The sequence below is a fragment of the Oryctolagus cuniculus genome, chromosome 1 (assembly GCF_051225735.1).
Source record: "Oryctolagus cuniculus isolate XC-2025 breed Fujian yellow rabbit chromosome 1, ASM5122573v1, whole genome shotgun sequence".
Taxonomy (NCBI): Eukaryota; Metazoa; Chordata; class Mammalia; order Lagomorpha; family Leporidae; genus Oryctolagus; species Oryctolagus cuniculus.
In genome coordinates, this window is record NC_142867.1 from 111633535 (window position 1) to 111737017 (window position 103483).

The 103483-nt window shown below is 57.1% G+C and overlaps 3 protein-coding genes across 47 annotated transcripts; 2 read left to right on the forward strand and 1 right to left on the reverse strand.

The window, feature by feature from the left end:
• The first annotated feature begins 23059 nt into the window (after window positions 1-23059).
• On the forward strand, window positions 23060-54348 carry TREH (trehalase). 2 transcript variants are annotated; one of them, XM_089327441.1, is made up of 15 exons: window positions 23060-23202; window positions 48751-48851; window positions 48979-49123; window positions 49206-49293; window positions 50214-50314; window positions 50448-50540; window positions 50645-50761; window positions 50852-50974; window positions 51143-51192; window positions 51323-51517; window positions 51944-52161; window positions 52425-52536; window positions 52778-52890; window positions 53107-53157; window positions 53349-54348. In XM_089327441.1, the coding sequence occupies exons 1-15, from the start codon at window positions 23171-23173 to the stop codon at window positions 53487-53489; spliced, it is 1680 nt and encodes a 559-aa protein (XP_089183567.1). In that variant the 5' UTR covers window positions 23060-23170; the 3' UTR covers window positions 53490-54348.
• LOC103345627 (trehalase) lies at window positions 23837-28108 on the forward strand. Of its 4 annotated transcripts, none has more exons than XM_089313395.1 (5): window positions 23837-24440; window positions 24935-25152; window positions 25416-25527; window positions 25770-25882; window positions 27928-28108. In XM_089313395.1, exons 2-5 carry the CDS (start codon window positions 24982-24984, stop codon window positions 28066-28068), a joined length of 537 nt encoding a protein of 178 aa, XP_089169521.1. In that variant the 5' UTR covers window positions 23837-24440; window positions 24935-24981; the 3' UTR covers window positions 28069-28108. The 4 variants fall into 4 exon arrangements, with proteins under 4 accessions (XP_089169521.1, XP_089169520.1, XP_089169517.1 ...); XM_089313394.1 differs by lacking the exon at window positions 23837-24440 and adding an exon at window positions 24473-24555; XM_089313391.1 differs by lacking the exon at window positions 23837-24440 and adding an exon at window positions 24479-24555 and having other exon boundaries at window positions 24800-25152.
• Window positions 53686-100395, reverse strand: PHLDB1 (pleckstrin homology like domain family B member 1). Of its 41 annotated transcripts, none has more exons than XM_051837648.3 (28): window positions 100263-100346; window positions 98423-98548; window positions 94748-94828; window positions 94049-94172; window positions 93045-93215; window positions 85549-85674; window positions 81584-82932; window positions 78486-78767; window positions 77966-78106; window positions 77745-77882; window positions 75113-75241; window positions 74615-74770; window positions 67797-67907; window positions 67576-67665; window positions 66932-67075; window positions 65334-65507; window positions 64813-64953; window positions 63667-63807; window positions 63457-63559; window positions 62989-63033; window positions 62150-62423; window positions 61975-62065; window positions 57808-57954; window positions 57117-57233; window positions 56890-56992; window positions 55432-55517; window positions 55310-55342; window positions 53686-54772 (listed from the first exon to the last, which is right to left on the reverse strand). In XM_051837648.3, exons 2-28 carry the CDS (start codon window positions 98465-98467, stop codon window positions 54632-54634), a joined length of 4683 nt encoding a protein of 1560 aa, XP_051693608.3. In that variant the 5' UTR covers window positions 98468-98548; window positions 100263-100346; the 3' UTR covers window positions 53686-54631. The 41 variants fall into 41 exon arrangements, with proteins under 41 accessions (XP_051693608.3, XP_089169515.1, XP_089169439.1 ...); XM_089313389.1 differs by lacking the exon at window positions 100263-100346 and adding an exon at window positions 65838-65942 and having other exon boundaries at window positions 98423-98612; XM_089313313.1 differs by lacking the exon at window positions 98423-98548 and having other exon boundaries at window positions 100263-100395.
• Between the last annotated feature and the right edge of the window lie 3088 nt (window positions 100396-103483).

Consider the following 103483-nt stretch of genomic DNA (forward strand, 5'->3'; position numbering starts at 1 on the left):
AAACAGTTTCCAGGGGTCAGCGCTGTGGTGCAGTAGGTTAATCCTCTGCCTGTGGCGCCAGCATCCCATATGGGCACCAGTTCCAGTCCCAGCTGCTCCACTTCCCATCCAGCTCCCTGCTGTGGCCTGAGAAAGTAGAAGATTGCCCAAGTCCTTGGACCCCTGCACCCATGTGGGAGACCCGGAAGAAGCTCCTGGCTTCTGGCAGTTCCAGCTGTTGCAGCCAACTGGGGAGTTAACCAGTGGATGGAAGACCCCCACCCCTGCCTCTCCTTCTCTCTCTGTTTAACTCTGACTTTCAAATAAATAAATCTTTTAAAAATAATAATAAAAATAAAAGATACTGGGGGCAGGGCACATCCCGTTGCAGAGGGCCTGATTCCAGTCCTGGCTGTTCTGCTTCTGATCCAGCTCCCTGCTAGTGCACCTGGGAGGCAGCAGATGCGAGGCCAAGTGCTGGGGTCCCTGCTGCTGTGTGAGAGACTGGGGTGGGGTTGCTGGCTCCTGGCTGCAGCCTGGCCCAGCCCTGGCTCTTGTGGGGCCCTAGGGCACAGCAGATGGAAGATCTCTTCTGTTTTCCCTCTCTCTCTGCTGTTCATCCTTTCAAATAAGTAAATAAAACTTTTTAAGTTGCAGAAAAATAGATTTTAAAAATGCTTATTTAACTTAGTAAGAAAACAAACAGCATGATTAGGAAATAGGCCAGAGAAGTTAGCAGACGTTTCACCAGAGACACACAGGTGGTGCAAAGCCTGTGAAAGGTCATCGGGGCTGGCGTTACAGTGCAGTAGTGGTTAAGCCACCACTTGAGACACTGCCACCTCATATCACACTCCCAGCTGGAGTCCTGGCTGCCGCACTTCCAATCCAGCTCCCTGCTAATGCTCCTGGGAGAGCAACAGAAGATGGCCCAAGTGCTTATGTCCCTGCACCCACATGGGAGGCCAAGATGAAGCTCCTGGCTTCAACCTGGCCCAGCCCTGACCGTCATGGCCGTTTGGAGAGAGAACCAGCAGGTGAAAGATCTCTTTCTCTGTGTCTCTCTCCTTCTCAGTCACTCTGCTCTTCAAAAAATAAATAAATAAATATTTTTCTTAAAAATCCTCTACTTACTGTATCATTGGGGAAATGCAAGTGAAAGTACTGGTGAGATTCCACTACATACCTACTGGAGTGACCAAAATCCAGAACACCGACCACACCAAAGGCTGCCGAGGATGCGAAGAATCAGGAAGCCACACCCACTGCTGGTGGGAATGCAAAATGGTGCAACACAGTTTGGCAGTTCCCTCTTTTTCCCCCAAGATTTATTTATTTGTATGGCAGAGTTACAGAGAGAGAAGGAGGGGGAGAGAGATAAAGAGAAAGATGTCTTCCATTCATTGGTTCACTGCCCAAGTGGCTGCAGCGGTCAGGGCTGAGCCAGACCAAAGCCAGGAGCTTCATCCAGGTCTCCCATGTGGAGGGAAGGGACCCAAGCACTTGGGCCATCCTCCACTGCTTTCCTAGGCCGTTAGCAGGGAGCTGGGTCGAAAGCAGAGCAGCCAGGACACAAACCGGCACCCATGTGGGATGCTGCTGTCGCAGAAGTGGCTTTACCTGCTACGGCATACCACCTGCCCCATATTGGCAGTTTCTTATAAAACTAAACATATGCTTGCCAGGTGATCCAACAGCCACAGCCCTTGGTGTTTACGCAGATGCGTTGAAGATGTGTTCACACAGAAACCTGTGCACTGACAACTATAGCAGCTCCGTTGCTGAAACCCAGAAGCAAACAAGTTGTCCTTCAGCAGGTGAGTGGATAAACTGCTACATCCAGACAAGGAAATGTTATTCAGCACTAAAAAGGAGTGAGGGGCCGGCGCTGTGGCGTAGCGGGTAAAGCCACCACCTGCAGTGCTGGCATCCCATGTGGGCGCTGGTTCAGGTCCGGGCTGCTCCACTTCCAATCCAGCTCTCTGCTATGGCCTGGGAAAGCAGTGCAAGATGGCTCAAGTCCTTGAGCCCCTGCACCCGCGTGGGAGACCCGCAAGAAGAAGTTCCTGACTCCTGGTTTAGGATCAGTGCAGCTCCGGCCGTTGCAGCCAGTTGGGGAGTGAACCAGCAGATGGGAGACCTCTCTCTCTCTCTCTCTCTCTCTGTAACTCTGCCTCTCAAATAAATAAATAAATAAATCTTTCAAAAAAAGAAAGAAAGAATTGGGCTAACAAGCCATGAGAACACACGGAGGAAAGGTAAATGCATACGCTGAGTGGAAGACGCCGTCTGAAAGGGCTGGGGAAGCCAACGGAGTGACCTTCTGGAAAAGGCAGGGCTTGGAGACCGCAGAGAGATCCGTGGCTGCCACGAGCTCTCAGCGCACGAGGCACAGCCAGGTGGGGCCGAGAGCATTTTAAGGGCAATAAAACCCTTCTGCAGATACTGTGATGGGGGACGCGGGTCATTCCACGCTTGTCAAAATCACAGAACGTTCATCACCAAGAGTGACCTATGATGCATGCCACGCACTTTGGTGATGGCGTGTCTGCATAGGTCCATCAGTCACAGCGCTTGGACCAGTCCAGGAAGGGAGCTGATAATAGGGGAGGCTACACGGGCATGGGGGCAGGGAGTACACGTCTGTATTTTGCTCTCAATTTTCGGAGGGGGGAACCTAAAACTACTCTTTAAAAAAGTCTTTTTAAAAAGCATGCAAAGAGCAACGGAGAAGGCCACGAGAGAAGGTGGGCGGCGGCTGTAGTCACGGGGCACAGGCCCTTCCTCGTGCTGTTGGGGCCGCCGCAGGGCAGCCCCGGCTGGACCTCTCAGGCCTGCACGGCTGTCGCGTTGCAGGGGTTCCTTAGTGGAGAAGGAGATGGGAGCGTGTGGCTGTACATGCACCGGGCAAAACACCAGCAGCTTTCTCCATGCCGGCGGAAGGAGGGGAGGCAAGGGGGAGACGCCGTGGACAAACGCTGCCTCCAGCCAGGCCACCCAGGTTCTCGTCGGCTGTGACGAGCCAGGCCCACGGGGTGCGTGTCCTTGGTACGTGGTGAGATGGCACTTGCCCTCTGTGGGCGTCCATCCCCAGATGCATAAACCCAGGATAACCACAAGGACCACACGGAGCAGCCCAGGCTGAGGGGTGGGCTACACAGCAGCTGAGCGGTGTTTCTCAGGACTGCCAACATCACCGAAGGTCAGGAAGAGGGACTGCGGAGCCCAGACAGCCCAGTTCTCGTGACATCCTGGGTGGGACCCTCGAGCAAGATAAGGCATCGGTGAAGACCCAAGAAGTCGGAGCTGTGGCGCAGTGGGTAAAGCTGCCACCTGCGAAGTCGACGTCAACGTCCAGTGTGGGCACCAGTTTGAGCCCTGGTGGCTCCACTTCTGATCCAGCTCTCTGCCAGTGGTCTGGGAAAGCAGTGGAGGATGGCCGGAGTCCTTGAGCCCCTGCACCCACGTAGAAGACCCAGAAGAAGCTCCTGGCTCCTGGCTTTGGATCAGCACAGCCTTGGCCATTGTGGTCATTTGGGGAGTGAATCAGTGGATAGAAGACCTCTCTCTCTCTTTCTCTCTCTTTCTCTCTCCGCCTCTGCCTCTCTGTAACTCTGCCTTTCAAATAAATAAGTAAATCTTTAAAAACAAAAACAGAAACAAAGTATGAGTGAAGTATGTACAGACTGCAGTGACTAAGTTGGGGTCAGTATCAGTTCAATTGTTAACAATAGAGGAAGCTGGGCGTGAGTTATATGGAAATTCTCTGTGCTATGTTTGGAACTTTTTCTGTAAGTCTAAAACTATTCTAAAATTAAAAGTTTATTTAAAAAAAAATAGAAGAAAACACTATGGAAATGCTTCTTTCCTGGAATTAGCTGGGGCCCAGGGCCTGTTTTCAGATTTTAATGCTATGCAGTCAACATAGTCACTTCATATTTATCATAAATAGATAGCTGGCGCTGTGGCACAGCGGGTAAAGCTGCCACCTGCAGTGCTGGTATCCCATATGGACGCCGGTTCGTGTCCCAGCTGCTCCACTTGTTATCCAGCTCTCTGCTATGGCCTGGGAAAGCAGTGGAGGATGGCCCAAGTCCTTGGGCCCCTGCACCCACATGGGAGACCCGGAAGAAGCTCCTGGCTCCTGGCTTCGGATCAGCAGATCGGCGCAGTTCCGGCTGTTGCGGCCAATTAGGGAGTGAATCAGCAGACAGAAGAACAATCTCTGCATCTGTCTCTCTGCCTTTCTGTGATTCTGCCTTTCAAATAAATAAATAATCTTAAAAAAAAAAATAGAGTGCTGTGTAGAAGACTGTGTCCAACTCTTTGTCTGCCAATATAAACAGTGCCAGCCAGGACCCAGACTATTATGAATCTGCTCCTGCTGCGTCCATACCTGCGGCCTCCAGGGAGCTCCTTGCGGAGAAACGTTGTGGACTGAGCAGGACTGGGCTCCCTGGACTCACGCAGATGTTTAACTCAAGTCTCAAGTCTCGGACTAATGCTAATGGCGGGCGGGTTAGGGTGGAGGCCTGTGTAACTCCAGTGGCTGGGAGGTGTGGCCTGTTGGGACTGGCCCTGGGAAGGTAGTTCGTTCTCAGAAGCATTGGTTATTTATTTATTAAAGTTTGTATCAGGGCCAGTGTGGGGAGCAACTGGGACTAGACTGTTACTCGAATTAAGACTTATTCTATGCATCTGCTCTCCCACAATATGGCGCTGGGAGAGGAGGAAACAGCTTCTACACAGCTGCCTCTAGTTCAACCAATAAACAGCAGGACCTGCTCCTGATTGGAGGAGAGCAGCATACTCGGCGTGTGGGTAGCAGAGTTGGGATTGGTGGAAGAGGACTATAAAGGAGGAGAGAGACACCATGCACCAGGAACATCTATCTGAAGGAACACCTGAGCAGCCCCCGAGAGAGCCGGCCGGCGGTGTGCCGCTCCCCCGCAGAAGTGGGGAAAGTGGCAGGGGGAACCGCCCTTCCACGGAGGTGGAAGGGTCGGTAGCCAACCCGGGAAGAACCAGCAGCAAACCCGGGGAGGGCCGAGCAGACAAAAGAACAGCGCAGGGTCCTGTGTCGTTCCTCCACGACGACGGGGAGCGACATAATGGTGCCGTGACTCGGATAGGAAACTTAGGAGGCATAATGGTGCCGTGACTCGGATAGGAAGCCTAGGCAGGGTTTAGTGTCGTTCCTCCATGAAGAGGGGGAGCGACAGGCCAGTGCTGTGGCATAGCAGGTAAAGCCACCCACCGCTTGCAGTGCCAGCATCTAGTATGGGTAATGGTTCGAGTTCCCGCTGCTCCACTTCCGATCCAGCTCTGTTATGGCCTGGGAAAGCAGTAGAAGATGGCCCAAGTCCTTGGGCCCCTGCACCCATGTGGGAGACCCAGAAGAAGCTCCTGGCTTCAGATTAGTGCAGCTCTGGCTGTTGCAGTCATTTGGGGAGTGAACCAATGGAATGGAAGACCTCTCTGGCTCTACCTCTCTCTGTAACTCTTTCAAATGAATAAAATAAATCTTAAAAAAAAAAAAAAGACACAAACCTACCCACCCATCGCCGCTAGCGTGTCCTCACCCCTTTAAGCCTGGTGGTGGCCGTGCTTGGCTGCTACTGACCTCTGGGCTCCTGCATCGTCCCTTGTGGTTCCCTGGCACATATCTTGGCAGAGAAATCCTCCTCCAACCATCCCATTTTCAATGTGCCATCTGCTTCCTGTTGGGAGATTGGCTGATACAGTGGGTTTTATGCCAAAGTTACACTGCAAATGGTTTCAAGTTTGAATTTCAACTTGTGGTGTCGTGGGATTTTTTTCCCCTCCTAAAATGGGAACTGTTGGGAGGAGACCCCAGGCAGCACCTGGCCCTCCTTCCAGCCACCAGGGTGAAGTAAGGCAAGGTGTTCACCCAGCACAGCGTCCCCCCCGCGGTGTCAGGGGTGCAGTAGGACTTGGCTCCCCTGGACTCACACGGCTGCTTAAACTCCGGTGTCTTCATGCTGGGTGGATTGAGGGTGGAGACTCGTTCTAATTATGGCATCTGGTGGGAGGTCTTTAGGTCACTGGTATCGTGCCCGCGGACAGTGGTTCACACAGAGGGTTGATTATGCGAGTTCAAGTTCTGCCTAGCTGCTCACTCTCCTTCCTGGCTCACCACGCCCGCCGTGACCAGCCTCCGCCGACCAGCCTCCGCCGACGCTGTGCTATGGGGCTGGCCAGCCCTGAAGCGTCACCTCCAGACTGTGCGCTGAAATAAACCTTGTCTTCCCCAAGAAGCTCCTCGCGGGTATCAGTGAAAGCAAGGAAGGGCTGACCCCCACCGCCCAGCCCACGCCTGCAGAGCCCTCCCTCTCCACATCACCCCCCATAGTGCCCCGGGGCAGGTTGCCAGTGGGACTGACAGCATCTCAGCTGGCTAACGTGCAATCAGGATTTGAGTAGGGAGAGGTTAAACCAGAGTAGTATTGGAAAACAAAACAAAACAAAGCAGACTGTTTTTGAGAGTCTGATCAATTTTTTTAAAGATTTATTTATTTATCTGAAAGGCAGAGTTATAGAGAGGCAAAGGCGGGGAGAGAGAGAGAGCGATAGAGAGAGAGAGAGAGAGAGAGGTCTTCTATCCACTGGTTCACTCCCCAAGTGGCCAAAACAGTCAGAGCTGGGCCAATCCAAAGCCAAGAGCCAGGAGCTTCTCCCACCTGGGTGCAGGGGCCCAAGCACTTGGGCCATCTTCCACTGTTTTCCCAGGCCATAGCAGAGAGCTGGCTCGGAAGTGGAGCAGCCGGGACTCGAACCAGCGCCCACATGGGATGCCAGCACTGCAGGTAGCAGCCTTACCTGCCATGCCACAGTGCTGCCCCTGATCCATTGTAAGGCACATGAGAAAGGAAAGAAGCAGAAATGCGTAATCAGTGTGGGAAGAAACAGAACTGGACTGCAGGCGGACGATCCCGGCCACTGGGCAGCAGAGCAGGTTCACGGCAAAGCTGACCGAGTCTCAGCCTCAGGGCCCTTCAAAGACCCCCACACTTAATTTTGTATTTTTAATTTGATTCTTTTTCTTAAAGTCACCCTCCCAATCCATTTAAGCCTCCAGTCCCGAGGAAATCACCATCCACACTCTGGCAAGGTTTTGGCATTGGCCTCGGCTCTGGACACAACGAGATTCTGGTTGAGGAACGCAAGAGACCTCGGTGCGCTGGCTCACGCCATCAGGATGCACACGGAGCCAGGACTTCGGGAGACGCGGGCTGTGCTGGGAGGCAGTGCCGAGGACACGGGCTTTGCCCCAGTGAGAGCGCTCGGTCTCTGGGCTCCACTCCAGGTCACACGCAGGATGCTAGGGTCCACAGACAGAGCCCCTCCGCCATTTTGCATAGGGGCAGGGCAACCGACCACTAGCACCCACCTTCTGGGGCGGGAGCAAAGGGCATCTTTTTTTTTTTTTTTTTTTTTTTTTTTTAAGAGATTTTATTTATTTATATGAGAGGTAGAGTTACAGGGAAAGCTGTGGAGGATGACCCAAATCCTTGGGCCCCTGCACCCACAAGGGAGACCGGGAAGGAGCACCTGGCTCCCGGCTTCAGATTGGCGCAGCTCTGGCTATTGCGGCCATTTGGGGAGTGAACCAGAGGACGGAAGCTCGCTGTGCATGTGTGTGTGTGTGTGTGTGTGTGTGTTACTCTGCCTTTCAAATAAATCAGTCTTTAAAAACAATGACAAAGGAACCAAGACATTCTCTCCAGCACTCTTCACAGTAGCAGAAGAAAAGGAATAGTCAAATATCTTCGTGTCTTCAGTGTCCATTGCTAAGTAACCGGGTAAATAAATAATGATGCGTCTATTTAACAGAATGCTGGGGTGGGGTGGGGGTTAACAGTGTTAGGGGGTAATGCCAGCAGAAATGGCTGCTCAGTTTTTTTTGTTTGTTTGTTTTGTTTTGTTTTGTTTTTAAATTTTATTTAGGGGCCAGCGCTGTGGTGCAGGGGTTTAAAGCCCTGACCTGAAGCAGCGGCATCCCATATGGATGCCAGTTCGAGTCCTGGCTGCTCCACTTCCGATCCAGCTCTCTGCTGTGGCCTGGGAAAGCAGTGGAAGATGGCCCAAGTCCTTGGGCCCCTGCACCCACCTGGGAGACGTAGAAGAAGCTCCTGGCTCCTGGCTTCAGATCGGCTCAGCTCTGTTTTGGCCACTTGGGGAGTGAACCAATGGATAGAAGACCTCTCTCTCTGGCTCTACCTATCTTTGAAGCTTTGTTTTTCAAATAAATAAAATAAATCATTTGAGAGAGAGAGAGAGATAGAATGCCCCCGGCAGGCCCGGTGGACTGCAGAGGGCTGCGAGCCGAGAGCACGGTCTGCACTCAGATCGGGGCTCATAACACAGAGGGTCGCGGTCCTTCCGCAGTTTCTGCCCCCTCCAAGCCACCCCAAAGGGTTTGCCGGGTGTGAAATAGGTGAAATTCTCCCCAACGTTTTATTGCCCAATACTATCAGACTGGGCAGCCCCTCGGCACTGGGCAGAGGATCCTCCTGGGGTGCCTTCCTTGGGGGAGAGGCCTCGATCACCTGTAACGTGATGCGGGTGTGGGCGGGACCTTGTAGAGGGAACTCCTGGGCTGCTTGCGAGCCTGCTCCGCTTCCCTTAGGCCCCTCTCTCTCACACACAGGCTGATTCTCGTCTTATTACAGCTGGCACAGGTGGTGGCCCCGACCGGTCCTGGCCCGCCGGCTCCGGCTCCCCCTCGGCTTGAACCTGGGACCGGTTTCTGGCTAACAACTAGCCTATTGGGTGAAGAAGTTTTGCAAATACAATTAAAAGCCCAAGTCAGCTGATTTTGAAGCAGTCACCAGAGCCAGTGTAACCAGTGGGCCTAAGTCAGGGGGAGGCTTTGAAAGAAGGTCCGGCCTTCTCCAAGGCCCAGAGACCCTGCCTGCTCCATGCTGGCTCTGACGTAGGCTCCGTGTGGAGGAGGGCAAGGCAAGGACCTACCCGCAGTCCCGCTACCGAGGGCCCGCTCTGGCTCTGAATTCAGCCAACATTGGGAGGGTAGCCTGGGAACATGTGTTTCTTCACGGAGCCCTGGGAAGACCACAGCCCCAGCGGGCACCTGCAGAGCAGCCTGCCGAGGCCCTGAAGCAGAGAACCAGGTGAGCTGGATGCAGGTTTCTGACCCACAGAAAGAGGTCATGCGTGTCATTTCAAGCTGTGACGCTAGGGCCACTAAACACTAACTGAAAACATGCATGTTCATTTGTTGCATAAAAAAAAAGCAGGTTATTTAATAATAAACATAGCATGACCCCATTTTTGATTTGGAAATAGGATCTTGATTTATGCTTAGAGAAACACCTGGGGGAATGAATACCAAAACACAGCTGTTAAATAGACTGCAAAGTTATTATAAAATAGCTCTGACGGAAGCATTGATATGCACATAAGGACAGGAAGCCTAAGGAAAGAGTAAGTCATATGAATAGGCACAAAAGGACCGGACAGGGAGGGTCTCTGTGGCATAGCTGGTGGGGCCAGCACTGGGGATTGCCCGCATTGGAGTGACAGTTCAAGTCCGAGCTGCTCCATTTCTGATCCAGCTCTCTGCTACTGTGCCTGGGAGGTGGCAGATGGCGGCTCAAGAACTTGAGTCCCTGCCATCCGCATGGGAGACCTGGATGCAGTTCCTGGCTCCTGGCTTCAGCCTGGCCCCGCTCTGGCCACTGTGGCCATTTGGGGAGTGAACCAGCAGATGGAAGATCGATCTCTCTCTCTCTCTCTCTCTCTCTCTCTGCCTTTCAAAAAGATGGATACATCTATTTTTTAAAAATGGACCAAATAGAATTTCTTGAAAAATATAGCAACTCAAGAGTAAAATTCAGGGACAGTTGCTTGGCACAGCAGGTAAGTTGCCACTGGGAGTGCCGGGTGCTGGGTTCGAGTTCTGGCTCCCCTCTCTGGTCCAGCATCCTGTGAATGCACACCCTGGCAGGCGCAGCGATGGCTCAAGTTGTTGGGTCCCTGCCACCCATGTAGGAGACCTGGATGGAGTGCCTGGCGCAGGGCTTCAGCTTGGCTCAGCCCTGGCTGTTGCAGACATTTGGAGAGTGGACCAATGAATGGGAGATCTCTCTTTCTCTCTCTCTCTCTTTTCTTCTGCCTTTAAAATAAATATTTCGAAAACGTAGAATTCAGTTAATGGATTAGACAACAAACTCAACACGAATGAAGAAAGAAATAGTGAACTGGAACACTGATCTAAGGAAGTTACCCAGAGGGGGAAAGGAGGTTAAGCGACAGAAGGAAGAAGAAGAAGAACTCTGACGTCTAATCAGCAGAGAGAATAGAACAGCTGAGGCACTGAGACACTGGTGGAGAACTTTCCAGAACTGATAAAAAATACAACTCTTCAGATTCAAAAGGCACGGCAATGCTTAGTTTAAAATTACACACTATGAGCTCATTTAAAAGCAGTTTACTTACTTCTTAATTATGTTAGCTTTTTTGCCTTTGCCAGTGGTCTTAAGTCATTTCTAGAACAAGACCAAGTGTAAAGAAAAATGAATGCAATCAACCTGTGAATAAGATAAGCTAAGTAAATGAAGATATGGGGGCCACTGACACTGCAGTGGGTCAAGCTGCTGCTCGTGTCACCTGTGTCCCAGATCAGAGTGCCGGTTTAAGATTTATTTATTTATTTATTGAAAGGCAGAGTTACAGGGGCCGGTGCTGTGACATAGTAGGTTAAGCCTCTGCCTGCGGTGTGGCATCCCATATGGCCACTGGTTCAAGTCCTGGCTGCTCCACTTCCATTCTAGCTGCCTGCTAGTGGCCTGGGAAGGCAGTGGAAGATGGCCCAAGTGCTTGGGCCCCTGCACCTGCGTGGGAGACCCGGAAGAACCTCCTGGCTTTGGGCCAGTCCAGTTCCAGCCATCTGGTGAGTGAACCAGCAGATGGAAGACCTCTTTCTCTCTCTCTGTCTCTGTCACTCTGCCTCTCAAGTAAATAAACAAATCTTAAAAGAAGAAGAAGGAAAAAAAAAGTTACAGAGACTATCCACTGGTTACTTCCCAAATGGCCGTAATGGAAGTGGAGCAGCCAGGACTTGAACCAGCTCCCATATGGGCTGCCAACGTGGCAATCGCAGCTTAACCTGCTGTGCCTCCAACCCTTGCTCACTGCTTCATGGTGACCAGCAGGGAGAATGTGGAATCTTCCAGATCTGTTAAGGCCAAGGCCTAGAGCGAGCCTTGTGTCCCTTCCACATCCTGCTGGTCAAGGCAAGTGCGGAGGCCAGCCCAGGTTCCGGAAGGCTGGAGAAGTGTGCACTGCGCCCATGTGTGTTGCCAGTTCCCCTCCACCGTGGAGGTGGACAGAGCTGCAAACAGGCCAAGGGGTATGAGTGCTGACTGGGGCCAGCCACAGCAAGGCCTGCGAAGTGAGGCTGTGAGAACCAGGGGAACCTGCGAGGCGGGAGGAGCGGGCAGGGCTAAAGGCCTTTCTTCTCCAGGGGACACTGGTCTCCCCGAGCCTTAGATCTGGCAAGTCGGTGTGGAAAGGAAAACGCAGCGGTAAACCCCGGAGGACGGGAGGGAAACCTGTCAGTTCCCAGCCAAGGGAACGAACCAGCGGCCTGTACCCGGGAAGGCAGCAGGGGATGGCCCAAGTCCTCAGACCACTGCCACCCACGTGGGAGACCTGGATGAAGCTCCTGGCTTCCGCCTGACCCAGCCCTGGCCATTGTGGCCATTTAGGGAGTGAACCAGCGGATAGAGCATCTGTGTGTGTATGTGTCTCACTCTGGCTTTCAAAGAAATAAATACTATAGATCTTAACAACCAAACCAAACCAGAGAAATTCCCCATCCCCACGGGCTAGGCTGTAGTTCATTGGAAGAGCAGAAGGAAGCCAACCTGGAGAGGGCCCGGCTCGTGCCCCCGAAACAGGTGAATACAATGAGGAAGGAACAATCAATTTGGCAGGGGTGGGAAGCAAGGCAAGGAAAACGAATAAAAAAGAAAAACCCAGGAGAAGATGAAGGAACACAAAATAGATGGTAAAAATGAGCTTAGATAGGGGCCGGTGCCGTGGCACAGCGGGTTAACATCCTGGCCTGAAGCGCCAGCATCCCATATGGATGGCAGCTCTAGTCCTGGCTGCTCCACTTCTGATCTAGCTCCCTGCTGTGGCCTGGGAAAGCAGTAGAAGATGGCCCGAGTCCTTGGGCCTCTGCACCGTGTGGGAGACCTGGAAGAAGCTCCTGGCTTCGGATCAGCCATTGAGGCCATCTGGGGAGTGAACCAGCTGATGGAAAACCTCTCTCTCTGTCTCTCCCTCTGTCTTTTTTTTTTTAAATTTTTAAAAGATTTTATTTATTTATTTGAGAGGTATAGAGTTACAGACAGTGAGAGGGGAGACAGAGAGAAAGGTCTTCCTTCTGTTGGTTCACCCCCCAGACGGCCGCTACAACCAGAACTACGCCGATCCGAAGCCAGCAGCCAGGTGCTTCCTCTGGTCTCCCACGTGGGTGCAGGGCCCAAGCACTCAGGCCATCCTCCACTGCACTCCCGGACCACAGCAGAGAGCTGGACTGGAAGAGGAGCAATTGGGACTAGAACCCGGTGCCCATATGGGATGCTGGCGCCTCAGGCGGAGGATTAACCAAGTGAGCCATGGCGCTGGCCCCATCTACCTCTTTCTGTAACTCTGTCTTTCAATAAAATCTTTTAAAAAAATGAGCTTAAATAATAACAATAACCAACCTAAACGTACTTTAATTTGTGAGTTAAAGACATTGATTCTTTTTATTCATTTATTTATTTGACAGAGTTAGACAATGAGAGAGAGACAGAGAGAAAGGTCTTCCTTCCATTGGTTCACTCCCCAAATGGCCGCTACGGCTGGCACTATGCTGATTCAAAGCCAGGAGCCAGGTACTTCTTCCTGCTCTCCCATGCGGGTGCAGGGCCCAAGCACTTGGGCCATCCTCCACTGCCCTCCTGGGCCACAGCAGAGAGCTGGACTGAAAGGAGCAACCAAGACTAGAACCTGGGGCCCATATGGGATGCCGGCGGCGCAGGCGGAGAATTAGCCAAGTGAACCGTGGGGCCAGCCCCCAAGACATTGATTCTTAGATTAGAACTGTGTATTGTCATGGCTAAATCTCAGAAATAACTAGTACTGAAAAAAAAAAAAAAAAGGCAGCAGGTTGCCAAAAGATGCAATCAAATATCTTCTGAGTAAGATTTTTAAATATGCAAAGTAGTACAGTGGTTCCTCAAGAAAATTGCCCCTAGGATTACCATATGAGCCCGCGATTCTACTTCTGGTTACATACCTGAAAGAACGGCCGGCAGCGGCCGGGGCGACGTCTGTGCACCTGTGTGCGTAGTGGCAGGACTCGCGAGAGCTGGGGAAATCCAAGCCGACTGCATGAAGGATGGAGGGATAATCGGGTGAGCGCTGGCCTCCGTGAGGGAGACGCCTCCCGGGACACGCACCCTATATCAGCGCCCGGGTTTGAGTCCGCCTCTGCCTCTGTTCCAGCTAACCCGGACCCTGAGGGGGAGCCGTGGTGGCTCAGGTAGATGGGCTCCTGCCACCTAACACTGCAAGACTGGGGCTGAGTTCCAGGCTCCTGGTTTTCAGCCTGGCCCAACTGTTATGGGCCTTGGGGGAGTGGACCAGTGGGTGAGAGATCTCTGTGTGTTTCTGTTTCTCTGCCTTTTAAATAAATAAAATACAATAATTTTTAAATGAATGAATAAACAAATGTGATCTATCCATACAGTGGACTATAAGTCAGCCTTAATAAGGAAGAATATTCTGGTGCGTGCTACGGAGTGGCTGAGGTTTGGAAACAGCATGCTATGTGAAATAATCCAGACAAATTCTTCGTGATTCCATTTATATGAAGTAACTGGAGCAGTGGGTTCACGGAGACAGCAGCGTGGTGGTTGGGGGTCGGGAGGCGGCTGGGGAGTGAGTGCCGAATCTCCTGCAGTTTCGGTTTGGGAAGATGAAAAGTTGTGGCTGTGGTTGGAGGTGACGGCTGCACAGCGGCGGGAACGCACTCAGTGCCCCTCCGCTGCACACTTAACAGTGGTTAAAGGGCCTGCACTGTGGCACAGAAGGTTAAGCCACTGCCTGTGATGCCAGCATCTCATGAGCACTGGTTCGAGTCCTGGCTGGTCCACTTCCGATCCAGCTCCCTCCTAATGCACCTGGGAAAGCAGAGGGAGATGTCTGAAATACTCGGGTCCCATTTATATAAATAAAAAGAAAAAATAGATTGCCAGAAAAATAAAACCAGTACTGTGGTCTCTGCCACCCACTGGGAGACCTGCATGGAGGTCCAGGCTTTGAGCTTCAGCCTGGACCAGCCCTGGCCTTTGGGGATGGAAGATATTTACCTTTACCTCTCTCTCTCTCTCTCTCTCTCTCTTTCCTCTGTCAATCTGGCTTTCAAGTCAATAAATCTTTTTAGAAAATCCTTTAACAGGTGCAGAAACATTGTATCTATTTATGGGGTACCATGTAATGTTCATTCTTGATGATATGTGTATTTGACCACAATTGAAACAAAAATGCAAACCAGTGCCACGTGTGGCTCACAGACACCCATACAGCAGAGGTGGGAGAACCTGCGCGAGTGCCGAACCACAGGCTCGGGATGGGCTGAGGGAGGGAGGCAGGCAAACAGCGAAGGGCGCACAGGTGTGTCGGGGGCATTGTGACGTTTCCGTTCTGGAGACGGCGTCTGAAGAAATCGGGATGATGCAGGGCGGTAGGCACTCAGAGTTCCTGTCCTTGTGCTCTGAACTCTGCTCCAAGCGTTGACTGTGTCATTATTTGAGATCAAGTGCATTCCCGGTACTATGACCACAGACTACTGTGCCGTTTATTTGAAAGCCCCCAGTATTCATGCCTGGCAAGCTGGAGTCAGGAAGCCCTGCCCAGCCCTGCCCAGCCCCGTCTGCCCAGCACAACAGCCACCTCTGTAGAGTTCCACCCTGGGCACGGCCACCCCAGCTGGCAGGGCCTGCGCCTACATGAGATCGTCATGGCAGAGTCCAGAGCAGAGCCCTGTGCGCAGCCATCTGCCTGGCACGTTGCTATGTGGGACCCTCCAGGAGACGCCCTGCCCCGGCTGACCCCAGCACCTGGCCACCATAAAGCCCTGAGAGAGGACAGCAGCAGCACTGCCCGGGGACCTGAGCTGCTCTGCAGGTCCTCCCGCAAGAGACAGGAGCAGCGGGCAAGCCGGGCTTGGTCTCTCCCGGTCCTGGCCCAGGAGGCCAGGTCTGGACTAGGTGTCCACAGTGGCGAGGCTGTGGGGGGAAGGAGGCTGAGTTCCAGCCCAGCACCACCCGGCAGAGCCTCCGCCTCCCTCCCCATCGGGAGCCACAGGGACAGCCCTGCGACGTCCCCACAGCGTCTCTTGTTGAGATTTAATCCCCATGGCACCGTATGGAGAGACAGACAGGACTCTCAAGGGGCTGCTTGGGTCATGAGGTCACTGCCTGGAGAATGGATTAACTCATTCATGGGGAATAGGTTAATCAGTTAACAGGTAAAAAAGACTTATTTTTGTTTATTTGAAAGGCAAAGTGACACAGACAGGGGTTGAAGAGAGAGAGAGAGAGAGATCGAGATCTTCCATGCACTGGTTCTCCCCCCAGACGGCCACCACCATCGGGGCTGGGCCAGGCTGAAGCCAGGACCAGGGGCCCAAGCACTTGGCCCATCTTCTGCTGCTTTCCCAAACTTATTAACAGGGAGCCAAATTGGAAGTGGAGCAGGCGTGGACTTGATCGTGCACTCATCTTGGATGCCAGCATCGTAGGCTGTGGTTCAGCCCGCTCTGCCATCTGCTGGCCCCACCTCCCTGTCTCTAACGAGGGTCTGCATTCCCTCTGCTGAACTGAAGGCCCTGTGGCCATGGGTTTCCTCTGAGCCAACCATCTTGTCCTCCCCATTCTCATGCAATGGCTGAGTCTACCCAGACAATGGTGAGGCCCCACAGGGCCCAGCCCTATCGTTGCAGTTAGTGCTAGTATTAGGGTTAGGCTTGGGGACAGCAGGAGTCTGCGGCTCCACTAACGTGGGTCCATGTCTCGACGGCGAGAAGTGCGGCAGGCTCTTCTTGTTGATCCTTTACAAACCGCACAGATCCTGTGTTCTAGCTCTCTAGGCTCTCCTCTCACGCTGGGGCACAGCTTCGCTTCTCTGCTGGGTTCTTGGTCTCGTGACCACCAAGAAGGAGGCTCGTGGTCCAGGAAGAGTGAGCAAAGGGAAGGGTGTTTATTGGAAGAGGCAGAGAGAGCCCTGCCAGCAGCTGTCTGGGAAGGCTGCCCACAGGCACCGCCTGACCCACAGGGAGGGACTGCTTGCCCTGAGTTCCTGCTCCAGCTGCCTGGCTCAGACTTACACAGTTCTAAAACAGGAAGTTCACCTGATTGGTCGAGGTGTATGCTAATGAGGTATTCTACATAAGCCAATCAGGGAGTCAGCAGGGCCTGAATGTGGTTGGTTTGATTGGTCTTGGCTTATTTGACCAGCAGGTTTGGTCTGAGCCTGCAACCATGGTAGGCCCAGGTGGACCCCTGCTCCCCAACCTCGGGCCACAGATTTGCATCATGAAAGTTCTCCCTGCAAGACCCGACTGCACCTTCAACGCCAGCTCCCTGGATATTTGCCAGCCACGCATCGGAGGCCTGCACAGTGGGATGGAGGGAACAGTCCTTCCTGGACCCCTCAGCCGCTGAAATGCAGTCAACTGGGGCGTCTCTACCCAAGCATGGGCATTTGGAGCAAAGGTTGAGACACTACTTGGGATACCTACATCCTGTATCAGAGTGATAGGGATTCCTAGGCTCCTGGAAAGGAAAGAAAAAAACACGTGGTGTAACTCTGCAGGAGCCCTGAGGGAGCGGGGAGACAGGAGAGGGAAGAAATATAGACGGCGTGATCTTCAGATGTTTCTGAGTCCGCTTAGTGACTTGAGCCAGCACTCTGCTCTCTTCTGTGCAAAACAGGCTGCTCCAATGTTGGTTCCTGGATTGGTTCATGTAGCATGCCTCATTAGCATATACTTTTAGTTTCCTGATTGGTTGTTATTCTGGTGCCCTGACTGGTTGCTATCCCTGCCAATCGTTTGCTATTCTGGCCTCTTGATTGATTATTATTCCTGCCTTCTTGTTATTTGCCCCTCCCCTAGATTGGTTAGATCTGTACTCACTTCTCAGACAGGGGCCCATTAGAGAGATCCACTTTGTGTGTCAAAAAGCCAGCACTGGGGGCCCCATTGTGGCGTAGTGGGTTAAAGCCACTGCCTGCGACACCAGCATCCCATATGGGTGCTGGTTTGAGACCCAGCTGCTCTACTTCCGATCCAGGTGATGTGCCTGGGAAAGCAGCAGCAGATGACCCAAATGATTGAGCCCTGCACCCACATGGAAGATTTGGAAGAAGCTCCTGCCTTTGGCCTGGCCCGGCCCTGGCTGTTGCAACCATTTGGGGAATGAACCAGCAGGTGGAAGATGGATATCTCTTTCTCTCTCTCTCTCTCTCTCTCTGTCTCTGTCTCTTCTCTCTCTGTCTTCCCTCTCTGTAATACTACCTTTCAAATAAATAAATAAATAAACCTTAAACAAACACACACAAAAGAGTCAACACTGGCAAGCTTCTTTGGCAACTCCTCCCTTGGAGCCCCCTCCTGAGTGCAGATTTCAATAAATCTCGCTTTACTCATTGCCCCTCTGTGTGTGGAAACTTCTTCAGCCTGAGACAAGAGCCAAGATCATCTTCACTGTCCTGCAACCAGAGTCCCTGGGTTCAAGTCCCGGCTCCACTTCCCGTTCCAGCTTCCTGCTAACGTGCACCCGGCCCTGTTAGGATCTGCTAGGCCTCTGGCGCACAAATAGTTAATTCCAAAAACGTGGTGAAATTGGGCACAAATAGATAGCCTTGAATCTTGGTGTTATTTCTCCACCGGATATTTTGCCTGCCAAGCACTCGCTTGTAGGAGTGCCTCTCCTGGGACAACCAAACTGACAGAACCATTTTTGTAAATCATCTGCTTCAATACACAGCTACCAATGGGACTTCCTGCGCGATTCAAGCCCACCTTATCATGGACAATGTGGTATTGTACACGTCCACATAACCCTCCCTCGACAAGTAGCTTAAAAGGTGGCCGTCACCAGCTATCTGTCTGGCCAAAGGCTCACTGCAGACCCCAGGCCACCACTGGGGCGGGCTGAAACGTTACTTCCCCCTCCCATGTGCCCTTCCTGCAATAAGATTCCTTTCTCAGGCCGGCGCTGGGGCGCAGTGGGTTAAGCCACTGCCTGCAGCACCAGCATCCCATGTGGGTGCAGATTCATGTCCCGGCTGCTCCACTTCCGATCCAGCTCCCTACTAATGCACCTGGGAAAGCAGCAGAAGATGGCCCAAGTGCTTGGGCCTCTGCCACCTGTGTGGGAGACCCAGAAGAAGTGCCAGGCTCTTCCTGGTCTCTGGTTTCAGCCTGGCCCAGCCGCAGCCATTGTGGCCATTTGGGGAGTGAACCAGTGGATGGAAAATCTCTGACTCTCCCTCTCAGTAACTTTATCTTTCAAATAAATAAATAAATAAATCTCTTATTTAAAAAATACTTTCTCCCTTAATTATCTCTGTGCCTTCTTTGGACCCCAAAATCCTAAAACCTAACATGTCTTTGAGTTCCTGGTACCCATGCGGGAAACTCAGATTGAGTTCTCGCATTGGGGAGGAAATCAGCAGTTGGAAGTTGGAAAGATGGAAGTCGCTCTCCTTCCCTCTCTCTCCTTCTGCCTTTCCAAAAACAAGAAAGAAAAGTAATAACAGGCACTACCCGCAGTTGACAATCTGTGTGTTCCCAAAGCACGTGGATTCCAATTCTTACATCAGCCTTTGAAGAGTTACCGGTATCCCCACTTTGCTGAGGCTCGAAGAAGTCACGTGACTCGTCTACACTTGTCTACACTTGGCGACCAAGTGTCTCCAGCTCTGCCCTGCGAGGCAGCTTTGGCCTCAGGGGCCCATGGACGGGGCCGCGCCTGTGGTCTCTGCGGCTTGGTGCAGGTGCCCCTCCGGCCCCGAGTTCCTGCCAATGCAGGCAGACAGCGCTGCAGGAGGAAAGTGAGTGGGAGGTGTTAGACCGTGGTAGTTTCATGGCAGCAAAGGACCGGCACAGCAAAGACGAGCTTCTTTCTTGCCTGCCTTTTTATTTATCATAGTAACTATTTCTCACCACAACAGGAACTGGGTATCTGCAGGTGCACGGCTATTCTAAGACAATGAGGTTCCAGGGATCAATCAGAGCCTAGCTCCCTGTCCCTCGAGGCTGCCATCTCCCCCCACCCCAAATGCCTGGGGGCCACTGTCCAGGCAGCCTGTGGTCACTCAGGCTCCCACTTCCTCCCGTGCAAACAGGGCCGTGGCAAGCGGATGACTGTACTTGCAAGTTTTCAAGCGGCTTTATGACATCTCGAGCAGGAAGGCGCAGGAAACGCAGGTGGCAGCAAGAACTTGGTCACGGGGCCAGGGACCCAGATGTGGGAGAGTGCGGTGTCACGGTGGTGTCCTGCCATGCCAGCCATGCAGTCACCTCCTGGGGGCCGTGTGCACGAGAGCGAACTCTGGGCGTCCAGAAGTGGCTTGCACGTGGGTTGGGGTTGGGGTGTGAGGAAGGCAGCCAGCCGTCACAGACACCCGGATGTGTGCGTGCAGGCTCGGTCAGGGGGTCAGCCGTTCAGTGGTCACAGGCTAAGAGGGATCCCCATCCTCGCTGCACCCCACCCTGCAGGCCCACGGCTAGCTGGAGGTTGGTCAGGCAGCAGGAGGTGCCACAGGGTCACAGGGACATTGCTCCTGGCTGGACAGGTCACCAGCAAGGAGACACCCTCCCCAGAGGCCCCTGGGCAGGGGAGCAGTGGACACTCAGAAGGGTCTGTTAGGATTCGTTAGGCATTTGTAAGTGACACCAGTGGCTTAAGCCACGGACGGCTTTGTTTTCCTGGTATTACAGGAGTGCGGGCTCTTGTGACTCAAAGGTACTGTTGAAAGCCGGGCCCTCTCCAGCTTCCTGCTCTGCCAGCCGGAGCAGGCAGCTGTGAGCACCATTTCAATGCCTCCTGGTTGCAAGGAGGCTTCTGCTGCTCCACACACCTCATCTGTACTCCAAGCACGAAGGAGGGAGAGGGGAAGGGCAAAGGGTCAAACAGAAGCCAATCGAGTCCCTCCTCGTATAATTTTTTGTTTTATTTATTTGAGAGGCAAAGAAACAGACACAGAGAAAGAGACAGACATGCAGAGATCTGCCTCCTCCTGGTTCTTTCCCCTGGGGCTGGGCCAGCTGAAGCCATCAGACCAGAATTCAATCTTCCAGCGACTTTCTCACCTCACTGTGAGAGCTGGGTCCCTGGCCACCCCAAACCCAGGAACCTGGAAAATCAACAGCTGGGCACAGCAGCACTCTGGGAGCAGACAGTGGAAAGGAAGCCGGTGGCCAATACTTAGGAGTTCGGGGGGGCAATGAGTTGTCTTCTAAGGACGGTGGGCCCGGAGCAGCCCAGATCTTTGTTCCCTGGGGTCGGAGCTGAGCGCTGAGAACGAAGGTCCCCTTCTCCGCCCGTCCACCCTGCCTGCAGCGCCACCTCCAGGTGAAAGCCGAGCAGGCTCTCAACGCGCTCCAGCTCCCCACTGCTGGGGCTCTGCTCGCAAAGGCGGCAGCCAGGGCAGTATCAGCGCTACGCAGCAGGATGGGCCCGGCCTGCAACCCTGCCATCCTACATCAAAGCAACGGTTCGAGTCCTGGCTACTCGGCTTCCCACCCAGCTCCCTGCTAACGCACCTGGGGACCTGGGGAGGCAGTGGAAGAAGCTCCTGGCTCCTGGCCTCGGTCTGGCCCAGCCCCGGCCATTGCGGCCATTTGGGGAGTGAACCAGTGGGTGGAAGCTCTCTTTCTGTCTCTCCCTCTCTTTGTGCCTCTCCCTCTGTTGCTCTGCCTTTCAAATAATAAATGAATGATCAGGTGAGCTAAGTGGGGAGAGTTGGGTGAGGACAGCCAGGAACATCTGGGCACAGAGGAAATGAGGGGGGCCCAGGGCTGTGTCCGTGTGGGCTGAGGCCCAGGCCAGATCCGAAGAACCTTAAACTAGAACCATCGTATTTATTCTGTAGGCTTCCCCCAGGTGTGAGGGTATTACTTTTCCTTTTATTTTATTTTTAGGTTATTTGAGAAGCAGAGACAGATAGACAAAGAGAGCTCCTGTTCCCTGGTTCACTTCCCAAATGTCCACCGTGGCAAGGGCTGGGCCAGACGGAAGCAGGAATGGGAACTCCATCTGGGTCTCCCACGTGCCTGGCAGGGGCCCATGAACTTGAGCCATCACCGGCTGCCTCCCAGAGTGCACATCAGCAGGGAGCTGGGATGGGAAGTGGAGCTGGGACTTGACCCCAGGCACTCTCCTAAGGGATGCAGGCACCTTCACCACTGGGCCAAGCGTCTGGGCCTTGCTTTCCTTTCAGATTTGTAAGTGATCGCCACACATGGAGGCTGGCACGTCCACGCAGCCTAGAAGGGGCACCGATGATTGAGTCCACAGTCCAGGCCGATGCGGCAGCCGAGGGTGGGGTCATGTGGGCATTGGGGGGGCGGGGACCCAGCAGGCCGTTAGGCCCCCTCCTATGCACACACACACACACACACACAGGAATCGCTGTCAGAATTACAGACAAACGGAAACACTGGAGGTTTCTCGAACACGGGTGGACTTCCACCCTCCCCTGACGAATCAGGGGCTCGGATAAGGAAGGAGCCACCTGGCCCACTGCTCCCTTCTCTGCCTCATCATGGAGGAGTGTGCTTCCCGGCCACCCTGGTCCCCGCCACCCCCAGACGGGGTCCCTTGCTGCACTGCTGGCTCTGTTACGCACAACCTGTCTATCTTGCACACTCGAGTCCCCAATTTCTGAGGTTGCCAAAATGGAGAGCAAATCCTCCCGTTCACGTGAAAGGACCCACCACCAAAGCTGGCGCAGGGCAGCCAGGTGCTCCGTGCAGGGCTGCTGGGCCCCAGCTGTGATGTAAGCCGCCCCTCAGGGATATTCACGAACGCTCGGTTGAAATCCCACGGGCTGCAGGGACTGCATGGGAGACAGAGGCCGCGCCTCGCGCACAGGTCACCTGCTCACACCTGGCTTTGCTGCGAACAGCTGTGGCCCAGCAGGGAGATGCCCACTTGTGCGGGGGCCCAGAGGGGGCCCTTGACCCCAGGCCTTGTTCCCACGGGCGGAGAGGAAGCCGCAGCGGTTGAGGTGAGAACAGGAGGCTGGTAGCCTGGGTGGGCAGAGGCGACCACAGGCAGCTGCAGCACACGGGCGCCTGGCCCGCACGCACCTGCCACACCCTTTCTGCAAAACTGCTGCCACGTGCAGAAACGGGAGACGTGCAGAGGCTCCCAGCTCCGCAGCCCCCGGTGACTCAGCCCCACACCCACCCGCCCACAGCTTTGAGACAACCGAGAGTTAAACAAAAATAAAAAACTTGTGAAGAGGTGTTTTTGATCCACAGGTGGCTGTGGTTTGGGTAGGGGCGGGGGAGGGGAGCTGAGTCTTCCTTAGCTGGCTTCAGGCCCAGCCCTGGAGGAGGGGGCAGGGCTGCAGGGCCCGGGCTGGGGGCTGCAGTGCCTGCCCTCCGCGCTCACCCCTGCTCAGCTGCCTCCTCCTCTCCTCTGGTCCTTGGAGAGCTCTGCTGCGGCCCCCTCTGCCTGCGGGGTCTCCCCTGCCCCAGGCTGCCCAGGTGAGCCTGCCTCCCCCACCGAGTTAACCACCCTGGGCAAAGCCTCCCCTGTAGCCTCGTGCGGCTCCCTGGACGAGGAAGGACTTGGCCAGAGTGAACCGGGGGCCCCACTGGACCTCCAGCCCCGGACAGGACAGGGCTGTGGGGCAGGCCTGCCCTCCAGGAGGCTGCTGGCTGCCATGTCGCACACTGCCCCACCTGCCCTCCACGCTGCTCTTTGAACTATTTGAGGCCGTTCTCTGGCCTGTTCCAGCAAACTGCCTCACCTGGGTGAGGGAGCGCCCACGAGCCTGGCCAGAGCCCCTGGGTTCAGCCGAGGCCTGACCCTAACCTCCATGCCGACTCAGCTTCTATCGCCAAGCAACAGGGATGAGGCAGCCCTGCCTGCCTGGGGGCCCAGGGTAAGGCCCACCCCTCAGCCCCCAGGGGGTCTGTGGCACTCTCCCCTCCCCCACCCCTTCGCTTTGGTTCAGTAAAGTGGAGGTGGGGCCGAGAGGGGGTGGGGCAACGCCTCTGAGCTGGTGATGTTTGAGCAGATCCTGCTGAGCGGATCTGGAGAGGACGGTCCAGTGGGGGGTGGGCAGTGCAGTGCAAAGGCCCTGGGGCACTGATTGGGGAGTGGGAAGGCTGGGGCCAGCATTATGACAAAGCAGGTTAAGCCACTGCCTATGAAGATGCCAGCATCCCACATGGGTGCCAGTTTGAGTCCCAGCTACTCCACTGCCAATTTGGCTCCCTGCTAACATGCCTGGGAAAGCAGTGGAAAGTGGTCCAAGTCCTTGGGCCCCGGCAACCCATGCAGGAGTCCTGAATGGTGTTTCTGGCTCCTGGCTTTGGTCTGGCGCATCATGGTCACTTGGGGAGCGAACCAGTGGATAGAAGATTCTAACTCCACCTTTCAAATAAATAAATCAATACTTTTTCTAAAGGATAGGAAGAAGGCCCGTGTGGCTGGGGCGGGACTGGGACAGGCCTCGGAGAGGGGGCTCCCGGGCAGAGGGGAACAGGACAGGTGCCAGGTGGGTGGCAGAAGACTGAGCTGTTAGGGCTTGTCCGTGACTGACCGGCACGCGAGGGTTAAGGATGCACCTGGGGTAGTCATGGGTTTAGTCCCGAGCACTTGCGGTGACAACTTCGGAGAAGCTGCGTGACCAAGGGTTTTGTCCAGCGTCGGGCCGGTGCCGGGCCTGGAAGGGGCTCTGTTCCTTCTCCCAGTGTGTGTATCACAGACTCCCCCTGAGTCCCCAGGGGAAACACACACGAGCCCCAGGCCCTGTCCAGTCCCAGGGGCCTGCACTGCTCAAGGTACCCCACCCACCCTGGGCTCCCCAACACTCCTGGACCCTGCAGCGCAGCCTCTGTGTGGCCAAGGCCAGGCCGCTAGGAGCCCTGGTGTCTGAGACTGTGGCACAGGGCCTCTGGGCCTGGCTCAGGGTCTCACCTCTCAGCCCGGCACCTGCCAGGTGTCCATGGAGCATCAGTCAACGAGATGACCTGCGTGCGGCTGGGTGTGGGGGTGCCAGGCCCCATCCCCCTCCACCCTGCACCCCTGCTGCCACCACCAAGCCAGGCCCAAGGAGCAGCCCACCAACCCCACTCTCTGGCTCAGGCAGGCCAAAAGCTAAAACCCCTTCCCCAGGTGAGGCGGATGTGGATGAAGGGGGCGGGGCAGGGTGAGGGCGGGACCAGAGAGGCTGCTGGGAGCCATCCGGTCTGTCTGGTGCCCCCTCTGTTTCCGTGGTCTGGCTTTCAAGGTGGGGGGGGGTTCCCGGCCAGCTTAGGCATCCTTTGGGGGGCAGCAGAAACAGGCTCCTGTTAGTTCCTGCTGAGCTGGGCAGTGGTGCGGGCAGAGGGGCCACGCAGGGGGAGCAGCTGGGTGGGCCTGGGTGGCCATGCAAAGCGCTGCTCTCTCTCAGCCTCCGAGCAGAGGGAAGCCCCTCCGGTGGGCGCTGGCACGGGGCACGGCCACAGCAGTCTCAGCGGCTGCCATTCCCACAGGCTCAGGAAGGGAGAGCCAAGCAGGGGCGAGAGCCTGGGTCAGGAGGAGCCAGAGGGGAGGACTTCTTTCCAGGAGTTTCTGTAGGGCCCCAGGGCAGGGCTCCGTGAGCTCCAGCTGAAGGCAATGCCGCCCAGGGAATGAATCCCAGGCTACGAAGTACAGAAATCCGCGGGCACAGCGCATGGCGGCCCTGACGGCCCTCCTGTGGCATGAGGACAAGGGCGCTTGGTTCGACTACGACCTTGAGAACCAGAAGAAGAACCACGAGTTTTACCCGTCCAACCTCACTCCACTCTGGGCCGGCTGCTTCTCTGACCCTGCCATCGCAGACAAGGCTCTGCAGTACCTGCAGGTGAGGGGACAGCAGCCGGGTCGGGCCCACAGGGAGCAGCACTGTCCCCTCCTGGCTCTTGGGAGCAGGGACCTGGTAGGTGGCAGCCACTCCCTCCTGTCTGCTCCTGGGCCTTAGCCTGTGGCTCCCACCAGGGGGCAGCAGCGAGCCGAGAAGAGGTGGCTAGGGAAGGTGCATCTGGGGTCCAGGAGGGTCCTGCACCTGCACCCTGGCTCCCCCTGCAGCCCCCACCCACAGCCTCAGTAACACCTGGAACCTTCTAGGACAGCCAGATCCTGAACCACCGCCATGGAATCCCGACCTCTCTCCAGAACACAGGCCAGCAGTGGGACTTTCCCAATGCCTGGGCCCCCCTTCAGGATCTGGTCATCAGAGGTAGGGAGGCCTGGCCTCAGGCTGCAGGGGGTCGGCTGTCCTGGTGCTAGGGAGGTGTGGGCCGTGGAAGCAGGCCCCTTCCCCTGTGTCTGTTCTGGCCTCCCACTTGGCAAACGCCCCACTCCCACCGCCCTGTGGGATCAGCCCTCCTCTGCCTCCACAGCCTGCACTGGGCCCAGGGCTCTCCCTTGCTGGGGCCTGGAGCTGTGGAGATTCAGGGTCCTGCCTGGGGTGGGGTCTAGGCCTGGCCAAGTCGCCTTCAGCTCGGACACAGGAAGTGGCTTTCCAGCTGGCTCAGAACTGGATCTGGACCAACTTTGATGTCTACTCCCAAAGATCAGCCATGTATGAGAAGGTGAGCTGGCCGCAGCTTAGTCACCGATCAGTGCTGTAATGAAACACCCGAGGCAGGCTAGCAGTATTTAAACAAAAGTGGTTCATTTTGACTCATTTGTGGAGGTTCACGGGCCCCCTGTTCAGCCCCCAGTGAGGACATCCTTTTTCTTTAGGTTTTATTTGAAAGGCAGAGTGAGAGTGACAGAGAGATCTTCCATTCGGTGGTTAATTTCCCAGCTGGCTGCAACAGCTGAGGCTAAGCCAAGAGCCAGGAGCTCCATCTGGGTCTCCCACGTGGGTGCAGGGGCTCAAGGACTTGAGCCATCGACCACTGCCTCCCAGCGCATTAGCAGGGAGCTGGATCAGAAGTGGAGCAGCCGGGACTGGAACCAGTGCTGTGATGTGGAATGCTGGCGTGGCAAGTGACAGCTTAACCACCACGCCACAGTGCTGGCCGAGCCTCAGAGCAACATGGGCAGGGGGCAAGTGTCTGGTCTCTCTCCCTCCTTATGAAGCTACCAGGATTGAGCCTTGGGGGCTCTGCCCTAATGACCCTACCCTAACTATCACAGAAGGATTAAGTCCCCACCCTCTTAATAACATTCGTATAAGACGGGGGAAGTCCCACCAGGCCCCCTCCTCGGATGAGGAAGGCAAGAGTTTGTGCCATCATCCTGAACACTGAAATGCCCAAAGATCAAAATCCTGAAAAGTTAGCTCTGGAAACAATAAATAAAAATTATTGAAAAGGCATTCGCTTACATTTGTAAAAGGGGATTTATCTGGGAAACTTAGAACATGTTGTAGACCACTTGACATAATAAAATAGGCACTACTCGCACACACACCTGTGCCTCAGGTGCGCTAACAGCGGCGGCTCCAGATCTGATAGCAGCAGGTGGACCGTGTGCGTCCAGAACAGGGCAGAAAGCAAACTGCACAACACATGTCGCCGTGGCTGGTAACTGTGCCCTCCGCTTCGTAACTGCCGTCCTGGGAGATCTGTGAGGGACAACCCAGGTCCTTGGACAGGTGGACCAGAAAGGGTGGTGGTGCTACCACTGTACTGGAGTCACCTGAAGCGCTGAGTCGCAGGGCTGAGCGGTGGGCACAGCACTCGGGCCCCGCCCTGGCTACTCCGCTTCCTGTCCAGCTTCCTGCTAAGGTGCGTGCTGGGAGGCAGCAGGGATGGCTCAAGTGCTCGGGTCCCTGCCACCCACGTGGGAGACCCGGACGGTGTTCCCGGCTTCCCCCGGCCCAGCCCTGGCTGTCATGCACATCTGGAAGGTGAACCAGCATGTAGACAATCAATTTCTCTCTCTCTCTCTCTCTCTCTCTCTCTCTCTGTCACTCAGCCTTTCAAATAAATAAGTGATTCAGGAGAGCTCGGATCTGGAGAACTCTGTCTTTCATAAATACAGGTGTACAGAAAAGGCCATCTCTTTGGTATTAGGAAGTTTCCAGGTTTTTCTGCACACACAGGAAGTCAACGTTGTGACGACACGCTGTCGTGGAGCCACATTTGTTAAAGATGCATTAAGTGAATGACAGCTCTCTCAAAGTTTGCCCAGTTTATACCTCTCGTATTGAAATGATGTGAAGTCGCAGGCTTTTGGTGCACGGGTTAGGATGGTGACTGGGACATCTGCTTCCCAGCTCTGCTCCTGACTCCGGCTTCCTGCTAATGCGCACCCTGGGAAGCAGCAGAGACGGCCCAAGTGCTTGGGTCCCTGCCACCCATGCGGGAGACCCCGATTGCGTCCCTCATCCCTGGCTTAGGTCTGGCTGTTGCACGCACCTGGGCAACGAACAGGCAGATGGGAGATCTCTTTGTGTTAAAAAATTAATTATAAATCTTAAAACAGAAATTATGAAAAACTGAAATGTGTAGCATGAGGAGTTGTTAAAATAATGCTGAAATAGAGGAAAGCTTAAAGAAGAAAGAAGGAAAAAATAAAAATCTGGGGGCGGGTGCTGTGGTGCAGTGGGTTAAGTTGCTGCCTACAACACTGGCATCCCATGTGAGTGCTGGTTCGAGTCCTGGCTGCTCTACTTCCGATCCAGCTCCCTGCTAATGCACCTGGGAAAGTAGCAGATGACTCAAGTGCTTGGGCCCCTGCACCAACGTGGGAGACCCAGATGGAGTTCCAGGTTCTTGGCTTTAGCCTGGCCCAGTGCCAGCCATTGAGGCCATTTGAAGAGTAAACCAGGGTTGGAAGATCTCTGTACCTCCCTCTCTTCTCTGTAACTCTGACTTTCAAATAAATAAATAAATCTTAATTTAAAAAAAAAGGGGGCCAGCACCGTGGCTCACTTGGCTAATCCTCTGCCTGGGGCGCTGGCACCCCGGGTTCTAGTCCCGGTTGGGGCACTGGATTCTGTCTGGGTTGCTCCTCTTCCAGTCCAGCTCTCTGTTGTGGCCCGGGAAGGCAGTGGAGGATGGCCCAAGTGCTTGGGCCCTGCACCTGCATGGGAGACCAGGAGAAGTACCTGGCTCCTGGCTTTGGATCGGTGCAGCACACCGGCCGTGGCGGCCATTAGGGGGGTGAACCAACGGAAGGAAGACCTTTCTCTCTGTCTCTCTCTGTCTCTCATGGTCTAACTCTACCTGTCCAAAAAAAAAATTTTTTTTTGACATATGGAGAAAGTGCCTGAACCATGATGTGCAGAGCTGGGACTTGAACCCGGGCACTCCAGTGTGGGGTGCAGACACCACAGGGTGGGCCTAACCGCGGAGCCAGAGGCCTGCCACCAGGTGACGCATTTTAAGCTGAATTTTCAACACTGCCGCAGTGCACGGCCAGTTCCTCTCCCAGACTGAGCTGTCTCACTCTCTTGTGTACGAGATTCCAGCTTTGAGGATTTCAACATTCGATTTCAGACGTTGGAGACTTTGAATTTGGGGGATTTTAGAATTCAGGATCCAGGCGATGGGGACTGTGTCTCAGGAGTATGGTCTCAACCCTCTGGGAAGTGTCAGCGCAGCCAGGACAGTGGCGGCACCCAGTGGCCACATCTGGGCACTGCAGGGGCCGGGGCTGTGTCCAGAACCGCTTCTCCCCTAGGGCGGACTTGGTGGGGTAGGACCAGTGCCTGACCTTTCACCCGACCTCTTGTCCCCAGTATGACATCAGCAATGCACAGCCGGGTGGCGGAGGGGAGTATGAAGTGCAGGTGAGTGGGCCGTGCTGTCCCCACCACTGACGGGACCCTCCAGGCCGCAGGGAGCAGCTGAGTGCTCCTTGGTTCCCTGGGGTGGGTGGGGCCAGGGCCCTGGGGCCCCGAGTAGAGGAGCCCCCACACCCCCAGCGGGTGCCTCACAGCTGTGGCTCCACCAGCCTCCCCTCTCTCCAGGAGGGGTTTGGCTGGACCAACGGAGTGGCCCTGATGCTCCTGGACCGCTATGGTGACCGGCTGAGCTCAGGGACCCAGCTGGCGCTCCTGGAGCCCCACTGCCTGGCCGCTGCCCTCCTGCTCAGCTTCCTAACACGGTGACCACAGGGCGGCCTCCCTGCACCTCTGTTCATTAAACCTCTCACCGGCCCCGCCTTCTCCTGCCTCTTTCTGCCCTGCCGCCTCCCAGCCTGTCTGACAGAGCAGGGACCTGGAGGTCACGGTGAGCCAGGGTCCCTGTTTGGACCTCCCACTGGGGAGGGGTCCGGGCCCCCACCCACCCGGCTTCACACACACACCTAGCTCAAATGCTTTATTGTTCCGCAGAAACACAAATACTGAGAACCTGCAGCCCGGCCTGGCTGCCGAGGGCCCGGGGCTGGGGAGGAGGGCCGCCCTCGTGAACTTTCCTCAGAAGAGTCTGGATTGGAGTGGATCCCTCCCTGATCAGCCATGTCCCAGAACAGTGCTTCCAGCAATTGCACAGTCAGCTGGCCATTAGCAGCGGATAACAGCTGAGCGTGCTGCTGGGCCAGGGGGCAGAGTCCCCAGCCAAGGTCACTGTCACCCAGAGCCGTGCCCCCCGGGAGGCCTCTGACACGCTGGGGCTGAATACGGTTCATCTCCCAGCTCTGGCTCGTGGAGGAGTTGCACAGTCTCCTGCGGATGGTAGCAAGAGGCGTGAGCCATCTGGCTGTGGGGTTTAGTGCTGGGCCTGTGGGAAGTGGTTAGGGTTGGATAAGGTCGCGAAGGTGGAGCCCCGTGGTCCCAGCTCTCAGTCCAGACATGGCGCACGCGCACGCGCGCCCCCTCCTCTTGCTGTGTGGTATGAGCAGCAGGCCACGTCCAGGGGGTGCCCTTGATCTTGCACCTCCAGAAGCCTGACCCCAAGTGGCCTGCCTCAGGTGAAAAGCCAACTAATCCCAATGTGACCCAGCCGGTCACTTCCCCAGTAAAGAAGCAAATAGTGATGAGCTTGCAGAATGAGGAGCTGGTACCCAGAATCACTGTGTTGCCTAAAGTGTGCTCTTTCCAACAAAAATACTATGGCTCACTCAAAGAAACAGGCAAGTATGAGCCCTGTGTGTACACACAGACGTCCACACGCAGAGGAAGCAGGGGAACTGCCCAGGAGAGTGACCGAACGTTGGACTTACAGGAAAGAACTTCAGAGTGACCTCTATGAAGGTATTCTAACCAGAGGAACTGTGCTAAAGAAGTAAAGTATGATGACCATATTATTTCAAGTAAAGACGATCAATGGAGAGAGAGAAAATGCCAAAAAGAACCAGATGAGGGTTCTTGTTTCTGATGAGGGCGGTGGATGGCATCACTCCAGCCTAGCAAGCCACCAGCTCTTCGCAGGCCTGTCAGAGAATGAGGGCACCGACAACCAGTGCCTCCAGAGACGGAGAGACAGACAGACGCAGAGAATCACAACTTTCCAGAGCAGAAACCTCGGCGGGAACCAGTGCTGTGTTCTAGTGTGCAGCACATCACGTCTGGCTTTCAGTCAGAAATTACAAGGCATACCAAAAGGCAAGACAAGACAAAACAGGGTGAGGGCACAGAGAAACGCCAGAGCCAACTCAAACCTAACAGGGATGCTGGATTCTCAGCCAGGGACTTGAAGCAGCTAGGATGGGCATGCCAAAGCTCTAATGAGAGAGTACACAACACGGGTGGTATTGAGGCACAGAGATGAGAGTGCCAGGGAAGAGACAATTCACAGATACCAAGAGAAACCTGCCGATGCCCTCCCTGGGCTCTGTAGTGCACCTGCTACAGAATTAGCAGACTTGAGGATGCATCTACAGAAACTTCCAAGACTCAAAAGCTAAGAGAACAAAGACAAATAGCAGAATAGAATATCTGAAAACGTGTGGGTGACCAGGACGGGGCAACATATGTGTTAGCAGGAATACAGAAGAAAGAAGAGAACGTAGGATTGACCGTGGGTGAGAAGTTCCCAGAATCAATGTCAGACACCAACCTACAGGTCCAGGAAGCTCTGAGACCACCACGCGAGATAATCCACACACACACACATGTGTATCATAGGCAAGCCAAAGAAGTGCAGTGATAAACAGAAAAATCTTGAAAGAAGCTAGAGGAAAAAACCAGCTTACCCATAAAAAAAAGAAAGGGGAAGAAACACATTGGAGTCCTCGGAAATCATCCAGGCACAGAGAGAGCTGTGACATGATGACACGTGCATGTGGGTTTTGTCCACACTTCCCTCTCAGTGTAGACTGTAGAAACGTCAGCCTTCCCTGTCTTGCCCTGACGCTTCTCTCTGACAGCAGATGGTGAGGTGTGGCTCCTCAGAGGGCAGGAAGGGGTGCTGAGGGTCTGAGTAGACCCGCTGTGTTAGCAGTAACGCCATGCAGCCACGCATCGAGGCACCTTGCAGACCTCAGTGCGGGCGCTGTGGCACAGCAGGTCAAGCCGCTGCTTGCAGCACCGGCATCCTATAGGAGCGCCAGACAAGTTCCGCCTTCTCCAGTTCTTCTTCTTCTTTATTTTTTTTAAAGATTTATTTATTTATTTGAAAGAGTTACACACACAGAGAAAGAGAGAGAGGTTCACTCCCCAATTGGCCACAATGGCTGGAACTGTGCTGATCCAAAGCCAGGAACCAGGAGCTTCTTCCAGGTCTCCCATGTGGGTGCAGGGGCCCAAGGACTTAGGCCAACTTCCACTGCTTTCTCAGGCCACAGCAGAGAGCTGGAATGGAAGTGGAACAGCCAGACAAACTGGCACCTATATGGGGCCCATATGGGATGCTGGCATTGCAGGCGACGACTTGACCTGCTGTGCCATAGCGCCAGCCCCAGTGCCTTCTCCACTTCTGATCCAGCTCCCTGCTAGTGCACCTGGGAAAGCACTGGAAGATGGCCCAAGGGTTTAGGCCCCTGCCTCTGGCGGGGAGATCCAGATGAAACTCCTGGCTTTGGCCCGGCCCAGCACCAGTGATTGCGGCCATCTGGGGAAGTGAACCAGTGATTGGAGGATTCTCTCTCTGTCTCTCCCTCTCTAACTCTTTTTAAGTAAGTAAATAATCTTTTATAAAAAGTGAATCAAATTTGATCAGAGGCCAGCAGCTGGTGCCTGTTACTGCAGAGGGCTTCTCAGTGTGTGGAGTAGAACCTTCTACCTGTTTGCTTGCTTGCTTTTTAAAGATTTATTTGAAAGAGTTACAGAGAGAGAAGGAGAGGCAGAGAGAGAGAGAGAGAGAGAGAGAGAGAGAAAGCTTCCATCTGCTGATTCACTCCTCAATTGGCCACAACAGCCAGAGCTGCACCGATCCGAAGCCAGGAGCCAGGAGTTTTCTTCCAGGTCTCCCATGTGGGTGCAGGGGCCCAAGGACTTGGGCCATCTTCTACTGCTTTCCCAGGCCATAGCAGAGAGCTGGATCAGAAGTGGAGCAGCCGGGACTTGAACTGGTGCCCATAGAGGATGCCGGCACTGCAGGCAGCGGCTTTACCCACTGCGCCATAGCACCGGCCCCTACCTGTCTGGATTCACACGTGATCTGTGTTGGGAATGGTAAGAGAAAAGGAGTTTGAATCAGAAGTGGTTTTTCTATCTAAACTCAAGAGCAGAATAAAATATTAAAGTTGTTGAGAGAGAAACATCAATTTAGCATTCTGTGCCCTAAAAATTTATCCTTCGAGGGGGCCAGCGCCTGCAGTGCCGGCATCCCATATGGACGCTGGTTCATGTCCTGGCTGCTCCACTTCTGATCCAGCTCTCTGCTGTGCCTGGGAAAGCAGTGGAGGATGGCCTATGACTTTGGGCTCCTGCACCAGAGTGGGAGACCCGGAAGAAGCCCCTGGCTCCTGGCTTCAGATCAGCCCAACTCAGGCCATTGTGGTCATTTGGGGAGTGAGCCAGAGGATGGAAGACCTCTCTCTCTCTCTCTCCCTCTCTCTCTCTCTCTCTCTGCCTTTCAAATACATAAATAAATTTTTTTAAAAAAATTATCCTTCAAAAGTGAAAGAGAAATGAGACTTTCACAAACAAAAATTGAAGGAATTTTCAGAAGACTTGCCTCGCTAGGAGCATTCAAAGAACGTTCGAGAATGGCGTTTGGCCTGCATGGCCATGAAGGCCTGAGTAATACAATGACCAAGTGAGAACCATCGCAGGAATGCAAGCGTGGGTGCACGACACTGTGCATGCAATGTATGTTCAAGTAGTTGCACACTTCAATATGGCTAAAATACCCAATTTGATATATTTACCCACCATAAAAATGTCAAACAAAGCAAGAACCACCCCCCAGAAGAAAGGAAGGGCACTGTGGCTGTGGTCTGGGTGGCAGGCTGGGGCGAAGGTGACCCTCTGGGGCAGAGGGCGGAGCTCTGCCGTGGGAGAGCACAGGGCCTGACCCCGCTGGTCTGCGGCGTTCAGTGCTGTTAGGCCAGAGCTGCCTCGGCCACAGCCGGCTGCAACCTAACTAACCCGTGACCCCGCTGCAGCCGAGCGGGGAGTGGTAGCCTGTAGCAGGCGGCTGAGCCTCAGCCCCGGTGCGGGCCAGCTTCAGGCTGAGGACCACTCGGGCACGTGCAGGGCGGACGCTGCTGTGGCCAATCCGACCCCGCGCGTCCCGCCGTCCGCCCGCCAGTCTGTGACCACTGCCTCGCTGGCTGCTGGGTGGGGCTCTGAATCCTGCCGGGTTCCGGTGCTGCCTGGCTCACGAAAGGCGTCTGCTCGGATACAGCCGCTGACTTAATTCGTTCACATGTTTCTTTAATCAGATTGGCGTGGAAGGTGGAATCCAGAGTCCACCGCGAGGGACCCCAGCGGCACCAGGTGAGGGAGCGAAGGTCCTGCCAGGGCCGTCGTGCCCACCGATGGCCCCCGCGGCCAGGGTCTCGGATGAGCTCTCCTGGGTTTGAGCTCGCAAATTCTGGTTTTGGACTGGGTCTGGGTTTGGCTCCCGTTAGAGACCTTGCATAGGTACCTCTTGAAAATGAGTTTTTTTCCAAACAGGAGGCTGAGACACTGGCTAACTTTACGTACAAAAAGTATGGGGCCCAAAACCTAAGTAGCTTTGGAAAAATGGATTAACTTTATGAAGCCCACTTAAAATCACAGTGGCCCACAGGGGAAGCTTGAATCCAGATAAAATGGTGCAATGGTGAAGTGCACGAGAAAACAAAGGGTCCAAAACATCACAGCGGCCGAGGCACTTGTTCTGCAACTGGTATGCAAAGAAATCTGGAAGATTGGAGGAACCAGGGGGGCCTCTTTATAAGGTTCCTCACTGAAGACAAACGATCATTTTTTTTTTTTCACAAATATTATTCAAAAGCTTTAGCTATCCAGGCAGGAGATTTTGCTTTGTTGGTCAGAAAAACTGTGGATGTAGGTAGTCGTTATAACCTAGTGAGTTTTGTAATATGCTGTACTTACTACATGGCTAAAATTTTTAAATGAAAGCAGTAAGATCTGTTCATGTTTATGCCTGTAAGTTGTATGTGATTTTTTTATCCTATGATATTGCCAAGTTAAATTGTAAAAGAGCTCTAGTAATTGATTTTATTTAAAAATTTTTAAATTTATTTTTATTTTAAAGGTAGAGTTACAGAGAGGCATAGGCAGAGAGAGAGAAAGGTCTTCTATCTGCTGGTTCATCCCCAAATGGCCACAATGGCAAGAGTTGGGTCAGGCGCTTCCTCTGGGTCTCCCATGTGGGCACAGAGACCCAAGGACCTGGGCCATCCTCCACTGCTTTTCCAGGACATAGGAGAGAGCTGGATCAGAAGTGGAGCAGCCGGAATTTAACCAGAGCCCATATGGGATATCGGCACTTCAGGCGGCAGTTTTCATCGCAATGCCGCAGCACCAGCCCCTAATTTTTTTTTTACAGATTTATTTTATTTATTTGAAAAATAGAGTTAGAGAGAGAGGTAGAAACAGAGACAGAGAGAGGTCTTCCATCTGCTGGTTCACTACCCAAATGGCCATAATAGCCGGAGCTGGGCTGATCTGAAACTTGGAGCCAGGAGCTTCTTCCGGGTCTTCCACATGGGTGCAGGGGCCCAAGGACTTGGACCATCTTCCAAGCCCATTAGCAGAGAGCTGGATTGGAAGTGGAGCAGCCAGGACTCAAACCAGTGTCCATATGGGATGCTGGAACCACAGGCTGGGGTTTTCACCTGCTGTGCCACAGTGCCAGCCCCTAGTAATTGAGTTTAAGAAAAAGAAATGTGGGATGGGGCCGGCGCTGTGGTGTAGCAGGTAAAGCCGCCGCCTATGGCACCAGTTCGAGTCTGGCTGCTCCACTTCCGATCCAGCTCTCTGCTATGGCCTGGGAAAGCAGTAGAAGATGACCCAAGTCCATGGGCCTCTACACTTGTGTGGGAGACCCAGAGGAAGCTCCTGGCTTCAGATTGGCTGAGCTCCGGCCATTATGGCCAACTGGGGAGTGAACCAGTGGATGAAAGACCTCTCTCTATGCCTCTTGTGTAACTCTGACTTTCAAATAAATAAATAAATCTTTAAAAAGAAAAATAAATGTGGGGCTGGCACTGTGGTATATTGGGCTAAGTTGCTGCCTGCAGCGCTGGCATCCCATATAGGTGCAAGTTCATTTCCTGGCTGCTCCAGCTCCCTGCTAAAGACCTGGGGAAGCAGCAGAAGATGGTCCAACCGCTTCAGCCCCTGCACCCATGTGGGAGACCCAGAAGAAGCTCCTGGCTCCTGGCTTCAGCCTGGCCCAGCCCCAGCTATTGTGGCCATTTGGGGAGTGAACCAGTAGATGGAAGCACACTCTTTCTCTCTTTCTCCATAACTGTGGCTTCAAATAAACAAATAAATTTTTATTTTTTATTTTATTTTTTTTTACAGGCAAAGTGGACAGTGAGAGAGAGAGACAGAGAGAAAGGTCTTCCTTTTGCTGTTGGTTCACCCTCCAGTGGCCGCCGCGGCTGGCGCGCTGTAGCCGGCGCACCACGCTGATCCGAAAGCAGGAGCCAGGTGCTTCTCCTGGTCTCCCATGGGGTGCAGGGCCCAAGCACTTGGGCCATCCTCCATTGTACTCCCTGGCCACAGCAGAGAGCTGGCCTGGAAGAGGGGCAACCGGAACAGAATCTGGCGCCCCGACTAGAACTAGAACCCGGTGTGCCGGTGCCGCAAGGCGGAGGATTAGCCTATTGAGCCGCGGTGCTGGCATAAACAAATAAATTTAAAAATAAATTGAAAAAGATGGGGCCAGCACTGTGGCGCAGTGGGTTAAAGCCCTGGCCTGAAGTGCCGGCATCCCATATGGGCACCGGTTCTAGTCCCGGCTGCTCCTCTTCTGATCCAGCTCTCTGCTATGGTCTGGGAAAGCAGCAGAAGATGGCCCAAGTCCTTGGGCCCCTGCACGCATGTGGGAGACCCGGAAGAAGTTCCTGGCTCCTGGCTTCAGATCAGCATAGATCCAGCCATTGTAGCCAACTGGGCAATGAATCAGCAGATGGAAGACCTTTCTCTCTCTCTCTTTTTCTCTGCCTCTCCTCTCTCTGTGTAACTCTGACTTTCAAGTAAATAAATAAATCTTTTTTAAAAAAGAAAGAAAAAGAAGTGCTTATATAAATGAGGTATTCTCTCTCAAAATTAAGATGTAACCTAAGTTATTTTCAAGTTCATTTGGATTAGGTAATCTTGGTAAGTCAGAATATTGCTGGTTTAATTAAAACACGCATGTCAGGGCCAGCATTGTGGCATAGAGGGTTAAACTGCCACTGGTGACACTGGCATCCTACTCAGCTGCTCCACTTCCAATCCAGCTCCCTGCTAATGCACCTGGGAAAGCAGCAGAGGATGGCCCAAGTACCTGAGCCTTTCCAACCATGTAGGAGACCTGGGCTTTCTGGTAACATAAGCATAAGTGTCTATATTACAAAATTTGTCAACAACAAAATAGCTAAGATGACAGCTAGCTATTTTGTGTGTTTTTTTTCTTTACAGTAGGTTTGAGGTGGTGGTGTTCACTTTTTTTTTTTTAAGGTTTTATTTATTTACTTGAAAGTAGGAGTTACAGAGAGGCAGAAGCAGAGAGAGAGAGAAAGAGAGAGAGAGAGAAAGTCCTCCATCCACTGGTTCACTCCCCAGATGGCTTGCAATAGCCGGAGCTGTGCTGATCCAAAACCAGGAGCCAGGAGCCTGCCCTGGGTTCCCGAAGTGGGCACAGGGGTCCAAGAACTGGAGCCATCTTCCACTGCCCTCGCAGGCCACAGCAGAGAACCGGATGGGAAGTGGAGCAGCTGGGACCCGAACCAGCGTCCACATGGATGCTGGCATCACAGGCAGCAGCTTCACCTACTACACCATAGTGCTGGCCCCATGTCTTATCTTTATAAGCAATCCAAGCAAAACTTTTCTTAAAAAAAAGATGAATTATTTATTTGAAATAAATGAGCAGGGCCCCAAGGACTTGGGCCATCCTCCACTGCTTTTCTAGGCACATTAGCAGGGAACTGGATTGGAAGTGGAGTAGCCAGGACTCGAACCAGTGCCCATAGAGATGCCAGTGTCATAGGTGGCAGCTTTATCCACTATACTACAATACCAACCCCTACTCCACTTCTGATCCAGCTCCCTGCTAATGCACCTGGGAAGGCAGCAGAAGATGGCCTAAGTGCTTAGGCCCCTGCATGGAGTCCCTGGCTCCTGGCTTCAGCCTGGCCCAGACCTGGCTGTTGTGGTCGTTTGAGGAGTGAACCCACGAATGGAAGGAAGGTACCTATTTCTCAACACCTCCCTCTATTGCTGTGCCTTTTGAAGAAAGAAAGAAATGTAAAACAATTCTTTAAACCAGGCTGCTTCACAGTGAATCATGATCCCAAGTCATCATGCCCCAAACCAAGACTGACCGCCTAGACTCAGTACCAGTGAGTGAGCCTCTTTGCCTAAGCTATGCGCTGATTTGTTTCCACCTGTCGGTTCTGCAGAGACTCCTGTTAAGGAGTCCTTGGGATCTTGGTGCTCTCCTCCCCGGGGCCATGCTAATAGTGCCCCTGTGCTGCCTCCTCAGGAGACCTACCTGCTCCTACTCGGGCTTCTTGTGTATATCAGTTCTCTCTCCAGTTAGCGTAACAACGGCAGGAAGAACGCCTAAGAGCCATCCACCGAACTCAGTGCTGTGAATTGTGGATTTCACTCCCACACCAAACATGTCTACTATGATGGAGGCGTGTATCGGAGCAGCTAAAACCCCGGCCTGGGACACCTGCTTCGGCCGGAGTCCTGCTGATGCTCACCCTGGGAGGCCACAGGTGCCGATTCCAGGACCTGGGTCCTGCGGCCACCTGGGAGCCTCTGATTAAGTTTGGAGCTCATGGGTTTCACCTGGCCTGACCCTAGCTGTTAAGGCATTTGGGGAGTGAACCAGTGGATAGGTATCTCTCTCTCTCTCCTGCACCCCAACTTTCAAAAGAAACTAGACTTGTATTTAAAAAAAAGTATTGGTGCTCAAAAATTTTAAATTAAATTTAGCCTAAGCTGACTCTGAATAGTTGCAAACTGAAACCAAACTTAATACGTAAACACGGCAGCCTACTGTGTAGCAAGCAGCTCTCAGCCAGCCAGAGCAGCTAAACTTTGAGCGAACTGCTCAGACATTCCCAAGTAGGCAAATGCCAAGCTGAAACCAATCAGCTCTGTCCATCACTTCCTTTTTCCGTCTGTAAACGCTAGGGCTGGGTTTCTGAGTGGCGCTCTCTGAGCCTTTGCTAGTTCAGGATGCTGCCTGATTTATCAAGCATTGCTGCTAAATTTAATTTGCAAAAAGTTTTTCTCTGACAGCGGCAAACACTGCGCAGGCGCCACAGCTGCCGTCCTCAACAGCAGGCTGAGCCCTGCAGACTCAGTGGCCACAGATGTGGGGAGCCGCTCCCCGTGGCTCCTCCCTGACCCATGACCCATGATGGGCTCGTTCACCTGCTCCACCCTCCGCCCCCCTCCGCTCCTCGTCATCATGCCTGGGGGTGAGCTCTTAGAAGCAGGCCCCATCCTGCTCCTGCAGCTCACGGTCGTCCTAGGGAAGCAGCTGCCTGCTTGGTTTGGCAAGGGCTGCGCCACGCACCGCTCCCGCCTTGTCTCACAACTGCCCCCCGCCCCCCAACACCGCAGTCTCCCAGCCAGGCTGAGCGGCTCTCTGTTCCCTTCAAAGTCCGCTCTGTGCACACCGCAATGGTCTTCTTTGGCTGGTCCTTTGGCGAACTCCTAAGTGATCTTAAAAACCCGTATGCGGGTTTCACCCGAGCCCAGGAGGGGCAGTTGGGCACGTGTAGACCAGGCACGCGACCCGCAGGCGGCCACGCCTCAAATCCTGGACTTTGGCTGACTCGGAGAGGCCGGCCAGCCGAACTGTGCCCAGCAAGCGGATGCTCGTGGAGTCACAGCCGTCGCCGCCATGCCCGGGAGCACCTGGGAGCTGCACCTGCTGCTTCTGCTGGGGCTGGGGCTGGGGTCCGAGCAGGCCCTCCCCCCACCCTGTGAGAGGTAGGTGTGCGGGGAAGGCTGGAAGGCTGAGTGTGGGGTCTGGAACGCTGGGTGAGACCCTGGGCTCTGGGGTCAGCCCTTCAGAGGGAAGGGAAAGGAAGGGAGGAAATCTTGGTTTCTCTGCGTAGCAGGCACTGTGCCAGGCACTGGGCCTCCAGCCCCGGACAGGACAGGACTGTGGGAGGCTGCTGGCCGCCGTGTCGCACACTGCCCCACCTGCCCTCCACGCTGCTCTTTGAACTGCGGGAGGCCGTTCTCTGGCCTGTTCCAGCAAACTGCCTCACCTGGGTGAGGGAGCACCCACGGGCCTGGCCAGAGCCCCTGGGTTCAGCCGAGGCCTGACCCTAACCTCCATGCCGACTCAGCTTCCATCTCCAAGCAACAGGGATGAGGCAGCCCTGCCTGCTGGGGGCCCAGGGTAAGGCCCATCCCTCAGCCCCCAGGGGGTCTGTGGCGCTCTCCCCTCCCCCACCCCTTCACTTTGGTTCAGTAAAGTGGAGGTGGGGCCGAGGGGGGGTGGGGGCAACGCCTGTGAGCTGGTGATGTTTGAGCAGATCCTGCTGAGCGGATCTGGAGAGGACAGTCCAGTGGGGGGTGGGCAGTGCAGTGCAAAGGCCCTGGGGCACTGATTGGGGAGTGGGAAGAAGGCCGTGTGGCTGGGACGGAAATAGGACTGGCCTGGGGAGCGAGGGGGCTCTGGAGAGGAGGGGAGCAGGGCTTGTGCTCCAGTTCTAGGACCAGGGCTGGGGCCGGGTGGGTGGAAGACTGAGGTCTTAGGGCTTGTTCATGGTCAAGCACAGAATATCTGGGATGAGAAATGGGTTTTATCCTGAGCACTTGCGATGACTTTCAAGAAGCTGCGGGACCAGGAGTTTTATCAAGCGTCGGGCTGGCGCCGGTGCCTGGAAGGGGACTGTTTGGTGGCCCGGTGACCCTGTAGTCACTCACACGTGGCGATGGCTTGTTCAGTGCAAGGACACATGTACAGCCATCAGGAGCAGAATGATAGCAGAAACCAAGCTCCGTCCCCCAGCCCCTGTCTCCCGTGGGGTTTCTGCGGCTAGCACTTTATTCCTCCTGCAGCGTTGGTGACAGCGCCGTGAAGCGTCGGCCACTGGGGAAGCCGCCAGGGGCGCCATGTGCGGAGTTTGGGCTCAGTCCCGGAGGCACGGAGTGGCTTAGCGATTCAGGTGATCTCTCCAGGTCTGCAGAGATCAATCCGATACCAGATGGTGAAAGCCAGCAGGAATCACATTATCAGCGTAAGATACCCAGCATGCTGCACGGTCCCAGATAAGCAAAGTTGACCAGGCAGCAGGATCCGGTAGCTTCACGGGGTTTATCAGGACCAGAACTTTGTAGTGGGCAGGGATTGAACATGGCGGACCTGCTGTGTCAGCGCTTCTCAGCACAACCACTTGTATAAGGAAGAATCCGGCCGGCCTTTGGCTTGGGTTCCTGGTGGGGGGACCTCTGGGTCCTCGGAATGTCCCCAGTGACAGGAGGGTCTCTGTGGTTCACGCCGGGCCCCGATGCGCCATGCCTGCCGTGACCCCTCAGCAGCCGCTGCTAAGGAGGTGGGGGCAGACCATGCCGGGAGACCCTCCGTGTGTTTAGAGGGTTGGCACTTTGAATCACGTGACCTCTGCCCAACCTCTTGACCTTCAGGGCGGGGAATGGGGCGGGCCAGTGAGTTCCATCATGTGACCAATGAGGCACTCAACCGTGCCTACATAATACAGCCCCAGTAAAAGCCCTAGACCCCCAAGCTCAGTGGAGCATCCGGGTTGGGAAGCATGTGGACGAGAGAGGAGGGTGAGGGACCCCAGCTCCCCGGGGAAGGGACAGGCCCTGCCTCCAGGACCCTGCTGTTACAAGCCCGGGGATGGTTGATTCCCTAGCGCTGGAAATTGGTGTGGGCCACGGTGCAACCCAGGCAAGGTTTGCCAGGGACTTGAGCTGGAGCACAGCGGGGACAGCATGATGGCAGAGGTCACACCTGTCGGCTCAGTGAAGGGAGCTGGAGGGTTTTTTGCTGTGTGGTGGGGCGTGGCCATGCCTGTCCTGCACACGCCACTTTGGATGCACCCGGCCCAGTGGTCTGCGCCAGCACGGCTGTTTCTCTTGCCCAAGAAACACTCAGAATGGCCCTGTTGCTCACTGCTGAGAGCGCCGGACGGGCACGTGTTGGTCACACAGGGCTACTCCAGCCATGCGCCAGCAGTGGGGCCTTCTGTGGTTAGGGTGAGGTCGCTCCTCCTGCCTCCCTGGTTCGGAGGTGGACAGCAACCTGAGGCCAGAGATGGCTCCATGTTTGGGTCGGGAGCACTTGAGCTCTTGAGTCCTATTTAGAGCCTGCCTTGCTCCCAGCCCACAGCCTGTGATGGCTCCTGGTTTGCATCCTTGCAGAAGCTTAGTGCTTGCCTGGGTTCCAGCAAATCGCCGAATCTGAGGGGGCCCTGGGAAGGCCCCCACATCTGTAGTGGGTAGTGAGACTGCAGGTGTCCTGGGGCCCCTGCGTGCTCAGCCTGGGCGGCTCAGCGTTCACTTTAGATGGTTCGCGCCAGCATTAAATTCCCGTGTTGCAGTCAGTATCAGAAAGTGTGTGGTTCGCCAGGACACAGACTCACTGAAACACATGGTTTGGGGGAGAAGGGACCCAAGGGCAGGAACGAGGGCCCCTGGTGTGGAAGAGCAGTGTTGCTTAAGGAAAAAACCTAGGGAGGGTGGGCGCCGGGCCCAGGGGGCATAAGGAAGTGCAGACTCCTAGGAAAACAAGGAAAATGCACCACCCCTCTGGCCGTTCACCTGTAGCAGCCAAGGTGCGGGTAAGAGGCCCAGCTCGGATGCTGGCAGTGGGACCACAGCCTCCAGTCGACGGCCCAGGAGTCCCGGGGCCTGTGCTTCCACGAAGCCCCGGAGAAGGCAGAGCAGGTGCCATGGTAGACGCAGAGAACCCGGAAGTGCCTACTGGTGGGACTGTGGTGGGTGTCTGGGTGAAAGGTGGGGTGTCTACACGGGCTTTTGGCAAAGTCGTTTCTCCTTCCCGTTTGGCGGGAATGGATGTTACCTCTGACTGGGGAGTTCTTCCCCTCCTAACTGCATCACCAAAACCCGTTCCTGTTAGCCCAGCAGGGCCGCCACTGGGGGAGGAGTTCAGGTGAACTCAGGAGTTCAGTTTGCATGAGTGGCCCGTTTCTTCCTGGACAGATCCCGGGGTGGATCCAGTGCCTTGTGGGGAGACCATCACTAATGTCCCGTGTTGTGGAACAGAGGGCACAGGAGTCCTCCGGGGTCAGCAGTGCGTGCAGCACAGGCTGGACCTCCTGGCTGACCTTTGACCTCCTCCCCGCACAATGGCTGAGACTTTGGACCGGAGAATTTCCCTCCGAGGGGTAATTATTAGCTTGGTATCAGATGTCACCTGAGATTGTCCCTAAGACTGAAGGAGGTAAGAAAATCTTTTTAAATTTACTTTTTATTTACCTAAAAGGCGGAGTCAGAGCGAGACAGAGATCTGCCATCTGTTGGTTCATTCCCTAATTGGCCGCAACAACCAGGGCTGGGCCAGACCGCAGCCAGGAGCCAGGAGCTTCTTCCAGTCTCCCACACGGGTGCAGGGGCCCAAGGACTTGGACCATCCTCTGCTGCTTTCCCAGGCCATTAGCAGGGAGTTGGATCAGAAGTAGAGCAGCTGGGTCTCGAACCGGCACCCACATGGGACACTGGCATCGCAGGTGGAGGCTTAACTTGCTATGTTGGTGCGCCGGCCCCTCAAGATATTTTAAGAAGCTTAGGTTTCAAGATTATCTTTTTTAAAAAGATTTATTTATAATTCAGAGTTACACAGAGAGAGAAGGAGAGGCAGAGAGAGAGAGCGATCTTCCATCTGATGGTTCACTCCCCAAATGGCCAGAGCTGCACCAATCCAAAGCCAGGAGCCAGGAGCTTCTTCTGGGTCTCCCACGCGGGTGCAGGAGCCCAAGGACTTGGGCCATCTTCTTACTGTTTTCCCGGGCCATAGCAGAGAGCTGGACAGGAAGTGGAGCAGCTGGGTCTTGAACCGGTGCCCATATGGGATGCCAGCCCTTCAGGCCAGAGCATTAACCCACTGTGCCACAGTGCCAGCCCTTCAAGATTATCTTGCATGTGAATGGTGGGGCTACAGTGCATGTGTGACCCAACCAGTTAAGCCACCACTTGAGATGTCTGCATCCCACGTCCGTGTTCCTGGTTCAAGTCCTGGGTACTCGACCTCGATCCAGCTCCATGCTAATATACCCAGGAAGCAGCAGGAGACGGCTCAAGTACTTGGGTTCCTGACACTTACATAGGAGACGAGGATGGAGTTCCTGGTGTCTGGTTTTGGCTGGCCCAGCCATCTAGGGCATGAACCAGTGAATGGAAGATCTGTCTCTCTCTGCCTTTCAAATAATAGGTAAACCATTAAAAAATAATGTGGGTTAAGAATTGCGCATCCCACATTGGAGTGCCTGGGTTTGGTTCCAGCTCCCTCTTCCTGCTAACGCAGACCCTGGGAGGCAGCAGTAACTGGCTCAAGCAATTGCATTCCCAGCTCCACCTTTGAGGCTGGATGTTGTGCGCATGCTCGAATTTAAAAAGGAAAACAAAGGTGGACCCTGCTGCTGGGGGAATGCCGCCTTGCTCCAGGCACCTCTTTCCCCTGGGACTGACTCTGGATGAGCCCCAGGGGCTGCCGGGTTGGTCACTTGGGCAGCGTGCTGTAAGCAGCTTTCGACTGAGCGGCGAAGAGCCGGTGGGTCTGTGCGAGGCGGTTCCAGGTGAATGCAGACAGCATGCTGTTGGGAAGTCTGCCTCTGCCTGAAGACAGCAGGACCAAGTCCTGTGTGTGCGCTGTTAGCTGCAGCCCTGGGTTTTCTGCTGAGCCTTGGGCAGTGCCAATGGCCAGGCCATTAGGTCAGGGGGCAGGGGAAGCCCTGTGGGTGAAAGCGGTGGCCTTAATCACTTGTGAGGACGCTGTGACGTCCACCAGATCCCCTTGCCTACATCGGAAGGTTTTGGGGGCAGGCATTGGGTGTCCCTGTGTGTTCACTTGAGATGGCCCCCGGGACAAGCGACATGGCAGTACTGCCGCCCTGCCCCTGATCCCTCGGAGACGCAGGTGCTGACATGAGTTACTGTGTCTGCCAGAGGCCTGTAGGCAGGGTCCCCGCGGGTCGCTAGGGAATTGGACGGGCGGTGGAAGTCTCCCCTTCTCCCAGGCAGAGTCCTGGGACCTTGCTGCTTCCCCGGGGGCCCGGGGAAGGTGCCTGTGTGACCTGCGCTGCTTTTCTTCCCCCGTCATCTGAACTCTTGTTTCTCACCTGATGCAGCAGTCCCTGTCCTAGGACAAGTGCACAGGTCGGGGGATGGCCCCCACAGCAGGGCAGTGTAGCCACGCCCATCAGCCGGACGAGCAATTCAGGGGGCCTGAGAGAACAGGGCGGGTTGTGCCTTCCTCCCGTCTGGCAAAAATGGAGCGACTCAGCTCTGCCCCCTGCTGGTTGAGATACTGCCCACCCAACTCTGCACCTGTGACCCCTGCCCTGTGTGGATGGGAGGGGCCCTTGCCAGTCGAGTACTGCTGCCTAACCTGGACCGCACACAGCGGTCCTTCTCAAAGGTGGAAGCATTGGTTAAAATATTGGATAAGCCGGTGCCGCGGCTCACTAGGCTAATCCTCCGCATGCGCACCGGCACCCCGGATTCTAGTCCCGGTCAGGGTGCCAGATTCTGCAGCGGCCTTTTCGGGGGTGAACCAACGGAAGGAAGAGTTTTCTCTCCGTCTCTCTCTCTCACTGTCTAACTCTGCCTGTCAAAAATAAATACATTTTAAAAAATTGGATAAATAGATGGGTTGATCAGAAGTGCACCGAGGGAAATTCATTTTTACGTTAACAATGCGCAAGAAACTGAGAAGTAGATACTGAGATAGTGATGGGGTCACTCCTGCTTTGGAAGCCGACAAGGTTGGATGGAAGCCTGCCAACCTGGGCGGCCCTGACCTGGGAGACCTTTTGTCATGTGCTCTGATGATGGACTAGACCAGTCAATGACAGGGGACTGACGTGCCGTCTTTTTTTTTTTTTTTTTTTTTTGAAAAAGGCTTTTTTAGGCTGGTGCCGTGGCTCAATAGGCTAATCCTCCGCCTGCGGCGCCAGCACCCCGGGTTCTAGTCCTGGTCGGGGCGCCGGATTCTGTCCCGGTTGCTCCTCTTCCAGTCCAGCTCTCTGCTGTGGCCAGGGAGTGCAGTGGAGGATGGCCCAAGTGCATGGGCCCTGCACCCCATGGGAGACCAGGAGAAGTACCTGGCTCCTGCCTTCGGATTGGTGCAACATGCCAGCCATGGCGGCCATTTGAGGGGTGAACCAATCGAAGGAAGACCTTTCTGTCTCTCTCTCACTGTCTAACTCTGCCTGGCCAAAAAACAAACAAACAAACAAACAAACAAACAAAAAAACCAAAAAAAACACCACCTTTTTATTTACTTAAAGCAGAGTTACAGACAGAGGGAGAAGGAAAGAGAGAGATCTTCCATCCTCTAGTTCACTCCCCAACTGCCAGCAACAGTCTAGAACAGGCCAAAGCCAGGAGCCTCCTCCTGGTCTCCCTCCCATGCGGGTGCAGGGCCCAAGCACTTGGGCCATCCTCCACTGTACTCCTGGGCCACAGCAGAGAGCTGGCCTGGAAGAGGAGCAGTCAGGACTGGAACTGGCGCCCATATGGGATGCCAGCACTGCAGGTGGCAGCTTTACCCACTACACCACAGTGCTGGCCCCCAGGGATCACTTTCAATGAGCAACTAACGGGTGACTGAATGGGAGGTTTTGGTTCCCGGCGCCTGCCTTGGGGAGGTAGCTCCTACCAGATGGCTGGTCTTCTGTCTGCTCCCTGGCTCAGCACAGGATCTCTCCTCTGCGTGCCCCCACCGATGCCAGCTACCAGCCAGTGGGGCCACCCAGCGTTAGGCTGGAGTGTGCACCACAGTGAGGCAAACAACCTTCTCTTTAGGCAGTTTGTGGGGATTTTGTCGGCATAATGGAAAGCTGACCACAGCCTGCTGTGCCTCCCTTGTCTCAGGACAGGGCTGTTCCCAGACCGAGGGATGCCCGGTGCTTTCGTCCTGTAAGAATCCCATTTTCCCCTGCCCTGCTTTGTAGCTGTCTATCCGTAGAAGCACGGGCAGGGTGCACTTGTGCAGGGGACATGGTGGCTTGTCTGCTATGCTGCTGCTACTCCGCGCCCGTTATCACCGGGAGCTTCTAAGCACTCAGCTGTGGCGCTTGCTGTCCCATAGTGATTCGCTGGCCAGGGCTTGTGAATCATGTGGCCCAAAGGCCTGGGAGGGAGCAGGTCCTTCCCAGATGCTGCCATTGGTCTTGGATGCGACCTAGCATCCCGCTGTTCCCGCGTCAGACTCGGTGCAGCAGTGGGTCGGGCAAAGCTGCTCAGGTTGTCTCGGCCCAGTCAGCTTCCAGAAGTGGGTGTGTCTTGGCAAACGGGGTGGGGGTGGGGTTCCCCAGTTTTGGGCATCATGCTAGGAATGATGTGTTCTGTGGCTCTGAGTCCCTCTCCCGGCACCAGGTGGTGTTGGATTTCCCTCATTGCTGAACCCGCGGGGTCATTCCTACCCCCTCAGGTACTCTGTCTCCTCTGCTTTTTTTGCTGATCTGCACACAACTTTTCCAACTTCCGGGGGAAGCAGGTGGTCCAGCAAGCCCCTCCCCCTCAGGCCACACCCTGTCGGCTATGGCAGGTGTAGAGCCAGAGGGCGGTCCAGCTGCACTTGCCCATAGCCCCAGTGTGGCTGGATGAGGCGCAGCACACCGAGCCCATCGGGGCCATGGGGAATCCTCAAAACCAGTTGGGAGGCGCAGTCGCTGCTTCGTGCCTGGGAACCATCCCTTCCCCTGACGCCCGAAGGTGCAGCCTCGCTCCTGGCACCAGTGAGTGGGCGGGGCGGGGGCAGCCCCTGAGGTAAAGCAGCTTCCCCCTGCGCAGAGCCCCCAGGAGAGCAGAGGAGCCTGCAGTGGGGCCCCTGCCCTGCCTTCCCATGCTATGTCTGGACACACACGTGTGCAGGTGTGTTCTTGCCGACCCCTGAGACGCTGCTGCCTGGGCCGGGGTTGGACAGTTTCCCAATCTGGGGAAACGGGACCCAGCCGTGCAGCCTGGGCGGGACGCTCTGCACTCCCGCAAAGCTGGCTGGTGTTCAAGTACCTGGTTCCACCAGCGGGTTTGCAGAGCTGCCCGAGTGCGCCCTTGACTGTTCCGGGGGGTTTCCACCTGTCCCAGGCGGGCCCCCCTCTCTGGGTTCAGTTTCTTACTGCTCATCCACCAAGCCTTGGCCACTGCTCTTGACTTTGTAAAAACCCAAATACAGGGGCTTTGGTGGTTCCGTTCCATGCGCTGCGGGGAGAGCAGTGTGCGGTTACTCCATGGAGCCGACTTGTTCTTACCTTCTTTAGAGGGCAGTGGCTCTCTGACCAGGTGCACCTGTCCACCAGGGAGACCAGCGGCTTTCTGTAGGTCAGGCAAAACCTGTTTAGGGGGAGGCGTTTGGCACACAGTGAAGACCTTGCAGGTGGGACACTGCGTGTTGCAAGGCTTTCTGGTGCTAAGCCTCAGCCATGGCCACTGGGCGTAACTCACAGGGTTTGCCCTGGGCCCTTCCACTGGGACCCACGTGGGGCTGAGGCACACAGAGTGGGGCCCCACCAGTGCTCTGGCGTCATGTGTGTCATGGATTAAAAGTGCTAAGCTCTTGTCCACCAGGTCGCCAGCAGCATGGGCTCTGGCCACTGCATGGGGCCTCTGTTAGACCAAGACCTGGCTTGTTCTCTCAGCACCACGCACCTGTGCCACCGGCACAAACACGGGCAGGCACACTCGACTCCAGCCCGGGGAGCGTGCCCTGAGCTGTCTGCCTCGGACGCCACCCCACACTGGCATCCACCCCGCCTGTGTTCTCTGCAGCCAGATTTACTGCCATGGGGAGCTCCTGCACCAGGTCCAGATGGCCCGGCTCTACCCGGACGATAAGCAGTTTGTGGACATGCCGCTGTCCACGGCTCCAGGTGAGCACGTGGGGCCTCCCCTGCTCCTGTATGGGCAGGGAAGGCGCGAGACTAGGCTGAGCAGCCCTTCTGATCTGGGAGGGGCTCAGGGCACCCTGCTGACCCCTCTCGGCCGCCTGCTCCCCAGACCAGGTTCTGCAGAGCTTCGCCGAGCTGGCCGCGACCTACAACAACACCGTCCCCAGGGAGCAGCTCGAGAAGTTTGTCCAGGAGCACTTCCAGGCGGTGGGGCAGGAGCTGGAATCATGGACCCCCGGGGACTGGAAAGAGAGGTGGGACTCTGCATGGGGGACAGGAGAGGGTCGCCTGCATGGGGCCGCCTCCCTGAACCCTGTGGGGCCGGTGCCTCTGCAGCCCCCAGTTCCTGCAGAAGATCTCGGACCCCAAGCTGCGAGCCTGGGCAGAGCAGCTGCACCTGCTCTGGAAGAAGCTGGGAAAGAAGGTAGCAGTGTCGGGGGGCCGGCCCGGGATGGGGAGGGGGCTGTGCGTGGTGGGGGTGAGGCTCGGGGGACCACGCGGTGGGGGCTGAGGCCCCCCTGAGCACACATGAGGTCTCCAACCCTGAGAATGCAGCCCCCACCCTCCCCAGTAGCCAACACAGAAACCCTCTAGGAAGAACCCCTGGCCCCGCCCCTCCCCTCCCCTCCCCTCCCCTCCCCTCCTCTCCTCTCCTCCCATCCCCTCCTTCCCCTCCCCTCCCCTCCCCTCCCCTCCCCTCCCCGGGCAGCGTCTGTGGCCTGCCCTGTGTCCAGCACTGACCTGAACAACTTTCTCTCCTCTGCTGGGAGGCTCAGGGCAGCGCCTTTGTCCAAATCCTCTGGGCGCACCCAGCTCTTTCCTCCCATTTGCCCCATGGCCTGGCACTCGCTGGCCCGAGAGCAGCTCAGGGCTCCTCTGTCAGTGCCTCTGCCTCCCTCGGCAGCTGAGCCCAGCCAGAATGAATGTGAGCCCGTTTCTACTGCTCCCCACTAAAGCCAGCACTGCAGAAACGGAGGGGGCACCAGAGAGACCTGACGGCCCCTAGCAGCCCCTCTGATCCTTCCCCCTTCATCCACATCTGCCTTCCCTGGGCCAGAGAATGGGGTGGGTGGGCTGCTCCTTGGGCCTGGCGTGGTGGTGACAGCAGGGATGCCGGGTGGAGGGGGATGGGGCCTGGCACCCCCACTCCCAGGTCATCTCCTGACTGGCAGGTGCCAGGCTGAGAGGTCAGGGCTCTACACACAGATGCACTGAGCCGGGCCCCAGAGGCCTGCGTGTGGCAGTCCCAGACATCAGGGCTCCCAGCGGCCAGGCCTTGGCCCCACAGCTGGCAGCACAGCACCTGAGCTGGCCCCGCTCCGTGGGGCTTCTCTTCTGACACAGATAAAGCCAGAGGTGCTGAGCCAGCCTGAGCGGTTCTCTCTGATCTACTCCCAACATCCCTTCATTGTGCCTGGCGGGCGCTTTGTGGAGTTCTACTACTGGTGAGTGCCCAGGCCGGAGAGGCCCCGGGCATCGGGGCCAGCTGTGGTGGGGGATGCAGGGCGAGTGCCCTCTGCTGGTCTGTGTGTGCCAGGTGGAGGGCGGCGCTGGGCTGAGGCCGGCACCGTCCCCCAGGGACTCCTACTGGGTCATGGAGGGCCTGCTCCTGTCTGAGATGGCCGAGACAGTGAAGGGCATGCTGCAAAACTTCCTGGACCTGGTGACGGCGTAAGAGGGGCAGGGCACTGCCAGACCGGGGCTGGGGGCAGGGCAGGTGTGGCTGGGCTGCAGGGGCTGGGCAGAGGGCATCGCACGGGTCTCGCTCTCGGCAGCTATGGGCACATCCCCAATGGTGGGCGAGTGTACTACTTGCAGCGCAGCCAGCCCCCGCTCCTGACGCTCATGATGGACCGATACGTGGCGCACACCGGTGACCTTGCCTTCCTACGGTGGGAACCCCACACCACAGACCTCCCTGGGCAGGGGGCGCTGGGGAGTGCCTGGGCTGAAGCCATGGGCTCTGCTCAATCCCACCCCAGGGAGAACATTGAGACCTTGGCCTTGGAACTGGACTTCTGGGCTGAGAACAGGACCATCTCTGTGAGCTCGGGGGGAAACAGCTACACCCTGAACCGCTATCACGTCCCTTACGGGGGGCCCAGGTGAGGAACTGCCCGGCCCCCCTCAACCTCTTGCTTGTCCGCTGTGGTGGAGAGAGTCTGACCCAGCCTGGCTTTGCACGAGGCCTCACTGAGAGCCCTCGGCAAGGGGGGGACGGCTGAGCGTGGCCTCCTGCTCAAGCCAGGCTGCCCACCCCTCCTCTCTGCCAGGCCCGAGTCCTACAGCAAAGACACAGAGCTGGCACACACCTTGCCGGAAGGTGAGCGACGAGAGAGGAGGGGACACTGGGTGTGGGCGGCTGCATGGCCGCAGTGTGCCCTGGGCCCTGGCCCCGGCCCCTGGGCTGCTGCAGCCTGGCCCGGCCTGGCCACCCTGCTCTGTGCTCGCAGGGAGCTGGGAAACCTTGTGGGCGGAGCTCAAGGCCGGCGCCGAGTCCGGCTGGGACTTCTCTTCGCGCTGGCTGGTTGGCAGCCCAAACCCGGACTCACTCGGCAGCATCCGAACGAGCAAGCTGGTGCCCGTCGACCTGAATGCCTTCCTGTGCCAGGCCGAAGAGCTGCTCAGTGGCTTCTACAGCAGGCTCGGTGAGCGTCCAGGGAGCCAGGGCTGTCTGGCTGGGTCACCCTCCAGAACGTGGAGCCGTCCTGGGCTTCTGACCCCTTATGCAAAGGGCCCCCAGGACCTGTGATGGACACATCATCCACACCACCCAACTTCATCCACTCCTCTCCCTGGAGCCACCTGGTCCCCCCATCCCCCGAGCTAGGGGACCTGGATAGCTAGTCTTCGGAGGGTGGCCCTGGGAACAGAACCCATGCTGGCTCTGGAGGTGGTGCAGGGCCATCTGCTAAGGGAACCACAGGCCCTAGATGCTGGAGATGGGGTGGGTGTCAGGCTGGCCTCTGGTTGCTAAGGTTCCTCACCCCCTGGACGAGGCAGAGTAGAGCTGTCCAGGGCATAGGCCCCTGGGGACGGCCCTGGGAACTCCATCTAAAGGCAATGCTGCCCAGGGAATGAATCCCAGGCTACGAAGTACAGAAATCTGCGGGCACAGCGCATAGCGGCCCTGACGGCCCTCCTGTGGGACGAGGACAAGGGCGCTTGGTTCGACTACGACCTTGAGAACCAGAAGAAGAACCACGAGTTTTACCCGTCCAACCTCACTCCACTCTGGGCCGGCTGCTTCTCTGACCCTGCCATCGCAGACAAGGCTCTGCAGTACCTGCAGGTGAGGGGACAGCAGCGGGGTCGGGTCCACAGGGAGCAGCACTGTCCCCTCCTGGCTCTTGGGAGCAGGGACCTGGTAGGTGGCAGCCACTCCCTCCTGTCTGCTCCTGGGCCTTAGCCTGTGGCTCCCACCAGGGGGCAGCAGCGAGCCGAGAAGAGGTGGCTAGGGAAGGTGCATCTGGGGTCCAGGAGGGTCCTGCACCTGCACCCTGGCTCCCCCTGCAGCCCCCACCCACAGCCTCAGTAACACCTGGAACCTTCTAGGACAGCCAGATCCTGAACCACCGCCATGGAATCCCAACCTCTCTCCAGAACACAGGCCAGCAGTGGGACTTTCCCAATGCCTGGGCCCCCCTTCAGGATCTGGTCATCAGAGGTAGGGAGGCCTGGCCTCAGGCTGCAGGGGGTCGGCTGTCCTGGTGCTAGGGAGGTGTGGGCCGTGGAGGCAGGCCCTTCCCCTGTGTCTGTTCTGGCCTCCCACTTGGCAAACGCCCCACTCCCACCGCCCTATGGGATCAGCCCTCCTCTGCCTCCACAGCCTGCACTGGGCCCAGGGCTCTCCCTCGCTGGGGCCTGGAGCTGTGGAGATTCAGGGTCCTGCCTGGGGTGGGGTCTAGGCCTGGCCAAGTCGCCTTCAGCTCGGACACAGGAAGTGGCTTTCCAGCTGGCTCAGAACTGGATCCGGACCAACTTTGATGTCTACTCCCAAAGATCAGCCATGTATGAGAAGGTGAGCTCCACCATCCCGCCAGGGGCTCCTCCCCCAAGTGAGGGAAGCTCAGATTCCAAGAGGCCCAGGGCAGCGCAGCCAGGACAGTGGCGGCACCCAGTGGCCACATCTGGGCACTGCAGGGGCCGGGGCTGTGTCCAGAACCACTTCTCCCCTAGGGCGGACTTGGTGGGGTAGGACCAGTGCCTGACCTTTCACCCGACCTCTTGTCCCCAGTATGACATCAGCAATGCACAGCCGGGTGGCGGAGGGGAGTATGAAGTGCAGGTGAGTGGGCCGTGCTGTCCCCACCACTGACGGGACCCCTCCAGGCCGCAGGGAGCAGCTGAGTGCTCCTTGGTTCCCTGGGGCGGGTGGGGCCAGGGCCCTGGGCCCCAAGTAGAGGAGCCCCCACACCCCCAGATCCGGGCTTGCGGGTGCCTCACAGCTGTGGCTCCACCAGCCTCCCCTCTCTCCAGGAGGGGTTTGGCTGGACCAACGGAGTCGCCCTGATGCTCCTGGACCGCTATGGTGACCGGCTGAGCTCGGGGACCCAGCTGGCGCTCCTGGAGCCCCACTGCCTGGCCGCTGCCCTCCTGCTCAGCTTCCTAACACGGTGACCACAGGGCGGCCTCCCTGCACCTCTGTTCATTAAACCTCTCACCGGCCCCGCCTTCTCCTGCCTCTTTCTGCCCTGCCGCCTCCCAGCCTGTCTGACAGAGCAGGGACCTGGAGGTCACGGTGGGCCAGGGTCCCTGCTTGGACCTCCCACTGGGGGGGTCCGGGCCCCCACCCACCCGGCTTCACACACACACACCTAGCTCAAATGCTTTATTGTTCCGCAGAAACACTTACAAATACTGAGACCCCACAGCCCGGCCTGGCAGCTGAGGGCCCAGGGCTGGGGAGACGGCGGGAGGTGGGCTTAGTGTTAAGGCGCAAAGGGCTGAGGCCAGACAGTCGGAGGCCCGGCCGTCACTCTCCTCCAGGGCCTGGGGAGGCCAGCCGCAGCTCCAGGCCTCCCCTCCTTGCCCAGGCCTCTACTCTGCCAGCTCTGAGCAGCCAATTTTCCCTGTCAGGGTCTCTGCACCCCCTCTGGCTCTAAGCAAGGCACGAGTGGGAGGACGAGGGCTGATGGGGCCAAGCTGTGCCTCAGGGTTCAGAGACACAGGCAGAGGAGCAGTGTCTAGGGCCAGGCCCCCGCCCCCGGCAGGAGAGATGATGGCAGGGACCCTCGGGGGGCCCAGGGTGAGGCAGTTAGCATGTTACCATGGCGACAGCACACTCACTGTGCAGCGCAGGGTGCTGGCCCTGCCCTGACAGGATGGGACTGGGACCGCCAGGGTGATGCTCCAGGCCTCGGGCCCCTGAACAAAGTTATAAAAAGTAGAAAGGGGAGCGCTTCCAGGCAGAACCGGGATTGAGACACACGCTGCCTGAGCTGTCGCCCCACTCTGCATGTGGCTCTGCCCAGCCCCCACGGCCCTGGCATGGGACGGGGCGGGGGAGGATCTTTGGCAGACTCTGGTACCGTATGTATCCTTTACGAAAGGGGACAGGACAGCAGGTGCCAGGCCAGGGCTGGAGGCCCACTTGGTGACAGCTCCTCAGCCCTGGCTGGGCCTGGGGTGGGACCCCGAAGAGTTCTGGGCTCCTCTCCCCACCCCCCGTCTTCTGGCTGGCTCTGAGAACCCGGCCGCTGGCTGCGCTCAGCTCCACCTGCTCCCACGCCCAGCGCGATGGTCTCTGGGAGCCGCGGCAGTCAGTTCATGAACTGAGTGTAGCCCTCGGCCCCCGTGACGATGACGTCCATCCAGATGCGCATGGCCTCTGCGGACGGGGCCACCATGTAGTAGAGCCGGTCGTGGGTCTTCACACAGAAGGTGAGCGCTGGGTTCGGGCTCTGCCGAGGGAAGGGGGCGGGTCACAATGATGTCCAGCACGTTGTCTTCATGCCTCTGACAACCTGGAGCTGAGGGCTGGGCCCCAGGCTGACGTCTCCTCTGCCCAGCAGCAGTTCAGGCCTCCCTGGGTGCTATAGGGCTGGCAGGACTGCACACTGCCCAGGGAGATGGGTGCTGTTCTTGAGTGAGTAGCGGGTGATTCAGACACAAAGGAGCATGGGGCGACAGGCAGGGTGCTGGGCCCCAGGCCCCCAGAAGGACAGAGGTCAGGGCCAGGCAGCCGTTCCCTCTCAGACCTAGACTCTGAGCCCCACCCCCTCTTTACCCGTCCCTTTGCAGGATGGCCCTGAGCAGGGACATCCTGCTGCTGTCTCCCTGGACGGAGCTGCAAGCCACACGCAGGCCCCAGGGGCCTCCTGCTTCTGCTCCTCCGTCAGGCCTAGGGCAGTTAGAGGCAGGGAGGAGGGGGTCCGAGTCAGTGGGCACAGGGTGTTAATGTGTGAGGGTTTTTGGTTACAGGAGTGGGGGAGGGGTACCTCGGTCACCATAGTGAAGCGGAAAAACCTCTTCTGGGAGAGGAGAAAGGAAGAGAAAGTGACCAACAGAACGGGGGCAGCCCCTGCCCCGTGGCCTCCCTCCGGTGCCCCTCGCCCCTGACCTTGGCTGCACTGCGCAGGTGGTCATAGTACACTTCCTCAATGGCCTGGAAGTAGATGACGCCCTTCAGCTTCGTCTCATGCTTGTCTGCAAAGGTAAGAAGGGCAGGGCTTTAGAGGGTGGGGCACTTCCCCACCCCGGAGGGACTGGTGGGCCTTGCCTCCCACGGATCCCTCTGTTCACTCATAATACAGAGACATGCAAATGAGAACTCCCCAAAGCAGACCCCGTCCTGTTCCTGCAGCTCACAGCCTCTCCACTACGGCCTCCCAGCTGCTCGCCCTTCCCTTCAAAGTCCGTTCTGCACACATCACGGTGGTCTTCTCTGGTCCATGCCCTGGGCACACACTCGAGTGACCCTCAGACCCCACTGCGTATGTCCCCCCTAGGGCACAGCTGTGCTCTGCCCACAACTTACCGGGCTGAATCTGAACCCTCCTTTATCCACTGTTACGCCTGCCTTGGTCTCCTTTTGTTTTCTAGACATTAAGTCAGGCCTGGTACGTGCTCAGTGCTGGCCTCCTGCCCCTTCGCCCCCTGTTGGTCCTGAGGCAGCCTCCTCTCCCCTCTGCTCTGCGGTCTGATTGCTCGGGGTCAGTTCTGCTCTGCCTCAGGAGCTATGAGACCCTGGGGGATCTAGTTAACCTCTCTGAGCTGCATTCTTCTCATGGGTAAAATGGGTGCAAATACAGTGCTCTCCCCACAGTTTTTGCAAAGATTATATCAGATGATGTATGTGGAGTGCTCAGCACACACCCTCAACAACTGCGCTCTGTGGAGACTGACTCTCTCTCTTCCAACAGATTCCACTGTCACTCGGCCTCCCCCCACAACCTGGAGGGCCCAGGGCAGCTCGGCCCCCACGTGCTCACAATGGAGCTCCCTCTCCAGCCCAGGTGGGAAAATGAGGACGCCTCTGGCTCTCCACACACGGGGCTTGTGATCAGGGGGCACTCAGGGCCTGGGCATCACTGGTGCCAGACCCTGTAGCCCTCCCTACTTCCAGGCTCCTCGAGGGACCACTGTGTGATTTGTAGACAGCTGACAAACTTAATGCCAATTCAGGGCCCACTGAAGCCTTTCTTTTCCCTCTTTCCCCACTGTGGCCATCCACGTTCCAGAAAGGCGTGCTCTGAAACACAGCACGGCTGTGCACCGGTGTGTCAGGAGTAAGAAGTGAGTAGATTGGAGCCCCTGGGATCTTAGAACCCATGTTACCGTGGCACGCCCACCCCTGTGGAAAAAGCTCCTGGCTTCAACCTGGCCCAGCTCCAGCAGTTGCAGCCATTTGGGGAGTGAACCAGCACAGAAATGGAAGTGAGTCAGGTACACTCTATTTACTTCTGTGGTCAGGATGACAAATCATCCCAAGCCTCCGGCCCCCTCCATGGAAGCGTGGCCTCCTTCCGGAAGACCAGTTGTCCTGGCTGACACCCAGAGCAGACCTGTGGACACTCACCCACATAGTAGGACAGGGTGCGCTTGAGCCGGTCAAAGACAAACCAGCGCTTCTTCCAAGACTTAATCTTGCCGCCCATCTTGACCAAGTAGCCACGGCAGACCTGGTGGGAAGGAGTCGGTAGGGAGCCAGCGAAGGCCCCTCAGCCCTGCCTCCTGCAGCGGGGGCTGTCCCCAACACTGCCTTGGCCCAGGGGGCCTCTCCCAGTGCCCGCCCGGTCCTGGTACCTTGCTGCTGAGCACCACGTGCAGACAGGTGTCCACACCGTGGCCTGAGGACTCTATGTGGGTCTTCAGGTCGAAGTCCTCCTTCCGGATCGGCAGGTAGCGGGTCAGGGGTCGGGCCTGGGAGCAGGCGGCAGAGTCAGCATAGCCTCCTCTCTGCCGTGGTTCCCCACCCGACCCCTTAGCTGCAGTCCTGAGCCCGGCCAGGAGGTGAGCAGGTTCCCCCCTCAGACCCATTTCTCCTTCCATCCTTAACTGGCTCAACCATCCTGTGTCAGTCACCCGAGGGCAAGGCTGGTTTTGTGCCAAGGAGGGATTTCTGTCCCAAAGAAAAGTGAGGCCACCAATAGCAGAGACAGGAACCGGAAGGCCCTGTGGGGCAGGGCCGGGATGGCCGAGCAGGAGGGAGGTGCAGTGCAGACTCATAAAGCACACAGGAGCCCAAAGAGGGCCACCCTCATCCTTCTCTGCTGCTGTCTCTGGGAGGCCTGTCCAGACCCTCTTCTCTGAACCAGGGGTCTGCAAGGTGGCTGGCTATATTCCAACCCCCAGCAGCCACACACAGGCTGGCTTGAATGAGCCCTGGGGGCTGGCATATCCCTGGCAGCATTCTGCCTGTGCTAAGGCTAACAGCAATGACCGTTTCTGGAGCAGGTGGCTTCTAAGGCCCAGTGGAGGCAGGCTCCTCCCTCACCTGGGAAAACTGCTTCTCCCGCATCTTGACCTCCTTCTCCACCAGCTGCTGCCTCCGGGCACTCTCGCTCTGCAGCCGCCGTTCCACCTGCTCCCGCCTGCGACGCTCTTCCTCCAGGGCCTGCCGCCGCAGCTCCATCTCCCGCTCCTGCCCCAAAGTCAGGACTCAGCGCTCATACCTGTCCTCTGCCCCCTGGGCTGGGCCTCCTCAGCAGGCCCCACCCTCACAGCCCACCCTCTCTGAGAGCCCTGTGTGGGAAGAATAAATGCTTGGAAGTACATGTCCTGGTTTCAAAACCTAGCCCTGCCACTACCATGGGGCTCTAGGATCCTGACAAAGTAATTTAAACTCTTGGGGCCAGCGCTGTGGTGTAGCTGGTAAAGCCACTGCCTACAGTGCTGGCATCCCATATGGGCACCGGTTCGAGTCCCGTGTTCCACTTCCAATCCACCTCTCTGCTGTGGCCTGGGAAAGCAGAAGATGGCCCAAGTGCTTGGGCCCCTGCACTGTGCAGACTCCTGGCTTTGGATAGGTGCAGCTCTGGCCATTGCGGTCATCTGGGGAAGTGAACCAGTGGATGGAAGACCTCTCTCTCTGCCCCTCTCTCTGTGTAACTCTGAGTTTCAAGTAAATAAATCTTTAAAAAAATTTAAACTTTCTGGCCGGCGCTGCGGCTCACTAGGCTAATCCTCCGCCTTGAGGCACCAGCACACCGGGTTCTAGTCCCGGTCGGGGCGCCGGATTCTGTCCTGGTTGCCCCTCTTCCAGGCCAGCTCTCTGCTGTGGCCAGGGAGTGCAGTGGTGGATGGCCCAAGTGCTTGGGCCCTGCACCCCATGGGAGACCAGGAGAAGCACCTGGCTCCTGCCATTGGATCAGTGCAGTGCCATTGGAGGGTGAACCAACGGCAAAAAGAAGACCTTTCTGTTTCTCTCACTGTCCACTCTGCCTGTCAAAAACAAAACAAAACAAACAAACAAAAAAAACAGACTAAGCCTCGACTGCCTTATCTGTAAACTGGGGTTAAGAATGGCTATTCCATGGGGCCAGCGCTGTGGTGTAGCAGATAAAGCCACCACCTGCAGTGCCAGCATTCCATGTGGGTGCTGGTTTGAGTCCCAGCTGCTCCACTTCCGATTCAGCTCTCTGCTATGGCCTGGGAAAGCAGTGGAATATGGCCCAAGTCCTTGGGCCCCTGCACCCATATGGGAGACCTGGAAAAAGCGCCTGGCTTCAGTCTGGCCCAGCTCTAGCCATTGTGGCTAGTTGGGAAGTGAACCAGTGGATGGAAGACCTCTCTCCCTGCCTCTCCTTCTCTGTGTAACTCTTTCGAATAAATAAATCTTTTTAAAAGAATTCACTCCATTTTCTGGAGTAGGCAATTTACATGTGATTTCATATATATATCATATAGCTCATATGTATATGTAAAATGTCATTGATTCCAGCAGAAAAGCAGCACTCAATAAATAGGGCTCTTATCATTGTATCTGAATTCCAGAATATGGAACAGCTGAACCTCTATTTTTGAACAGTTAATATATTCAGGAATCCTTCCCCAAACACTAACTGAAGATCCCTTGGAACTCAGCATTAGAAATATTTGTTGCTGGGGCTGACACTGTGGTGTAGCAGGTAAAGCCTCTGCCTGAAACACTGGCATCCCATATGGGCACTGGTTCTAGTCCTGGCTGCTCCACTTCTGATCCAGCTCCCTGATAATGTACCTGGGAAAGCAGTGGAGGATGGCCCAAGTCCTTGGGCCCCTGCGCCCACGTGGGAGACCTGGAGGAAGCTCCTGGCTTCAATCTGGCCCAGCTCTAGCCTTCTAGCCTTCAAAAGGCTTCTGACTCAGCCTCTCCCTCTCTGAAACTCGGCCTTTCAAATAAATAAATCTTCTTTAAAAAGAAAAATATTTGTCATTAAACTTTTTGAGATTTATGTATCTATTTGAAAGAATTACAGAGAGGAGTGGCAGAGAGAGAGAGAAAATGTCTTCCATCTGCTGGTTCACTCCCCAATTGGCCAACGGCCAGAGCTGTGCTGATCCGAAGCCAGGAGATTCTTCCAGGTCTCCCACACGGGTGCAGGGGCCCAAGGACTTGGGCCACTTCCACTGCTATCCCAGGCCATAGCAGAGAGCGGATTGGAAGTAGAGCAGTCAGGTCTCTAACCGGCACCCATATGGGATGCCGGCGCTTCAGGCCAGGGTATTAACCCGCTGCGCCACAGCGCTGGCTCCTGTCATTGAACTTTAAACTTTATGGGGGGAAAAATATGATTGGAGCCTAGGGTCACAACTGAACTTATAAAAGCCGTTACAGGCCGGCGCCGTGGCTCACTAGGCTAATCCTCCGCCTTGCGGCGCCGGCACACCGGGTTCTAGTCCTGGTCGGGGCGCTGGATTCTGTCCCAGTTGCCCCTCTTCCAGGCCAGCTCTCTGCTGTGGCCAGGGAGTGCAGTGGAGGATGGCCCAAGTGCTTGGGCCCTGCACCCCATGGGAGACCAGGAGAAGTACCTGGCTCCTGCCATCGGATCAGCGCAGTGCGCTGGCTGCGGCGCGCCGGCCACGGCGGCCATTGGAGGGTGAACCAATGGCAAAAAGGAAGACCTTTCTCTCTGTTTCTCTCACTGTCCACTCTGTCAAAAAAAAAAAAAAAAAAAAAAGCCGTTATAGAAACAGTTCAATTCAAAGGTCATTAAGTGGGGCAGCAGGCTAAGCTGCCTCGGGATGCTGTATCCCAAATCAGAGTGCCTAGGATCAAGTGCTGCCTCCACTTTCAACCCAGCTTTCTGTTCATGTGCCTGGGAAGTAGCAAATGATGGCCCAAGTGTGTGGATCCCTGCCACTCACATGGGAGACTGGATAGAGTTCAGAGCCCCTGGCTCTGGCACTGCCTGGCCCCACCTTCTGTGGGCATTTGGGGAGTGAACCAGTGGCTGGAGATCTTTTTCTCTCTGCCTTTCAAGTAAAGAACAATACATAAATGTTTAAAACAGTAACTATTAAAAAGGAACGGAGTGTTCCATGATGCTCTTTGCATCTGAAACAACAAAGACCTGGCTACCATCAGCTCCCACTGCCGTCTCTGTTGGCTCAGAACTTCACTTGCTGAGAGATGCTCGCACATCAGCCCAACTCTGATGCAAGACTAAGAGGCATGTTTGGCTGGCTGATCCCACATCCACATGGTCTGTGCTTATCTTTCTAATCCTTTCAGCTGCTGCTGCCACTCTCATCTCAAGAGATGCTGCAAGCCTCTCACAGGGAGACGGATGCTTCTGCAGATCTTTGGCTTAATTAACTTCCTTCTCAGGCACTGGTTTCCTGGGCCCATCTATGTCCAGGATACACCCTGGTCTCTCTCTGTTGAGTCCCAGCTCCATGCCCACGTGAAGAGGATGTGACTTCCCTGAGCACCCTCGGTTCCGCAGCCGGCACCTCTGCTCCAGCTTGGACACCTGCAGCCCCTTCTGTCCTGTACCTCAACCCCCAGCTCCAGCTCTTCCTAACCATCCCCAAGAAGCATGACACGCATAGATGACACGCAGAGATCAATAAGCCCACAGAGGGATCAGGGCTGTGGCACAGTGGGTTTCCTCCAACACCAACATCCCATGTGAATGCTGGTTTGAGTCCTGGCTGCTCTGCCCCTGAGCCAGCTCCCTGACAAGGCACCTGGGAAAGCAGCAGATGATGGCTCAAGTTTAGGCCCCTGACACCCACATGGGAGACCCAGATGGAGTTTCTGGCTCCTGGCTTTGGCCTGGCCCAGCCCTGACTATTGTGACCATCTGAGGGGTGAACCAATGGATGGAAGATTCTCTCTCTCTCCCTGTAACTCTGCCTTTCAAATAAATAAATCTTTAAAAAAAAGAAAAAAGTTCACAGAAGCAAGCACACACAGACTGAATGTGCTGAACCATACAGGAAATTCACGGTTGCACAGTCCCTAAGGGAACCTTCTGTTGTCCAGAGCTATGAGGCTGCCCCTCACCCAGCCTCCTATGCCCTCGTGAGCAACACAACTTCTAAAGCACATTTGCCCCCACCGGGATGCTGTGTGGCTAGTGTGGCTAGTGTGGGTGGCAGGGCCTGGGCTGCAGCACAGGCCCTCAGCAGGATGGGCCCCTCCACCTTCTGCCTCCCAGGCCCAGGCCAGCCTCACCCTTGACTCTATGAGCCGGCTCTTCTCCGCGTGGGCCTCTTTCAGCATCTTCTCCATCTCCTCAATCTTCCCCATGTCTAGACCACTGGCACTGGGGAGGCAAGGAGGACGGGGCATGCATCAAGGAGCCCACAGGACCTCTGGCAGAGGCAGTGGGCTGGGCACGGCCAGGTACCTGGACATGTTGTCGGGAGAGCAGGCCGAGTTGCCCCCGGTGGAGATGCTCGTCTCCATGCTATCTGAGCTCTCCAGGCTCAGCGTGTCGTAGGCATGCTCGCCCTCCTCCCCGCGCTCCCGGCCTGCCGGCAGGTGGTGCAGGATGGAGTGGTGCATGAGCGGGGGGAAGGGCGCCGCCCCGTGCAGCGCATCCCACTGGCACTGCGCCTCGGCTGCCGCCTTCTGCTTCAGCTCGGCCAGTCGCCGCCGCTGTTCCTCGATCACCTGCTGCCCTGCAGGAGGAACACCTGGGAGTCACGGTGGGCTCCCACCCGTGGAGAGGGACACATCACAGAGGGAGGCGGCGAGCAGGAAGAACTTAACATAAGGCAGCCCGCTCTCCCTCCCATAGCTCCAGGCTGGCTGCCCCATACAACTGACCCCAGCACTGCCTGGTAACAGTGCTCTCGCTGCATCCCAAGCCCACTGCCCAGGAGGTGCCCTGGCAGTGAGATGGTCGGCTGCTTCCAGCTTACAACCAAGGCCTGAATTGGTGGGCAGAACACATGCACCCACCCTGCCTGCTGGGAAAGGGACAAGGAGGAGATGCAGCGCCGTGAGCACCCAGGATGCCCGTGCAGACCCCCTGCAATGCAGAAGCAAGAGCAGCAAGATAGGAGCCTGGGCAGGGGAGACAGGTGGAGCACAGCTCAGGGCAGGAGAGAAGTCAGCTGGGAGGGTGAGGCCTGGGAGGGAGCCAGCCTGCACACAGCAGGGGCCTGGGCAAGGACACAGCATGCTGACACCCACGCGAGGGCGGCCTGACCAAAGCAACGGCCCCAGGGGTCAACGCTCTACCTGCTGGGTCATCAGTTGGGAGGGGCTCGGCAGGAAGCGACTCAACTGGTGTGGGGGGCCCCCGGGGAGAGGGTATGGGAGAGACACACAGAGGGGATGAGGAGAGAGAGACATACACGTGGACTTTCAAAACAACCAAAATACACACAAGCTACAGGACCCCTGGGTCCCCAGAGCCAACACCTCAAGGAGCCCTTTCTGAACGTCATCAAATCCGGCCCCCCGTCTCCGGACCCAGAGATGTCTACCCCTCCTGAGGTCAACAAGTGCTTCCTTATCTGCTCGGCTCCTGGGAAAGATGTCACATCTCAGGCCCTGGCCCCTGACCCGGAGCCCCGTCAGCTAAACATCAGGAAGCGCTGCTGTAGGCATCTAAACCTTTTTGCTCCTGTGCATGCCCCACTTAAAGGAAAAGCATCCCGTGAAAGGCAGGGCCCGGAGGAGGCCGGGAGCCTTGCGGCCACTCACCCTTCTGCTGCAGCGCCAGCTGGCGCTTGGCTTCGATGTCCTGCAGTGTGGCAGCCAGGTTGCGAGGAAGGCTGCCTGTGCCATTCTGGGCGAGGAGGGTACTCTGCAGAGGGAAGGGAGTGCTGGGCCCGGGGCTCAATACACCCCATCCTCCACGGCGGACTCCAGGCCCCCTTACACGCACGCGCGCCCTGCCCACTGCCTTCAGACCTTCGGGGAAGGGCTACGGCCCAGGGTAGCCACGCTGAGCTGGGAGGAGGAAGAGGAGGAGCCAGAGGATGAAGGAAGGGGGCCGCTGCGGGTCCGGGGCAGGGGGCCGGTGGCCTCACCATCCATTTTAGAGCGGTAAACCTGGAGGGAAGAGACAGCGGCCAGTGACATCAGGCTCTTGAACAGGACACCACCCTTGTATCACCTAGGCTGCTGTAGATCCAAGGTTCTACTCTGGCATCAGGCCTGAAGCCTCTGGGGCCAACCCAACAGGCAGACGCTGTTAGCAGCTGCCAGGCCTCCTTTCCAGGCTGCTCCTCCCTAGGCCAAATCCCTAGTCCTCCTGGGTCAGAGAAAGGTCCTGAAACCGACCCACGCAAGGAGTTCATGCCAGATGGACAGATCTACTTGGGAGACAACTGGAGGCTGGTCCCAGCTCTGCCACTAACAGGTTATGTGGCCTTGAGCCACACACCTCCCAGCTCAAGGCCTTTGCTTCCTTATCTGCAGAAGGAGGGGGCGGGACCAGACTCGGTCTTTGCCAAGCTTCTGGTGGAACTAACCAAGTGTGAATTCCATCTTGGGAGTCAAGGGCTCCCCCTCCCAGCTTGGTGAGTGGGGGAGTTTCCTTATCTCCCCTGCCCCTGTGTGTTGGGTCACATGAGAGCTAACATTGCCCACCCCAAAAGCCTGCAGTAATGATTAAACAAATCAAAGCACGTAGAAGTCAGGATCCAGGCATGCAGGAGAGACACCGCCCACGTTACAGGAGTCACAACTCCGGCAGAGGCCACGCAAGGATAACTCCTGGAAGCTGGAACTTCAGATGCTGCCGCAGGTCAGGGGGTAAAACCTGGGAGGAGACTGTCCAAGGACCCTCCCCCTGCCGGGGGGCCGCCTAGGCCAACAAAACCACAACCTCACCCAGCACAGATCCCAACGTGACCACAGCTCCACAACCCCCTGCCACTGGACAGTCACATCACCCTTGGCTCAGGAGGCTGGCCCTTCAGTTGCTGCCCATGGAGAGAACTTCACTGCCCTGAAGGGGCTGACCCCCACCCCACCCCACCCCCAGTGACCCTGTGCGGCCGGTGGAATGGCAGAGCAAGCCTGGGAGGATGCAGAACCGGGGGGGGGGGTTACCTGCAGCTGACGGGAAGCTTTGGCGGGCAGAGGCGGGGGGGAGGAGCGAGGGGAGGCCGCTGCAGGGCCAGTCCCCAGCCCCGCCATCAGCTCCTGGTACCACTGCTCTAAGTCTACGGCAGGGAGCAGCAGCTTCTCCATCTGGAGGGGTCACGAGGAGGGACACAAGGACGGGGACAGGAGGAGGGGAAGGATGCCAGGACACAGGGGAAGGAAAAGGCAGTAGAAGGGAGAAAGAGGAAGGGGAAGGGAGGCCAGGCCAGGGAGAGGGGCAGGAGGGAGGCGGGAGAAAGGAGCACACACAAAGAGAGAAGAGAACACAGTGAGACTACAGGTGCCCCGCGAGTGCTGAAGGCAAAGAGAAGCAGTGCATGGACGGCTCCGGACCACGGAAGCATCATCAGACACCAGCCAGCCAGGGCCCGCAGCGCCGAGCACTCCCCCGGGGCTGGCCGGCAGGGGTAACAGACAGAGCCACGCCAGTCACAGGGCGGGGATGGCAAGACACACAGATCACCAACCTTGGGGGAAGGCGTGATGGAAGCAGAGGAGGAGGAGGAGGGCGGCACGGGAGCAAAGCTGCTGGTGGGAACGAGGTCCCGAGAGGCAGAGGCCCAGGGAGGCAGGCCTGGCGCAGGTGCTGGGGCCACGGATGAGCTGCCCCACATCACCCTTAGCTGCTCAAGCGTCACGTACTTGGGGGAAGACCAGCCGGAGGAGGGAATATAAGAGGTTAACAGGACTGGAACTGAAGAGAGGGCTGTGTCCACAGGAGAGGGTGGGAGCACAGAGCAGAGGTGGCTTGCAGAGCCAGGCAGGGTCAGAGTCCTGGCAGCAGGAGACTCATCTGAGAGCAGCGCCTGCCCCTCTGCAGCCCACAGGGCATGCCCAACGTCCCTCACACCAGCTACCCTTCTCCCTCACTGTTGCAGACAGACCCTGCTACCCCACCCCCACCAAGGGGCAGTCTAGGGTACCCACAGGAAGGCCCCTAGGCATAGGTGGGCACACGCAGTGGCTGGTACCTCACTGTCAGGCAGGGGCTGGGTGGGCGCGCTGGGGGAGATGGCAGAAGCATAGGGGTCCAAGCGAGAGCACAGCTGGAGAACCTCTGCCAGGCTCACATACTCCTGGGGCGCCCATGGGAGGGGAAGATGGGCGGAGAAAAGGTTAACGGGGTTTGACCAGGTACTTAGCACCCCACACTCCATGCGAGGCCACATCACAGGGCCACCACTCCATGTCAATACAAAACCAGAGGCCGAGGTGGGACACTCGGCTGCCTTCTGTGGCTGCAGGTGGGGGAGCCACCAAAGTGGAAGCAGAACTGAGTGCTGGGAGGTTCCCCGCAGCTCCATTCTCAGGGCCACCTTGGCATCTGATCCCTGCCCCCAGGAGACCTCAAAGGCCCTTCGCTGGGTTTATCTCAGACCCAGGGCAGGTGAAAAAGCCCAGGAAGGCCTCCCAAGAGCCCACTGAGGGTCAGGGCCCAGTTTTCAGAGATCTAACCTGTCTCCCACACCCTGGGCAGCCCCAGGCGGGCACACACATGCAGCCTCAGGCACCCGCCACACCACTGACCAGGGACCCTCACATCCTCTCCACTGGGGAAGGCACTGGAAACTGGCAGTGACACTACGAGGGCCTGAGCAAGACAGAGCGAGAAAGAAGCCATAGCAGGGAACAGTTAAAAAGCCTGGCAGGAAAATGGGCCCGGTGCCCACTGGGAAAGACGCCAGCACAAGCAGCTGTGGTTGTGAAGGCAGGGACTGTCACACTCATCCTCAGAAGGGCCGGGGCAAAGCCCAGGATCCTAAACCCACCCAGTCAGTGGCTCAGCTGGGCCTGAGTCCACAGCCAGGCTGTCCTGTGGTGCACATGAAAAAGGAACAAGTGAGCCAGAGAGCTGAGGAGTGGCATGCAGAATACATGCGAAGTAAGACCCAAATCAGTGTCCCTGATGCTGCTCGGGCTGTTGGCGTGCCCTGTGGGCAGCAGAGCAGCACTCACACCAGGTCCCCCAACCTCTAGCCAGCCAGGCCTGGCAAGGGCTGTAGGCAGGAGCTCAGCAGGCAGGCAGGCAGTGGGCAAAGCAGAGCACACAGTTAGCTGTGATTACCTCTTGTGCTTTGGGGCAGAGCAGAGTGGAAGCAGATGGAGTTAAGGGGACAGAGGCGGCCCCAGCCTGAGAAGCCCCTGGCAACAGGCTCAGAGCCTTAGTCCCCAGGCCCAGGTCTGAGGACTGGGGGATGAGCAGCTCAGCCTATGGAGAGGGGGGATGGTGAGGGGTCTCAGCACTCATGCCCCGCCTGCCCTCCCCCCATCCCAGGCCTAAACTGCTGTGCAGTGAGGCAGGGAGGGAGGGGAAGAGGTCAGCAAACCAGGTGCATCCCAGTCAGACCTCACACACCAGACACAGACTTGGGAAGCAACTGCCGAGGAGGCTTCGGTGCCCACTGGTGAGCCAAGACTGTCTTCCAGATGGAAGCCTGGAGAGTCCCAGATCTCTAAGACACCCACCGGATGAGCATGCCTGGCCCTGCCCCCATCCCACCTACACTCCAGTCTCAAATGGTGAGATTAGTGGGCTCCACAGAGCACGAACAGCAACTCAGAGGAAGCAGCCGGTAGCCATGGAGGGTCAAGTCCCGGACCTCAGGAGCCTCTCTCCTCTAATCTCTGCAGCTCGGGAAAGCAGCCCCGAGTGCAGCCTCAGCCATGGGAGCCCCCAGGACACCCTGCGGGCTGACCCAACCCTGTTACCTCTTTGAGAGTCGAGGTGGTTTTCGGGAAAGGCCTGCCCCCCGTGAGCGCGTGGTATCTCCTCTCCAGCATGGTCAGTTTCTCCTTCTCCTGCAAGCCGCACCAAGGGCCAGAGTCAGAGAATGAGGGACACGAGGGTGAAGACGGGGGGAGGCAGCAGCCATCTGCACCCTGGCTCCTGTGTTCCCCCCTCCCCCCCAGCCCCACCTGCCAGGCATTACCTTCTGCAGCAGCTGCAGCGAGGCATTCTTGTCGCGGGCCAGGCGCTCTGACTCCTGCACAGCCTGCGCCCGGATCTGCCCGGCCTGACTGTCCAGAACTGCGAGGCGCTCCTGGAGGACATGGGGTGGTCAGTCAGGCCTGGGTGAACTGAGCCCAAAGTGCGACTCTCCTGCCCAGATACCCAGGGCACCAGTGAGGGAACCAGCTCTTTCACTTGGCCCACCATACCACAGGCCAGGAAAACCCAGGCTGCAGTGGTCAGCCCCTTTTCCTCTCCTACCTCCCTCCCCTAGCCTGTAACTCCTGTGCCACCAGACACACTAGCCGGAACCAAATCCCTAAATCTGCCTTTCCCTACTCCCACAGTCAGTGGGTCCCGGAGCCCAGGACACTGAATAGTTCACCCACCCCCACCCCATGGCTGCCACTCAAATCCAGGCCTCTGCCCCCTGGCCTGAGTCTGAGTCGTCTCACCAGCTATCTGCTTCCACACTCAACTTTCTTATCCACTCCATGCTACCACAAAACAGCCCCCTAAAAAGGCCTCTTTCTAGTCTTTCTAAAGAAAATACATATTTCTTAATTTTTACTAGGATGCACACTGGGGAGCTGGTGTCGTGGCACAGTGGGTAAAGCTGCTGTCTGCAATGCCTACATCCATATGGGCTCTGGTTCTTGTCCCATCCAACTCCCTGCTAATGGCTTAAGAAAAGCAGTAGAAGATGGCCCAAGCATCTGGGCCCCTGCCACCCACATGGGAGACCTGGATAGAATTCCTGGCTCCTGGCTTCTGCCTGGCCCAGCTCTGACCACTGCAGCCATCTGAACCAGCAGATGGAACTCCTGGTTCCTGGCTTTGGCCTGGCCCAGCCCTGATTGATGCAGCCATTTGGAGAGTGGACCAGGGGATAGAAGCTCACTCTCTCCCCATTTCTCCTTCCCTCTCTGTAACTGTTTCAAATAAATAAATAAATAACTCTTAAAAAAATCCACACTGGGGCAGGCATTAAGCCGCCCCTTGAGATGCCTGCATTCCATATGGGAATGCTTGGTTCGAGTCCCAGCTCCTCCACTTCAGTAAAGTTTCCTAATGTGCAAAATAGGAGGCAGCAGATGATGGCTCAAGGACTTGGGTTCCTGCCACTCATGCAGGAGAACTGGATGGAGTTCCTGGCTCTTGACTTCAGCCTGGACCAGCCCTGACTGTTGCAGGCATTTGGGGGGTAAACCAGTGGGTAGAAGATCTGTCTCTCTGCCTTTCGCATAAATTAATAAATATATCGCTAAAATTTTTTAGAAGATCCACAAGTAAGGCCAGGTCATTCCTCTCCTCAGAATCTTTCAGTGGCTTCTCATCACCCACAGGATAAAGCACAAATCCCTGACCTGGCACGCAAGGGTGCCTAGCCCTTGCCCTGCCTCTGCAGCGGCCTCCCACCCCCCTTAGCCAAGACAGCTGTCCATTTTCTCCACACACTCCAGGCTTGGCCTCCAAGACCTCACTGGATGCTACCTCCCCTCCAAAGCCTTCCTTGACTGCCACTCGGTTTCTTTGCTCCTTTGCCCTCCTCCCCTGTTCTCTCACTGTTCTGTATCACCTTAGGCCTCTCTCATGTCACTGTCATCTGTGAGCATACTGTCGCTGCCACTACCACCACCACCTGCCCTGCATGTTAACAGCCAATGCATATGGTCTCTTCTGTTTCCACATCCCCAACAGGGCTCAGCACAGTGCCTGGCTCAACTATCATGTGCTGATTTCAAGGAAATGCAATAAGAAGTCAGGAGGAAGGATGAGGACCTGGGGTGGGGTGGGGGTTGGAATAGGCCAGATTAATGCTAAGAGGGCTTCCTGGGAGAGGCAGCCATAGTTAGGAGCAAGAGCTGGGAGAGGAAAGCATGAAGAAGGGAGCTGTCCTGCACCTAAACCTGGGGTCAACCCAGAGGACGACTGCAGCAGGCCAGGCAGTGACCCTCACAGGACAGCTGCCAGTTACCTCTTAGGGGCCAGGAACTCTACCAAATGTTTTGCAATTCACATCTCAGGTAACTCCCGTATCACGCAGGTACCTTTATGTCCATTTTATAGGTGATGGCACTGACACTTGGGAGCTAAAGTCTCTAAGGTAGTGGGTGACAGAGCTAGGATTAGGATCAGATCTGTTGGACTCCAAGGCCAGTGCTCTCAACCACTCTGAACCAAAGAGGACTGAGCAGCACAGGGCGCCAGGGCACAGGGCCTGGGGCAGACCCTGGGAGCTGAGGGATAGAAGCTGGGCAGAGCTCACAAGGAGCAGCACAGAGAGAATGTAACCTCTGGGTCCTGGCAGCAGGGCTGCAGCTGCCCAGGGGCCAGGGTAGCTGTGAGAGGGAAGCAGCATCTACTGCTGCTGACCTTCCCACAACTCCCAGGAGCTTAGGCAGCCTAGAACTTCAAGTGGATGAGCTGAGCTGATCTAAGGGCCCCTGCTGCATTCCCTCCAGAAGAAAAGAGGAAGATGGAGAAGAGCCAGCCCTAGCCCTTGTGTAGCACAGTGGAAGGAACATGGTCTTTGGGTTCAGGCAGGCCCAAGTTTCAAATCTGAGTCTGACACTTACCTGCTAGGCTTTGAGTACACAGACACACACACACACACACACACACACACACCTCCTCTGAACCCCAGTTGCCTTGTCTATAAAATGAGGATAAGCGAGCCTGCCTTATAAGACAATCCCAAGGACAGCAGGAGATAACCCAACGTGGCCTCCTGCTAGCGTGCCTGGCCTATGCCCAAGGGCTTAGGAAATGTGAGTTCTCTTATTTCCTTTCATCAGTCTCACATCCGGAAAGTGGGTGCATGTGTAAGGCAGAACAGCTCGGGGAGGGAAGCAAGGGAGCTGGACTCAGGGGAGGGCCACAGCTCCCCACTGACCACCAAACCCAGGCTAGCCAGCAAACCTCAGCCCTAGCCCTGCTCACCACTTCTGCACACTCCTCCCCCAGCTCACTGCCCTCACCTCTAACATGTTCACACCCGCCGAGCCCATTGCACATGTATGCACGAGTATAGAGGGACACAAGCCTCAGCCACACCTGAGTCTATAGGTGTGAGCCATCCAGGGCTTCCAATTCCCCTCCCCTCCCCTCCCCTTGCTAAGCCTAGCTTCTCTCTCTCTCTCACTCACACCCCCCCCCCCCCAACACACACACATCCCTGCCCCACCATCCTGCCACTGTCCCAGCCAGGTCTGAGATCAGCAGATGCTCATAGCATCTAGCACATCACTGCCCACCAGGACACAGTGCCCAATCCCCTTGCTTAAGAGTTCAGTGGTGGAGTGTGGGGAGCAACTCGGACTAGACTAAGTTACTGGAATTAAGACTTATTCTATGCATCTGCTCTCCCACAATATGGTGCTGGGAGAGGAGTAAACAACTTTTACACAGCTGCCTCCAGTTCGACCAGTAACCTGCAGGAGCTGATCCTGCTCCTGATTGGAGGAGAGCAGCTTACTCGGCGTGTGGGTAGCAGAGTTGGGATTGGTGGAAGAGGACTATAAAGGAGGAGAGAGACAACATGCACCAGGAACATCTATCTGAAGGAACACCTGAGCAGCCCCCGAGAGAGCCGGCCGGCGGTGTGCCGCTCCCCCGCGGAAGTGGGGAAAGTGGCAGGGGGCACTGCCCTTCCACAGAGGTGGAAGGACGGTAGCCAACCCGGGAAGAACCAGCAGCAAACCCGGGAAGGGCCGAGCAGACAAAAGAACAGTGCAGGGTTCTGTGTCGTTCCTCCGTGAAGAGGGGGAGCGACATAATGGTGCCGTGACTCGGATAGGAAACCTAGGAGGGAAGAAGCGGGAAAAAGTGGGAAAATACCGGAGAGAGAGACTAGGGAAGAGCCTAGGGAAAAGCCGGACAGAAAAAGTGCCGGAAGAAGTTAGATTGAAAGTGAAAGTGAAAGTGAAAGCTGGAAGAAACATAGACTCAGATACAGACTATGGCGGGGAAGCTAGGAGAAATCTGTGGTTAAAAGCGAAAGTGAAAGCTAGAAGAAACTTAGACTCGGATACGGACTGTGGGGAGAAGCCAGGAGAAATGAGAGGGGAATATTGTTGGAAGAAAAGTTAGGAAACATACCGGGTAGAGAAAAATGTTAGGGAAAATGAAGCCGCGGGGGCAGGCCGAAGCGTAGACGTAAGCTAGGTTGGGATTCATCAAGTCAGCCTGCGGAACAAAAGGCGAAAAACTAAAACCAGAGGCGGAGACGTAAACTAGGTTGGAATCCGTCAGATTAGCCCGGGGAGCAAAAGATGGGAAGCCAAACCAAAAGGCGGAGACGTAAGCTAGGTTGGAATTCGTCAGGTTAGCCCGGGGAACTTAGACTGAAAACCGAGAAGCGGAAACGTGAGCTAGGCTGTGTGATTCGCGGAAGCCGCCACGCGCAGAGAAAGCGCGCGGGGCACAAGCAGAGAGAGCGCACGGGGCGCGAGTAGATAGGGAACGCGGGGCTGGCGCGGGGCCGTGGTGCGGGTTTGAAGGGCACGAAGGGCGCGGAGCGCGCTTGAAGCCAGGAAGCCGCGCAGATGAGAAGCGCGGGCTGAAGCGCGCCTCGGGGCAGGCGCCAGGAAGCCGCGGGGATAAGAGAAATAGAAGTTTAAAAGTAAAATGAGAGAAATAGGAATGCTGGCAGATAGAAATAAATAGACAGAATGTAATAGAAGTAATAGATAGAATGCTGGCAGATAGAAGTAAAATAGGAGAGATAGGAATGCCCGGAGATAGAGAAATAGAGAAAAATAAGGCCTCCCCACAACATGGCAATGAGAGAGCTCGGATTCGGTCTGCCTGATTAGTAAGACGATAAGCAACTGCAGGCAGTATGCGCCGCAGGTCACCGAAGAAAGGCACGAATCAACATCAGTAAGTCTCCCAACAACATGGCAATGAGAAGGCTCGGATTCGGTTTGCCTGATTGGTAGGGCTTGTAAGCACCTGCAGGCAGTTCTAGCAGAGCAGAGCATGCGCTGCAGGGCACCGAACACAGGCACGCATCAGCGCCTAAAAACCTCCTCACAACATGGCAAAGAGAGGACCCGGATTCGGTTTGCCTGATTGGTAGGGCTTGTAAGCACCTGTGGGCAACTCTAGCAAGCAGAGCAGAGTGTGTGCTGTGGGGCACCGAAGACAGGCGCGTATCAACGCCAAAAAATAAAAAGAAAGGGGGAACTGTGGGGAGCAGCTTGGACTAGACTAAGTTACTGGAATTAAGACTTATTCTATGCATCTGCTCTCCCACAATATGGCGCTGGGAGAGGAGTAAACAACTTTTACACAGCTGCCTCCAGTTCGACCAGTAACCTGCAGGAGCTGATCCTGCTCCTGATTGGAGGAGAGCAGCTTACTCGGCGTGTGGGTAGCAGAGTTGGGATTGGTGGAAGAGGACTATAAAGGAGGAGAGAGACAACACGCACCAGGAACATCTATCTGAAGGAACACCTGAGCAGCCCCCGAGAGAGCCGGCCGGCAGTGTGCCGCTCCCCCGTGGAAGTGGGGAAAGTGGCAGGGGGCACCGCCCTTCCACGGAGGTGGAAGGACGGTAGCCAACCCGGGAAGAACCAGCAGCAAACCCGGGAAGGGCCGAGCAGACAAAAGAACAGTGCAGGGTTCTGTGTCGTTCCTCCGCGAAGAGGGGGAGCGACAGTGGAGCAGGTAAAGCCACTGCCTGCAATGCCAGCATCCCACATGGGTGCCCGTTTGAATCCTGGATGCTTCACTTCCTATCCAGCTCTCTGCTTTGGCCTGGGAAAGCAGAAGATGGCCCAAGTCCTTGGGACCCTGAACCCACGTGGAAATCTAGAAGAAGCTCCTGGCTCCTGGCTTCAGACTGGTCCAGCTCTGGCCTTTGTAGCCATTTGGGGAGTGAACCAACAGATGAGAAGATGGAAGACCCCTCTCTCTGCCTCTGCCTTTCAAATAAATTAATCAAAAAAAAAAAAAAAAAAAAAAAAGAGTTCAGCCACACCAGGGCTGGCTCCCAGATAGCTGCCCTTCGTGGGACTCCCCTACCTCAGTTGTCTCTAACATCAGATCTAAGGTCTCCACATGGGTGCCAACAGGTCCATCAGACAGAGCTGGATGGGGCAGAAGCCGGCCTCCCCTGCATCTCCACCTGCCCAGCCAGTACCCAGCTCTGAGTGCCAGCGGAATCTGCTTCCCACCGAGCGTCAGAAGAGAGTCAGGGCTCAACACTAGAGCTCCTGGCCGGCGCCGCGGCTCACTAGGCTAATCCTCCGCCTTGCGGCGCCGGCACACTGGGTTCTAGTCCCGGTCGGGGCGCCGGATTCTGCCCGGTTGCCCCTCTTCCAGGCCAGCTCTCTGCTGTGGCCCGGGAGTGCAGTGGAGGATGGCACAAGTATTTGGGCCCTGCACCCCATGGGAGACCAGGATAAGTACCTGGCTCCTGCCATCGGATCAGTGCAATGCACTGGCCACAGCGCGCCGGCCATGGCAGCCATTGGAGGGTGAACCAACGGCAAAGGAAGACCTTTCTCTCTGTCTCTCTCTCTCACTGTCCACTCTGCCTGTCGAGAAAAACAAACAAACAAACAAACAAACAAAAAAAAAACACTAGAGCTCCTCTGCGGTTGCTCCTGGTCTGTCTTCACCACTTGTCTAATTCCCACATCAGTCTACTGGGGGTCTCAATCCACACATCAGCAGAGCGTAGTACAGGAAGGCAACGTTATCACCCGTGAAGTCACCGAGTGCAACTGAGACGCAGGTCAGCGGCCCCCCTCCACCTGTAGCGCGCCGGGAGCCGGGGCCCAGGCACACCTTCCTCTTGGCCACGCTGCGGAGCAGCTCGGCCTTGCTGCGTAGCAGCCCCTGGCCAGCCAGCTCACGCTCCTCCTCCGCGCGGCTCTCCCGCTCCAGCTGCTGGAACTCCAGGTCCTCAAAGAGCTTGGTCTCCGTCTCCAGGGCCTCTGCCTCCTTCAACAACAGTGACAACAGAGGTTGGATGGTGCTCACGACACCACTCTGGGCCTGGAAGGCCAGGCCACAGAGGTGAGTTGTGGGGGCTGGACCCGGGGACGTTGGAGAAAGACCTGCCCCCCCCATCCCCCTCTGCTCTGCTTGGCTTCGTCCCGTTCCCGGGCATCACGGCCTGGAGCGCTGATCCCCCCAACCTTCCCGGACCCCTCCAAGCTACAGCACCGACCCTGGTGTCCGGCAGGTACTGCAGGCCCAGGTGGTCCCGTCCCACCGCTCTCCTGTCTTCTCTCTGGGCGGGTGGCCCGCGGGGGCCGGGGGAGGGGGGCTGGTGGAACTGACCCTTCTCAGCTGCTCCTGTAACTGTTCCCGCACTGACTCGGGGCAGTTATCGAGCTGCGTCTGGAGCTCGGCGTAGAGCGCCTGGCGGGCCTCCAGGTGCCTCCGTCCCGCGGCCAGCTCCGCCCTCTCCTGGTGGCGGGAGGGGGGGGGAGGGCGGGCACAGGGGAGAAACAGAACACACACTCCTCAACTCTGGGTGGCAGGGTAGGGCGGGCAGGGATGCGGTGGCGGGCAAGGGAGGAGACATCAGGAATGAAAGCGGAGAGGAGGGAGAAAAGAGGAGAGTGAGGGAGGAAGGAGGTGAAGAAGGCACACAAAGTGGTGGGGTACAGAACATGAGACAGGGCAAGAGGTGCGGGGACAGCCAGCACAGGCAGGATGCGGGTGCAGGGCAGAAATGTTGGTCTCCTGCTGGTCTGTGAACGAGTAACCTTGGGGCAGGCCCTAGGAAAAGGCCTCAGCTTTCTCCTGGAAGCAGCAGAGGCCAGAACTGCTTCCACATCACGGTTGGGAGCCCAGGGCTCCCAAATCGCCCAGAGACCAAAATTTACCCCCAGGGGAAAGGGTAGTGGAGGCGAGGGTTAAATCCAGGGGTGGGATGCAAATCAGGAGCTGAGGAGGTTAAAGCTACAGCAGTGCAGTGGAGCAGACCCCGTCCAACCCTCTGGGTCCCCCTCCCCCCAACCCCAGCCCAGGACTGGGGTGGAGTGCCGGCACTGCACGCTGAACTTCAGTGGGGACGAGAGTTGCAATTAGTTCGGCCGTTGCCATGGTAATGAGAGCCCTGGGAGTGGGTACAGAGAGGAGGTGGACGGCTCTGTCTGGGGCGAGATGACACCTCCGAGGGCGGGAAAGGGGACGAGGGGAGGAGCTGGTGAGTCACCCCTCCGAAGGACAGGCAGAGGAGAAGCTGTGATTACAGATTCCACAGCCAGAGTCAGGCCATGGACTGGGGGCTGGGGAGGGAGGCAAGGGAACCTTCCCGACCACCGCAGCCGCTGCCGCCGCCGCCGCCACCACCACCACCACCACCACCACCACTACCACCACCACCACTCAAATAACTGGGCCCAGAGATGGCAAAATCCAGGCCTACAGCAATTCCAGGCCAACGAGACACGCTAAGCTGCACCCCAAGAGTAGCCCCTGTGCTGAGTGCCGGCCCCCACCCCCTGGCCTTCTACCCCTATCACTTACCCATCCCACAGAAGAGGCCTGCAGCAGGCTAGTTCCTGGCCACCAGGTACCTCCCTACCGTCTGGGCTCTACTATTAGAATACCCTAGCTTCTGGGTAGCTTAGGGGGGGAGACATCCATTCCCACCCTCTGGCTGGATCTAAATCTGGGAGCCCTAGGGGAAGCTGGAAAGGGCAGCCACTGTTAACAGAGAGACCTCCCCCAGGGGCCACATCCTCCCCTGGACCCCCTTACCCCAGCTCCAGCAGGTAGGCAGAGGGATGGACGGAAGACGACCTGCCTCCCCCTGCTGTGCGGGAAGCTGCCAACGTGGAGCCAGCAGCGCAGGCCTCTCAGTGGGAGGAGCTCCTAGGTTGGGCTGTTCCTCAGCTGGGCCTTTCCCTACCCTTATGCCCCTCCTGCCGCTATCCCATTGAGTCAAGTTCAGCTGCGCTCTCCTGCCGGCTCCTTTCTGAGCAAAACCCTGGGGTCCCACACCAAGAGAGGAGGAGGTAGTTATTAGAGGGGAGAGGCCAGGGGCATGAAGGCCCCCTGGAGTTAGTGCGTAAGCGGGCACGGCTCAGCCCTGCCTGGGTGGCCTGGCAGTTAGGGGCATGCGAGAGCCCAGGACAGTGATTAGACTGCGCGTTAGTGGAGGCCTGGTGGGTAAGCATGGAGTTAATCTGGCACAGAATTTGGGAGTGTGGTTTTGAGGGCCAGAGTTGAAGCTCCAAAAATAAATAAATAAAGGGTCAAAGAATGTTTAGGATCGTCAAAATTGAGGGCAGGAGGAAGATATTCTCAAAAAATCCAAAAAGGAAATTTTAATTCTTAGAAAAATACTGTCAAAATCCAAAATCCCTTCTCCACGTCGGAGCTTTTGGCACAGTGTTGGGCATCGAGTGTGGCTGGCATGGCCCCTGTGGGATGGAGCAGCCCCTGCAGGCTGGCAGAGATCTGAAAGGGGTAGGGGCGGGAACTGGGACCATCTGGGATGGGAGGTTGCAGACCCTGAAGGCTCGGAGGAAGCAGAGGCCTAAGGGCCGTCTCCCAAAGGCCAGCTCCTGAGCACCCACAGCATGCTGGAGACGTCCTCCAGGTGCTGGGACCCACAGCTGACTTACTCCTCAGCATCAGTCCCCTGGGCTGTGCTCACTGCCCCGGAGAGGGGTTTTGGCGCTTCCCAGAAGAGCCCAGAATGGCAGGCACCCAGGCACCCACATGTAGCACAGAGACCCAGACAGAGGAGACCTCAGACACCAGCCCAGCCCCTGGCAGCACCCTCCAAGCTTGTACCTTCCATGGAGGACAAGGGCCCCTGTCCTGAAGAGGCCACAGAGACCACCTGGTCAGCGGGATGGACGACGAGGTGAGGGGTACAGGGCCCCGGAGGAGGCACGTCTCCTGCTCTCTCAGGCCACTGGTCCCAGCCCTGGGCCGGCCAGGTGTGGGTTACCTTTTCCCTCTCCTGCTGGATGCCCGTCTCCAGGGCCACCAGCTTCTCCTGCAGCTGGTCCACCGCCTTCTGCTCCTTCTGCAGCAGCGTCCGCTCTGCCTCCCGCTCCCCCTGCAGCAGGGCCCGCTCCATTTCCGCCTAGGGCAGACACCAGGATCCGTGAAGGCAGCCAGGGCCTTCGCTCAGCCGGGGAGGGGCCCAGCCAGCAGCCTCCGGCTCACCTCGCGTGCCGACTCCTGCAGCTGCTGTTCCAGCTCCTTCACACGGACCTTGAGCTGCTCCACACGCCCCAGCACCTGAGCCCGCTCCTCCTCCAGGGCTAGCACCTCTCCCTGCAGCTTGGCACTAGGTGCATCTTCATGCTGGAAGGGAGGCAAGCCATCAGACGGGGAAGCCTGGGGCTTGGAGAATGGAGCCCCTTTCCCTGGGGACGCTGGGCAGGGTGGGGACAGACTAAGATGTGGAGGCTGATTCCCCTTCCTGTGAGGGGAGCAAAAAGGCCGCAGCTAAAAGGAATAAAGATTTACCACTGGGTGCCAGGCCAGGGTGGGGCCCCAAGGAGAGGCAGGTCATAAAGCTTATTTATAGCCTGGAACCTCCACACCTTCTGCGCCTCCTCACGGCCACCTCTCTGGTTTTCAGTCTCTTCCCGAGGTGGATCCTTCCATTATCCCCACCCCCTGGCTCTCAGCGTTCAGCACGCCAGCCTCCTCTGCCCCAGCGCCCTCCCTTGCACCCCACCTCCTGCTGGGTGCTCTCAGTGCTGCTGCACTCCTCCTTGAGGTTCTCCTCATCTGAGCGGTCCACGCTGTCCCACAGGCGCTGGGTGGCAGCTCCGGGCTCCTCACTGTTCCGCCCAGAGGTCCCCATAGCCCCTGCAAGGCCTCGTGAGGGCCTCCGGCCTGCCAGTGCCAGTGCTGCAGTGGCTTCCCCGATGCTGGGCAGCTCCCCAGCCTCGGGGCCCCCATCAGCCCGGCTGTACTCAGCACACAGGTTCAGGATGGTCTCCAGGCGCTGCCGTTCCTAGGGAGAGTGGACAGAGCAAGCATGAGCCAGCGCGTGCTTGGGGGTGGGGCGTGGGTTGGTGCTAGAATGACGCTTGGTGTCCTGTCAGGAGGGAGACCTCAGGCACTAAGGGCTCGAGGCAGGAGAGCCCTAACCCTAAGATCTGTAGGAGGCAAGGCAGGGCACCACGGAAGTGGGCGGGAAGAACCAGGCTGTGGTGGCACCTGCCCACGTGGCCAGCCCCTCCTGTCTTCCTGCTTCCTGGGCCAAGGCTTCCTCATGGACACACCCAAACACACAAGGACTACAATGAGACATATCCCTTCTGACAGGGAACCACAGCTGTGTGGACACACGGACATCCCAGTGCCGACACATTGACACATAAGGACAGAATGCGTGCACTGGCCCTGTTAACAGACAGCCCCTAACTCGCACAAATGCACACTTACACAAACACGTCCAGCACAGACACACGGGGCTGGAAAACGGATGCACAGGTCTACAGATACCTGACACCCGGCCACAGACACACGGGAAGAGGCAGGGCCAGGACACGGTCCTCCCAGCCCCCACCCTCAGGCAGCCCTGGGCTCCTCCCCAGCAGCCTCGGCTGCTGCCAATCTTTGAACACTCAGGCCCTGGAGTGTTTCACCTGTTCCCATCCCACAGCCGGCCTAGACAGTCAACCCTCCGGGCTAGGAGACATAGGAGGGATGGAACAATCAGGCCCTTGGGCTGTGTCTCCCTCTCCCATTCGTAGCACCACAGCCTCCCTAGCTCTCTGGGGACCCTGCACCTCCTCAGGTGTCTCTCACCACCGAAGGTTTGGCCGCGGTCCCTTCTCTTCCCAGACACTTACACAGCTTCCCTCATGATCCATGGCAAAAATATAAATAAACCAGGAACCAAGCTCCAGCACCCAGGAGGCGGGGCAGGGCCCGGCCCCGCCCCTGCCCCAGGACCCAGATAAGCAGCCGGGTTGAGGTGGGAGGGGCAGGGCAGGCAGCAGCCCAGACTTAAAGTGGCAGGTGGGGCAGGCTGGGGCTGGTGGGGAAGTGTGTGCTTGTGTGGGGTGGGGGTGGGAAGGCTGCACAGAGGAGCTTTGAGCTGGGCCCACCCCTGTGCCTATGCCAGCCTCACTGCCCCCTCTCAGGATGAGCGCCCAGGGAGGCCCAGCATTCTCTCCTAGGCCAAGATGAGAAGGAAACCACAGGATCCTGCCTCAACTCTCAGCTGGGCAACTGCCCCACGCCCCACCCAGATGGTCCCAACCTCTTCCCAAAGGGGCTCCAGAGAAACCTCCTCCAACCAGTCCCAGGCCCCCCCAAGAACTCCGTTCCTCTGCTCTCAGTGAGAAGTGAGCGGAACCCGTCCTCCGGCATGTGGTACATCCCAGCCAGAGCCCCTGGAGCTCCCCGCGCTATCCGGGGAATCCCGGCCCCCGCCCAGCTCAGATGCCATCTCCAAGACAGCTGCCCAGAGCCACACCCAGCCTCTGCACACACCCACACATGTGAGTGCAAAGGGTGCACACAGGCATTATCACATAGGGCGGCCCAGGGTCAGGCTGGGGGCTGCCCACCCTGCTCTCTCCTTTTCCCTGCTCCCACCCTCCCAGATGACCCTGCCTGGCTCAAGGTAAACGGCCCCCATCCAATTGTAGAGGCCAAAGAGAGCCAAGAAAGATGGACCAGGCACTTTTCTAAAGAAAAAAAAAATTTAAAAAGCCTAAGGGGGCCAGCGTTGTGGCGCAGCAGGTTAAGCTTATGAGCACGGGTTTGGGTTCCAGCTGTTCCACCTGCAATCCAGCTTCCTGCTAATACACCTGCAAAAGCAGCGGAACATAGCCCAAGTGCTTGGGCCCCTGTACCTGCATGAGAGACCTGGAAGAAGCTCCTGGCTCTGGCCTGGCCCAGTTCTGGCTTTTGCGGCCATTTGGGAAGTGAACGAACAGATGGAAGATCTCTCTGTCTCTGCTTACCACCACCACCACCACCACCACCACCACCACTTTGCTTTCAAATAAATAAATAAATCTTAAAGAAAGAACAAGCCTCAGGGCTGGTGCTGTGGGGCAGTAGGTTAATCCTCTGCCTGCGGCGCCAGCATCCCATATGGACACCGGTTCTAGTCCCAGCTGCTCCTCTTCCAATCCAGCTCTCTGCTATGGCCTGGGAAAGCAGAAGATGGCCCAAGTCCTTGGGCCCCTGCACCCGTGTGGGAGACCAGGAAGAAGCTCCTGGCTCCTGATCATCCCAGCTCTGGCCGTTGCGGCCATTTGGGGAGTAAACCAGTGGATAGAAGACCTCTCTCTGTCTCTTCCCTCTCACTGTCTGTAACTCTACCTCTCAACTAAATAAATAAAATCTTAAAAAAAAAAAAAAAAAAAGAAAGAAAGAAAGAAAGAAAAGGAAGGGAGGGAGGGAGGACAAGTCTCAGACACAGTAGCAAAGACAGAGAGGTGGGTCCTAATTCCAGCTCTGCCAGAACTTGCTGTGTGATCTGGGACAAATTCATTCCCTTCTCTGGACCCAGCCTTCACATTGCCATCACCTGCTTCTCAAACTGGGAAGTAAAAGGCCTCACCATCTTGGTGCTGTTTAGTGTCACTGTGCTCAGGCACATAATGTGAAACTTGCAGAATAAGTGTGGGATTAGCAAGAACTTAAGATAAAGCCTTAGAAATTTCAAAGAAAGTGCTTCTTCAGGGTACCAGAGCTATGAGATTCTGGTCAAGAAGGTGCAGCCTAGAGGGGATGCTTGAGAAGCCTGGGCCCCTCCCACCCGATGGGCCGGCCAGTCCATGCCCAGAGACCCCAGCACCTGCTCACCAGCCTCTCCATCTCCTGTTCCCGGAGCCGCTCCTGGCGCTGCCGCCGGTGGTACTCCAGGAGGTCATCCTCATTGTCACTGATCTCCGTGATGCTGTTCTTCCGCTCCCGTGTGACAGGCACCCGCAGGTCCCCACTGGAGAGCTTCCTCTGTGCACGGGGGCTCTGGCGGGGGGAAGCCCCAGTGAGGGAGCCCAGACTGTAGGCCGGGCTCAGCCTGCCACTGAAGCTGCCCTTGCGGGGTGCCAGGGACTCGCCCAGAGTGGGCGAGGGGCTCCGTGTCCTCCGCCCGCGGGCCCCCAGCGTCAGGGAGAAGTCCTCTGGTGACGTCCCGTGGGCTGCCCAGCGCCGGGGCCGTGGACTCTCTGACACTTCCCTGGTTAGCTTGGGGTCTGGGGCGGTCCGGGTGGGCAGCGGAGAGAGAGCTCGTCGGGACAGAGATGGGCTCAAGGGAGGTAGCTCGCGCATGCTGTCCAGACCGCGCCGGCCCAGGCGTGGGCTCTCAGGAGGCTGCAGGGTGCGGGCAGCTGACCCATCCGAGAATGTTCGCCCCACCAGCTGGCGCGAGGGGCTGGCAGTCAAGGCCCGCTCAGGGCCCGGGGGCTCACGGAAAGGGCTGGGAGGGCGGTCCTGGAGTGTGCCGATCTTGTTGCGGGGAGCCGGGACTGGAGGCTGGAACTTGGGACTGCCAGGAATGCTGGTGGGTTGGCTGCGGGCACCGGAGGCTGGGTATTCACTCAGGCTGATGGCCACCACGGGCAGCTGCCCACCCAGCCGGGGGCTCTCAGTGGCTCTGCGGGCCTCTGCCAAGACCGTGGCGGCTGGGCTGTCTGTCAGCAGACCCCGGAGGCCAGGGCTGGGAGGCCTCTCATGACCCCCCTTCCTGCCCAGGCGGGGGCTCTCGGAGGAACGGGCACCACTAGGGCGGGACTGTGGGGGTTGCAGGGCCAGATGGTAGCTAGAAGAGCGGGCAGGCACCAGCGGGGGGACGGAAGGTCCTGGCTCCTGCCCACTGGGTGAGTGGCTGGCACAGCTCCCACTGCTGGCTGGCGAGGAGAGTGGTGAGAAGGCTGGAGAGGTGTTCTCATAGCTGGAGCCCACAGACATGGCACCAGGGCTAGTTGGGGGGGACAGCAGGTAGCGCCCACCATTAGCCAGCGGTGAAAGTGGGGACACTGCGGTGGGCTTCTTGCCAGCAGCTCCAGGATCCTCTAGCACCAGTGAGTCCATGATTTCCTGCAGGTCCTTCTCAATAGAGCTCACCAGGGAACTGTGGCTGGCACAGGCCGAGGGTCCCCGGGTTGAAGGCTGTGGGGTGTGGTTCCCATTCACCAGGCTGTCTGGTTCCGCTGAGGGGAAATGTAAAGAGGCCTGAGGCCTTGGCCTTCAACTCCGGGGAGCTGCATGCGCACAAGAGCGAGGTCAGCGCCCCACCTCCTCCTGGCGCAGCAGGGCTTCAAAAGCTCTGCGCAAGTAGCCAGGAGGTCTGGGCTCTGGCACCAGCCAGCTCTGCCCCTGACCCACTGGGCAACCCAAGCCAAGTCAATGGCTCTCAGTTTCCCTTTCTGTAAAGAAAGGGGATGGGCAGGATCCTGTTGGCTCTAACTGTACCTAGGGCAGCGCTAGCAGCAGGGCCAGGCACTTCCCACCCCAAAACCTGGCTCTCCCCTGCCTTGGTTTCCCCAGCTTCCTATGCTTCTCCTTCAGGAAGGGCAGGTGGGCAGTGTACAAAGGAGATGGGGGCTGAATGTGGTCCCAGAGGCTCCTGGTCTAGCAGCAAGCATATCAGGGCCTTCCAACACAGCCAGCCAGAGGCTGGGGAGGAAAACAAAGCCTCCAGGGCTGGGCAGGTGGTGCGGGCTACACAGCTTCATCCGAGAAGAAGCAGAGGAGGGATCTGGTACTAACAGCCTGTTCCTGGAAGCCCTGCTGGCCAGCAGCTAGGGGCAGCTCAGGGCCTCCAATTACCCCATGAAGCCAGCCAGCGAGAGTCTGCCCCAGCCCTTGTCAGCCAACCAGGAGTCCCCAGAATCACTGTTCCAACAGCCCTCACTAAGGGCTTGGCAAGGCTCAAGTAGGAGCAGCTAAAAAAATTAACTAGGGAGTGGACCAGGAACCAGGGACCAGGCTGCTGAGATCCCAGATGAGTGGAAAAGACTCACAGCATTGTGGTGTAGTGGGTAAAGCCCTGGCCCGCAGTGCCGGGATTCCATATGGGCGCCATTTTGAATTCCCAGCTGCTCCATTTCCATTCCAGCTTCCCGCTAATTGCTTGGGAGTTCTTGGGCCCTGGGCTCCTGGCTTCAGTCTGGCCCAGCCCCAGCCATTGTAGCCATTTGAGGACTGAACCAGTGTATAGAAGATTGTTATCATTCTCTTTCTCTCTCTCTCTCTCTCCTCTTTCTGTAACTCTGCTGTTCATACAAATAAATCTTTTTTTAAAATAATTTTTAAAGATTTATTTATGGCCAGCGCCGCGGCTCACTAGGCTAATCCTCCGCCTAGCGGCACCGGCACACCGGGTTCTAGTCCCGGTCGGGGCGCCGGATTCTGTCCCGGTTGCCCCTCTTCCAGGCCAGCTCTCTGTTGTGGCCCAGGAAGGCAGTGGAGGATGGCCCAAGTGCTTGGGCCCTGCACCCCATGGGAGACCAGGAGAAGCACCTGGCTCCTGCCATCGAATCAGTGCAGTGCGCCGGCCACAGTGCGCCAGCCACGGCGGCCATTGGGGGGTGAACCAACGGCAAAGGAAGACCTTTCTCTCTGTCTCTTTCTCTCTCTCACTGTCCACTCTGCCTGTCAAAAAAAAAAAAAAAAAAAAAAAGATTTATTTATTTGAAAGGCAGAATTGCAGAGGCAGAGAGAGAGAGAGAGAGAGAGAGAGAGAGAGAAAGAGAGAGAGGTCTTCCATCTGCCGGTTCACTCCCCAAATCACTGCAAGAGCTGGAGCTGGGATGATCCAAAGCCAGGAGCCTGAAGCTTTCTCTAGGTCTCCCAGGTGGGTGCCGGGGCCCAAAGATTTGGGTCATCTTCCATTTGTTTTCTCAGGTGCATTAGCACGGATCTGGATCAGAAGTGGCGCAGCTTAGACTTGAACTGGTGTATATATGGGATGCCGGCCTGCAGGCAGTGGCTTAACCCATTATGCCACAGTGCCAGCTCCTAAAATAAATCTTAAAAAAATTAACTAGGAAGTGGATGAGTAACCTAGGATGCTGAGACCCCAGGTGAGTATAAAAAGACTGTGGCTGAGGGAGTAGAAAAGGCAAAGCCTTTTTAAGATGGAATTTGGGTTCTAAATTATGGGGATGATGCAGGGCACGAAGAGGTTGCCTTGGATACTGGTGATCCAATGACCTTTCCTCAGGTCCCCAGGGCTGGGCAAAGGCTGCGTGTCATCTGAATGCCAGTGCAGAGTGTAGGGTGGCAGACCCTCTGGTGTGTACCCACCCCCTAGGCAGCTGGGCTGAGGGAGCCAGTGTGGGTTCCTAGAACAATCACCAATTCTCCTCTGGGGATCAATAATTCACACATGAACTGCAGCTGCTCCACTGAGTCAGCGGCAGGCATGGCACGGCCGGAGGGTTGGGCAGGGTCCAAGAGCAGGATCACCAGTAGGTGGGCCCACCAGAGCTTCCCATGCTTCCTGCTTCCTTCAGGCCACTCTCAAGGGTGACACTGTCATGGTGACACAAGAAGGCCAGGACCCCGAGCAGTGGGGTCCAAGCCGGCAGAGTCCTCCATCGCTCAAGGCACATGATTCCCTGCTTTCCAAGCACCACTGCCTTGGATCCCTCTCAGTAGCCCCGCTGCCTGGCTGCCTTTACTAGTCCAAGGTGGGTGGCAGCAAGCCCATGCCACGGACACTGTCCTGTCCTCACATCCCAAGTGTGGCTGCAGTGGGCAAGGAAAAAAGACTGTCCAAGGGGTATTACCAGCCTGAGTCCTTGACCCAGCTGGGCACCTACCAGGACCAGGGCTGTAGGGGGGGCCAGGGACCCGGCCCCCTGCTGGGATCATGCTCTTCATCCACTTGGCTTCAGCAGGGTGGTTAAAGCGGAGAAAGGTGGACTGACCCAGGCACAACATGCAGCCTGTGGAGAAAGCAAACACTTAGGGGTGCGAGCAGGGCTGAGGACCCCACTATGCTATTCAGCACTAGCTGGTTTCCCTTGAGCTCCAAAGAGGCAGCCCCACCTGCACACTCAGTGTCCACACAATGACACCTGAGACAGGCAACCCCACCAGGCAAGGCAGAGTGGAAAGGGCACAGGTGGGTGTCTCCTAAGACCTAAGCCCTTGCCTAACTTCACACTAGCTGTGAGATCTCTGAGTGGAATCATTCCACCTCCAAATCCAGTTCTCTCACCAGAAAAATGGGGACAAGACCACTGACCCTGCAGGGTTAGTAAGACGGCGTCTGTAAACGTAATCTGTAATTGGAGAATGTTCAAGGAACAGGGATGCCTGCATCCCACCCACCAAGCCATGATCTACTGATCTGCCCCTTGGGTAGAAGGGTTGGCTTTGAGAGCAGAAACTTGCAGTTCTGAGACAGAGGACAAGGGAAAAAAACAGGGATCAGTGAGATGGCCAAGTGGGCCTAGAATTTGCTTGTACTCCTTCTTGCTACATGACCTCAGGAGAGCTGCCACCCTCTCAGAGTCTAGGGGGCCACCCTCACCTTCCTTCTGAAAAAGCACCATCTGGCTATTCCCTGGTCTCCTTGGAAACTAGCCAAGCCTGGGCCGCGGGGCCGGCCTCAGCCAAGTGTGTTCCCAGGCAGAAGACACAAGCCCAGTCCTGCCCAGGAAGTGCGAGTGTGTGGAAGAAGGAGGGTGTGTGGGAGCCAGAAAATGTAGCCAGGGGCTCAGGAGCGTGCACAGCAACAGGTGTGCCCACAGGCACCCTAAGCCAAGCTGGCGGAACTCTGCCTGCTGGCTACACCAGGTGTGCCAGGGATCCTGAGAAGATGCTACGTTGGGAGAAGCCAGAGCCCTGGTGCTCTCTACCACCCACCTTTCTGATTTGTCTACACCCCCGGTCCTTGGCCCAGTCTGATGCCACTTGGCACTTCAAGCTTCATGCCAGTCTGAGCTAAGACTGGCAGGGAAGTCTACATTCCTGGACGCTGAGACAGTTCGGCTCAGCCAGGCTGCAAGGGCAAAGGCTATCCCAGGCCACGTGGGCACCTTGGCAGGCCCTCTCATGAGACGCTTGGGAGCCTGTTCCTGGAACCCCAGACATTGCTGTAGGAGAGGTGAGGGCCCTGCAGGCTGGAAAGCCCACGGCAGACAACCATAGTGGACAAAGCCACTTACTACCTTGGCACACCCATAGGCTCTCCCACACAAGCAGGCACCAACAATACTAAATGGGAGGTTGGGGGGGGGGGGCCTTCCTTGCCAAGCTACCAATCAGAGGAGCTGATCCTAGAGTAATCATAACCAGAATAAACAACACAGCCAACCACACTGTCCACCTAATCACAACCACAGCTGTTTCAGAAAGAGTTTGGCCAGGCCCTTCCCCCTCCTTGCAGCCATTTAACTAGCTAATTAATGAGTACACAGGGTCTAGACAGACCCACTCAACCTATGTTGATGGGGTAGGGAGGTTGGGGGGATGGGGGCCTGACCACATGGTCCAAGCTGGGAAGGAGGTGAGGATTCTGCATGGCTTCCAGTCCAGCAACGGCAGGCCCACCCAAGGAAGCTGTGAGCATCTAAGGACCCCCTCCTCCTTAGCCCCTAGAGCTGTCCCCTTTTCCCCCTACCCCACCAGGGGGTGTGGCCATGCTGTCTCTGTGCTATAAATAGTGATGCCAGGCAGCAGAGCTGGATCTGTATTAATAGAGCAGGCAAGAGGGCAGCAGGATGGGAGCAGCCCAGCTCCTGCCCAAATTAACTTTCTATTTGCACACAGGGGCCATAGGCTCTGCCCCAACTCTGGCCCCTATTGCCTACAGGGGCCTGGCCAGCCTGTTTCTGGAAGAAACCCCCTTGATGCCTTCTCCTGCCCCACACATCCAGAGGCCAGCCCTCCAGGGACGCCCAGGAGCCCTGCCCATCCAGTCTCAGTCATGGTCCCAGCCCCCCATGCCCAGAGCAGCTGTGTGCAGGTGGCTGGAGGAGCTGCACATCTGGAGGGAAATAAACCGATCGAAGGAGAGGGTGGATCCCATGTCTGCCATGCAGAGGGGGAACACCACACACACACAGCGGCACACTCAGAGAGCACACATGCTCACTCGGCACAGAGCCCCAGCCCCAGCCCTGCTGGCCACACAAACAGAATGGACCCGCCAGCAGGAGACGCTTGCCACTTTCCATCAGATCCCTACTGAGGCTGCCCTCATCCTAACAAGGATCCCTCAAGCCCATCTGCAGGCTGTCCTCCAGGAGGGGGCTGCAGGCGCTTTGGAAGATGGGGTCTGGCCGGCTGAGCCGTGCACCAAGCCCAGACTCCAACTCCAAAATGTTCAGGGCACAAACCACCCAGTCTCAGCCTCAGGCTCACACAGGGGGCTGAAGACCCATCCCCCTCCTGGTGCCCACCCTTCAGGGCGCCTCCCAGCTCGAGCTCCTCCACGCCCGGTGGCTGGGGCTGGTGGTGGCCGGGGGAGGACTCACCGCTGAACCCGGACCTCCAGATCGTCGGCTCCAGCCAGTGCAGCCCGCCGGGCCCCCGGCCGCCCCGGGCCTTTGAGGGGGCGGGCCGAGCTCCGCGCCGCCGGCTCCAGGCTCGGAGCGCGCAGCCAGGCAGCCAGCAGCCGCCAATGCCCGGGGAGGGGCGGGCCGGCCACCAGCGGCGGCCGGGGAAGGGAGCCAGGGAGGGAGGGACAAAGGAGGGAGGAGGGGAAGAGGAAGTGATGGAGGAGAGAGGAGAGAGGGGAGCGGGATGCGGAGGGCGGGGCGGCGGGAGGATGCGGGGATCCGCGCCAGGGCGGGGACGTGGGCTGAAAGGAGAGGTCCTAGGGAGGCCACGCTGGCCTGGCCACGCAAAGGTGAGAGTGCGCAGGCGCAGCGCGGTGTCTCACTCAGCACCCCGCAGGGTAGGAAGCCAGTGGCAGAGGCTGGGGTCCGAGCCGGTGTCACCTAGGGCCAGTCATGCTGGCCTGGGCTTCCTTATCTATGGAATGAGGTGGCTGGCCTCAGTGACCTCGGAGAACATTCCATGGGTCCATATATGAGGAAGAGGAGAGCAGGGGCCCCATGGAATCCAGATGGGTCCCTAGGTCCAGCATTGGCCCTCAGCCTGCCACTGAGACAAGGTCACCCTGGGCTGGTGATCAGGCCAGGGCAGTGCCCTGTGCCATGCAGGCAGCACTGAGCCCAGCTCAGTGTAAACACCTCTTCCTCTGGACCCCACTCTCCACAGCTCACCCATGACCCAGGCTGGACCAAGACACTGCCCTTCCAGAGGCAGTCTGCATGCTGAGTTCCCAGAAGCCACCTCCTCTCCTTCCTACCCCACCTCCAGTCCTCCGGTCGTGCTGTCCCCAGCCCCACAAAGCACTTTTCCTATCTGGGAAACAGTGTCCCGGTGCCCCCAGGGTCAGGCTGATTTTGAGCCAGGCAGGAACCAGCCAAGGCCCCTAGATAATTGCAGGGACCTAGCGCTGGACCCCAGAAGCTCACAGGTCATCCAGCCTGTCTCCCTCCAAATCCACTGTGTGTGTGCAACCACTCACACAGTCTGACTCGCTGCCTCTCAGACACACACACACTCTGAGTCCCCCCAGCACCCTCAGTACACATAGCCCTCCTGCTGGTTACACACTCTGGCACAGCCACCCTTTCCCTCAGTCCCTGAAGAGACTGCGAAATAAAAAGTCAGTGCCTTGGGGAACCCATCAGGCATACTTTCACCCTCACCAAATAGCCCACCCTGCCCCGCTCCCGCTCTGGACACACACACATCCACACACTCGCATGTGCAAAGCATTTTATTCCCCCTCCTAAAGGAAAAGGAAGAACCATTTAGGGTCAAATGCAAAATGAGGGGAGGCTTAAAAAACAAAACCTCCTCAGGAAGAGTGATTCATCGGTCTGGAAACTATGATGGCCAGCTGGACAAACCCAGCAAGAAATAGGGCAGGAGGCAGCCACAGGCACTGGGGAGCCGAGGCCCTGGCTTCTGTTTTTTCTTCTTTTGAGCTTTATTTATTAGTCAGATCTTTATGAGTTTCAGAACAGAGCAAGCTTGGAGGCTTTGCCCCCCAATTCACAGAAGGAGTAACCGATAGCTGGGTAGGAGAGGAGGAGATCCCAGAGAGGCAGCTGGCTAACCCAGGAGTCCTGGCTCCCGAGCCACACCCCCTGCTGGCCTGCACACAACTCCAACACCCCAGTGAGGGCTTCAGGGAGTGAAGCAGATTTGGAGACAAGGGCTAGGGATGCATGCTAGGAGTGGATGGGGACCTGCTGTCTACACAGCCTGGGCCCTGAGCTGTGTGGCCTTCTGAGTCCTCTCTTACTTAGTCCCCTCCCAGGGCTTTCATGTGGTCTGGCACTGCGGCCCCAGGGTGGGGCAGCCTAGACCCAGACTGAGATTCCTCCTCGCTTCCTTGGTCCCATTTCCAGCTCCACCCCTGGCTTGGTAGAGAAGAGGGTAGCGTGGGATGTGCCAAGATGCCTGGCTACAAGGCGCAGAATGAGGATCTTCCCGACTCCTCACTCCATGCTCCCGTACTCACAGCTCCACGCTAAAGGCTGGCATCTGTTTTCTGCCTGCCTCCCCCTCCCCTGGCCCACGCGTATTCCTGCTGGAAGTGCCTGTCACTGCCGTCTCTGCTTGTCGTGGACTACGTCTCTCCCAGCAGCCTATGGCTGGGCACAGGGCCCAGAGTGATGCATCTAAAGCCTGTCGCAGCCAGAGCAGGCTCCTTGTCATTCCCAGGGTGGATCTCCGTCTGTGCAAAGAGGCGAATCCCCTCTACAAGGCCAGATGAAGGGAAAACGATCCCCTCGTACACACGCCACGGACCGGCATACAGCCAGTGAGTCTGCATGTACACGAGGAGCACAAGCAGACATTTCCGTACTCTTGGTCCTGCGTCCACCCCTGCTGCCCAGTTGAACACGCTGATCCATAAACACGAGAAACAACACAAGCCGAGAGTCACAAACACATCCGGAGATGCATAAACACACTCCAGTTACACAGACACACAGAGATAGCACATGCACCCCCGAGCCACCCAGTTTCCAAGGAAACGCACTCCCAAGAATGTCCGGAGTGGGGCCAGGCAGGGCTGGGCTTGGTGCCTTGCTCCAGAGATGAGACAAGGAACCCTCAGCTCCTGGAGCCCAGGGGAGGGGAGGGCTGGGGAGAAGAACACCCATTCCTTTGTGCCTCTGCCTACCCCTGCACAGGCTGCCAGGCTGCTGAGACAGGCGGGCCCAGACAAGAAGGCTATGGGGTGGGGGTGGGGGGGTGGGTAGGGGAGGGGGTTAGGGTCAGAGAGAGTGGGAGGGCACATACTTGGCAGGGTGGGCATCTTGCTGGGCAAGGGGTGGGGTTGGTCACTAGGGCCACAGGAAATGCTTGAAAGTTTCATTGTGGCCCCAGGCCCTCCCTCTTCCCAGGGAACTGAACCATGCCCTATGAAGACTGGACGAGAGACATGCAGGGCCTGGTTCCTACCCTCCCCTGCCCTGCTCCCAACACACTGGGCAAGACAGTTCTTTGGGGGAACACCGGGCTGCCTTTCAGCTTTGCTCTGTGGCCTCACCTCTGTGCACTTAAGTCTCCGTGACAATGCCCTCTCTGAAACCAAACAGGACTCTCAGGAACCAGATGGCTTCATAGCCAAAGCCCCAGTCTCTGGGGCCCCTTGCTCTCCTCCAGACTCAGAGACCCAAAACCCCGGAGGAAGCAAGGGCCTGCCTGCCGTCACTGACACAGCTGCCTCCTTGCAGTCAGATGTCCATACCCTGTGCTCACCCAAGGGCAGGAGCGAAGGAGTAGGGCAAATTCAGGTCTCGTGATGACCCAAGGGTTTCCTGAGTCTGCTGTGAAGGGAGTAGCATTTAAAGACCCCCCCAAGGGGTGTGCACAGAAGGAGGGTGGGAGACCCTGGAGCAAGAGGGTGCTCTCCTGGAAAGGGGCTTCCAGCCGGTAAGAGTTCTCAGAAAACAATGCCAGCCCTCCTGCTCAGAGCCAGACTTAGCCTGAAACACCCATCCTCAGGGCACCCTCCCCTCTCATCGCCACCCAAATCCACTTTTCTCAATCCCCTGCTTGGATGATTCACAGTAGGGATTGCTCTCAGACCCCGTTTCCACAGTGACCACACCTAGGCTGTCAAAGTGCTACTTGGGGAACCAATGCCGTGGCCCAGTGGGTTAAACTTCCACTTGCAATACCAGCATCCCATATCCTGGCTGTTCCGCTTCCAGTCCAGCTCCCTGCGAATGTGCCTGGGAAGGGAGATCTGGATGAAGTTCCTGGCTCCTGACTTTGGCCTGGTCTAGTCCTGGTTGTTGCAGGCAGTTGGGAAATTAACCAGTAGCCCGAAGATCTTGCTCTCTCCCCCAGCTGTGTTTCCGTCACTCCGTTTCAAACACACATACATATATATGTATATTTAAAAGTGCTGTGTGGGCTGACCTTTTACCTGTCTGTAACCATAGTACTCAGGGCCTGTTTTTTAGAGCCAGCTTCTCTAACAAAAAGGCCCATTGCTTTGGGAAACTAAGCTGTAACTGTATTCATGACCCCAAAGCTGCTACCAACAGCCTTGTACCAGGAGTGGCCATATCCTCAGATTCTGCCATCAGATTTTGCCCTTGGCCCATTCCCAGAGCAAGTTTTGTCCTCTACAGCTTCTCAAACAACTCACTCTGTAAATAAAACTTTAAAAAGGAAAAAGGAATGGGACAGGTGTTTGGCCCAGTGGTTAAGGTGAGTCCTGGCCTCCTTCCCTAGTCCGCCTTCCTGCTGATGTGTGCTGTGGGAGGTAGCAGGTGAAGGCTTGGGGACTCGGGTCCCTGCTATCCCCAGCTGTTGCAAGCATTTGGTAAGTGAACCAGTCAATGGAAGACCTTTGTCTGTCTCTCTGCCTTTTGAATAAATATATGTTAATAAATACTTTTTTAAAAAGCCTCCCTCTAGGCATTATGAAACAAAGACACTGATACTCTCTCACTGCCATTGCTCACCCCCAACACCACCACAGCAGAGCCCGGGCCCTCTGACAGCAGGCACTGGAACCTCTTCTCTCCCGATGGTGTGGAGAGGCAGGTGTGGGTGACCAGAGAGACAGCGGGTTAAAGACTCGTCTGGGTGCTGGAGGGGTTCGGGATGTTGTTAAGGCACATCCAGGCGCACCTGTGCATCCTGCCCCCTGAAACCACTCCCGCGGTTACCATGGTGAACATCACAGAAGGCTTCCCTTGCGCCTAACATGTACAAGCTTTTAAATGGAGACCCCCGTCGGTTTGGGGGCACCAGACCTTACCCTGAGTGAGCCGGGTGGGCTGCCGGACAGGGAGCCCATCAATACTACAGGCATTGCCGCAAGGGTAGAGGGTGAGGGTGCCCTGAAGATTCTCAATGTAGCAGTGTTCTGGAGCCAGGCCCGGGCCCTGCAGCGAGATGTCCCTGGCTGCAGAGCCAATCACCGTCCTCCCTGGAGACAAGAGGCAAACTGAGTCAGAGGGGCTGTCAGGCTGAGCAGGAGCAAGGCAAAGGGGACCACGGAGGTGGGAGAGATGCATTTCTACCTCCTCTCTGCCCACCACTGCTGCCCCTCTTTGGCCCCGGGGTCTGGGGAGACGGCAGAGAAAGCTCTGCTGTGAGGGAGAGAAGGCGCCTGACTCTGCAGACCTTCCCTTGGTCCCCCCAACTGCCCCTCCCTGTGTCTTTGTCCCGTTTCCCTTGCCTCCTACTCTTCCCCCTCTTCTTCTAAATCTCCAGTCTCCTTCTCTCCTTCCTTCTGCCACCTGCACCCCCTCCCCTGCCTCCTTCCCTCCCCCTGGCAGAGCCCCTGGGACTGGTATTTGGAGAATGTGGGGAATGCACTATCACCCTGGCAACAAGTGCAGCCAGGAGAGGCTGGAGGGAGAGCAGAAGCTGAGTGCAAAGGGGGCCATGCCAGGGTCTTATCATGGGAGATCTTGCCCCCCCACTCCTGTCTCTCTATTCTCCGCCGTCCAGGCCCCCATGCCCTGGGTGGGGCCTCCTTCTTGTTGGCCAGACTGGTTGCCAACAGCACGTGCTCTCCTGTTTCAGCAGTGCTATCCTCCTCATTTCTAAACTGATCTTTAATCCCAGCTACCACAGAAGGCAGGCTGTCCAGGGAGGCTGAGACTAGGGGGGCAAGCTGGGAGGGAGGGAGGACTAGGATGGCCGGCAGACAGCAGCAGGGCACACTACATGCAGGGGTCTGGTCTCCCAGGCAGGAATGCCTGTGGTGGGGAGGGGGTGGCAGGCGGCAGGCGGGACGCCCTTGCCCACACTCACCTTCCTCCAGCGGCAGGAGGGTAACAGCCGTGCTGAGTCGCCCACTGCCCAGGCTCACCAGATGGGGTTTGTCCGTTTGCACCTTCAGCCCTTTGCCTGTCTCGATCAGGTCCAAAGGTCCCTTCTGCAGGGAGTGGGGGCGGGGGATGAGCACCATCAGAGACCACCCTAGTCCTGGTCACACCAGCACTCTCTCCACAAGGCTCTGAGGGTGCCGAAAGGCTTAGCACAAACCTCATACAGAGCATCAGTCCCCGAAATTCTAATTAGATCTGAATCTAGGCCACTAACTCGTCCCACTGGATTTATCTCAAGTCTTGGCTCAGCTGCCCCTTTTGTCTACTAAAACAGAAACAGGGAGAAAGGGGTAGAGGCAGGGTCTTAGAGGAGGTTCCAGTGGAGCTCCCTGGCTCTCCATCTCCTCGGCCGGCCATTGCTTGCCCTGGCCACACTACCAGGGAGGGCACAGGCAGGGGGCAAGACAGTGATACAACTCAGGGACACAAACTGTTTTCCGACTTTCAAAGAGGAGTTTCTGAGTGGACCAATTAACCTGATTCAGATAGAGTGAGCTGTTAATAGGCTTGGCACCTGGGGAAGGCCACAAAAGCCAGAACTGCTGCCCTCCTCCTCGGGCTGAGACGTAAGTAGGTAGAAGAGCCGAACCCATGCTCATCCTGCAGCCCCGACCCTACTCACCTGCACCATGGCCTGGGTCTTGCATCCAGGACCTCCCTGGCTCCTGTTGAGAGCATCCATGGTCCTGGGGCTCCAGAGCTCCTAGGGACACAGCAGAGCAGGGGGAGTTGGGAGGCCAGGGCAAAAGAGGAAAAGAAGTATGTTCTTGGGGTGTTTGGCCCAACAGTAAGGATGCTGATTAAGACACCAGGATCCCACATCTGAGCGTGTAAGTTTGATCCCTGGCTCTGGGTCCAGCTCCTGAGTCCAGCCTCTCGTGAATGCAGACTCTAAGATGCAAGGGCTCAAGTACCTGGGTCCCTGCCACCCACGTGGGGGAGCCGGATTGAGTTCCTGACTCCTGGTTTGAGCCAGATCCAGTCAAGGCTACTGGGGGCATTTGAGGAATGAACCAAGAGGAACTATATCTGTCTGTCTCCCAAATTAGAAAGAAGTGGGTTCTGCAGCACTGTCCTCAGGGCTGGGCATCATCATTGCCAGTAAGCTCATGCTGAAGGAAAACTGGAGGCAGTCAAGGAGCTTGGGGTCCAGGGCACAGAAGATGCCTCACCCACAGCCACGGCATGGATACCACACCATACCAGTCCTGGTCCTTGTCACCATAGGTCCAATCAACACCCTCAGGCCTAATCTGCACCTCTGTGCTTTCTTAGGCTACCCAGAACCCAAGCCCTGGCAGCCAAAGGACCTCAGCCACATGGAGCCTTAAGTAGGGGAGGGGAAATCTACCTTAGTGGGAAAAGCAGAGTCCAGGGAAGCCCCTCTAAGAACCCTGGGAGCCAGAGGCCCCCCAGGGGAGTGGCAGAATGCAACAGGGACTCTCCGTCAACCTTTCCTTCTTTTCTTTTTTTCCCCAGGGGTGTCATCAGGGCGTCTCCTCACAGGAGACAGAGGAGACACAGTCTGCCATCTCTGTATATCTCCACTCCTGCACCCTTTCTTCCCTAGAAAGCACCCCCACCCCTACACAGCCAGCTAGAAACCTCTCTGGGTTCTGAGCTGGCTCAGTGCTCTTAGAAGCAGGAGAAGGCAGGCTTCAGAGCCAGAACTCGAATCCCAGCCATGCACCTTGTCTCTCCCCGGCTCACGTTTCCGGCACCTGAGGAACTGAGGAATGACCTCTGTGTGCTAATGTGCACCCATGTGCCCATCCCTTGGCCAGCTTGCTACTGAAGTGTTGCTGGGGAAAGCCGAGAAGAGAGTGGTGAGGGTGAGGGAGGTAGACTCAGGACAGCGGGGTTTCCCTCCTCTTGCTCTTCCAGCAGCCTACGAGGTGACCTGGAGAGGAAGTGGGGGCACAGCCAGCATTCCAAGGAGTGTCTAACTCTGGCAGTGGGTCCTTAAGGCCTCGGTCATGGAGTTGCTAAATTTACCCTCCCGGCTTCCACCCTTCCTGCTTGGACTACATCACCTCTGTCACCATTTCCACCCAAGCTAGCGGAAGAGAGTCCGGAATAGGCCTGGGGCCCACCCAAAGGCCGCCTAGGAAAAGGGAAGGCAAAAGCCATTCACTTAACACCAAGTCCCAAGTTGGCCTAGCTCCTCCCCAGGAGATCTGGCCATGGGGAAGAATTTCCAGGGATGGAGATCGCTGTACGGCTTCCTTAGACTCACTTTCCGAGGGAGGAGAGATGGACAGTGGGTTGGGAATGGGAAATTTATGCAAAAGGAGGGGTGATAAAAACAAAATAATGGAGAGGGAAAGGCATCATACTTTCACAGAAAGAGTGAGCTGGGACGCAATAACCTGAAATTCTATCCTGACTTTATTTATTCACTAGCATTTAACCTCTGATTATCAAGACATTCTTCCATAAAACTTGGAGAGAGAAAAAAGATTGACCAGTGCTTGCTTGGGGCTGGGGGTGGGATGGGGAGTGACTAACCGAGCACAAGATTCTTTTTTTTTGGGGGGGGTGGGGGTGACAAAAATGTTCTACAGTTAGAGGCCCTGGCTCTGCTCCCGGTTCCAGCTGCTTGCTACAGCACACCCTAGGGGTAGCAGATCATGGCCCAAGTATCTCTGCCACCCACATGGGGAAATCTGCATTGAGTTCCAGACTCATGGCTTCCACCTGGCCTAGCTCTGGCTGCAGTGGGCACTTAGGGAGTGAACCAGGAGAAGGAAGATCTCTCTCTCTGCCTTCCAGATGAAATGAAACTAAGTGAAACAGTTAAGACATTTTAAAAATTAGATTGTAAAGAGAGTTGCTTAGCCCTATAAATAATGTAAGAATCATTGAACTGCACACTTAAATTGTATTTTTTTTTTGACAGGCAGAGTTAGAGAGAGAGAGAGAGAGAGAGAGACAGAGAGAAAGGTCTTCCTTCCGTTGGTTCACACCCCCCCCCAAATGGCTGCTACGGCCGGAGCTACACCAATCCAAAGCCAGGAGCCAGATGCTTCTTCTTGGTCTCCCATGCGGGTGCAGGGCCCATCCTCCACTGCACTCCTGGGCCACAGCAGAGAGATAGACTGGAAGAGGAGCAACCGGGACAGAACCCGGAGCCCCAGCTGGGACTAGAACCCGGGGTGCTTGCCTAGTGAGCCACAGTGCCAACTTTAAATTGGATTTAAAATTAAATTTTATGGTATATAAATTATACCTCAATAAAGCTACTTTTTTTTTTAAAGGCTGTCTGAAGATTCAGGTCTTGTATTCAGTGACACCCCTCGAAGTGCAAAACACTGTAAAAATGCCAGTTAAGACCAGCTGCATGACCTTGAGCGAAGCAATTCACAGGTGCAGGCCTCAGTTCCTTCACCTGTCAAAGCGGAGTGAGAGGCAGCCGTGGGCGTGCTCAATTATTTGGCAAAGAACTTCAAGTGGAGATAAAGATTGTAAAGGAATAAGGTTGATGGGGAACAAGAGTGCTAGAGGAGAACAGAGAAGGGAATGAGGAGGTGAAAGGAGAAGGAGAGATAAGGAGAGAGGTGTGGGGAGAAGATAAGATGGAGAGATTGGGAGGTGCGAGCCTCTGGCCCCAGCCAGGAAACCTAATCCCGGCGAAGTGGAAACACCTGACCAGCCGGTGTCCGCACGCAGGCGGCCATCGCCGCGGCTCAGAGCCGCCACTTGGAGGCACGCCCTCCTCGGACCCCCAATCCTGGCCTGAGCGCGGAGTGAGGGCGCTGACTGACCGGTGGGCATCCGGAGTCCCCCCCCAACCTCCCGCCCCCTCCAGGGTCTGTAATTACCCACCCTGCCTGCCACCACGGTCTTTTTGAGAAACCTCACCCAGCTCAGCTGCCAAAAACAGGCCCCAGCTCTGCAGCAAGAAGTCGGGCAGCAGCACCCCAGCTACCTCGGGAGCAGAGTGGCAGAGGTCTCTGTGTCCGGACTGGACGGGCGACACGGAGCCCCCCCCCCCCCAATGCGGCCAGGCCGGGGCTGTGACCGTGACCCTGGGGTACCCGGCCTCCACGCCCAGCGACAACACCCCCGCACCTGCGCCACACCGGGCAGCAGTCCCCAGCCCTCTCCGGCGAGCGGGGCGCCTCTCGGGGATCTCGGCGCCCGAGTGAGGGTGGAGGGAGGTCCAGGAAGGGCCCACAAGCCCTGGCACTAAAAGAGGCCCGGGCTCCCCATGGGGCCTAAGATGAAAGGCCCCAGCCCCCGCAGCCCCACTGCTCAGCTGCCCCCCAGAGCCCCTGCGGGGCGCTCGGGCCCTCACCTGCGTCTTGGGGGGCCAGCCGCGGCCTCGCCCCGGGCGTCGCATAGCTGCGACCCGCGGCCTGCGGGGCCGAGCCGGGATCCTCTCGGCCGCCCGCCGCCTTCGCCTTCCCGGCGCACATCCGCCCTCGAGGAAGGAGGCAGGAAGGGAAGGAAACTGAGGCTGGGAGCCGAGCGGGCGGGACGTCCGAGCGGGGCGGGGGCCGGAGCGGGGCGCCGAGGGCCCAGGGGGCGGAGAGAACTCAAGGCTGTGGGGGAAAGGGGGCCTTGCGGGGAAGCGGACGGGGAAAGGGAAGTTTGGGAGCAGAGGCTGGGGGCAGGGGTCCTCGGGTGGAGGGGGTGACAGCTAGGGGAAGACCGCGGCGCCGCTGAGGGGAGAGGGCCGACGGGCCGACCAGAAGCCCCAGAGGCGGCGAGCGAGGCGAGGCGGGCGCGCGGCCGCAGCATGAGGGCCGGGGACCCTGCAGAGGCGCGAGTCCGGTCGGGGTTCTGGCGTTGTGTGGGATCTAGGGGTGCCGAAAGGGTGCGCCTCTCGGAAGCGGGCAGGCCGGGTGCGCCTTCCGCCGGCTAGAGGCCCCTGCTCCCCCTCGGCCGGCCCCTCCGCGGGCCGCCCGGGTGGGACAAGGCCGCAGTGTTGGGCCGCCTGCCGTGGCCGCCCCGCCCGCCCCTGACGGCCGGACAAGCGGCCTTTCTTCGGGGTCCGCGGGGAGAAGGCGCCGCTTGTTTGCTCCACGGGCAGAGGGGGCGGCCCCTCAGACACCGCCCGCTTGAGGCCGGGCGGCTGCGTGTCAGACTCGGGAGCGCGAGCGCGGGCACGGGTACCCCGGGCGGGAGGCGGGTGGTGGTCGCCCGGGCTCGGCTTGGGCACCGCGCGGCGATCCGGCGCTGGGGGGCGCGCCGAGGCAGGAGCGGCCGGCGTCGGGGGCGGGGGGCCGGCGCAGTGGCGAGCTTGTTTGTGGGACCGCTGGGGGTGAGTCAGCCACGGGAGCCTCCGCGACGGCTGAGCTAACGGGCCCAGAATGCGGCCCCGCCCCGGCGTCCTGGTCCCCCGCCGGCCGCGGCCGCCGGGCCAAGTCCCCACTCGCGCCCGCCTCGCCGGAAGCGTCGCGAGCTCCTCGGCAACCCTGCACCCGGCGGCCCCACCCGGCCGCCCGCCCGCCCGCACTTCCCCATCCCGGGGGAGCCCGATGACTTGGCTGAGCCTCCGCGCTGGGGAACTCCGCTGGGGATTCAAATGCAGACCGCGCGGGCGTGGGGGAGAGCCTACGACTCACTTTTCCAACGTGCCCCTTGCGGCCTCCGCGCCCTGAAGACGTGGACCCTGGAGGAGTGCCTGGCAGGCCCCAGACGTGCTTCCCACCTCCTGGACACCCCCCGAGGGTCCCTATCGGACACTCATGCCTCCAGGCCGGACCCCCATCCCTTTCTTGTCCATCTAGGCGGCCGGCAGGGGAGCCCCCGGCCCGCCGGTCCTGCTGTCGGCGGAGGGGGGAGGGGTGGGACGCTGAAGGACGAGGACACGCGCGCGCACGACACCCGAGACCCTGGCAGTGGCCCTGCCGGGGGAGGGCGCGAGGGCCCCCTCTGGCGGCGATGCTGGCGGCAGCTCAAGAGGGCAAAAACGACCAGCTCCCAGGGAAGCGGCTGGCCGACTCCGCACCAAGCCCCCGTCGCCGGCCCGCACTCACCTGCGGTGGCCCTCCTCCCCCATGGATTTCTTCTGAGCCCCCCAGCCCAGCGCTGATCCGAGGCCTCTGGCCAGGCCCTGGGATTTCCCCTTGCCCGGTCGTGGCAGTGCAGTGAATAGGACCCGAAGAGGCAATGGGAGGGGGCCCTCTTACCTGGGGTGGGTGGGTGGAGGCAGACACCGGTCCCTTTGCCCGGCTTGGCCGCGGCGGCCTGGGGTTTCAGGAGGACACTGTTGCTTTTCCCTGGGAGCCCGCTGAGTAGGAGGAGAGCGAGCCTGGCCCGCCCCCCCCCCCAGTCCCCGCCTCCACCCCCGTCCCGTCCGCCTGGCCAGCCAGAGAAGACGCCCTTGTGGGGCTGGAGTCCAAGGTCCCCCCACCCACCCTTTCCCACAGCAGCACCTCCCCCCCGCTTGCACAGCGCCCGCTTTGTTCGTCCCCACAGCTGGGCTCTCCACTGCCCCGCACACATCCCCAACAGCCCCCCCCCCCCCCCCCGCCCCCGGGCTGGGACACTCCTGGACCACTCTCCACCCAAGGCTTTAAGGCCCTTCTCCCCGGCTGTTTTTGACAGTTCCCTCCCACCCCTTCCTTTGTTTATTTACTTTTCAACCTTAGATGCCTGAACCCTCCATGGCTCCCAGGGAACTTCCTAGTGGTAGCCCCTGCCAACGCGCTGCCAACATAGCCTCGGGAACATCTGCACAGGGCACCCTGGTCTTGCCCTATTCCTTCCTTCTCCTCACCTGTCCCAAACCCCACCACGAAGAGTTGCAAATGGGGTTGGAGTCCCTGCAACATCAGTGTCAGGATCTAAGAAGGCTGTGAACTCGAGAAGCTGAACAGAATCATCATTTTGCCCCCAAGGAGCCAGTACCTCCCTCCCACCTGCTGGGCTATTATCAGCACCTGGGAGGCAGGCGTTGCGCACACCATCCCACAGCAGGGAGAGGGGTTAGCAAGGCAGGAAAGGGGGCACTGCATCCTTCAGCCTAGACACTGAGCCTAGCTGAAGTCATCCTGTACCTCAGCCGCCGCCAGGAAACCCAACACTGACAGTGAATCCTTACCTTGCAAAGCCAGCTCTGGCCCCGGGAGGCTGACTGGGGAGGCCCAAGGGGGCTACATCAGTGAGACCGGGCCTTTCAAACCTGCACTGGTGGGACCTGGGAGACTTTCTCACTGAAGGAGGGGCTGAAAATCCCTGCATCTGGCCTCAGATAGCAGAAAATACTGCGTCCTGTTTGGGATGAACACGTCCTGTTCTGACTCAGTGGCTCTAGCTTGTGCCCTCTCCCTAACCCAGCAACGGCAGGAGGCTGAACTGCAGGGATCTCTGGTCACTCATTGACAGGGCTGGCATTAACAGGTGGGCCCCCATGGCTGGGTTGACCGAAGCCATGCAGTGAATAGAGGGGGGAGGGGCAGGGCACCCTTTGCTGCAGCCACCTGCAATGAGAGGTGGAACACTGCGGGTACACAGGAAACCCAAGGATTTGGGTGGCAAAGCCTCTTTTCTTCCTCTCCATGCAGTTTGAGGCTCATGAAAGTATCTTAACCCGGGCACCTCCATGAGAAGATCACAACAGTAATTTTCTGGCTATTCTGGTGTTTAGAAAAAAAAAAAAAATTGTATCCTGTATGCCAGGGTGCAGCATGTGAGGAGAGAAGCTTAGACTGGGGCACCTCAAACTGCTAATTCTGCTTCACCACCCCCAGCTCCTTTTTGCTGTCTTGGTCAGGAGGCATTTGAAGGAATAATCAAGCCCACTGAGGCAGGGGGTTGAAATAACACCTAACCTTTCTCTCTGTCCTCCCAACCCAGGGACCAGCTGACCCCAAAGCTCAAGGCTCAATGCAATGTGTCCAGCCTCCCTGTTCCCACAGTTACAGCACTCAAGGGACTGGAGACCTACCGCCCCCACCCTCCACCCTCACCCCACTCCACATCTGGAGCCCATCAAAAACGCAGTGCTCTCGCAGTTACGCAAGAGGTCGAGCAGCTGGGAGCTCAGGAAAGGGGGAGGAGGAGAGAAGAGAGCAGCAAACAGCTTTCCAGGCATGCTTCAGACTTTCCGGAATGGAAGCAGGGGGAGAGGGCAGAGGCTGGGTGTGGAAGGGTGGATTTTTTTGGAGGCCTTCTGCACTTGGCTCTGAATCTCAGGAGTGGATTTCCACACTCCTGGCTTTGGCGCACTTCCCACTCATCCCTCAAGTTGTACTCCAGAGAGGTGATTACTGATCACTCAGCCAGCAACCCCCCTAGATACACACCCTCCTCCAAAGCTCTCCCTTTCTGACTTTGGATCTTAAACTGAGGCATCGTTAGTGTAGGTGTGGTGGCAGCAATGACGCCAAGTAATTCCCCACTGCTTCCAATTTGGGAGAGTTCAAACTTTCCTTCCCTAGCTGCAAGTGAGCAGAGACGTTCTCTACTCAGCTGGCCTTCGCAATTGCACAATCCACACTTCCACCCAAAGCTAGCACGTACCCAAACTGAGTGAGAAATCTGGGCAGACTGGTCTTGTCCACCTACATTGGCTCAGCACCGTCTCACGAGCTGGAAAGAACATGCGTTTATTCGAGCAGAATGGGAAACAAGACTTATTTCCATTTCTCTTATTGCCTTGAGTTTGTAATGCCTTTTTTTTCTTCTTTTAAAGATTCATTTTGTTTTAAAGGCAGACTGGCAGAGAGGGACAGAGATCTTCTATCTGCTGGTTCACTCCCCAAATGTCCACAACAGCCAGGGTTGCTCCAGGCCAAAGCCAGGATCCTGGAACTCCATCTGGGTCTCCCACATGGGTGGTAGGGGCCCAAGCACTCAGGCATCACTGCTGCCTTCCCAGCTGCCAACAGTAGGGAGTGGATGAGAAGCGGAGCAGCCGGGACGTGAACCAACCGGTCCTCCAATTTGGGACACCAGCATCATAAATAGCAGCTAGCCCGCTGTGGCAGCCCCTCTCCTGATTTGATAATCCACCTTATCACAAAGTACACCCAGGAGAGGCTTCCAGAATTAGACTAAACCATGTGGTCACTGACCTAGGAACTGTAGGCAGAAAACTTCCTTTATAGTGGGGATGAGGAGAGACTCAAGCCTCTGAAAACTCTGGTAGCTCGACTTCCTATTTGTCAGGACATCCAATTTTCCTCAAGACTTGGCTTCTAGGCTGGCGCCGCGGCTCAACAGGCTAATCCTCCGCCTGTGGTGCTGGCACACCGGGTTCTAGTCCCGGTCGGGGTGCCGGATTCTGTCCCGGTTGCCCCTCTTCCAGGCCAGCTCTCTGCTATGGCCAGGGAGTGCAGTGGAGGATGGCCCAAGTGCTTGGGCCCTGCACCCCATGGGAGACCAGGAGAAGCACCTGGCTCCTGGC

Bases quoted from the DNA above. Each gene is read 5' to 3' on its own strand.
- TREH (XM_089327441.1), top strand. From the start codon at position 23,171: ATGAGGCAGCCCTGCCTGCCTGGGGGCCCAGG. The intron at 50,762-50,851 runs GTGGGAACCCCA...ATCCCACCCCAG, and splicing joins GGTGACCTTGCCTTCCTACG to GGAGAACATTGAGACCTTGG. The intron at 52,537-52,777 runs GTAGGGAGGCCT...GGTGGGGTCTAG, and splicing joins TCAGGATCTGGTCATCAGAG to GCCTGGCCAAGTCGCCTTCA.
- LOC103345627 (XM_089313395.1), top strand. From the start codon at position 24,982: ATGGCGGCCCTGACGGCCCTCCTGTGGCATGAGGACAAGGGCGCTTGG. The intron at 25,153-25,415 runs GTGAGGGGACAG...GGAACCTTCTAG, and splicing joins AGGCTCTGCAGTACCTGCAG to GACAGCCAGATCCTGAACCA. The intron at 25,528-25,769 runs GTAGGGAGGCCT...GGTGGGGTCTAG, and splicing joins TCAGGATCTGGTCATCAGAG to GCCTGGCCAAGTCGCCTTCA.
- PHLDB1 (XM_089313389.1), bottom strand. From the start codon at position 98,467: ATGCGACGCCCGGGGCGAGGCCGCGGCTGGCCCCCCAAGACGCAG. The intron at 74,771-75,112 runs GTCAGTTCCACC...CTGTTGTTGAAG, and splicing joins TACAGGAGCAGCTGAGAAGG to GAGGCAGAGGCCCTGGAGAC. The intron at 62,066-62,149 runs GTACCTGGCCGT...TTGCCTCCCCAG, and splicing joins TCTCCCGACAACATGTCCAG to TGCCAGTGGTCTAGACATGG.